The following is a 136,897-nucleotide window of genomic DNA, read 5'->3' on the forward strand; positions in this document are numbered from 1 at the left end:
GGAGAGCTCAGAAGAGAGGTTTCTAGTGGTTATCCACTCAACTATCTTAGTGGTGCCAAAAATATTGATGGGATAGGTGAGAGTCTTATTGATAATTGTCCTATATATGCATTACCAATAAGATACCCTCTTCTTCTAATGCAAATCCTAATGGCAAGAAGTTGGGTAGGAAATCTATTTCACCATTAATATCAACCTTCTTCTCAAAAAACATGCCATACAATATAGCAAGCACTACATACATGATACATACCGTTGAAATCTTTTAACATTTTATACTATTTTTAACATGTCCAATAGCAAGAAAACATATGCTACTAGCTATATTACTATTTGAACTACCTAGTAACTACATATTTTTACTATAAATAAATTATTTTAAATATAAAAAAAATTATATAAATACTAAAATTAGTCATCGAATATTTATGTATAAATATATATATAATTTCATTTATTTTTAATGTGTAACTTATATATTTTAATATGTATTTATACGAATGACTAATTTTTTATTTATACGTGGTATGATTGTTTAAATATCAGGTGATTTTTTTTTATTTTGATAAAAGTAACATGTGTATAATGTAGGACCACACAACCTAATTTTCAGTCGATATGCTTAGTTATAACAGGAAATGATATAAATATTTGCCAAAGTTAGTAATTGAAAAAGATTATGATGTGGATTTTCTTTTTCTTTTGCCTTTCTAATTAAGTCTCATGCGTGTATGTGATGATTCTAGCCCAAGAAAATTAATTAGAGATGAAAAAACTTAGTTAAAAGTGCATAGGGATTAAAGTAAGGTTGTGAATCATGAAATTTCTATTGAATTTTCTCACTTTAAGATTTTATTCTTTTATCTGTCTTCTTTAGTAGTATAGAAATTTGATTTGTTATTCTAAAATTCTTATTGGTTTTGTATATTAATTTTAATATAAAGGGTTAAGTATGATTTTGGTTTTTAACGTAGAAGTCAAAATTTTTTTGGTCTCTAACTTTATTTTACAAATAAAATTGTCCCTGAAATTGGTATTGGTTTTAAAATGGTCCTTTCGACAAAAAAAAAAAAAAAAAAAACAATTTTTTTAAAACAATTTTGTCCTCTATGATTTGTGTCGCTTAATGTCATTCCTGTGAAATCATTTTCCCCTCTTCAAATAACTCAATGTATGTTTCTGAACACACTTGAGTAGATTTTGTTGTTGAAAGTTCCACCGAAGGTGCGGTGTGACATTCGTGACTCGTCTTCATCTCTGGAGACAGTAGTTATTGAGGTATGGTTACTTTTCATGCATTGTCGCTTCACGTCAACTATTTATTGCATTTGGGTGGCTTGAGCTTGACAACAATGTTCCTTCGTTTGAGTTGTTTAAGGTTTAATGTAGGCTGCAGTGACTGTGGATAAAGTTAGGGTTTGTGATTATCTATTTTTTTTTCTTTATTGTTTGTTGTGGTAATGTATTGTGTTGAATAACAAGGTTGTTTGAGCAGAAGATGGTGTACATTAACATGAGGTGCATCATGTAAGTGTATTCGGATATGAGAACGGGGTATTTAAGTATTTGAAGGGACAAACTACAATTATCGAAGACATTGATGGTGATCAGTGATCTGTATTTGACGCCTATAAAGAGCGAAGACAGTTTAGATACTTGCAGTCCAACATTGCAGCATTATAATATAAAAATCCAACTGTGAATGATTCGGAGAATAACTTGAAGATGCTGAAAGGTGACTCAAATACCATTGAAATGTGCAAAATAGTTGGAATGAGGGGCTTGATAGAGTTGTTTGTGGTCCATGATGTTGGGGATGCGGAGAGATTTCCAGAAGTTTGTTACATTGACGTAAGGGGCGTAACTTAGGGTGTTGGAAGTGAGGAACGTAATGTTGCTGGTCGTGATGATATAGTTGTATTTGACGACCCTGTCCCTAAAGCAGTTGAGGGAAGTGGGGCACATAATGAGGAAAATTCATGAAAGTTATGAGGTGGAAAACAGAATGGAGGAGATCAACATGAAACCAGTGATGAAAACAGTAATAACCCTGAATATTTCTTATCCAATGAAGAAAGGGACAATACAAATGACATACACTTCACTGACAGTGAGAAAGAGTATGAATATGACAATGGATTTGAAAAAATTAATTCTGTGTCAAAGATGGTTACTGTTGTCAAGGAAAAGAGGGTTGGGACAAGTCAGCTAAGTGATGAGGAAGAGGCAGATAATGATGAATTGAAAACAGACTATCTGATTGGTGGAGATGACTTAGAAGAGGATGATCATGAGGAGGATGCTGATGGTGAATCAGATTGTGAGGGTCAAAGATTTTCAATACACAAACTTCAAAAGGACATGACCAACTAGAAATAGACGGTAGGAACACTTTATGCATCTAGACAAGAATTTAATAATACTGTGTTGGTTTATGTAGTTCATACAGCTAGAAAGATCAAGTTTAAGAAGTGTGATTTGGTGAGGGTGAGGACTGTTTGTTAGAAGGATTGCTCTTTTTAGCTTTAATGCTTTATGCACACAGGGTTGGCCGGTTGGGAGAGTCAACATGACAGTTAAGAAGCATAAATTCGTAATATACTTACATGCAAACACATAAGGTTGGCATAATGCACTCAAAATGGCTAGGCAACCAATTTAAGAAGAAGGTTGAGTCTAATTCAAAAATCAAAATAAAGGAGTATGTGGCAAAGGTACACAAGAAGTGAAATCTGACTGTGACCAAATCGATGGCAGCAAAAATCAAGCAAGAGGCACTAAGTCAGATCATGCATTTAGGGAGCAGTATATCACTACTAGAAATAGAGTTTTTTCAGACAAAATTTATTCCGTTTGAATGACTTTTTCATTATGGATAAATTTGAGACAAATGTTGAACAATTTTTAGTAGAGGTTATAAAAGAATATATTATGTTCTAAATTTGTCTAAATTTTGTCCTAAATTTTGGCGCCAAATTTTTTCTGGATGACGCCAAAATTTTCATACAGATTAGCAACACATTTTAGACAAAAGTTATAATTTATCAGTATTCCATCCGAATATGCGCAATAACTTCAGACGGATTTGGGACAAGTTTGAAAATTTTTAATTTTATCCTAAATTTGTCTATAATTAATCTTAAATATTTTTACTAACTAACCCTTCGAAGTAGCCAAAAATTTTTTACGACAAATTTAGGACGAAAATATCATTATTTGTAAATTCTGTTTAAAAGTGCATCAATTTTTAAATAGATTTCAAATGTTTATTGAAAAATTTAACATTTAGTATAAAAATATTGTTTATATTTTAAATTTGTCTATAATTTATCCCAAATATTTTTTATTATTTTAAAATAAAATTTCTTTTTCCTAAAATAACCTTAATTATATATAACGTATAAAAAGGTATATTTTTTGTTTTTTAGACTCAATTTCAAAATATCTTAATCAAAATATGAAATAATCATCATATTAATTAACATCTTATTTATTATTATACATGTTTTAAAAAATTAGATTAATAAGTACATTAGTATTTATTTATGAACCCGTCTTTTATAATAACTAAATTTTTTTGCTTTTATAAAATTAATTTCATATGTTTTAACATTATTCATATATTAGCAACATTATTTTTTAATTTATACAAAAATATAGAATAAAATAAAATAAAAATAAACCCAAACAAAATTCAATTAAACTCTTTCTTTTTATCTTAAACTCTTCATTAATTTTGTAAAAATATTATTTCATTTTAATTTATTGTCTCAAGATAAAAGTATAGATATTATTTAATTTATAATAATTGAGATAATATATTTTTAAATAAATCTATTAAAATATAATGAAATTAAATTTTCGTCATTTTCTGTTTTCATAACCATTACTAAACTCTCAAATTCAATATTTTTTTCAAATAAAAAATATTTTTTATAAATTAACAAATTTATTGAATTTTTTAAATTAAATAAATATAAAATAAACAAAAATACATAAAATATAGTATAATTATATAAATATACAATTGACCAAGTCAGAAGGGTTCTAAAAATTGAATACATTTCGAATATTGAGCCCCTAATATATGTCAAAAGCGTTAAATAGGATTTCAGTATCCGAAATACATGTAAATATAGAATATAGGCTCAATACTATGCATAATGCGCAAATTGATGACTCAGTATCCCATCGGATACATGGTCATTCATTTTAATTCAAATAATTTTATATTTTAAAATTATAAAAATATTTTATTTGAAATTTAGATTATTTAAATTAATAATTTAATTTAATTCAATAAAAACAAATATATTTGTATTGTTATACTAATCATTTATGACTACTGCAAAATTAATTTAAAAAAAATGACATTATTAATTTAAGTCATGCGCATATAAAAATAAATTGATTACACTCTACGCGTATAATGACGCCATCTTTTATGTTGATATGATAAGATAGTATCTATACAATATAAAATTAATTTAATAATATCACGCAATAATATCTAGGAGATAATAATTTTATTAAATATAATACTCTCTTAAAATAATCATAAATAATATTTATAACAATTCATTCCTGTATATAGAACGTTTTAAACTAATATGAAAACGTTTCAATTAATATGAAAGATAGAAACCATCACATTATTTAAAATGTAGCGATAAGTCACATAATTTAAAATTGTTATCACATTATTTTTTTAGAAACCATCTCATTTAAATTAATACTCAACAAAATAAAATCATATATAATTTAAATTTAAAAATTTTAATATAATTTAAACATTTCAAATGATAGAATACATAAAAAAATTTACAAAATTTATTATATTAAATTGATAATTTTAAAGTACGTATTTAAATGTAAAATTTTAAATTATGTGACTTAAATTAAAATTGGAATTAAAACCGTTTATCTTCTATAAAAATTTTTTTTGATCTTTTAATTTATCCTTCAATTCATATATGATTTTGTTTGTTGATCTTCACACACAGACATAACATCCTAAAAGAAATGAAAACTGTTTATCTTCTGTAGAAAAATTTTTTTGATCTTTTAATTTATCCTTCAATTCATATATGATTCTGTTTTGATCTTACACACAGACATAGCATCCTAAAAGAAATGAAATAAATGTTATCAAAGTCACAAAGGTAAGAAACCTCTCCATGTCATACATATAAGTCAAATTGTCCTACCCGCAACTTCTTCCTGTTAGTATGTTATAATTTTATACTATTTATAATATATTTTAGTATTTTTTAAGTACTCTTAATAATTTTATTTTTAAAATTTTAAACATTTTTTCGCTTAGTCTAACATTTGTTACGCATAATCTGTAATTATATACTATGTTTAAACTATTAAAAACAAATTATACGAATTATAGCAATATATTCTTATTAATATTCAAATATTATCTTCTATATATTATAATATAACATCTTCTAATTGAATAAATTTTATAAAAAAAAAAAACCTTAATTATATATAACTTATAAAAAGGTATATTTTTTATTTTTTAGACTCAATTTCAAAATCTCTTGATCAAAATATGAAATAATTATCATATTAATTAACATCTTATTTATTATTAGACATATTTTAAAAAATTAGATTAATAAGTACATTAGTACTTATTGATGAATCCATCTTTTATAATAACTAATTTTTTGTGCTTTTATAAAATTAATTTCATATGTTTTAACATTGTTTATATATTAGTAACATTATTTTTTAATACACACAAAAATATAAAATAAAATAAAATAAAAATAAAGCCTAACAAAATTCAATTAAACTCTTTCTTTTGTCCTTAAACTCTTCATTAATTTTGTAAAAATATTAATTTTGCATGTGAATGTATCTATATCTATGTCATCTTTCTAGTTTAATTTCATCATGACCCATTTGTAAAATCATGCATAAAATCATTTTGATAAAATTTGTTTCTTAAAAAGGGACAAGCAAGGTAAGGGTAAATATATATACATGATATCACATACATAATTTCAGGGACGAATTTAAAAAAATTTATTAATGGGAGAAAATATATATAACATAATAATTATTTTTATAATTATATTTATTATTATAAAATAAAATTAATTTTTAAATTATTTCACAAATAAATTAAAATAATAAAATAATTATTTAAACAATAATGTATTAATAATTCAACATCACAAAATTATAATTAAAATTAAAAATCACTGATAAAAATGGTAGTGAAACCATATCTACACAACACACTACTTCTATTTTGGCTATAATTTTTTTTTTTTTGAATTTATGGTAAAATTAATCACATAAATAAGAAAAAAAACATGCAATAAGGCATAAAAGTTTAATTTTTTTCGCATATATAAACTAACTCTCACTTCGTTAAGAAGATCTTAAATAAAATCATATAAAAAGATGAATTAGAGTTGGTAGAGTGAAGTTAATATATGATGAAAACTCAGGTGTAGTGAAGTTGATAGTTGTAAATGGTTAAATGATTTAATTGATTTGATCAAATTTTCATTTAACTCTCAGTTATTAACTTTACATGAAGTTAACTGCACTTAAATTTTCACCTTAATATATTTGAACGGGAGATATTACTCTTAGAAATAGAGGCAATAATCACACTTTCACCCAAACAATGAAGCAAAGCAGCGTTTAGGAGAAGAAACAGATGACAACATTATATATTTAGATTACTTGAATAATTTTTAAACTAGAAGAAAGAAAGTTAGAGAGCAGAGAGAAAAAAAGAGTTGAATAGAAATAATGCTTTGAAAAATTGAAATTATTTAAATTGAATAGGTTACTATTATTAGCTTTTTATTAAATAATTAATATAATATTTTATAATATAATAAAGTCATTTAATCTTTTTTCTTTTTATTTATATATAGATATTGTGAAACAAAAAAATAAATAAAGTGAATGGGGTGAAATTTATTTATTTTATGGGACAAAGAAACATTTTTACTATATACTATATATAAAATTTTTAAAACTCAGTTGCCCCTACACTTGCTAATATAAATTTGTCTCTGAAATAATTTTAAGAGTGCTAGGGGCTAGTAAGTTTTGTGATTTGTAGTTATTAATTAGTCATTATTAATATTTTTAATAGTATGAGATTTTATCCAATGGTGTGAGATTACTCACTTTTTTTAGTTGGTTAAGTGCTGGCCAAATTTTAATAAAAGTGCTGACCCACTAGACTTTCTCACCTTATAATCTTATGTACGATAAAAAATAGTTTGATGCATAAATATTCTACGTTAATGCAGAATTCGAAAAAAAATTGTATTTAAAAAGTGTAATGTAGACAATCTAATATGATAAATTTCTGACTATTTTTACGATTTAAATCTGCGACTTTAAAATTATAATGAGACAACTCAATCGTTACTCCAAAACTCTCTTCTAATTTTATATAGTAATATATTTACTATAGAAAAATGAGACACAAGATTTCAATTCCATTACACCAAACAAACAACAAATAACTGAATGATTGCTTGTTGTTGTGCACTATGAGTGTTAGTGCTTGGAAAAAGGTTCCCCCTTAACTCTTCTACTTTGGTAGCAAGGAAAAAAAAAAAAAACATACATCACATTTTGATTGTCCACTTGCACAGTATCTTTGTTGCTGCTTCTGCTATATACTACTACTACCATGAAAATGATACAACTACTAGTGCTTAATGATTTCACTTTTTTCATTCAATGGAGGGGCCTTACCTTACCTTACCTTAATTATTCTAGTGCCCTTTATTTGATATAAATATGTAAGTGCTCTAGCATAGTTGGCAAAATTCATCAGTTCCAAAAGCCTTTATATATATTGACACAACTTTCTTATTAGTTTATAGTCCATTATTCATTCAAAGAAATTATTAAAATATGAAGAGTTTTGTAAGCTATATGGCTATTGTGGAGAAAAATAAGCCTTATGTTTCAATGCTCTTTATTCAGTTTGTATATGCAGGCATGGCTTTATTATCTAAGGCTGCAATTTCCAAAGGAATGAACCCTTTTGTTTTTGTTGTTTATAGACAAGCCTTTGCATCAGTTTCCTTATCTCCATTTGCTTTCTTTGACAGGTTTAATTCTCTCATCATCAATTAAATTATTCTTATTATTATTAACCTTTATTAGTGATTACTAGGCTTCTAAATTCTAATTCTCCTTTGGTTGTGTGTGTTAATTTTGTAGTAAGCAGAGTGCTCCCTTGTCATGCAAGTTACTGTGCAAGTTGTTTCTTATTTCACTTGTTGGGTATGAATTATGAAATTATGAATAAACTATATATTAATACTACTCTAAGATAGTGACATAACATTCTAAGACACACTTTGCTTTTATTTCTCATGTGTTAAATGTGCAGGTTGACAACAAGTTCAACACTTTACTATGTTTCAATCAACTACACTTCTGCAACATTTGCTGCAGCCTCCACTAACACTGTCCCAGCTATTACTTTTATCATGGCAGCTTTAATTAGGTAAAATTTAAATAAATAAGAATTAATTAATAGGCATCTATCAAAAGGGTATTGGAAAGTTTCATTATTTAATTTCAGGGTGGAAAGCATTTCCATAAAAAATGTGCATGGAGTTGCTAAGATTTTTGGTTCTGCTCTAAGCCTTTCTGGGGCAATAACATTTGCCTTAGTCAAAGGACCTGCCCTTGATTTCATGAGATGGTATCCACAAAATCAGAACCATTCATCATCAACTTCTGTGGTTCACTCCAAAGGGGATAATATCAAAGGTGCTCTTATGATGCTCTCAGCAAACATTGCTTGGTCCTTATGGCTTATTTTGCAGGTAACTCATCAATTCTATTTTTCACTACTATACTTATAATGTTTTTGCTTATTCTCCTATTTGATTCTATTTCCTTGGAAACTTAGGAAAGTGCTTTGTAAAGCTTTTTTATGTAACTAGTTATTTTGATTTTCTTACTAGAGACTCTAAGTATAATCTTAGCTCTTTTTATCGGTTTGAATAAGATATGACTTATAAATGATTATCACAAGTATTTTCTTACTTTAGATTTATTAAAAAAAAAGGACTAATGCATTATTTTATATCTTTTCTTTCCCAATACAAGATATTTAGTAGTTAGTAATATATTGATATTATGACTTATACATTGACAGATAATTTTACTAATTTCACCTACATAAATGATTATTACAAGTATTTCTTAATTTGATTTTAAAAGAGAAAAATAATGCCTGTTTAAAAGAGAAAAATATATTTAGTAGTTAGTAATATATTAATCTCTTATGACTGTGATTTGAACTACTCAATACAGGGATTTGTTGTGAAGGAATATCCAGCAAAATTTAGGCTTACAAGTGTTCAATGCTTGTTTAGCTTCATTCAATCATCTGTTTTGGCTTTATCAGTGGAGAGAGATCCATCAGCATGGAAGCTTGGATGGGATATTCATCTTCTTTCAGTGGCCTACTGTGTATGTTCTTATATTATTCTAATTCTAATCATGTTTAAGAAAACAAAAAGGAAAAAAAGATTGTTAGTAAATTACTAATGTTAATTAATCAACATGCCTAATTGAGTAGGTAAATTTAGGTACAGAAAAGTAATGTGACATGTAAATGTAAACATTAGTAAAGTTTGAAACAAATTTTGGTTCCATAAAATATGGCTTTGTTCTTTAAAGGAAATTTCTTTGACTATTTATATATTTGATTTTTGTAGACTAAGATTAACATAGAATCTTGGACTATTATTCTATATATATCACTATCCTGAGCTAAGTGGACATTTTTTTTTTATTTTGGTCCAAAATGCGGTTGCATTTTTCCTCAAGGGGATAGGACATTGGAGAATGACATATATATATATATATATATATATATATATATATATATATATATATATATATATATATATATATTTGATGCCCTATAGTCACATCATATGAGAACAAAGTTGACATATAAGATCTCAATAATGGTCCACTCCACACTTTGATTAGTATCAATTTTTGTTCAGCACATAAAAGTTACTATTCTTGTTAAGCACACAACAAATATAACATGAGATAATATAATAATGAAATTAATTAAATAATGTTACTTAATAATATTAAGATTAATTATATATATTCCAATGTGATTGGCAGGGTGTAATTGTAACAGGGATTTGTTATTGGCTACAAGTGTGTACAATAGAGACAAAAGGACCAGTTTTCACAGCCATGTTCACTCCTCTTGCTCTCATAATCACAGCAATGTTATCAGCACTTTTGTGGAAAGAAACTCTTTACTGGGGAAGGTTCACATTAAATTATACTCTCATCTTTCTTTCTATTTCAAGATGCTACTTATATTAGTCATTATATTGCTTATTAAAGTCATTTATTATGATTATTAATGATATAAGAAAAATTAGGTAGACAAAAAAAATCGTCAGAACTTGCCTTATTTAACATTATAATTATCGCAACAATTAATAAATGCTAAATAAGGTAAGTTATGGCTGTTTTTGGCTGATTTTCTTTGGTTACCAAACATTTTCGAAAAATTAGTGTTTTTAATACATGAATTACATGTTTTATTCTTTTAATATAAAATTTATATTTTGAACTAACACCTTTAAAACATTGCATAGGAAAATTTATAAAACAGAAATGTGAACCTTATTTGCTACTAAATATTTTTAAAATACTTATTAAAAAATATGAAAAGTTTAAAGAGTTTGACGTATTATTATTGTTTAAATTTTGAAAATGAATATTGTCCCTTTTATTTTAATAATGCTACTTTTTTTTTATATATTCATACAAAAATACAATACAAACACTTATAAATGGAGCAACATTATAAAAAATAAAGACAATTTCATTGACTTTTATTTTTCTTAAAAAATATTTTATTAGTGGATTTTGGTAAAATAAATATGGAGATTGTTTATTAGTTAATCATAATTTTTTTTTTAATTATGGCAGTATTGGTGGCACCATTTTATTGGTTGTTGGATTGTATAGCGTATTGTGGGGGAAGAGCAAGGAGAGTGTAGAAAGGAAAAATCATGAAGTTGAAGAAGTTGAACAAATTAAAGAGGAAAACAGATTGGAGTGCATTATACAGAATTGAAGAATCTGATTGATTAGACAAAAAATTAAGAAATGATATATGTATATGTCTTCCCTGTCCCATAATGTTTTGTTGAATGCCCTTCCTTTTATGCCTCTTTAATTTATAAATGTCATGTGTATATCTTATCAACTTTAATTAGTAGTATTATTATTTTTCCATCTACTTTTTCTTTTAGACAACAATATATATCAGTAAATAACTAAATATAATATCTTATTTATTTTATATATAGATATAGATTATATACAGTGTGTAGACTATGTTTTCATTTTCGAAAAAAACCCAAAATAGTCCCTGACAATTACTTCGAAAGACAACGAGACCCTTGATAAAAAAAAAAACCCAACCCGACCCCTGACAATTACCTCGAAAGGACAACGAGGCCTCTGTGTCAAAAAAAATTAATGTTATTTTTTTTGGCACAGGGACTAATCAGTCCCAAAAAAAAATATCAAGAGCTGAATTTTGTGTTTTTTTTCTTGAAGGCCTCGTTGTCCTTTCGAGGTAATTGTCAAAGGTCGGATGGGATATTCACTCTTTATTTTCATGTAATAATGTGTAATTGTTTTCAACGTTTAGAAGCTAAGTGATTAATTCAGTTGGTAACTTATGGTCCTTTACCAATCAAGAAAGAACAAAGAGTAGTTTATATTTGAAACATTAGATATTTAGATATCGACTTACACTTTATTTATCATTATAAATAAATATGAATTTATTTCTTAAAAAAGAGTAAAATATTTATTAATAAATGTTCTGTAAGTTTTTTTTTTAATAAGTTGGATAATTCTCTATTCTAAATATTATACTATCACAAACTCACTCATACTACACACTATATATATACACACAACACTTTAAGAGTTCTTATTCACTACTTGATGTCATCTAAAGTTTCGAATCCGAATATAATTACTTACAAGTTACAAGAGTTAAATCTCAATTTGGTCCCTGAAATTTAGCCCGATTCTCAAAATGATCCCCACAATTTCGTTGGCCTCAATTAGAACTCCTAAATTTGCAATTGTGGCTCCAACTTGCCCCTGCGATCATCTCCGTCACCAGAATGCTGATTTGATGCAATTGCATGACACGATGGACACTACTTAAATGTCGGCGCATTGGTTTCGCGCCCAAACCTTTTGGAAACCACGTCATTTCAGTTTTTTGTGGGTTAAAACTCTTTTTCTTTCCACTACGACGATCATAAGTTGCCAAAAATTAAGAAAATTCTTACACTACGTGGTTTCCAAAGGGTTTGCATGCGAAACCAATGCGCCGTTGTTTAAATAGTGTCCATCATGTCATACAATTGCACTAGATCAGCATTCCGATGACGGAGATGATCGCAGGGACAAGCTGGAGCCACAATTGTAAATTTGGGGGTTCTAATTGAAGCCAACAAAATTGTAGGGACCATTTTAAGCATCAGGCCAAATTTTAGGGGCCAAATTGAGATTTCACTCCAAGTTACAAGACAAATAAATTGTCATTGCCTCGACCCCAAATGTTTTGTATTTGTTTTTTTGGTATTAATATTTATTGTTATTATCGTTCTTTTGGGCCAGCCTGTTCTTTTGACATAGTTTTGGACTTTTGGATCAGCCTCGAACAGGCTAGTGTGTGTGTTTTATATTGTATGAAGAATGAATCATCATATTGTGCAAAGCCCAAATCCATATATAGTACGACCCGGACCAAAAACCAAAAACCGGATTTTTACAAAAAAAGATTGTGTTGGATAAACTACAAGAAAATGGTGTGTCGATTGTTAAAAAGACGTTGATGTTAATGCCCAAAAAAAAAAAAAAAAAAACATTGATGTTAAAATAATATCTACTATAAAGAGAGTAGATTTAGCGGGACAGATATAGTAATAATTTCAGTAGATTTTTTATTAAAGTAAGTAGAAGTTTGGTCTCTCACTCTTGTGAATGGAGAATATTTTTGTTTGTTTGTTTCGTATTTTTGGTTCGTATATTTCTTATGTATGAGTGAGTCTGCGAATGTGTCTATGAACATGCTTCCTATAACAAAGACATAATAAAATCATTAATAATAATAAGAAAAAGTACGAGGAGCCAATGAAATATTTATACAATATGTACAATAGAGATTTAGGGAGTATTAGAAATATAATCATTAGTGTTATCTTTTTCCATCAGCTGAAACTTTTGGGATGAGTAGTATCATGACATTGTATTAAAGCGCTAGATTCGAAAGGTTAAGAGTTCGATCCTTAGTAAACCCTAAAATCAATTTAAGCGGAATTCTAATAATAAATATATTATCTACTGCAATATAATAAGTAGCCAATAAGTAGTAACCACTAGTTTTAGCTTTGTAAATACGCCAATTATAAACCTAAATTCTAATTAACTACTTAATTATAGTGCTGTGCCATGTATTATCACTTTCTTTGAAAAATAAAAATATATTTAAAGAAAGCGAATACATATATTGAAGGCTTATTAGAATCTTATATTATACTTATATCAATGAATTATATTGATATCCCATAAGAGAATTAGGCTGGCCCTTGAAGTTATTATAGATACATTAGTGTTATTAGGATCTTCCAAATCTAGTGGCTTAAAAAGATAAGGATGATTAAGGTTTCTAAGTGCGAATCTAATTATTATATATATTGTGGAATCAGAACCTTAAAAAAGTAATGCGTTACAGGTCGGAAAAAGGGAACTATAAATATAATAATGAACTAATTAAGAAAGTATTATTGCTAGATTAATATAGTAATTAATTGCTCCAAGGTTAAAAGCAAGAAGCTAAATATATGAGCCAAAGAAAAAGCAACAGAATAGAGAAACCGTCGTTAATGAATATGCATATATATATACCTCTAATTATATATATGCATGCTTCTTGAAATTTCATAACAAGTAAATGCCAATTGAATACTTAACACACAGATAGGATTCAAATATGTCATTACAAGTCTATTCACACATCACATGTTTTGTTTTCTCAATTTCTAAATCAATCTATCCAAGAGTTAATCTTATCTATAACCACCATTAATAATTTGCTATATATATAAAATAAAATTTAAATTCTTAATATTTGTTTAACTAGACAATAAACTGACTACTTGACTAATTTGAATTAGTTACTTATTTAGGCAACAATTAATATCATATATGAACAATTCTAAGGATGAGCACAGGTCGGTTTGATTCGGATTTATAGTAAAATTAGAATCGAACCGATCAAAATATAATTGGTTCGGTTTGGTTCGGATTTGCGATTTTTTGTACATGTAACCGAACCAAACTAAACTGATTAAAAACGGATTGGTTCGGTTCGGGTAATTGGATACCCGATAACTTTGAAATTCATAAAAAAAAACCAAATTTTTATCTTAAAAATTCAACAAGTACAATAAACATGTAACATTAATAGAAATAATCCAAACATGTTAAACACCAAATACATTAAAAACTAAACTCATTAAAATCCAAACATATTAATAGTGAATAATCATTGTCTAATAGAAAAGTCATATATATATATATATATTTTATTTAATTAATATATGATCAGGTTCGCAGGTTAGTTCGGGTTCCGCACCCCCAGAACTGATATCCGAACCAATTACTAACAAAGGTCACCGGTTTGATTCGAATTGGACCCGATTACCCATTGGTTCCAGAACCAATTTAATAGGTTCGATTTGAATTCGGACGGATAATTAGGTACCCACTAACTGTGCTCACCCCTAAACAATTCAAATGTTTATTACTTGTGATGATTTTAGGTGAAGTAAATAACCAAGTTTAAAATATTGCATTAAGTTCCCAACCAAAAAGATTGCATTAAAATTGTTCTCACAAGTAGGCCTAGCTAGGAAGTTAGTTAATTGAAGATATAAGCAGATGAAGATGAATGGGGTCTATGCTTGACTTAGTGGATAATAAGCATTTAGAGAGTCAAAGATGATACATGTGTGGACCATGTGAACTTAATTATTACTTTAAAAAAGATTATTACGTACCTAACTGGTGCAACTTTAAAGAAACAAATATATATATATATATATATATATATATATATATATATGAATATTGAAGGAAGCAGTTATAATATTTTCTGGTCCTATTAGAGATCGATGAGTGCTAATTGCTGATGCAATTGTGCATTCTTCCACCACTTTCAACAAGTAATTATTATTTCTTTTTCTTGCAAAATATATTATATATATACATACACCAGCTTTTCGTTCATGCTTGATTATTGGTGCAACGGTGCCAATATATGCTAGTTATTTATGAATAGATAGAATATAAACTAAATTATAAATTATATTAAGTAGTAATTACGTATTATATTAAATAATTTAATTAATATATAATAATTATATAAAAATATAAATTTCATTTTGGTTAAATTTTCAGCTAAAAATTTATAAAAATTTGGATATAAATTTTTTTTAGTATTATTCTCAAAAATAAAAATATATAATGTTAAATTTTAGAATGGTGGATTCACTTTTCTCAAAGTGGACGAGAGATTTTTTTAATTTCTTTTTAAATTATTCCAAAGCAGCAAGAAGTTTTTTTTTTTTAAATTAGAAAAAGTATCTAACTTTCAGTCTTTTTTAATATATATATATATATATAACAACAGATAAATACATATACAACAAACAAATAAATGATTATATATAAATCAATAATTAAATTATAACAGTAAAAATTAATTATATTCATTGTTAATTATTTACAACTAAATTAAAATATATCAAGAAATAGTTATTAAGTTTATAAGAGTTATAAAATATTATATTGTTATAAATATTATCTAAGTTAAAATATAATAATCTTTTTCTAAGATTTACTTTGATCGATGTTGTTATTAAATTTGTGGTTCAAAATAAAAAATAATAATTTTATAGTTAATATTTATCAATAAACTAACACTATAAAACACATTATGTTATACATAGATTAATACATATGTTCTAATAATTACTATAAATTTATGTGTATAGGATAGTTGAAATATATGTATAGTATGATAAGTTTGTAGTGTTTATTAATGAATATTAACTATATAATAAAGCTCAATTAGCTTAATGTAAAATAAAAAAATTACAAATGTTTTAAGTAATATCAATCAATTTACGTGTGAAAATTATTTTTTTTATAAACTGCTATAACTTATCAAGAATTTTGCCTTCCACATAAATTGCTATATGCAGTGATGATATATATATTTTATACTATTTTTAAATACTCCTAACTTAAAAAATATTTTTTTTATACTCACTTCAAATATTCACACTATAAACCTTTAAAATTAACACTAATAAAATACATACTACTCTCCATCATGCTTTAACTCATTTTTATATTAAAAAATTACTCTGTTAATACTTTTATCAACTCGCTTCGATAAATCACTAAAATTTTTATCTACACCACTCAAATTCTACCAGATAAAAAAAAAAAAAATGACGTGCTTGCTCAGCATCTCGCTCAATCTACGAGAAGCATGGCAGAACATGAACATTTCGCAAATTCAAAAATATCTGGCAGTAGACAAGATTACAATGTGAATTTTGTGTTAACCACGAGAAGCACAACTCACCATATGCATTTATCTCACTCCTATTTTACTCACATGCACAACACCAACACTAAAATAATTTCCGTAAATTTTCTTCTAAAACATCGTTGCTTTAAAAAATTTTATAATTTTTAGTAGGGTGTGCATGGCCTGGTCTAGTTCTAAGATTCGGTTCAGTCTCGAACACTTTAAGAGCTAATTTGGTGTGATTTTTATCGGGTTTAAGGCCGGATAAGGATCTAAAAAATAGACTCGATCATTATTTCAGGATCCGGGCTATATCTCGGGTCACCCGAACTCAGCCCGGTAACTCGGTCATCATACACAATTTATATTTTGTGTTATTAAGGATGGATGATGGTTATTCTTACGTGGAATTTAAGTATTGTAAATCTTAATATTTTGTGTTATTAGTTATTATAAGATTATAAGTTAATATTTTATGTTTAAAATGCATAAGATTTTAGACTAATGAATAATATTGTGTTATTTATATTGATTTAAATATTTGATATTATTAGACAATATTAGTATTGATTATGGTTATGCTTTAATTTCAGACAAGAGTTGGTTCTTGTTATATTTTTCTAAGTGAATTTTACCATGTCAAATAATAATTGGAGTCTTGAAAATTTGGATATTTTCACATGCTAGCTTATAAAAAGGTATAAAGGTAATGTAATGTTAACAGCCCGATTTTCACCCAATTTTTATTTCGGATCTAATAAATAGACTCGGTATATATTTCAGGTCAGATTTAAGTCCAAGCCATGCACATCCCTTAATTTTTGGCAAGCCATAAACAATATTTTCTAGATGTCGAAATATTAGTCACGTGATCCTCACGTGTCATTCACTGCACCGCGTCTCAACTGGCAAGTCTCAAGTCTTACCTCTCAACACAATGTAAAAGTCAACCATAAGGGCAAAATTGTAACATCACAGGAAAAGTAAGCAACGTTGAGTCCAAGTTGGTATCAGTTTTAATTCCATTTTCCTAAGATAACAAGCAAAAAATAAATAAATAATTTTTGTAATTAATAGAAATAGTTAATAGATAATAGTGATTAATTAAGCAACTTTATTATTTTGTTGTGGATTGAATAAATGCGTTTTCTGCGTGTCTTTTTGAGGTCAGAGGCTGTGTCACGGACACGGAAAGAGAGAGAAAGAAAGAGAGAAACCATTGCTAGAAATAATGGTAAGCTTCTTCTTCTTCTTCTTCTTATTCTGATTTTCCTCCCTTTTCTTCAATGTTACTTTCAGTAAGTTTCTTAGTCTTTTGCAGCTGAACTTCCACTTCCACTTTGTGTTGGGAGCTTCAAGACCCAGAATATTTTTTGTGGTATAAGTAGCAGTTTTCTCAAGTTTCTTCTTCTGGGTTCTCTTTGAAGCTTCTAAAATTTCCATTTTTGTTTTAGTTTCTGGAATTCTCATTTGGGTTTCATTTGGTGTAGCATTTAGGTAGGTCTCTTGTTTTATTTTATTTTTTAAATAATTCTTTGATTTTGATTTCTGCATTTTTTTTATATTTTTTCAATTTTTAGGGTTCTGTTTTTTTGTTTGCACTTTGCAGTTCTTATAATCTGAGGCTTGTAGTGGATATTTCAGATTTTAATTAAATAAAATAAAAAAAAATTGTGTTATAGATCTTTGAGCGTGGAGGGGTTAGGGAGCCTAATTATCATTAAAATTCGGTATTGGGGGTTTGTTATTATTAATATCTCACCTAAACCTTTTAATATTTTCATTTCAGCTTTATGTCAATGTGTGTGCCTGCTCCTGTCTCTTGAATCTTGAGAAACTTTCTTTGCCAAACCAAATAGTTTTCTATTTTGAAGGAAAAAGAAAAGTATATAAAGAAATTGGGCAATTAGATTCCCTTCTGCTCAATCATGCCTATGAAATAGGTTACAATCACATATATTAATACAAAGTATGTAGTAGCTTTTTATGCTTTTGATCTGACTCTCTACTTTGCCCTTTTGCCTTTTTATTTTTGTTTTTTACTTTTTCTTTTTCCTCTTTGTGGTAGGGAGCTTGGTTAATTTTTTATGCATGCAAAGTGCAAACTTTTTGTGGTTAAATTCCTATTTAGATAGAGTTTAATTGCTTTTTATGAGAGATTATATTTAGGAGGTTCAACTGCTGAAAATATGTTTCTGAGAAAAGTATGATTTAGTGATTTGTGCTGCCTTTAGCCTTTAGTTCACGTGAGGCTTCCCTTTTTTGAGATTCCCCAATTGATAAATAGAATTGAAGCTGGTATTTAATCTTAGGTTTGCTTGATTTGCAGCGCTTCACACTCCCAAGACTTGCAAGTTGTTGCATCTTCTAACTAGATTGGAACATTATCCGCTGAGTGGTGTTTATCTTGTTTTGAATTGTCAATTGTTAAGTGTATTATAGCAAATGTCCTTCCGGAGTATTGTTCGTGATGTGAGGGATGGGTTTGGAAGCTTATCAAGACGGAGTTTTGATGTAAGGCTTTCCGGCCATCACAGGGGCAAGTCACATAGTTTGGTCCATGAGTTGCAGGATCAACTGCCGGTAATACAGAACAGCCAGTGGGCTAGTCTTCCGCCTGAGCTTCTCCGTGAGGTTGTTAAAAGATTGGAAGCAGATGAGAGTACATGGCCTGCTCGTAAGCATGTGGTTTCGTGTGCCGGTGTGTGCAAGTCCTGGAGAGAAATGTGCAAAGAAGTCATTAACTGTCCTGAGTTCAGTGGGAAGATTACTTTCCCGGTGTCCCTGAAGCAGGTGAGACTTTTTCCTTTTGTAATCATGTACTTGAATTCAAGGAATATTGGGATGCAAAAATGAAAGAATTGTATATTGTATTGCTATTTGTTTACAAGTATATATATATATATATATATATACCGGAGTACGAGAGTAGTACATAATAAATTACACATTAGGTATATAGCATAAGGTATGCTTTAAAAAAATCATCATGATTGAGGACGACCGAAGTATAAATTTTGTTCATGAGCACATAAATTTGCATTTTTGACTTTTGATTGTCTTTTATTTTGCAGCCTGGTTCTAGGGATGGACTCATCCAGTGTTTCATCAAGAGAGACAAATCTAATCTGACTTATCATCTATTCCTTTGTCTTAGTCCTGGTAAGCTCAATTTTTACATTTTGACACACATATATATGAGCTGATCTGATTACCATGTTTTATGATTGATTTCGATTTTTATATCTATGTAATATTTTAGCTTATACCTTTTAATGTACGAAATAATGAATAGTTTTGTAGCACCATCTTATTTTAAGGGCTAGAAATCTTGTTCATGATGTATGAGCCAAATCTTGTGTTCAATCCAAGGTGGTTGTGCAATCTTCGGTGGCGTCATTCTCCATTGGATCATTATATTAGGTTGATCATGAATATATCTGTGGATGGATCTGCTAAAATATATCTTTGTAATAGTGTTAATCATTTCCCCCATATTTTGTCAAATTTAATTTTCGTTTGTAAAATTGATCTGCCTCTCTATTGTTTTCTCCGATTTACATTGGCCTATTATTTTGTTAATGCCTCCTTTTGGGCTTAGTTATGTTGCTATGGGACTGAGTACTTACAGGTAAGAGTTGATGCCACTCCTAACATTAGTACAAGGATTTTGTATTATCCTTTTCAACTTTATTATTACGAGCATAGTGTCTGATTGCAGATTCGGTACATGTTGGCTTGTTTCAAAATGATGTAATGTGTGATGGTTGAGTTGATTCTGTGCTGCTGAGATTATCTGGAATTAGAAGCAAAGCTTCATTTTTCTGGTTCTACCCTAATTAACAATAAATGAATTTGCCGTTTTATAATTAATTCTTTGCTATGTCGGCAATTCAAATGCCATAGATAGTTCTGCATTTTGAACTAGCAACTGCATTGCTACTACTTCATTTCAATATCATATAAAATATAAATATGAATTTTGCACATTTATGGACTTAGATTTCATTGTTTCCGGGACAAGTTTTGAACTCAACTGTTTTGGCAGCACTGCTTGTTGAAAATGGGAAGTTTCTCCTTTCGGCCAAACGTACCCGAAGGACAACTTGCACGGAGTATATTATATCAACAGATGCAGATAACATATCAAGATCTAGTAGCACTTATATTGGAAAATTGAGGTATTTCATTCTCCCTTCTTAAGTTCTTACATAGAGAACACTTCCATTCAGAATCTTCCAAGAATGGATGTAGTAGAAATCAATCTCTTTTTATAGTCTAGCATTCCATACTTACAGGATATGAATTTCCCCTCATTTCAGGTCAAATTTTCTTGGCACCAAGTTTATAATATATGATACACAGCCCCCATGTAGCACTGCCCAGCTTTCGCCACCGGGCAGAAGCCGTAGGTTTAATTCAAAAAAAGTTTCTCCAAAGGTTCCCAGTGGCAGCTATAATATTGCTCGGATCACCTACGAGTTGAATGTCCTTGGTACTAGGGGTCCACGTAGGATGAACTGCACCATGCACACAATTCCTATGTCATCCCTTGAGCCGGGTGGCTGTGTCCCGGGCCAAGCAGAGCTAATTCCCCGTAACCTCGAGGATTCCTTCCGGAGCATCTCCTTCTCATCAAAATCGATTGACCGGTCATCGGAGTTCAGCAGCACTAGATTCTCCGACATAATTGGGCTAGGTAACGAAGGGGAAGAGGGTAAAGAAAGACCTCTAGTTCTGAAGAACAAGGCACCGAGATGGCACGAACAGCTTCAGTGTTGGTGCCTCAACTTTAGGGGAAGGGTGACAGTCGCCTCCGTCAAGAATTTTCAGCTTATTGCAGCAACACAACCTCCGGCCGGCACTCCTACGCCGTCGCAGCCGACACAATCCTCTGACCATGACAAGATTATTCTTCAGTTTGGGAAAGTTGGTAAGGACATGTTCACCATGGACTATAGATATCCACTTTCTGCATTTCAAGCTTTTGCCATCTGCTTGACTAGCTTTGACACAAAACTGGCATGTGAATAGTGTGAGAGAGATACATGGTAAGAAAATAGGATTCAATCTTCATTAAGTTCATAGTACTGTACACCTCATAGTTTAAAGTGTAAAGTACAGAACAATCTGTGCTCAATGTACAATTATATTTTCCTTGTATCTTGTTTCTTCTTCTTATTTTTTCTCTCCTTTTTTTTTTCTTTTTACTACCCTTATGTTAGTATGCTACAAACGGTGTCTGGAAACATAGTTGTTGCTTATATGCATGATGAGGGAAAAGGTGTGTAGACATCATAGGATTGAGGTAATGGAAATGTGGGAGCCTTCAGAATATTTGGATTGATGTGATTGCAGCAAATGTAAGTGCCAAAATATCCTTATTTCTGAGTCTAGTAGTAATTTTATTACTTTAAATAAAGAATTGTACCTTAGAGGCACTAGAATTGCTTCCGAGGCAATTAATTTTAATATTGTGTATTCATATTCATTCTCTTGGAAAATCAACTAGTCTAATGGTAAGGTGTATTAAAATCAAAATTTGTGATACTAGTTTGAAACAAATCAACTAGTCCTTTTGATACTAATTTGTGATATTAGTCAAGATTGAAGAATTCGTGCATTTGATTTACTTGGATTGTGCTAATTATTGTTGTTTAAATTCATGCACACCAAGTGTTCAGTGATATGATTCTATAACTTCGGTCAGTTTTTTAAACCGGCGGAACACTTTTTGCTAGTGATATGACTCTATAACTTCGTTCAGTTTTTCAAACCGGCGGAACACTTTAAAACCTCGCAAAACTAAAAAAAACTCCCGCAATTTAGTGCATTTTTGTAGTGTATATAAATTTGTAAATTTATATTAAAATAATAAAATTTTAATTTTAAAAATTAAATTAAATAAATATTATATCATATTTATTTTAAAATAAATTATTTTAAAATAAAATAATATTATACGATATAAAAAATATTAATTGAAATATAAAATTATAATATGACATCATTAATTTTACTCTAAAACATATTTTTATTATAAAAAATAATTTTGGATCGGAGCGGATTGAAGTCACCCGAAATATAACCGAAGCTAACCCAAAAATGACATCGGATAAAAATTATAAACGCAAAAAGATATGACCGATCTTGAACACTCCTAAATTGAGGGGTATTATCAAAGGAATGACCTTTTTATAATGCAAATTCATATAAATATAATGAAAAAAAATCATGTAATTTTCAATGAGTGGTAGGTAGATACTAGTTTCCATCAAATTTATTCTATAATATATTTTATTTGTAAGTTGTAATGTACTATGTAAATTGCTTGATGCATATTCGTAGTTTGTAATATTAGTTTGGTACTGCATTAATGCTTATGCCTATCTAATTTGAATTTAGCTTCTTTTTTTTTTTGTGCTTTTGGGGTTTTTGTCCCGTTTCAATAGAAAAGAAACAAAAAAAAAAAAAAAACTTGCATCAAGCCATGTGAACATTCATGTCAACAGTCACTTAACATTGCTTGTTACTAAAAAATTATTCGAAATACTAATAATTTGACTCATTTTTTTAACTTCTAAGAATTGTTTTGAATCTAAGAAAATCTCACGTGTATATTATATAGATCAAAGTGGGTTGTAACTAATTATTTTCTTAAATACATCAAAGGAATGTCAAAAGTCTATGTGTACATTAAAAAAATTAGTAATTAAATTAGTTATTATATATTTATATATAAATGTATGTATTATTTAATTTATTTTTAATATATATTTTATATTTAAATATATGTTTTATACAGATGACTATTTTTTTTGTTTACATATGAAAAATACTAGAGAATTATTAAAATTTATTATTTTTGTCATTACTTTTAACAATTATCAAATTCTTTTAATCTAGTAATCTAATAACATAATTTAGCTCATATTTTTAAACATTAATAACTAACAACTGAATAAAAAAAAAAATTATGATAATTCTCTGACATTTCTGATCTCCTTACATATACCATGATTGAAGGAATGCCTATAACTAATGTTCTCTAAAGAAAACAAAAAAAGATAAAAATCACACATACATAGATAAAATTATGTAAAAGTTTACAAAAAGAATAAATATCTTTTTTTGTTGCGGTTCTTTAGACAAGAAAATATTTTGTTGCAGTTATGACCATGTGACAATTAAAAGATGACCTAACTTTTTCGGTGAAAATAATAAATAAATAACCTTACTCATATTATTAAAAAGGGATATATATTTGGTCCTACAAGGAAAAAGCAAACTTCAAGCTAGAATCTTATAAAATAAATAACAGAAGTTTCAAATCAAAGTCCTTTCTGATGAAACTTTAGTAGTAATTTTCCAAATATTTTGTGTGCGACCGTGTGATTTCAAGTACAATACTGAAGAGCAGTTCAGTTAGTTATCTTTACCAATTATCAACTAACTACCTAATAATGTGTTGGAAAATTTTTTAAATATATTAGAAGGTGAAAATTCAGGTGAAGTCAACTTCACTTGAAGTTGATATCTGAGAGCTGTTAGATGAAAATTTAGTCAAATCATCTAACGGGTCTCAAATATCAACTTCACCTGAAGTGGACTGCACCTGAGTTTCCATCATTTTAAAAATATCAATATCCTAATAATTTTAGTTGTTAATATCAACTAATATATATTATATATTATATCTTTTCCATATGTAAATAGTTCACAATTTTTCTTTTTTTCCATAAACAGAATTACATTGGTAAAATCCTCTAAATTAAAGTAGTTCTTGCCTTGTTGGCACGTGGAGAATTCATTAATTGTAAAAAAAAAAAAAAAGTGAATAAAACTAAGGTGATGGTGAAAATAACAGTGAGAGATAGTACCATACAATAAATTGCTGGTTAAATGATGTGTCACCAAGTTAGTGGAGTTGGGACCAATGTTTCATTATTATTTTGACAGACACATTTAATGAATGGATGGGAACTCACCATAGCTTTCGGTAACAAACACCATAAAAGGATGTCGATTTTCACCCAACATGTTCCAAATTCCATACAAACAAAAACCACATTTCATCTCTTGCTTCCATACCCCAATTATAGTTCAATATTGCTCTAATTTTAACTTCCTTTTAAGATGTTTGGATAATGTGAAGTTGTTTTGTAAAATTATTTCTGTGAATTTAATTTTTTAAATTTTTTTATATATTTTAACCATCCTTACCAAATCCAACAACTATCTCAGTTATACAATAACTAACATTTAACAAACTTATAGTCATCATTATCATGCATATTCATGGAATATCCTTATCATACTTTCCCCTCATCACACTCTTTTTCTTTCCAAAGCTATGACCAAAGAACATGTATTATTTGAGGGCATGGTGGTTGCAAATATGCTACCATTATCTAAGGGGCAAAAAAAATATATATTATTTAGTCAAATTAAAGAAGATTATTCTTAAAATCTTATAAATTCATCATCAAATACTTGAAATTCTACACAAAAAAAAAAAAAAAAAAATTAGGCCCAGATTTTGATAAAGCATAAAAATACAAGCACACAGATACTCATATATAGCTCTAATCCGGACCATAATATTTATAAAAAAATGAAAAAAAAAAAAACATAGTATAAACATTAATTAAATTAATAAAAAAACATATATATAAAGCTAGGTTTGCTGGACCATTTTATATAATAATATTTAATTACTGATACATGTGTACTTGGGCAATAATACAATAATATGATGATGTATATATAAATAATAATAAAAAAAGAAAGCATATGGGGTTATAACCCCTGACAGACTTACGAGAAGTGAGCACTATTTGGTACTTTGAATTTCCAGAGAGATACATATAATATATATATGCTTCTTGTTGCTGATGCTGCCGCCTCTTGATCTGATGAATGATTACATAAGCTTTTTAATTTGGACTCTCTCTTAATCTCATTGCTCATGGAGACTTAAGCTTTAATTTCATGATGCTAATAATAATAGGATACTAAAGTCAGAAAATAATGTATCCCTATGCTTCCATGGTGGTGGTGGTGGTTGTGGTGGTGGAATCAGCCTTGCGGAGAGAACACAGGATGAGAACAACCTCTTCCACCACCAGTAGCAGTAGTTGTTGTTGTTGTAGTTCCTTCTCTCCATTCTCTTTCTTTCTATCTCTTCTTTCTCTCTCTCTTTTCTCTTTCTCTTTCTCTTTCTCTATTTTATTATAATATTGGGGTGGGGGTGTGTATATATATTGGGTATAAGGCATAGTAAATTTATATTTTCAATTATTTTGTGTAAAATATTGTTTTTATTAATTATTTAGGGTTCATTCTTAAATGTTTTTTTTTACTAAGTACTCGTTATTAAGTAAAAATATTTAAAAAATTGTACTCTTTATTAATTAAATAAAATTTATTTTTTATTATTATATTTATATCATTAATTAACTCTTGCTAATTAAGTCAACTATTTTTATTGTCAATGAGTTATAACTCGAATGACATAGTCTTCTCATACTCAATTACAATAACGATACATCTTTATGAAAATACTATCATCACATTAACATCGGTTACTATATATTTGTGTTTATTAAAATCAGTCACTATATATTCATTTATAAAATCATTTAATTTTTTCATAGATTAAGAAACCAAACAATAGAATAGATTTATAAAATAGTCCGTGTGAAGCGCGAAAAACACCTTAATTTATCTATAAATACATATTATATATTAATGATTAATTTTAATATACATCTAATACGATCAAATTTTTTATGAGCATAAACCGCAAAAATAATATTTAATAAAATTGTTATTAAAATATAAAATGATATAAAATTTAATTTAATATACTAAAAGTATAAATAATTTTATATAATTATTTAATTATATTTATATTTTAAAATAATTTTTAAAATAATAAGTTAAAATTAATTATTTTTACTCCAATAAATGAACTAATTCGATTTATCATATATTTTTTATAATAATAAATCAAATGGTACTGATTAAATTTATTAAAAAATTTAGCTCAAATATAATCGTTTACTTATTTTAATAAATTAAATTGGTCTAATTCGATTTATTTAAATACTTTACTTTATTGATAAATTGAATTAATTTAATTCGATTTATATGTATTTATATAACTTAAATTTATCTGATTTTATTTATATAAATTTATTTAAGACAGATGTATAACTAATTTTTATTTAAAATATTTAAATAATTTTAATCTATATTTATTTTATTAACTTAAATTACCTTAAAGTCTTTATATAAGTTCCATAAAAAAAAAAAGATAGATATTTAATTTGGTGATTGTGCTTGGGCGAACATGCTTATTGCTTTTGGTGCGTTGAAAACATTGAAAGTACGTAGCGTGTAACAGTGGAAAACGTTGATTATTCACTTCCCTTTCTCACCTTTAAATTACCTTATCCTTTCTTTGCCACTACTTCGTTGGTGCCACGTAAACTATATATAGTTACTCTATAACTTAAAAGTAACCAACAAACACACACCAATGTTTTAAAGAGAATATATAACCCATTAGAAATTGAATATTTTGCATAAACTAATTAATGACGTGTGTTGCCTGTTATTTAATAATGACTTTGCTTTTACTTGGTGGGGGGTGGGGTGTTAGAATTAGTATATAATCTATGGAAAAATATAGGGTACTAACATATTATCTGTCAATTTTTGTCGACTCTTATTTATAATTGTGTTTCATAGAAGTGTGTTTGTGGAAGTCTCTAATAATTAATATATTTTAAATACATATATAAAGAGACATATCCAAAAAATATATATATAAAGACACTTCTATTAAACACAACTATAAAAAGAATATTTTTATTAGACACATTTACGAACACACTTTCATGAAACACAATTATAAATAAGAGTTGGCAGATATGCTGTTGGTAACGTAGCAGAACCGATAATCTATTAATATATAAATAACCGTTATCAAGTTACGATGTTGTGCATATAATAATGCTCCATGTTGTTTTTAAACAATTGAAGTTAACCACTAGAGATTAATTTAATTGGTGAATTGTCTTTACTCTTTAGTGTTCTTATATTTATTTATATATTATGGTTAATTATTACTTACTAATAATTAAAATACTTCTTACGCATCACAAGTGCCTTTCGGTTAATTATTAAAAAAATGATTAGTTAATTATACATGTACATGTCTAAACTTGAATAATGAAATGAGAAATGAATACGATGGTTTATATATATGGAATGATTCTCGTAAGCACAAATTTAACAAACACTTTTTTGATTAAAATAAAAAAGGACGACTTAAATAAAGATATCAAAAACGTTTTTTTTTAAAGATATTTTTTAAAAATTAAAATTAATACATATAATCAATTAAATTGTATTATTTTTATTAAAATTAGACTGGACAAATTAGTTTAGCAAAAAAATTAATAAATTAAATTTTTAAACTGGTATAAATTAATATTTTTTTATAAAAAATTACTATAATATTCCTATTATAAAACACAACTAAAATATTCCTATCATATATATATATATTTTGAAAACTTTAAATTCTAACCCTATTGAAAAAAAATGGTTAGAATTTAAAATTATCAAAATTAATATATATAATAAGAGTATTTTAGTCATTTTATATAATAAGGATATTGTAGTTATTTTTTATAAAAAATAATATTAATTTAGACAGATTCAAAATTTAATTCACTATTTTTCGGTCAAATTAATTTATCTTGACATAATTTTAATAAAAATAATATCATTTAAGTGATTGTATATGTTAAATTTTAATTATTAAAAAATATTTTTAAAAAAGACGCTTTCTGCGTCTTATAGAAGCATCCAAAAAAAATACACTTACGACTTACCATTCTTGACACATTGTTTGGTAACTTGTTTCATATACGAAAATTTTGAGTAGCAATTAGCAAATAGCACAAACTAAGCCTTTTAACGAAATTGGCGGCTTTAGTTGTGGAATAATTAATAATTAGTGATAAATCTAAGTAACATGATGGGAAAAAATATTCGATATTGCTTTCATAAAAAATGTTACCTAACCTGAGTTTCTTACTTTGTTTTTAGTCAAGTCAAGCTTTTCGTCAGAGCTAGAAAAAGGTTATGAGTTAAGTTTAATTTGCTCACCTAATTTTAATTTCTGATTTCTGAATTATTAGGTAGTCACATTGTTTAAGTCAAACTAAAGTAACTTATTTCTACTTTATTCAGAATATAATTTAGCATGTCACGTGGGGTAATCATAGGCATGGTAAATAATAAAGTTTAAGGGTTAATAAAAAAATATGTGGTGTACATTGAAAAGACTAAATATATATGAGATAAAAATGGGTATCCTAAGTGAAAGATTTATTGTCTCTGGATTCATAACATGGAAACAAATTTTATTGATATAATAATAAAAAATAATTTTATATTCTAAAGAAAATTAAAATTCATTTTTAAAGATTCAAATTCTATAATGTTAATTAAAGTTGACCTTAGCTAAGCCAATTTAAGTCACCAAAAAAAAAAAGCTAAGCCAATTTATGGCATGTAGTCCTGTCATCTGACTCATCTCCTACTTAAAATCACGTGTTGCTTTTTCATGAAGACAGTTCAGATGAAGCTAAGTTTTTTTTTTTTTTTTTTTTTTTTTAAGTTATACCCTTACACGCACTTTTTTTTTTTTTTATTAATTATGAGTTTCATATATCAATTTCTTAATTATAGTTAAAATTTAAATTCGGTATACCTTTTAACCAGGGGTAGAAATAGGTTAGGCTTTATTCTTAATAGGTCTGTTCTGTTATGTAGTTAATCGGCCTGCAGCATGTTATAAACTTTTTTTAAAATATTAAATCTAACTTGTTATTTAGCTTGAAACCTGATAATTCTTTTTACAAAAATAAAAATATTATTTAAAAAAATTATTTTTAATAAACATATTTATATGTAATATATTATATTTAATATTTATAAAAAATTTTAAGCTTTAAAATATTTAAAATATACAAAACTATTTATAATTAAATATAATAAATTTAAAATATTTTATAATTTTATTAATAATAAAAAATTTATTTATATATATAATTATATATTAACAAGTTCAGGTAGGCCTAACAGGCCAAATAAACTAATTAGTGAACTTAAACCTAACCTATTAACATAATAAAATTTTTATAAGAGTTTAAGCATGTGTGATGTATCTATTTTATAACAGACAAGACTAAACTAAACACAGACCAAACTGCAAGTCCCTAATACTTACGGCCTTTTTTTACCTCTACTTCTAACAAAGCAAATATAATTGCTATTATACCAAGTCTTGCACTGTAGATGGAGCTAAGTTTGATCCCAACATCAAGTTGACAAGATTGATTAAATTCTGAAAAAATAAAAAATAAATTTATGTAAATAAAGTGTTTTTATTTATTTTAAAAAATAATTTTTTAAATGTTTTTTCAAATAAAAACATTCTCCAAAGTTCAAAATAAGTATATTTTCCTTATTTATAAATAAATACTAAATGTATACTATCATAAATATAATTATGTATAAAAATATTATTTACATATTAAAATTAATAAATATATATATTTATAGTTTTATTTATTATTTATGAATATTTTATATTTTAATATATATTTTATTTTAATAACTAATTTTAGTATATATATATATATATATATATTATGTATATTTTATATTTTAATATATATTTAACATATTTATAAAATAGTAATTAACATAACCATAAACCTATCCGGAGGTAGCTTAGAATAGAATGATTAGGTGTATCCGAAAAAAGAGAAATTCTCCACATACAAGCGTTTTCCCATATAAGTCATACAAGTTAATTTTTTCTCTATGCCTCCTCTTTTTTTTCTCCTTCTTCTTCTTTTTCCGTGCCTCTTCTCATTCTTCTTCTTCTTCTTCGTTTTTGAAGTATTTCATCTTCATCGTCATGTTTCTCCTCGTTCTTCTTGACTGCACGTTTTTCATCTTCTTCCTCCTCATCTTCTACACCTTCTTCTTCTTCTTGCTGCACATTCTTCTTCGTCTTCCTCTTCTTCTTCTTTTTTTCTTTCGTTTCTTGCCTTCTCTTTCTCCTTCTTCATTACGTGCTTTTCTCTCTGTTTTCTTTTTTCGTGATTCTCGATTTCCATTGTTTTTTGACATCAAGCTCTGAAATCATTTTTGAAGAAGAAGAAGTAGCAGAAGATGAAGATGAGGAGGAGAAAGAGAAAGAGTTATGAATTATGCATAATGTATACTTCAACGAATTTTGGGTGTATTTCTTAAATCCTTTGGGTGTATTTTCGTAATCCTTTGAGTGTATTTCTGTAATCCTTTGGGTGTATTTCTGTAATTGTTTGGGTGTATTTCTGTAATCGTTTGGGTGTATTTCTGAAGTTCCATTATCTTCAAAATGATTTCAAAGCTTGATTTCAGAAACCATGAAAATCGAAAAAAAAAACGAAGCAAGAATACCAGTGATAAACGCAGATAAAATAATGAATGAAAAGGCAAAGAGAGAACGCACGAAGGAGATCAAATTTGACAAGAAACTCGTTTTCATGGAGGAAGAAGAAGAAGAGAAGGAGAAGAAGAAGGAGAAGAAGAAGGAAGAGGAGGAGGAGAAGGAGGAATGCGAAGCACGCCATGGAAATCGTATATGGATCAGCGTACTTTTTGTTAAGTTTCTCCCAACTTGTATAACTTGTAAACCAAATGACTTGTATGTGTAGCACTCCTCAAATAACGGAAGGAATGAGTATAAAGACCAAAAAGAATGTGTGTAAATGAGAAATATTGAGTATATTTATTTAAAAATAATTTATAAAAAATGAGAGAAAATAAAAAAAAAATATTTTATATCATAAAAATATATATAAAAAGATATACACGTGTGTAAATATAATAAATCTACTAACACTTTACTAGTCGTGGAACACTAACTAGCCAAAAAAGTTGGAGCATTTCATTGAGGTTATAAGAATAAACAATCTGGTTTTCATCCATTCATATAAAAAAGATAATGCAATTTTAAATAAAAAAAGAAATAAAACATTTTTTATTTTATTATTTTTAAAAAATACCATTTTTGTTACAAAATTATTTTTATGTAAAAGTGATATTAAAAATAGAGTAAAGTATCATTTTTGTCCCCAACGTTTAGGATAAGTTATATTTGTGTCCCTAACGTTTAAATCGTCCTATTTGTATCCTTAACGTTTATAAAAGTGATTCAATGTTATCCTACTATCAATTATACTAACAAATTAGATTATATTTTTCAATTATTCTCACTTTGATGTATTCACTCTCAATTAGATCTCACTTGGATGTGGTCGATTTTAATATTATACCCACTATTTATGTTTAGATTCAATTATGTTCTTAGAAAAGTGAATTATGTAAATGTTGTAGTAATTAGTTTCAACATTTGATGAGCTATTTTTCGGGGTAGATCATCGATTCTATCCGAGACATTTGTATTCTAACTTCAAGAAGAGATTTTTAAAACTCAAACTAAAGCGCTCATAATGTGTAACTGACGGCAGGATAACATTGAATCACTTTTATACAAATAGGACGATTTAAACGTTAGAGACACAAATAGAATTTACTCCAAACATTGGGGACAAAAACAATACTTTACTCTTAAAAATATAAACACATATTATATTAGATAGTTCAATCAAATATTTTAAATCTTCTAATAATTTTTTATTGTTATGTTTACATATAGTTATTTTATTCAAATAATTTTCTTAAAAAAAAACTTCAACAAAAGAAGATTCTTTTGATTCTTGATGACGGGGATGACTTGCCATTCTTGATGACGTGGAAAACTTGGTTTGGTTCTGTTTATAAGCACATGGGATGAAAAGGTTTTCATGAGCTTCAAGAGTTCAACGATGACTTTAAAACTAGGCTCTTATTAAACGTAACTGCTAAGGCTGTTTAATTCATTATTATCTATAGAATTTGTATCCTCTAAATTTTAAATTTGTACTTTAGAGGATAAAGTATAATCTTCTATCCTTGAATAGTTTTTTTCTCATATTTATTTTTGGTCCCACCTATAAAATAAATGGTGAGAGATCACACTTTACTCTTTAAAATAAAATTCAAACTTTAGAGAATCTAAATCCTTATCTATATATATCCCGAATGAAAATTAATTAAATTTATCATCTAAAAAAAATAAAATATTTATAAAATTTACTATTATCTGTTCTTGTAATTTTTACCAGTAATAAATAAATTTATTAAAATTTAAATATAAATAAAAAATTTAACTTAATTTTTGTTTAGTTTTATGATAAACTTCACATTTTAAATTTAAAAATAAGATCAACATTTATAAATTTTAAAAGTAAAAATTTAGATATTTATAAACTCTTAGCTATTAATTTTATATAAAATAATCCAGTTCTAATAAAATTGTAAAATTGTGAAAGAATAGAAAAAAGAAAAAAAAAATAAAAAAAATTTATTAGTTGTTGATTAATTAAATTATGAAGGTAAAACTAAATCTATATAGAATATTATTTATTAAAAATAAAAGTAAAGATAAAATAAAATAGAAAGATAACATAAAAATAGATTAATAAGTACTGAATTAAAGATACTGGTTCACATAAGAAATTTCTGTATGTTTTCATATATACCTTCCTCTCATCTCTGGCGTTTACTTTGATTAGTCAAAGTCTTCCCCATTCACTCTATCCATAACCCTCTTTGATTATATATTATATTATTGTTATTTATTTAGGAACTAATTAAATATACTAATAAGCTCACAAATTATATGATAATGGTGGAACCATCATCATCGTCATCTTCTTCTTCCTTCACATGGAATTGGATCTACGACGTTTTCCTCAGTTTCAGAGGAGAAGATACTAGAAACGGTTTCACCAGTAATCTCTACCATGCACTGGATCAAAAGGGGATCCACACCTTCATTGATGATGAGGAGCTTCAAAAGGGGGAAGAAATTACTCCAGCACTTGTGAAGGCTATTCAAGAATCTAGGATCGCCATCGTTGTGTTCTCTAAGAACTATGCATCATCTGCTTTCTGTTTGGACGAGCTTGCAAAGATTCTTGAGCTGTTGAAACTTGAAGGAAGATTGGTTTGGCCAATCTTTTATGATGTGGATCCATCAGATGTTCGCCATCAGAAAGGTAGCTATGCGGAGGCATTAGCAAAACATGAAGAACGGTTCCAGAATGATGACAATGGCAAGGTACAAAAATGGAGGAATGCTCTACGTGAAGCAGCTAATTTGTCCGGTTCACATTTCAAACCAGGGTAATAATCTACATGCCTCATGTCACACTCTCCTTTAAATTATATCTATGCTTTTATAATCATGTTATATAATAGAGAAACTCTTGCGTCAAATAATTTTTAGTATTTTCCGCCAGTTGATTAGTATTGTTTTTAACAAATAAATTTTACCAATTTATAGGTAAATTTTGAAAAATATGGATGCAAACAGTATTGGTTCATGTATACAAATTCTAATAAATATAAGTAGACACTATATATTTTTTATGTGCAAAACTTTTGTAAATATGGTTGCAAATTATTGTTGGCCAAGTGTTAGATAAAAATGATAATATTTACTGATGATGTAGTTCTTAAAGATATAACTATTAAATATTATATTTTTCTATTAGTTTAAGTTTTTAGAATGAGTGATTTCATAACATAAAAGCCTATGCAAAAAAATCAAGCAAATTCAAAAGAAATTTTTGCTTGAACAAAAATGTTAAGAGATATAACCATTAATATTGTCTTCTCCTATTAGTTTAAACTTTTGGGACGAGTGATTTTATACCATTAGTAATGCTCATGGATTATTTTAATAATTGATTATTTAATTTTAGTAGAAAAGTATGTGAAATAATATATAATAATGCTTTGTTTTCATAACATGGCTTGATATGAACTTGTATAAATGTAGGTCTCAACAGGAATACAAGTTTATTGAAAACATTGTTAGTGACATCTCCAAAAAGCTGAATTACACTCCCTTACATGTTGCTGACAACCCGGTTGGCCTGGAATCACCAGTGCTAGAAGTGAAGTCTCTGCTACAACTTGGGTCTAATAATGCTGAAGATGGAGTACACATAGTTGGGATTTGTGGAAGTGGGGGAATAGGTAAAACAACACTTGCAAGAGCTCTGTATAACTCTGTTGCTGATCAATTTGATGGTTTGTGTTTTCTTGCTGATGTTAGAGAAAATGCAATCAACAAGAATCATGGTCTTGCACAACTCCAAGAGACACTTCTTTCTGAAGTTCTTGATGAGAGTAATATAAGAATAAGAGATGTCAACAGAGGGATTCCAATGATAAAAAGGAGGCTTCAACAAAAGAAGATTCTTTTGATTCTTGATGATGTTGATGACTTAACCCAGTTAAGGGCTATTGCCGGAGGCGATGATTGGTTCGGTTCAGGTAGTCGGATAATTATCACTTCTAGGGACAAACATTTGTTAGAAGCACAATATGGGATGAATCCAAACAAGATTTATGAGGTCAAAGAGTTAAACAAAAAAGAAGCTCTTGAATTGTTCTGTTGGAAGGCCTTTAGAAGCAACAAAGTTAAGTCAGGGTATGAAGATATTTCAAACCGTGTTCTTTCTTATGCTGGTGGTGTTCCTTTGGCTTTGGAAGTAATAGGCTCTAACTTGTATAACAAGAGCATAGATCAATGGAGCTCTGCATTAGATAAGTACAAAAAAATTCCCATTAAGAAGATTCAAGAAGTGCTCGAGGTAAGTTATGATGGATTACATGAAGATGAGAAGAGTATTTTTCTTGATATAGCTTGTTTCTTCAACAAGGAAAAGATATCATATGTGAAGCAAATGCTACATGTCCGTGGTTTCCACCCTGAAGATGGTATTGACGTTTTGATTGACAGATCTTTGATGAAGATTGACAAGAATAATAATTGTGTGAGAATGCATGATTTGATTCAAGATATGGGTAGAGAAATTGTTAGAAGGGAATCAACTTCTAAGCCTGGCAAACGTTCTAGACTATGGAATGATGAGGACATTGTTCATGTTCTAGAAAATGACATGGTATGTTGTTATATTTATGTATTCAGCTTGTAAATTTCTACAACCTCACATGTAAAATTTGACATATATATAAATATATGTTTGGTGTTTGCAATGATTATGATACAGGGAAGTGATAGAGTTGAAGTCATAATTTTGCACTCAAGCAAGCGTAGAGTGAATTGGAATGGAAAAGCATTCAAGAAAATGAGGAATCTCAAAGTTCTCATATTCTGGGATGTACATTTTTCAGTTGGTCCTGATCATCTGCCAAACAGTTTAAGAGTGTTGGAGTGGGATGGATATCCATCACCATCATTACCCTCTGATTTTCATCCCACTAAACTCTTCATACTCAATTTGAGCAACAGTTCTCTCAAACTGGACAATCCACTCAAGGCATGCATCATTTCCTACTATTTTACTCAATCAAATATGCTTATTCATTTAACAATTCTCAACTATATCTTCATATTTTCCTATGCAGAATTTCAATTCCTTGAGTTTCATGGATTTTGGAGAGTGTGAATTCTTGACAGAAGTACCTGACCTTTCAGGAGTCCCAAATCTAGGAGCACTGTGTCTTGATAACTGCTCCAATTTAGTTAAAGTCCACAGCTCAGTTGGATTTCTGGAGAAATTGATTTTGCTGAGTGTTCAACGATGCACCAAGCTCCGCACTCTCGTAGACGAAATCAATCTTCCATCTCTTGAGACTCTGGACCTCAGTGGCTGCACAAGCCTTGTGTGCTTCCCAGAAATTGTAGCAACTATGGAAAACATTCGAGTAATTTACTTAGACAGCACCGCCATAGATGATTTACCACTCACCATGTTCAATCTTGTTAGCCTGGAGCGCTTGTATCTCAGGAACTGCACAGATCTGAAAACTCTTCAAGGCTGCATTCGCTTGTTACCTAAACTCGAGGTCGTTATTTTTCCGAATCAAAGAGGATTTCGATTGAATTCCGTGGTACACGGATTCCAGCAACAGATATCGTCAGAGTTCATGATTCACCGCGGTCCTCGTCCTCTGGTTCCAATTTGGGAAGCTTATTGCACAGTCTCCAGTGATTTGAATCTCATCCGATTATATCACCCTTGGCGCCGCCATGTTTCGCCGGAAGAAGAACGCGGCGCCAGATCTGAGGGTGCATCGAGTGTGAGCTTCTGGTACCGGAGAAAACTCCCGGGGGTAATCAGCGCGTTGTTTACGACTGAAACAACGGACATTGACGCCTTTGGCTCTGTTCTAGAGTTTAGGGTTCTTGTGTTGGTGAATCGCAGTTACATGTTCTCTTCGTCGAGTGTTTACGTAATCTCTGAGACAAGAACGAGACAGCCATTACTGGTGAATGTAATTCTCGGCACACTTCAAGGCCACGGCGAGCGATATGTTTTCAGATCGGAGTCGGAATCGGAGAATGGATGGAATCTGGTGCAGATTGTTGGCGAGATGTATTTTCACAGGCCGTGTACGGAGGGGGAGGGGAAGAGCACGGCGGTGGGAGCAGTTATGAAACGGAGCAGCCTTCTTTTTGACAGGGAATATTGTTGCATGGAGGATATTCGATATTCAAACGGTGACACGTGTGAAAGTGATGCCCTTGAGTCACCAAGAGATATGATTATGCGTGATCCTGGGGATGATGATAATGCTACCGGTGTTGATCGTAATTTGATTAAAGTTAGCTTACCAAATATGTTATGGTTCATGCGGCGTATGGCCCCTCTCTGAATATGGCACCACATCTAATTCTTGTTATAAAATACATTTATATACCAAGTACTCTTCATCCGTATAAAAATAAGCATTAGTTGTTATGAAAATATTAGTATAAAACTAATATATTATAATAATTGATTTAGTAATTAATTTTTAATTATAGAATTATCCTGTCTAGATAATATAATATATATAATCAAAGGTTTATTTAAAAAATAAAATAGTGTTAGGGAGCTAGTAGATTTTTTGATTTGTAATTATTAATTAGTTATTATTAGTATTTTTAATGGTATGAAATTATATTTAATAGTGTAAAATTATTCATTTTTTTATTGATTAAATACTAGTCAAATTTTAATAAAAGTACTGTTACCCAAATTTTTCTTTTAAAAAAAATGTATAACTAATAACATACAACAATTAAATCAAAATAAAGGTTTACTTTTTTAAAATTGAGTAAAGTATCGTTTTTGTCCCTAACGTTTGGGGTAAATCCTATTTGTATTCCTAACGTTTAAATCGTCCTATTTGTATCCCTAACGTTTGTAAAAGTGATTCAATGTTATCCTGCCGTCAATTACACATCATGAACGCTTTAGTTTGAGTTTTAAAAATCTCTTCTTAAAGTTAGAATAATGATCTACTCCGAAAAATAGCTTATCAAATGTTGAAACTAATTCCTACAACATTTACATAATTCACTTTTCTAGGGACATAATTGAATCTAAACACAAACAGTGCGTATAATATTAAAATCGAACACATGTAAGTGAGACCTAATTGATAATGAATACATAGAATAATTGAAAAATATAATCTGATTTGTTAGTATAATTGATAGTAGGATAACATTGAATCACTTTTATAAACGTTAATGATACAAATAGGATGATTTAAACGTTAGGGACAAATCATGATTAACCGCGCTTCTCACTCTATATTGCTGCTAACTCCATTTGTTATCCCATAAATCATAGGTTATATCTAGCCAGTCTTATTGGGAGACTTTTTTTAATTATATGAGTAGCCATTGACTAAATTGATGAACAAGAGATTATTACATTTTGATTTGTGCAAATACTATTGGTTTAGGCTGGTTTATTATTAGACTTTAGAGTTATAACATTCAATGAATTTGAAGAAATCATTAGAGATTAAAAGATGATATCTTTTGGACCCAAAATTTTACTATGAAAAAATGTATGGCCTACCAAGAAAGCTGCAAAGCAACCAAACCAAACAACCATTAACACGTTGGTTATGTTAACCAACCAATAATAATATATCATGTATTATAAATAGGTATCTATTCCCTTCACAATTCTCACATCACTCCATAAACTCATCACTTCTTTAATTCATATTAAGCTTTTAGATCATGTCTGAGGAGAAGCACCACCACCACCTCTTCCACCATAAGAAGGATGAGGATAACACTACTTTTGAAGAGGTAGTTGACTATAAGAAGGAGGAGAAACAACACAAGCACCATGAGCACCTTGGCGAGCTTGGTGCTGCTGCTGCTGGTGCCTATGCCTTGGTAACTATTTATTTCTCTTAATTTCATCATCAATATTAATTAATTATACTCCTAATTTGAATTATTCTTTTAATTTGTACTTCAGATCATTTTTGTCTACTCTTCTTTAATTTGTTCAGTTTAATTCTTGGAGAACAAACATTAATATTTAACTAGTAAGTTTATTTATATGTATTGTTCAACTAATTGAATGATTAATTATCTTATTAGTTAATTGCATAATATAAAGAAAAAAAAAATAATGAGGTGTGTATTATATATATTACACAAGATCTGATCCTCAATCATGGACACCAATAATTTTTTTTTCTTAACTTTGTTCCTTTTTTTACTAACATCCCCACACATCTCTATTGTTAATTAATATAGTGGAATAGTATATAGGTTAATTAAATTTTTTTTAATGCAACTGTTGATTTTGTGACAGCATGAGAAACATAAGGCTGAGAAAGATCCGGAGCATGCTCACAAGCATAAGATAGAAGAGGAGGTTGCCGCGGTCGCTGCCGTCGGAGCTGGTGGTTATGCTTTTCATGAACACCATGAGAAAAAAGAAGCAAAGAAGGAAGACGAAGAAGCTCATGGAAAGAAGCACCACCATTTGTTTTAAAATGTTTTAAGAATATTTTTATCGTTAATAAAAGAGGTTGAGTTTAGTAGTTTATCATATATACATGATAATTACAACAATAACCAAACTCCTAAGCATTATTATCATCACCACACCCTAGCCTTCTATTTTAGTTTCTTATATATTGATAAGCTTTTGGTATATTTATGTGTATTTCTATATATCTTCCAATTATTCACTATGCACTATATATCGGCTAGGGGTTCTCAATCATTGAGTTTGGAGTGTGTTTAATTATTTGGTGTTAATTAATTGCTTGATATATATTTGTATATATAATAATTTAATGTAATAATGTGTGCTATGTTGAATATATTAATAAAATAATAATATTGTAAAGTATAGTTTGAGTCTTTTGATTAGATTAATAATTTATTTTTTTGATCATTTTCTGCAAGGCAATTATGAATGAAGAGTTGAAGACTCCTGATTAATTATTAACCTTTCGATATTAAGATGGATAGGACACCTAAATAATTGTGTTAGCTTTATTTATTTGCAAAGGATCCATTATTAAAACTACTGTCACCACCAGCGCATATAATCAAAATGTTCACTATCAAAAGTTTGAAAATTAAATATTCAGTTTTCCTTACACTAAGACTAAATTAACTAAATTTAAGTTTTTGCCCCTACAGAAATAGACTGAATTTAAATTATTCTTCATTTTTGGTATAAAACATGATTGTTTTTTCTAAAATTAATCAAATTCATGATAACAAATTTGAAAATGATGGCTAAAATTAAAAAAAAAAAAGTACATAGATTTATGTCTCTTAATTTAAAATTAAAATTACAAATAAAATATATAAATACAGATTATAAAAATTAATTTAAGTTGATTTAGTGATTAATTCACTTATTTTCTTAACTAAATATCTATTTAAATTGTATAAGGCATGTAGTAACGACAAATTCTTATTGAAAATAACTGAAACCTACTATTCTTCATGTGCATTCAAGATCATATGAATCACAATGCCTCAATCTAACAGTAACATATGCATTACATACACATGAGGGCACATGCAATATAATTGATAAAGGCCAATAATGCATGTTCTTAATTTGATCTGATCTATATCTTAAACCTATTCGTAGATGGAGGACTGTTTGGTTGGTTATAAATGGAAAGTTAGTTATGAAACTTAGCTTCAATGCAGTGTTCATTTTAAAACTTGACTAGAGTTTCAATTTGTATGTGTTCAATTTATTGGAATAATTCAATTTGGGAATTAGGGTTAGAAATTAGGGATTTTATAAAATAACCTGAATAGATATGAATAAATATTTTGATAAAATTGGAGGGTAGAGTAATTTTAAAATCAAATATACTCTATTAAAAATATTTAAGAATATTATTTATCATCACATTGTTAAATTCAATCAATTATTTCTAATTTAAAATATAAAATAAACATATTAATCATATTTTTATAAAATATAGTTTAAACTCAATATTAGTTAATCAAATTAAATAATATAACTTTTCATTATTTTTCTATCACCGAAACTTTAATTTCAATTTATAAAATAACTAATAATAATAATTGTACAAAAATAATAATTGACTTAAGGTATTTATAAATATCAATCGAATCACTTCTAATAAAATAATTTCTAGAAGTTTAAATTAATAACGTAATTCATTTAAAATAGAATTTATTTAAATTAAATTATACAATTTCTTCTTATTTTTCATTTATCAAAATTATAATTTCAATTATACTAAATATCTAATAAAGATTATATAAGGATTCTAATTAATTTAAACTTCAATTATGATGAAACTCCATTTAATTACGTTTAGTAAAATAATTTACTTAAAATAAAATTATCAACAAATAAAATAAATCACAAATAACTAATTATTTGATTTTCAAAAACTAGAGTTGTTACATTCTACCCACCTTAAAAAAATATGTCATTATATATATTTGTTTTTGATATATATTTGTTTTTGATATATACATAAGTTCCAATTTCCGCGCCTTTTTTAATCAGCGGTATTAACCGTTTGTAGGTTGAAATTTAAAGTTCGCTAATCTGTATTACATTCATGAGATCTATCTCAAGAAAGGCAAGCTGAAAGGTCATTATTCTTCCTCTCTTTCTTCTTCTTTTGTCTGATAGCAATCTTCTGTGCACTTTCTTCTTGTTTTGTATGTTATAATTTCAGTTATCTTCTTTCAGTTATATTTGGTTTTCTTGATTTACGGTCTAACTTGCAACCTTCCTCGTTTTGCAGAAGGACTATATATAAACTTTGCACGCTCTCAAAGGTAGATTCAAGATCTTTGTCATGTTTCTGTTAATATTAAAACAAAACGGAAAAAATACCTTTTTTTATATAAAAGATTCTGACCCAATTGCCAAAATCTTAAATTGAATTGAAAATGTTACAAAGTTTTATCATTTCAATTTGAAAACAGAAGTTTCCCATTAGCCATTAGAATTTGGGAACATAAGTAATTGAAAAAGAAAACGAAACATTTGTTTTACAAATACAAATGCATTAGATTATCTCTTTTTCTTTCTCCTTAATGAACTTTATGTAAACAAATAAATAAGGTATAATTTCATTTACAAAGTATTTTATACACATTTTATTTTTTAAAAAGTAAAAAAGATGTAACAATCCAGAAAATGCCAAAAATATATTCTTTTGTTAATGAGAATTCATGCATTTGATGTAAGGGTGTTTATGAGTTGGTTAAGTTGAGTTTAAGTATATTTTGGATTTGACATTAAAAGGTTACTGTTTATTTTAATCCAATCTAAAAATAATTCTAAATAAATTGAGTTAAACTGAGAATTGATCAAGATAAATATATATAAATTTATATATCATATTTAACAAATATTTTAAAAATTAAATTTAACAATATTATATTATATTTATTTAAAATAAATTAATTTTAAATAAAAATAATATTATATAATATAAAAATATTAATTGAAGTATAAAAATATAATATGACATCATTAATTTTATTCTAAAACGTATATTTTTATTATAAAAAATAACTTCCAATAGGTTGCAGGTTTTTTTTAAATAGATTGATTTTTGTTTAATTAAATGTGTAAAAATATAATGTTTATCTATCTAATTAAGATTTTTTGGGAATGAGTTGTATTATCAAAGGAGTGACCTTTTTATAATGCAAATTCATGTAAATATAATGAAAAAAAAAATGTAATTTTGAATGAGTGGTAGGTAGATAGCAGGCATATTATTTAAATGATCATAACAATTAGCTTTTTCATTTTTTTTTAAGATCTTAGAAGAAAAAAATATTAAAAAATAAAAATACAAATTAAATTATTATTATTATTATTATTATTATTATTATTATTATTATTATTGTGAGAAACAGTTCCTATTTCATGTACGTGAGAGTATTACTAATGTTTTTGTGTATAAAAATTTATGTGTGATTTAATTATATATTTATTACACCTAAAGTTGCACAATTACCTAAAAAAGAAAGAATTAAAAACACGAATAAATTTAAAAATAATACTATACATCCAAATCTTTTTGTTAAACAAGATCAATCAAATTAGTCTAACCTAACAAAAATCAGTTATAGCTTATAATTCCAAGTCTTATTATTTAACTTGATTGGACATAATTCATGAAAAGATTTGGATATATGGCATTACTCTAAATTTAAATTTAAAGTCTTTTAAAAGCAAAAATACAGAAATAAAATAAAAAGAAAATATCCATCAAATTTAGGTGAAACTTGTCGAAAATTCATATCATTCTGCTAGAACTATATTGACGCAGAGGCAATTTTCAAAATCTGATATATAATATACCCTTCTCGTTAAGAGTTTTATTTGAAGACATGAACAATAACAATAAAATCAATAAAAGAAGGAAACAGAAGCAGGATTAGCAAAGGAAACACATGAAATTCAGCTGATACTTGCCCTTAGTCACTACTTACTTCCGAGAAAGAGCCTTCCTCCATTGAAGCATCAAAGGTCAGATCACCATTACTTATACAACCTGAGAATATGGTGAAAACTCAAGGGCAGTTAACTTCATGTTGAGAACTATCGACTGATTTGACTAAATTTTTATCTAACAGCGTAAAGTTGATTCTACTTGAAAATATATCGGACAAACAAGTAGTGGATAATAAAGTATAGTGAGCAGCATTGGTGGTTGTAATATCAGCTTGTTCCAACAATGAGAGAGCATTCTCAAGCAATATCTCAACTTCGCCCATTGTAGGTCGCTCATCTGGTTCGTGCTGCAAGCATCTCTGCATGACACTAGTGAATACCTGGCAACATTCTGGTGCAATCTTTCCTTTCAGAATTGGATCTATTGTCTCCTCAAGAGTTTGCCCTTGAATTGAAGTGAACCTTGGATGGAGTAATGGTATGATCAGTTGCAGCATCATTATGTTTGAGACAACCCTTGTATACCTTTTCATCAAAGGGTGACAACCCAATTACTAGTTTATCGTCAAAGGAAAATCGATGACATAGCTCTTGTATTACTGTCGGATAATTTTTCTCCTTCTTTGAATCACCAAAGCATAAACATATGAGGACCATTATTCCAATCTGAGACACTAAACAGATAGATGAGATTAATGATTATTTCTATTCTGATGTATTGGAACTCTTACACTGTCACAGATATAATATATCTCTGCAATTTTCGCTTTGTGAAATCAGTGATAGAAATAGTGGGGGAAATATACAGATACTTATCAAATCCTCGTGGTTAAAGAATTAAAGTCAAAATGACCATACCATTTGGTAACATAAACAGGCTGTCAATGCAGAAGTCAAGAGAAAATTAGTGGGACAAAATAGTATTTTTGGAGTAGCTGTTGCTATTGGAAACAAAATTAGATGCTTGCAATCTGAAACTATATTATATTCATGTCAAATTTTACTTGATTAGATTACAATGAAATTAGCATTGGTTCTGCATCCGGGATAACAATACCTTTAACAATGAGTCCACCATTTTTGTAATGATAAATTGATAATTGTGTTGTATGTATTTGAGAAGGGAATGGATTAATTCTTATTCTCTCGATTTTTTTCTTTAATTTTTTTGTAAAATATGATCTCTAATAGTAATCATATATTTTTAAGTAGGACAAAAAAATATAAAAAAATATTAAATAATAAAAAAATATCATTGACAAAATAATTTTAAAAATTGAGAAAATTTATTTTTATTTAAAATTATTATTAAAAATTTTCTAATGACTTAACAAAAGAGATGGAACCAAATAAATAATTTTGATAGTTATAAAAATACTTTTTTTAATCTTAATTTCTCTCCACATTTATTCTTATTTAGGTTAAAAACACTTTTTTTAATCCTAAATTTTCCACTAGTAGCTCGTCTTTCAAGTATATTTTTTTCTCCCATCATATTTAATTTTAGAGTTTTATTTTCTATTTTTTATGGTTAATTATGAGCTTTTTTTAATGGACAAAGTAAAGAATTAAATGTTTAACTATCCTTAAATTAAAATAATAAAATTTAAATACAATAAAAATTACAAATTTAATAATAATAAATTTTTTATTTTATTATTTTACCAATTTTTTTACTATATATTCTCTCAAGATTTTTTCGCTTAGCATCATACCAAAATTACTTTTCAAGGCGCAATTTTATTTAGTACCATATTTTTCAAGTACATTTTTTTTTTCTGTTTAGATTAATTTTAGAGAATTATTTTCTTATTGTTTATAGTTAATTATGAGTTTTATTTTAATTCTAAAACTTTTTCTTTTCCTATTCCCGTCACAATTGTAATTTTTTTTTTAGTTATATGTAATTGCAATAAGAATGTCTTGTCTTTGTATAATTATGAATATAGTTTAGAAGTTTTTAAGAATAAAAAACCATACAAGTTTTATTTTTTAATATGTCTTTTATGTTACTTAATTAAAAAATTATTTTTTATCCAAATAAAATTAAAAATACTTTTAATATTTAAAAAAATTAAATATGATCTGAATGTTAAATAACTTTTTAAAAAATGAAAAAATACTTCTTGCGTTTCATGGGTCCTCTGTTTTCAACGCAATTTCAATTGCGAAAAGCACAGCATTTCATTTCAAACCAAAACAGCAATCGACCATGAAGAAGAAGAAGGAGAAGAAGCAACAGCAGAATGAGAATCATGAGAGCAAGAGCATTGACGACATTCTCCCTCTTGAGCTGATTCACAGAATCCTACTTAGGGTTCCTGTCAAATATCTCGGTCGCCTCAAGTGCGTTTCGAAGCTTTGGAACACTCTCATTTCGGATCCCGATTTTGCGAAATCGCATCTTCACCTCTCTGCCGCAACCACCCATGTATGCCTCTTCATAACTGACTGCTCCAATGCCTTTTCCGTTGACATTGACCCAGTATTTCACCGCCACACTGCACTAAAAGAGGTATCTCTCCCTTTCAAGGAGAACACACCTTTGGATTTTACAGTTATGTGCTCCTGCAGAGGGCTTGTTCTCTTACACAGTGCCCCGCATTTTTTTATCGTATGGAACCCACTAACTGGATCCAGCAAAAGAGTTTCCTACTCTCACATTGTTTCTCGTGGTCATCGCAAGTACTCTGACTTTATTTTTCGTTTTCGTCGCAAGGACTTTATGTCTGTGTGTTTGTATGGATTTGGTTATGATGCTTCACAGGATGACTACTTAGTTGTTGTAGCTTCTCAGGATAAGAATGACCAAGAGCACTTTGATTGCTTGTCTTTGAGAACCAATTCATGGACTAATCTTGATTTTGCACTCTCCAAACCCTTGGGTATTAGCAACTGGCAATCTGGTGGGTTCTTCTTGAATGGCGCTATTCATTGGTCGTCTCCCACTCTTAGTGTTAGAGATTATAGTATTCTTATATTTGATTTGAAGGAAAGAAGTTTCTCAACCATATCTATGCCTGAACAAGTGATGGGTTATCTCGAGCCCACTCTTCTCGTCCTACTAGGAGGGTGCCTGGCTTTGTATTCTTCTGATCGCGGTAAAACTAACATATGGGTGATGAGAGAATACAAAGTGCATTCATCTTGGACTTTTTATCAGATTCCTCGTGGACATTCTGCGCCTCTATGCTTATCCAATGGTAGTGACATTGTTGCACAAAATTCTCTTCTGTTACCTAAAGATTCCTACTTAAGGTTGGCCAAATATAATGTCAGAGGAGAGCTCCTCCAACGCAGAATGTTTTATGATCATCATCTGGTACATGTTAAAGCTCGTCCGAGGTCTATATCGTCCAGAACAAGCTACATTGTATACACAGAGAGTCTCGTGCAAGTCCCCAGTGAGATTAAGGATAAGGATGAGGATAAGAAGAAGAAAAATGGTATGTAACTATTCTCCTAAGGATTGCACTATGTTATTCCTCATAGTCTTCATTGCTTTGTGATTAATTAAAAATACCTAGCAAGATGCATTATGCATCAAGTTGCAATCAGATGCGGGGTTTGGCTGTTTGCATTTATCAATGCTTATGGAATAACTGATCACTGTCTTGCTTCCTGAAGCCTATTCTTGTGGTGAGGGGTTTTAAGTTATTTCTTTTTAAGTTATATCTTTTTTATAGGCCATCAGAATCAGAAGAACGATGTCAAACAAGAAAAGAGAACTAGGAGCGAATGTGGTACGAGTATAGCTGAATGCAAGGAAGGAAGTGAGAGGCATGCAACCTTAGCAAAAGAGGTTGCAACTAACTCGGGACAGATGGCAGACGATCCTCAAATTCAGGGCCTCAGAAGAAGCGTGAGATTGAGAAAGAGGTGAAATAGCAAGCTGCTGAGGGAATTCAGGCAGTAAGTGTATTGTGGTATTCTTCCTTCTGCTCTCTCAACTCTCTTTCTTTTCTGTCACTCTCATTCAGCTGCTACGTAGAATATTCCCTTCTATTCTGTTATCTTCTCTGCCACCTTGCTGATTCCCATATTCCATCCTTCTCAGGTTATGGATTCTTCCCAGTGCTGCAACCTGATTCTATGGATTCTGATCTCCCTATTTCTTTTAATTCCATCGCATTTACTGTTACATTGAAGAACTCTATTTTGTTTCTGTTCTTAGAGCTCAAGTCACTGATGAGCTTCATTTCCTTATGATTGTTCTTAGTTCTGAACTCTAAGCTTGTGTTACTGGCTTAAATTCCTCTATTCAATATACATACCACTTCACTGTTTTTTTTAGATCATCTATCACCCTATCAGAATGACTCAACAGAGACACTTAATTATGTTGTAAATAAAGTGTTGGCAAGTTCTTCTGGAAGAAGCTACTAGAGAATTTTGTTTTATTTTGCTTTTGCATTAAAGTATGATTTCCCTTTCAACTTTGATGTAAAAAACTGGAACATTTGAAAGAGCAGATAGAGTTTCCTCTAGTTATCCCTAAAATTTAGTATCGTTGCTAAACAGAGTATTTAAGTGTTTGATTATCGATGAGGAATAATCTACAAGATGCCATGTTATGCAAACTTACTAAATCAATAAATAACAAATTATGATTTAAGCATCTGGTATTTTACAATAGAGGAGTGCTAGGGGGACAGCAGATTTTGTGAATTGTAGCCATCAATTAGCCATCAATAGTGTATTTAATGGTGTGAGATTTCATCTAATAGTGAAAAATCACTCATTTTCCTTTTGCTGGCTAAATGCTGGCCAAATTTTAATAAATCTGCTGGTCCCCTAAACTTTTCCTAAACAATATACCTCAGTTTGTTGAGGAATCAAGAGGCTTTCTTTTCCTTTGTTGACTGAAGATTCTTCCAGAGCAATCTACATATCAGATATGCTTTTTTGAGTTAAGTAAAACAGAGTCAAAAATCACCTAACTCAGCATTTTGAAAAACTTTTAACACCACCAGCACGTATAATCAAAATGTACACTATCAAGTTTGAAAATTAATTATTCAGTTTTTCTTACACTAAATTAACTAAATTTAAGTTTTTGCCCCTACAGAAATAGATTGAATTTAAATTATTCTTCATTTTTGGTATAAAACATAGATTGTTTTTTCAACAATTTATAACATATATATATATATATATAGGTTTAAAAATTAATCAAATTCATGATAACAAATTTGCAAATGATGGCTAAAATTCAAAAGAAGTAAATAGATTTATGTCTCTTAGTTTAGAATTAAAATTACAAATAAAATATATAAATACAGACTATAAAAACTAATTTAAGTTGATTGAGTGATTAATTTACTTGTCTTCTTAACTAAATATCTTTTTAAATCGTACAAGGAAGGTAGTAACGACAAATTCTTATTGAAAATAACTGAAATCTGCAATTCTTCATGTGCATTGAAGATCATATGAATCACAATGCCTCAATCTAACAATCACATATGCATTACATACACATGGCGGCACATGCAATATAATTGATAAAGGCTAATAATGCATGTTCTTGATTTGATCTGATCTATATGTTCAACCTATCCGTAAATGGAGGACTGTTTGGTTGGTTATAAATGGAAAGTTAGTTATGAAACTTAGTTTCAATGTAGTGTTACATGAACTTTACTACTACACTAGTTTCTATTTCATATGCATCCATGTACCACTATAGACCTATGGAAGGTTATCAGGTGTACCGGGAACATCGGTGTTCCAGTTATTTTAATCGTTGATCTTAATTATAAAAAATATATATAATATATATTAATTGAAATCAACAGTTAAAACAACTGGAACACCGATGTTTTCCGGTACACCTGATAATTTTCCATAAGAATATGCTATAAATATGCCAAAATTCTAATTGTGTAAAATAGCATGATTTTGTCTTTTAGTTGAAACTATATATATATAGGAGACATATGGTGATGAATGATAGATATCATTGCTTTTTCCAAATTCCATTCATGTCAGGCAAATACATTTGTAATTGAGAATAGAAAACCAGAGGGTGGTATACTAATTAAGAATTAAATGATTATATTGGAAGATACACATAAAACAGAAGCTACCAAATTAGTTTTCACTTTAATCAATAAAATAAAAGTAAAATGGTTCAGCTTTAATCATATCAGAATCATGTAATGTTAGGCTTAGGCTTTTCCTTGATGCATTGTAGGTGCAAGAAAAGAATATATACTTTTCCCATATATTACTACTAAAACTACCCAATAGAAGCCTCATTTCTTCTATTTCTAGTTTAAATATTCAATCTTATGCATGCCTTGTAAGAAAATATTATAGCAGCAACAAAATGGAGCTTGAATTAGGACTCAAAATCACTAAAACAAGAGATGACATTACTTCCATCTCTCAGTATCAGTTAGCCAAGGATCGAACCGGACCGGTTTTTGAGTCTAGAGAAACAAACACCATGTTCATCCTCATTGCTCATCTTAAAGGTTAGTCCAAAAGATTTCATAATCTTTCTTTTTGTTTATTTAGTTTCTTGCCATTTTCATTCTGTAGTATGTAATGTACTATTTGAATTGAGAAGCATCAATTAAAACACAGGTTATAAGAGGAATAATATTGACATAAAGATTAGTGAAGATGGTAGTAAGATATCAATTAGTGGAGAGAAGCCAATTCAGGAAATGATGATGATGGGGTGGGTAATGCTCAAGAAAGATGTTGAGATTTCACAGTTCAATAAGACCTTCAAAATTCCTGAAGGGGTGGTTTTGGATCGGATCAAAGCGAAGTTTGATGAAGAGGAATCGATATTGAAGATTGTAATGCCAAAATCCTTGAAAGGGATTTGTGGGGCTAGGATTGAAGAGATCAAGGAAGATGAATCTGATGGAGGGAGATCAGAATTAGAGAAAAGTGAAGCTGATCACATTTTCAACAGCACTGGGGAGACAAGTGAAAGGGGATTCAGAGAGCCTGAAGTTCGAGAAATGGAGGACAGTGAAAGTGTTATGGAGAAGGAACAAGTGTTATCTGAAAAGATAGAACATGAAGCAATGAAGGAATCAGACTCAGAGCAAAATGTAGGTGCAAGTATCCCACAGAACATTGTGAATGCAAGCCATGATGAAGAAAGTGTGAGAGAAAAGAGCAAAAAATCAGAATGTGAAGCAATTAAGACATTGGAACCTGAGCAAAATGTAGGAAATCATATTCCACAGAGCATAGGAGATGATGATAGAGATGATGTTGAAAAGATGCTTGATAAGGCCAATGGATTTTCTCAGGACAAGCATGGAAAGTGGTTAGAGAAGGAATTTGAAGAACTTAAGTCTGAAACTGAAGGTATACATAAAGAAAGTGTTGAGGAAGTTAATAGTAGGGAAAGATTTGAAGAAACAAGAACATCAGAACTGAACAAAACTGAAAATTTTGAAGGGACCATCAAGAAGGACATGAAAAGGCCTAAGAATGAAACTGTGGAAGGTGACGATGAATGTGAAGCAGAAAATTCTAGTAAAGAAGTCTTTGAAGCAATCACTACTGTAAGGGAAGAGTTCCCCAAGCAGTTACCAATAGCATTGCAAGGAGGCGTTGAAGTATCGAAGAGGGAAGAACCAAAAGTGGTGGCCAAAGAAGCACTGGCTGAAGAACAGAGAGCGGAGAAAGCTAACAGGAGTATTGAGGAAAACACCTTAAATGAGACCTCACGAAAGGAAGATGAGGAGTCTGACAATAAAAGAAAGGTCAAGAAGGTGGCAGAGGCAATGGCCTTAGGAGAGAATGAAAAACCTGGATATGGTGTAGTGAAATTGAAAGAAGAGGGATCTATAAGGATGAATTTTGAAGCAAATAAGGTTGTTGAGGAAGACATAAGTAAGGACAGAAATGAACAAGTTAGAGTGCCAAAAATGAATTCAAGGGATCAACCAAGTGTGAAAGAGAATACTGATAAAGGAGGACTACATGGAAGCAAAAGACAAGAGCTTTTGGAGGGAGGGAAAACTAAACATTTCGAAGAAGAGGGTGCGAAAATTGAACAATCTGTTAAGAAAGTGAATGGAGAGAAAAACGGAAAGATTGAAGCTGAAGCAAATGAAGGTTTAAGGAGAGACTTGACAAGGGATACATTTCAGCAAGAAATAGATGATCCTGATATTCAAACTAAGGAAAGTGAACAAAGTCTACAAGAATCGACGGGTAAAGGAGGCTTTGAAGCAAGCATGGCTGAAATAAAAGATGCAGCAGAAGTAAAAGAAGAGCTGGTCAAGCAGAAGAGCGAGGCAAAGGTGGGGGAGGCAGAAGATGCCGAAGATGGTGCGAAACTTGAGCAGCCTATGAAGCAGGCGAAAGGAGAGAAACATGAAAAGATACAAGATGAAACAACTATGAAAGGAACAAAAGAGCCTGAGATTCAAAATAAGGAAAAAGATCAACAATGTGTGCTGGAAATGAATAAGGGAATGCTTGAACTAAGCATGGCAACAATTGAAGAAGCAAAGGAAGCAAGAGAAGAGTTCATCAAACAGCAGAGTGGGGAAAAGATGGAGGAACCTAAAGATGTCAACAATAAGGGTGCAACAATACAACAAATTGTGGAGAAAGAAACAGGGGAGAAACATGAAAAGACACAAGTTGAAGCCAGTGGGGATCTGAGGGAAAATATAACAAAGGAATCCAAGATTCAATCTGAGGAAAAAGATCAACAAAGTCTACATGATGCTATGAGCGAGGAAAGATTTGAACTGAGCACAGTAGCAAGAGAATTTCCTCTGCAGAAGAATGGAAGGGAAGGACCAAATGTTGAGTCCACAGAGACAACTCAAGAGTCAGATAGTGAAAGAATAACCAAGACTTTTCAAGAAGTAGTCAAGGAAAAAAATCCAAAAGCATTTCTTGTAGGAACTGATGAAAGAGATGCGAAAGTATTAAGTATGGGAGTTAAAAAGACTGAACAAGGGAGTGAAAAGAAACATGACACTGAACTGTTATCTCAAGAAAATCAAAGGAAGGAAGCTTGTGAATCAAGAAATCAAAGTGTGAACCAAGATATCGAAAAGTCAAAGAAAGCAAAAGAAGCAGAAAGTGCAGATCAATGCACTTATAACACAGAAAGAACTGAAGCAGCTGCAGCCATAGAAGATCAAATGGCTAAACCAAGGTTTCCAACAACTCAACAATTTGAGGTTGAAGAATGTACATTACAAGAAGACTGCAAAAAGAAACATGAACAATCTCCAAAATCACAAAAGGAATATCATACAAATGATTTGCGAAATTCAATCGGAACGAAGGAGCAAGAATCCGAGCGTATGGAAGTTTTGAAGCCAGAAGCTCCTCTAGAAGAACTCCTAAAGAAAAGTGAACAGGAGACTAGAAAAGACGAATTTCAAAAGGGAGAAAAAATTGAGGAGAAAATGCAAGACATTGAGCAATCCAAAAGTAAAGTTGATGACAAAGATCAACAAGATGTTAGCAAAGAAATTGGGGCAGCAGAGATCATAGGTAGAACAGAAGCGAAAGAACAATATGCATCAAATGCAGGCTCACCAGCTGGAAGCAAGGAAACTGAAAAAGATTTGGAAGCAACACATGAAACAGAGAAAAACTTCGCTCAAAACGTTGAAGATAACAAGCTTCGGAACAGGGAGGAAATTAAAAAGACCATTTCTGAAGAAAATGATGAAGTTAAATATGCTGCAGAGCTAAGAAGAAGAACACAAGTGAAAGAGCATCAGAGAAAATCAGAAACTGCTGAGAATGAAGAAGAACCTCCCAAATTGAAAGAGCAAATTATTGAATGGAAATCACCAAAAACAAAAGAGTGTGTGCCAGAATCAACAGGCATAAAACAACATGGCTATGGCACAGAAGACACAACATTAAGTCAGCAATCCACACATGAAGAAAACAGAACACCAGAAAATGCTGTTGATGAATTACCAGAGACAAACACTGACACAGACTACCGAAAGTTAGTTGAGTCGGGGGATCCCTCGGAAGATGAACGAGTTGAATCTTTTCCGGCACATATCCCAGAAAATCAAGGCTTTGGAGACAATCAGGAGGGAACCAAATGTCCCAAGATTTCGACCGGCGACCCTGATAAGAAAGGATATCAAATAACAAAGGATATTGATGAAGAATTGCTGAGGAAACAAGACTTATCAGGAAAAATTGTTCATGAAGAAAGGGGAGTGCAACATTTTGCAAAGAGAGGAGAACCTGAAGAGGACCCCAAACAACTTCACAAAAGAGATAAGGTAAAACCAATTCAAACTGCTATAGATAAGAAGCCAATAATAATAGACATAACCCCAGAGATTGAGAAGGTCAACGGATTCAAACAAGTTGCAGAAACAATGCAGAAACCTCAAGTAAAAATTGAAATGATTTCAAAGAAAGGAATGGATAAACCACAAAGAGATGAAACACCACCTCTGGCAAAGGAAATCAAAAGAAAACAGCCTCCTGAATTATTATGGTCAAGCATGGGCCCTGAGAACTCTCAGGTTAAAGAAGACACAACAGATGAAGGTCATGAAGAGTGTGACATAATAGAGGTAGAGAAGCAAAGAGAAAGTGAAGAGAAAGATGTTAGTGGAGGAAACAATGACAAAACAAAAAGGACAAAGAAACTATTTGTTCCTTTGTTCATAGCAGGATCAGCCCTTCTTGTGTCTCTGGTATTTATGTTTGTGCATCGCAGAAGAACTAAAAGAAGGTAACAAAAATTAAATTTATTTTTCCTTTTATGATATGATAAAATATCTTATGTTACTTTAACTAATACTCAGATCAAATTGAAGTTCACATTGCACACCAATTTTGAACTCAAGCAAATTGTACAAATAAGAGCATGAGGAAGATTGTTTATCTGCACACAAATGCTTGGAAATGCTACAACTTGTTCTTTTGGTGTTATGTATTTATCAAGCCTTGTAATATTTGTAGAAAAATAGATTATACAACAGCAGCTTCACAAACCAAAAACAGCAGGGGAGGAAAAACAAGCAACGCAGACCATGAAGGTCAACTTTAAAATGTCTTAAACTCTATACAGTTTAGATGGTTTATAGATACAATAAACCTCCCCCTTACCACAATGTCATTGTGATCATCAATTCAAATATATAGCCTATACAATCTTCTCTATCCACCTCTTACTTCTTCACAATTTTTCAGTAAAATCAGGTTATTTTATGACTTTATGTTAAACATCAACAAACTAACCCAAATGATGATTTCATTCAGCATAGCTTGGCCTAATAAGAGAGTCAAGTCCCTACTCGGCCGCGCACAATTACATGGAACACCTCCCTTACTTGGCGTTCCAACGGGTCTAATCCATCCTTGAGGGCCTCAAGAACATGTGAAAGATCTTGCACTCTTTGTCTAACCTCCTCTCCTTTCTCCTCAGCTAATGGAAACTGCAAAGTGTCAACCAACTCATTTATCACCCTAGCACATTTCTCAATCTGTTGAATCTCCCTCAGCAAGCCACAAGCATTCTTCCTCTCCTTCTTCTTGGAATCCTCCATGATCCTCTCATGGAGCGACAGCAACGGCGCAGACCAAGGAAACTGTCTCGGAATCAAAATGTGGAGCTGCAATCTGCGATCCTGGCATGGAATTGCAGCCACAAGAGCCCACATTACAAACAACAGGACCGAGCTCATCGTATAAACCGGCATAGCAAGGCCATTAGTGGCCACAAGATCATTACTCTTAGGGGGGCACAAGCTGTTCCCAATTGCTTGGAGCTGCTTAGCAGCAGACCAATTCCTCGAAACGCTCCATGAGAGCGATCGAAAATGGCCCACTGATCGGTGCTGGTAGTTACTATTTTGATTGTGAATTTGATACAAATCCTTAATGGTAGTGTTTCTACCAAAGGATCTATTCCTAAGAGCCATGTAAGCACTAGATTCCTTATCATCAAACATACAATTAGCCAAATCAGCGAGAGCCTTCTTGGCACGGCGGCATTGGCCCTCACCAATGATCCTCTTTTGATCCAATGCACATAGAACAATCTCTAACAGCCTCTGACACTGCTTAATCTGTTCAATTCCGTCACGGACGGCGTTGCAGAGATCAAGGGCCTTCACGCAGCGTTCAAAGAAATCAGAAACAATTCGGTCCATTGGGGGCTTCATGACCTGAGCCCTGTGATTGAAGAAAATCATCCTCAATTCGTCTTGGCATAAGATGAAGATATCAAGGAGCTTCCTCATCCATGCGAGTGAAAGCAAATCATCATTTCCAACCGCGGCCAGCTCAAGGAACCGCAACGTGACTTGTCTCTGAAAGGTTTCTAACTCAAGCTCCAAGCTTGAACCATCCATGGAGTGAACTTGGTTTCCACGGATAGACATAACAGAGGAACCTTGATCATCCATGATTGCAGACATTCTCTCTTTAAAATAAAATAAAAACCTCTCTATATATACAAAACTCTGACCCAATTGCCAAAATCTTAATTTGAATTGAAAATGTTGAAAAGGTTCATCATTTCAATTTGAAAACAGAGGTTTCCCATTAGCCATTACAATTTGGGAACACCAATAATTGAAAAAGAAAAAGAAACAAAAATTTGGTTGAAACCACGAAGGAATTGGGCAATGGAATAAGAATGCAACGAAAAGTTGGAAATTTTGCCACAAATAGATAAAATCAGAGGAGAGAGAGAGAGAGAAATTCAAAATGCTTGTGGAACCCTAGTGAGAGGGAGAGGGACTTATATACTTGTATTGAGGATCATTGGACCGCGTTTTATGGTTGTTGGAAAAAATAGAAAAATAAAAAAGTGTAAGGTCAAGAAGAATACTATTACTAACGATTAAAAATTATAAAATTTATATTATAATGATTGGTTAACAGGATTTTAGCTTTTGATCCTCAGTGATTAGTGAAAATTAAGGTTTCGAAAGATACACACGGATATCACTCACACGGTTCGGACACGGTGGCAAGAACATAGATTCTATATAGATTCTTTCAGATGTTTTACGGCAAAAATATTAAAAAATTAGACTCGGAGATGGAGTATTTATTTAACACTTTTTAATTTTGGTATTAGATTTATAGTAGTATTTTTTAATAATATGTAAAATTTGGTGTATTTATAGATATCACAAATCAAAGAACAAATCTAATATTTGATTTGTGAACTTTAATTTTTTAAAATTTTTAAAATACAAAATTAATTCTCCGATTTGTGAATTCTCAAAAATTAAATTCAATTTCTCTCAAATCGGACCATCAATTTTTTTCTTTTTTCAATTCGATACTTTCGATTTGTGTTTTGAAATTTTAAAAACAAAATCGACTCCATATTAATTAAAAACACACAAGTTCTTCATAACTATGAATAACACATCCAAAAAAATTTTAACCAAAAAAATAAACCTTTATTTAGAGAGCAGCAATTAAGGTAAAAAAAAAGTTGATATTATGTCATTATATATTGCTATATATTATTAATATTTAAGGTAGATATCAAAATAGTTTTTAATGTTTTTGTGTCTTATTTATATCTCAAATATTTTAAAAATGATTTGATATTATTCTTATTTTAATGTCATAAAAAGTACTAATTAAAAGTTCATATCTTTTCAATTTCTAACTGTTTATGTGAGTTAGTAGAGAAACAATGATTTTATGATTAGCTTAAATTTTAAAAACAATTCAATAATAAATATATAATTCAGATCTATCTATATAGTAAAAATATGCAATACACTTATGATTTAATAAAAAAAAAGTTAAGTAACGACGTCTATTGTGATTAACTTTTTTGTATGTTGAAAAAATCTTAGTGTAATATTTAATCATTAGATTTTATGGTGTTTTTTAGAATGGTGAAAACAATACAATACGCTCTCTTTGAATTGACAATACACCTGTATATTTTAAATTAAAATATACAATACAAGAAGAACGTATTACCAATCAAAGAGAAGTGTATTGTACTGTTCACACAATTCTAAAAAATATCATAAAATTTAATGATTGAATATTACACTACAATTATACCAATATGTAAAAAAATAAACAGTCTATTATTGCATTTGAATTTTTAGGATTAGTTTCTTCTACTAAATTAGAATCTCTCATCTTGAAGGTCAAATAAAGAAAGCATCATGTAGTTTGGAATGTAGCAATGTCTAAAGTCTAAACTCATAACAATGAATAAATATATTGGATTTGAGCCATTGATTTTGGGAGAAAGAAAGAGAGAGAGAGGATAATTGGCCAGTGGCCACCTTATTTGGGGGCAATTATGTCAGAGTGATTAGGATGTTTGTTAAGGAGTTGGGAAACTATGCCACGTGGAGGGCAGACAGGGCTTGATGCTGAGTGGGTCACGTGCTCAAGTGACATTGACACGTGGGGCCGGATACGGTATACCAGAACCGAGTCTACGTACTCGGATGAGTGAAACCAATTAAAACTTAAAAGACTTGGTCTCTTCAATCATCTTATGCTTATGTTACGTGGCCTTTGCTTCTAGAATCAATAATGTCAAATTAAGCTCTAAATGAAAGACTAATATAACAAAAAATCATGTAATTTAATTGGTTATTGTTGAGTCAATTTTATTATTGTTGAAATTGATAGGTGTGATGTGATTCTCAGGTCTTATCACTTGGATAATTAATGTATTGGTGATATAGTGCTGAATAGAATAATAATTTAGTAGTCATTATCATATACTTGTTTTATTGTGAAGCTTTCATTTTTTTTTCTTATTTTATGTTTATAATTAAAAATGTGTTCGAGAACATATTAGGATATGGTAGCATTTGTGTCAACTTAAAGTTGGCAAAACTTCTTTGTCCGATTTTTATATTTTCAATATTTTGTCCTTTGATTTTTATATTATATATTATTACTACTATTATTATCACGAAAAGAAATTTTTTGCATTTGTTGAAAATAACAGATATTACATGTTATTTCAAAATGGTAAAATAAAATAAAAAATATTGTACTCATTTGACTAGCTAATAATAAAGTTATTTATGACCAGCACTGGCTTATGGCTGGCAAGCACACAAAATTTGTACATAACAAGCTCATCCCAATTTTTCTAGACTCCAAAATCTTAATGCTCTCCAAATTTAATTAATATATTTTCACTAAGAAGAAACTTGAGGTTTATTTATTACAACAACAAATTTTCATTGTTTTTTAACGAATTTAAAGGAATATATAGGACGAGTTGGGGTCCTCCAAGTTTCTTTTGATTTGAATATGTATGTACTTGGAAAACCAAGTTTGGTTGAAATATGTATGCATGATAATACATAATATATGACTTTATATAATAATGCCAAATAAATACAGATAAATCACCGCCAAACATCATCCCTAAAATTTAGTATCATTGATATTTGATCATGTTCAATATACTTATCATCAGAACTAATAATTAATACATATTTTCCCCAGTGACAAGCCATTTTCATATATCATTCTTAAGTATAGGATGAATCCTCCTTTAAATCTCTTCTTTGGTGCTAGTTGGCTACTATGTATTAACTATTAACTGTTATGTAATGCATATTGATGATGAAAGAATAGTGTACTCTACTAGTTTGAGACGATTCTGGTATATATTTGTATCATAAAGTAATAATTAAAGAACACTTCATGAGATCAGTAATTGGGTAGTGTGTCTAATCAATCTATATACTAATATGAATGCAAATATCTTATCCCTATTAACGTAAAATATTTGAAGTTCATTAAGCATATATCATGCAAAAGTTGACGAACTTTTTAATAATGTGTGTAAACGTTTAACTTATTGAATTCTAATGACAAGTTATATTTATCATTTGTGCAAAATTTTATTAAAAAATGATCAAATAATTTACTTATATATATTATGTTGATTTAAATGTGTATAAAAAAAATCTATCGAACAATATTTAAATAAGCATAAAATTTATAAATATGATGTATAGCATGAATTTTGAATCTAATTATTAGTTTTTGTAAAAACTTTCATTAGTAAAAACTTAATAGTGTAAGAATTGAGTTTGACTTACATTGATACAAGAGTATCCAAAAAACCTTGAAAGAATTATTATCTAATTAATTATAATAATGTAAATGCTTCTTTATAGGCATTTATTTGCATTTTCTAAAGGTCCTACTTAAGAATTATGAATTATCCCACAAAAGTATAAATATGACAAGAATCATTAATGAGAAAATCAATATTGTGAGATATCACAGCATGACACTCAAATATTAAAGTGAGGTGGGGGAGAGTATCATTCATAGGTAAGGTTAGTTATTTGATCAAATCAAACTTGGAAGATTTCCAAGAGGTAGTTGGTTAGTTGCTTTAGCATTAGAGGGTCTCAATGATGGGGTCCCCTTTCTCTTGATCATGTCCCTCTATGCATCACAACCAATCCCTACATAGTTTCCCAACAAAATAGCATGATTTGAGTTCCAATGGCTAAGGTAGAAAGCTCCTTCACCCTTTGAAATAGTCTAGACCAAGGGTTGAAGCACATTAGATTTAGTGTTGTATCAGCTATTCAATTATTGGGGGGAAAATATTACAAAAATAAAGAAAATCCAAAATCAATTATGAGGTGATAGAATTGATTTTGGAGACTATAGTTCTAGAACTGAAACCAAAAAATGCTATAAGCTTCTTTTATCCAAAAGGAATCAAACAAGGTAATTAAAGAAACAACATTTCAATACTATGATTATGATAAAGGTCAGACATGATGCTGAAAGTTTTTAAGAATGGACAAAAGCATGCAAGGGAGTGAAAAAGAAAGCTTAGATTGTTGGGTAGCAAAAGTACATTTGCTATTTGAATGATTTATATGATTATGTTGAATGGCATATCAGTATCACAATAATGACTTTATATATGTGAATCACAGAATCAACCTTCATATTAATAGTTTCAATAATTGAGATTTTCAAATAATGGAAACTTTATGATCAAAATGACAAAATTGGAACAGTGCACAGAAATAATACAATTAGTGATGTGAACCCTCGTTTTTTTTTTTTTTTTGGGGAGCTGAGAGATAAGTGTGGTTGGTTACATACACTTAACTACTGAAGCTACCAAGAAATCTACAGAGACATCATTTCATCAATTCCACTTGCTACATCAGCTATGAATATGCTACCTGAATCACACCATCCACCCAAAACATCTTCTTTGGAGCTCTGCAATGTAAAACACATTAATTAGATAGAAGCAAAGTGCAAGAATGAAATTCGCAACTTATACAAAAGTAAGAACAAACTAATCATAATGAAAATTTGGTAAGAAACTCAGTTACAGTACCTTACTAAAGCCAAGCCAGTTCGAGTCACCTCTAAATGAAAACAACTTGTCAGTTTCTTTCCAAGTTCCACACAAGACCTGTTTGAAATTGTTTAGCCTTATGAGCATCTACAGGAATATTCTGTGAAACATCTTATTACAAAGAATGCTCAGAATAGTGAGTCACAGAAAATCAGTTTAACACAAGCAGCGACATTATGCTCATGACTCATTATCTCATTGTACATGGTGTTATTCATTGGTTGTAAAATTGTCTGAAAAAGAGTTACCTCATAATCAACCCCTTGAATATAAATGTAATCAGGGTCAATTGTTGAGAAAGCAAGTCCTGTTATCTGCAGTAATAATAACATTATACTTTATTATAATCAATGTTATATAAAGTAACCAAGCAAAGCTACTCAGATTTTCCAAAATGAATAACACAGGAAATCAACTTAAAACACATAGTTAGAACAAAGAGAAGTACATGGTAAATAGGGTTTTTCAATTATACACAAGAACCTGAACATATAGCAATAATGTAATAAATACTTAACAATAATTACAGCGACTACATAATATTTTTCACAACTGTTTCCACAGCAAACTTATACCCTAACAGTAAAATACATAAAGATGTCTAAGATATTACAATTTCTTCATGAAAGATTTATCAAAAGCAGGATCGAAGTAGTTGAGAAAGATGAAGGCAGAGAAATATATTTAAAGTTTAAACTGACCTCAAATTTAGAGCAGTGCACCCATCTAGACAATGCCGACCATCTATATATACAAATGTAATTTACAGGCTAAGATTAATCCAACAAGGTAAGGATTAAACCAAAAGAAAAAAAGTGTGTTCTATAATGGCAATTGCTGAACACATTTTATACTTGTTTTATCTAGAAGCCTAGAAGGCAACTAACCTGCGAGGATCATAAACAGTCACAGTACGATCTGCTCCACCCACAGCAACATTACCAGTGGAAGAACTGCAGACAGAATATAAGATGTCACCAGGGGTACCACAAATTCGTTGTAAACAACCACCATTTTCTTTCATTCTCAAGTCCCATAAAGTCAGCTGCAATTATATTAAATAATGTAGCTCAGAAATAGATACCAATAAAGGGTATAAGGAAAGGAAGAACTCATAATGACAATAAAGCATTAAAGAAACTATGAACTGAAAAAGTTCACCTGGCATCCTTCGGTAACAGCTATTACAGGACTCTGGTTTCCATTAACTACATTCTGCATGAAGTTTAACGAAGTAGGATGCCAAAGCCTGAAATATGGAAAAATAACTAAGGAATTCTAGCAACTAAAAGTGAACATATACAAAATTTAGCAGATTTTCTCAGTTATTCCTTTGCTTCCACAAGTAAATACCAGGTCATTTAATATCACTTATGTCCAAGGAAACGAAAAAGAAAAATTAAGAAAATAAGCCAATTTATGTAATTAAAGTAAGCTAGATACATAAACTTGATTGCCTTGACTAATAAGAAAAAAACAACACACTGCACAGGAACTGAACTGAAATGTGAACCAAAACAAGAGAAGAGAGAAATCAACAATTGAGATTAAAGTGAACAACATACAATTCTTAATTTCTTATAATAAAAAATAAATAGCCAAAGAAATATTGTAAATTGTCAAAGTTAGGTCATATTCAAGTCTAAAGGGTATTGCATGGATGGAAAAATAAGAATGAATCATGGAGAAGCAATTAAGGGCAGATACTTATTCCTATTTCCATAAAATTTAAGATAAAAGTGTTGAAGTACTGTACAGAATCCTTACGGTCGTAATGTACGAACATGTATGTCCTGGTCATAAATATCAATCGTTTTGCAAAAGCTACGTGCAACAGCTGCCTGGAAAATAGCACAAATATAACATATCATAACCAAGAGGGCAAGCATATTAACTCTACACACTAGTTTAATAACATCAGCAGTGATAATCAACAATAGGTTTAAGATCACAAGAAAGTAAAATATTAGTCTTGGTCTCTACACATTTGATTAAGGAAATAGCTCACCATAGACCATTGACTTGGACTAAAGCAAAGTCCTGACCAACTTCCTTCCCCAATACCATTATCAGGAGGCAACACTGAATACGTAAGCCTGTCAACATCTACAGAAAGGCAACTCTTATTCAAGTCAATGATAACTCCAGCTTACTTTTTTTCTTTTCTTTTGAGTAGCATTATTTCTCTCAGAATCCAGCAAGACAGTATATACAATAACCAGGTTTTTGTGTTCCTTAGAATCTTAGCATTGTAAAAGGAATAAATTATGTAAATCTAACTAGTTGCCTCTATACAAAAATGATATACTTGACAAAAAGTTCATAGTTGCCTCTAGACAAAAATCAAGTATGTTTTCTTCTCCAAGCAAACTTAAACATAAAAATTAATTCTGAGTGCAAGGAAAGTCAGAATGAATAAGTACCTCTACCAGATGTATCTAGTTTGGATACAATAAGATGACCATAAGAATCCACACTTCCTAATATTAAGTAGCCATTACCTGAAAAATGCATCAAGTTCAATCATGCATGCTATTGCATTATAAGGTAGCTAAACAGAGTATTAGATTTAAAATAAGAATCATGCTGTATTGCTGTTTAACCACATACTCTCAGTGTCGGCAAGAACAATACTCTGAATTTCGGAACCATGAGGACAGCGATTGATTATCGACGAGGCAATAATCTACAAGATGCCATGTTATGCAAACTTACTAAATCAATAAATAACAAATTATGATTTAAGCATCTGGTATTTTACAATATACCTCAGTTTGTTGAGGAATCAAGAGGCTTTCTTTTCCTTTGTTGACTGAAGATTCTTCCAGAGCAATCTACATATCAGATATGCTTTTTTGAGTTAAGTAAAACAGAGTCAGAAATCACGTAACTCAGCATTTTGAAATGAAAAGTGAAGAGCAGGAACCTGGAGATTATAGATGTGAGGACCAGAGGCTATGTAGAGAAAACAAGAACGGGAAGAGTCAAGGCTGACCTGAGAGGGAAAAACGAAGAAAGTAAGAAAGTTAGAAACTTTAAGAGAAAATGAATTGTTAGAGAGGGGAACGAACATGGAGAGCGAGGCGAGTGGATTGAAGGCTTCCGGGAGATGGATTCTCGATGAGGGTGGTCGGAACCACCGCTTTCTTCAGACACCTAGCTTCCAACATCTCTCCTGCTTCTGCTTTCACCACTTCTTGACCTTTCAAAATATTGAGTTTTTAAAATGATATTTAGTTTCAAAAATTGTTTAAACGGTTACCATTTACCAATTTTAATGCATAAGTAATATTATTGTTATATTATATAATAACTTTTTATTTTAAATATTATTTTTAGTTACTAGTTAGGGTTTGTTGATACTGTGTTAATTAATTCAGTTAATGTGTTACTTTAGAGTTTCTTCCTATCTCTCGTTTATTATACCATGCCTTCTAGTTTGTGAATCAATTGGTATACGCGTTCTACAATAAACGGTGTACGCACAGCGGGATCGCAAAACTATGTTCGTTCTTTCAAACTATAAATCACTAGAAGAGAAATTAAAGAAAAACTCTACTTTATTTGGAATCAGAGAGAATGTCATATCGAGAACAAAAAATTAAATAAATACAACAGCACAACATAATTATAATAAGATTATATTATCAACATGCTCGGATAATATAGTAAAATTACAAAATGGTTATTTATATCCTAACTAGCCCAGCCAACAGCTGCGAAGAGCAATGCAGGAACAACGCCGCTCCAGATACCAATAGTCCAATACCAACAAAGCTGATATTTCCGAGTAGAATTAGATATCTCCTTCAAAGATTTTCCTGTTAAAATGTCAGAACCCTATAATTTCCGATTACTAATTATACATGCCAATTATCATTTCTAAAAAAAATGCATTCATAGCCCTCAGATCTCATAGCTACACAGAAATCATGTGTAGTTTAAACGGGCTTCATTAGCAGCCTTCTTGCACCATTGACTTGATCATTATTATTATTATTATTTGTAAATATAAGAGTACATCCAGTCACACCCACACACACAAACACACCCACACATACACAGAGATGGATTAAGAGAGAGAGAAAGAGAGAGAGAGAGTCAATGGTGCATGTCCAGCTAGAAAACAGAACCACGTAGCTACTCAATAGTCTAATTTCTCCATCATTGGGCAGCACTAACATACACGAACAAAAACAACAGAAAATTTATGTGAGCTAACAATAATAATAATAGTCAGAAAAAGCCCTCAGATCTCATAGCTTAATAGAGAATCATATGCGGCTTTGAACACCCGAATTCCATTCATAACCGTCTCTGCATCAATCAAAGTTCCATTCACATACATACATACGTACATGGATTCATATGACCGGTTCGGTTTTCAGAAACTTGAGAGAAAGAGTGCGAGCGATGAGGAACCAAAAAAAAAAAAAAGAAAATAGTATATTCAAGAGAGAGAGAGAAAGAGAGAGAGAGAGAGAGTGCAGATCAGATTATGAAGGAATACGAGTAGCCGCTCAACAATCTATGTTGTGCATCATTGGGCAATCTATGAACTATAAATTAGGGTTCTAACTACAAGATTTTCATCACTCAAACAAAGCTTCATGTAACTGCTCAGAGAACACTGTATGCGTCAAAATTTAGGTACGGATTTCATTTTTCTTTTGAAAATTTCAACAATCTGAAAACAAAACAAAGTAGCAAAAAATCAACAAACAGAAACATCACAAATAAGAAAACACCTGAACAGATAAAAATTTGGGCGAAAATGTGAAGAGAACCAGAGAATGGAGAATATGATCTAGATTTTAGCAGCGGAAATCGATTAGGGTTTGAGGGATTTACAACTTTGCATGTGCGCTATATATAGTGGGAACAAAGGAAGTTACCAATCGGTCCCTCCCCATTCCCCAGTCTCCACTCTCTCCACTACCACTCCTATGGGCTTTTCTCTTGTGGGCCTATCCACACAAAGCGTAACTGTCCACTACTTGACAAAAAAAATGTGATCCATTGTTTTGTAAAATATTTTCATTTGGAACTGGAAGTTTTTAACTAATATCAGGAACAGGTATCAACTAGAAAAATTAATTTCCAAGTCAATACTTCATGGAAGCATTATAAATTTATAATATAAGATTGTTTTTGTCATCCAGAATCTGTTCAACATATGAAGCCAAATGGGAATGGTGACCATAACATATAGCAGCCAATAATCCTCCATATGCTAAGCAGTGTACACCCAGCTCAAAAATGTGTACCCTTGCATTCTCATTGCAAGTTTGTTCTTCACAGGTCTGGATACTATTTCCAGATTCGTGTAAGTAACATACTTCAGATTTTTTCTTAGCCAGAGCTCCGGGATCCGTTGCTCTGGAATTGCTGGTAGAGACTAACCAGCCCGAATCCATAGGATCCTTGATCGATCTCAAAAAACGGCAACCATTGACAAGGAAACTCCAAACCTTCTGTGTTGAATCATGGGAGATGCAATCAAGAAACTCATTTGATGCATTCTCAAAATCATCATTCCTAATTTTACCATTACATATATAGGCTCTGAATGTATCCATTAATGAACACTTGGAACATTTGACCTTGGAAACCGAAGAAGCAACCAGACTTGATTTGAAAAACTTGCTCCATTCTGAACTTCTGGCAAGATACAACAAAGACTCGCCTGCACCTGTCCAAAAATTTGCAAGAGATGCAATCAGTGAGGATTCGGAATTGAAGAGATGATGTGCTGTAGTTGCTAGTAACAAGGAATATGCTGCACTGGTTCTGCTCATGTCGAAAGCTTCTAACTGGTTTTGATATATTGTAGAAGTTGTAGACAAGATATCACTAGCACGAACTTTATATGCCGAAGCCAGTGTTGTGTATGCATTTAGAGAGAGGTAATGCAGGGGATGCAACATGAACTTATAATGTGGTGTTTCTTCAACATTGTCCAACTCGTCGCACAGACCCTGCATAAGAATCTTCTCAAGTTTCTCACAGCAAGGCTCAGGATCACCAGCCATGAGATACTCAGATATAATATCATCAACTGAATCATTCAGTCTTCTTTCTGCTGTGTCTCTGACAAGATTGTAGCTGGAGCTTGAACTAGTAAAATCACAACCGGAAACAGAAATTTCCTGAGATGTTTTGGGAAAATTGCAGATTGTGATGACCACATCCTAGGCAAAGAAATCACTAATCTTGGTGATACCATGACTGAGCTAAATACAGTAGAAAGTGAATTCCAAAGACAACTTACTTGCAATGCATGATCAACATATGTGAAGGGCACAACACTACATCGCATGCAACAGCAGATAAACCTGTACTTGGACCATAGATCCAATTGCCGCATTGCCTACAAATGCAACATGCAAAATCAAAAGCTATATACTGATCAATACAATTTAGACACGTTTCATAATGCCGAAACCATCATCAACGAATCTGATAGTTACATGCATTACATTCTTCAACTTCATAATGAGAATACATATCAGGATCTTAGAACTCAACAATACAATACTCTACAATACAATACATGGATCAATAAAAATGAAGCATACCTTAGATTGCAAGAGATCAGTGTATGCTATGGTAATCTCTTGTCCCTTTTTTATTCTCTTGATACTCCTCACAATCAATCTCGGTCCATAGCCTTGGTTTTGCTCCTCTTCTTCTAATGCAGAAAAGTAACCCCAATTCACTATCATAGTATTCACCAAACAGTGCAAACCAAAAATCAACCAGTAACAAATATAAAGCAAGATTTTGAATTTCTTTTTTAAATTTAAAATTAAAAATACAAATTTATGAAGACCTTTCTGAAAATGATTAGTGATAGTACAAAGCCCACTATCTATCTGCAAAAAACAGCACAATTCCTATCTCATCAAAGAACAGAAGCAAAAAGACAGAATTGAAGAAACTTATTATAGAGATAGTAGATGAAGTACTCGTGAATCAGGAGAACCGCGAAAGGAAGATGGAGCTATTCGAAGCTTGGATTCCTGCGAAGAAGAAGAAGAAGAAGGAGAGAGGATGAAGCGGTAGCAGGCATTGGGGGAGCAGCTGTGGTTGATCCAAGAGAACGCCGGACCATAAACCGCGATTCCCAGTGCGCGCCCTTCCTTATCCTGCACCTCCACGGCGTTCGTTAGCACCGCGCACAATGCACACTCCGCCTCCTCCAAAACGGCGTCGTCCGGCTCCAGCTCCCCTCGCAGCTCCGTAATTGCAGTGGCCAAGGCTCTGACTCCACTGCTGATTCTCTCGGAAACCTCGTCTTCGTCGGAGTTGTTGTGGCACGTGAGCTTGTGGCGGTTGGAGAGGAGGCCAGCGACACGAGAGGAAGTGACGGAGGGGCGGTGGTGGGAGAGGAGGAGGAGGGCGGCGCGGAGGTCGGAGGAGTGAGAGACGGCGGGATGGTGGAGGAGGAAAGGGTGGGCGGCGGAGCAGGGAGGAGAGCAGTAGAGGAAGGGGGTGATGGGAATGGGAGAGAGAGGGAGGAGAGAGAAACAAGAGGAGCAGTGAGTGTGGAGGTTGGAGTGGTGGAGAGAGAAAGTGAGAGGGACGAGGGATGGAGTCATGTCTGTGGCTATCTCTGTATCTTCCATGCTTCGCATCTCCATCTCCATCTTCTTTCTTTTCAAGCCTCCTTCTTGTAGCGTTATAATTTTGCTTGCGGTAATAAGAATAAATGAAAAATAAGATTTTTCATTTATTTGCTACTTTGGCAGGTTTTGACAACAATCGAGTGCCTCTCCAAATATTTCAGTGTGTCAATTCACACCTCAATGTTACAAGGATGAGGTTATGACAAAGCAAAGCAATGGAAGGATGATACGACGATGGAGTGGTTAATTAGGTTTCAGTGAGTGAATGGATTGGAAACTGAGTCTCTTCTATGATGATTGGAGCAAAATGACAGCAGTGACCAAAAACATTAATGTTTTTTTTTAATGTATGTTTAAATAGATTCTTAAAAAATTTTGCCTCCTAAACCGCTTATTCCAAACAAAGAAACACAATGTCTCTGGGTTTTTTTTTTTTTTTTTTTTTGTCTATTTCTAAACAAAAGACACAAATGAATACGAAAATAAGGTAGCGTTTGTTTTGAAGTACTGAGATAGAGATTGAGAGACAGAGATTCAATATTATGTTTGTTGGTTCAGAGACTGGTACTAAAATTTTTGTCTCTATCTCCAAAATTTCAATATTTCAGTACCTCCAAAAAGTAGGGACACATGGGACTAAAATTTGTAGAGATAGAGACTGAAATGTTAATAACATTTTATACCTAGAATACTCTTATTTCAATTAATTAATTCCAATTTTACTCTTTGTGCAAAGTAAATTAGAGTTTTATTCTTATTTCTCTTTAGCTTTAGCTTTCTAATTTCTGTCTGTTTTTTGTTTAACAACTGGTTTATCTACCTTTTCAATCATCATTTTTGTTTTAATGAATACTCTTATTTGGAATGTGCGAGGTGCGACTAGCGAGACTTTTAGGCGCATCTTTAAAGAATTGATGAGACAACATAGACCAGACATTGCTATTCTTTTGGAAACTAAGTGTAGTAGAGACACAGCAAAAAGAGTGATACATAACCTTGGTTTCTCTTACTCTATTTTGGAAGAAGCTCAGGGATTTGTAGGAGGCATATGGATCTGCTGGAATAGACCAGATATCAACATAACCACCATAGAAAAGCATAGTCAATATTTACATGTTAAAATCCAAACTCAGAGTGAAAAGAAATGGTTCCTCATAGCAGTCTATGCCAGTCCTCAGAGCCAAAATATAAGGGAATTATGGCCTAAAATTCTCAATATAGCTAATCAGACTATGGGAGATTGGTTGATAGTGATTAATGCATTGGACTGGGGCTGGAAGGGGAGAGGCACCAGAGGGTTGATAGAGGGGTTGAGGGAGGGGCTGTTGTGGCTGAGAGGAGGGTGCCAGAGGCTGGATAGATTGAGCATTGTCAGGGAAGGTGATAGATGGTTGAAGGAGGGGCTGCTAGGTCAGAGAGGAGGGTGCCAGAGTCTAGCGAGGCAGAGCATGAAGAGAGAATAGGAGGGGACCTGGGTTGGCTGGAGTCTGTGACACTAGAAGAGGGTTAGTTGAGGCAGGGAATAGATGGAAAAACGGAAATTCGGATTCATTAAAGACAACATCTCTAGAGACAAACTCCTTTCCTAGTGGGGATAGGCATCGATACCCTTTTCTGGTTGTCTGAGTACCCAATGAAGATACATTGATGAGATTTAAAGTCAAACTTGTGGGGGTTGTAGTGTTTGAGGAGGGGGTAGCATGTACAGCCAAACGGTTTAAGGAATAAGTAGTCAGGTTTCCGGCCAATGAGGAGTTCCAATGGGGACTTGCAGGAGAGAGTAGGGCTGGGTAGTCGGTTGATGAGGTAAGTGGCAGAGAGGGTAGCATCTCCCCAAAAAGATAAGGGTAAGGAAGCCTGAGCTAGTAGTGTAAGGACAGTTTCAGTGATGTGGTGATGTTTTCTTTCAACGGTCCCATTTTGTTGATGGGAGTAGGGACAGGTTAGTCTGTGATGAATTCCATTAGAAGTAAGGTAGGCTGTGAATGCATTTGAGACATATTCCTTTGTATTATCTATTTGGATGGATTTAATCTTTAAGCCTGTTTTGTTTTCAATGAGTGCTTTAAATTTCACAAACGCGTCAAAGGCTTGGCCCTTTGATTCCAACAAATAGGTGCAGGTATACCGAGTGCTAACATCAATAAAGCAAATGTAGTATCTGTGGCCTAGTCTGCTGTAAACAGGGGCTGGACCCCAAATATCTGAGAACACAAGTTCTAGAGGTTTGTAGGGTGTGAGGGACTCAGGGTGAGGTAACTGATGCAGTTTACTGATGCAGCATGTGTTGAGTTAAGAAATTAACAAAATTAATTAGTGATGACAAACATTATTTTTGGCAAATAAATAATTAGTGTGGATTAATTATAATTATATATTACTAATTATTTATTATGTGTTGCAGGCCATAATTCAATACAAGCAGCCCAATTGGAACAAAATAAAACAACAAGGATGGGGGCTAGTAAATCAAGCGAAGCCCAAGAGAAACAAAACCAAAGAAATCAAAACGGGCTAAGCAAACCATATCCATATCCATATCCAAGCCCGATTGAATTCAGCAAGCAAAACTCTCTCACCTGCTCTCACAAAATCAACGTTCACCTTTTGCTCTTGGTCAGAAAACACAGAAGAAAGAGAGAGAGCTTCTCCCACACGCCATTCACCGAAGAAGAAAGAAAGAGAGAGATTAAGCTTGAAAGGCAGATGTCAAATCAGTGAGTTCAAACCAAATCAAGCTTAAGAAAATATTAAAGGTAACCCATTTCCTCATACATGCAACACTCTTTCTTCTCTTCATCTTCAATTCTCTGTATCTCCATTTTGGGTTATATGGAAAAGAGAATTTTCGTTCCTCTCTGCTGTAAATCCACGGTTTCAAACATGTCTTGGGGACCAAGTTGGTTTTCAAGGGCTCAGATCAAGTTGATCATTGGAAGATCTTTGTGGTTATTACTTTATGGCTTTCGGTCAAGATGAGGAAGTCAGAAGCAAAGTTTCTACTCTAAGGTTTAAGGAGAAAAAGTGAATCTGTGGGTTGGTGAAGCTCAAGGCTCAAGGTGTTGACCTTGGAAGAAGAACCAAGTAACATGCAAGGAGATAAAAGAGGTTTGCTGTTCATTCAGAAACCAAGGAGAGAAAACCAGTGAATAGAGGTCTTGTTCTGAGAGAGCTCTTTGAAGAAGTTCAACTAACTGGACAGTGTAACCTAATCAAAGGTGCATTCCGCTAGTATGAAGAATTGAATCAGAGGCTTGCCAATCTGGTTTTTTCGCATAGCACAGAGGCTGTTGATGAAATCAATCTCCTTCATGTTTTACAGATTGTAATGTACTTTTCAATGTTTATCTTTCTGTAATTTCTTGCGAGAAAAGGCATTGTGAGGAAACTCAAGTAAAAGCCATGAGTGAAAAAAGGCTGAGTGAAATACTTGAGAGAAAAGCCTAGAGTTATTTTCTGATTTCTTTAGGTTGGTTAAGTGTCTTGTATCTTGTACCTGTAAGGTATCCCTTTCTTAGTTGGGTTAGCACTAAGAGTGAATAGTGAAGTATTAGCATAGCCAATGTCAAGTTAAGTTAGAACTTGAGTGTGAAATAATTGGGTCAATCCTGTGAAATTGGTGTATGTAATACTGTTAACTATAGTGAAATTCTTCCATAGTTGTGGAGGAGACTGGATGTAGGTTGCATAGCACAAGGCAACCGAACCAGGATACATGCTGGTGTTAGCTTTTCTCTTCTCTGCTGAGTTTTGTTTTCTGATATTCATGAGACAAAAATAATTTGTCTCATAAATTTCTGCTGCTGAGTTCAAACAGAACCTGAATTGAAAGTTTGTTTTAAAAAGGTAATAACAGCAACTTAAAAGGAAGGCATAGATTCAACCCCCCTTCTCTAAGCCTACCACAACCTTCAGCATGCATGACACAAAGTAGGAATAGAATTTTTTTTATTTATTGATTCATGAGGGATATTACATTCTTTCATGACAAGACTAACTATTTTGTCACTGGGGTGACCAAGCTTTCGATGTTATAGCTACATAGTTTGGGTACTATTTTTACATGTAATGTTTGTATATACATTTCCTATAGAGTTGTGACATTCACTGTTATTCCCATATGTGATTGCTGCATAAACAGGAGCCATGCAGACAGCAGCAGGAACAAGAGCAGCAATGGCATAGGGTGCGTGTTTGTTTTATTGGGTTTTATGGTTGAGGGAGGTGTTTGAGTCAAGGTGTTTGCACTGATAGGTGTATGAGGGGGCAGTGAGGTGGTGTGTGGAGTATTGGAACTTGTGTTTACTGAAATTCCTTCAAATTTGTAGAGACCATCCCTAAGGAGTCCTTGTAGTAAAACCTGTCTGGTTATCTGACATTTCACATTGCATAGATAAGCCCAAAACTCAAAGAAAACGCAATTATCCAGGGCAAACTTAGCTACGCTTATTAAATTTTTTGAAATGTTGGGAACATGGAGCAGGTTTTGCAGTCTAAATGGTCTATTTGATAGAGATGCATGCAATATAGAATTTTCAATATGTGTAATTTTCATACCTTGGCCATTACCACCATATACCTGTTGTGATCCATCATATTCTGATCCTGTGTTGAGGTTACTCTGGTCGAAGGTAATATGGTGCGACGCTCCGGAGTCTGGATACCAGCCGGCATTAGGCACTGCAGAGGGCAAGGCAAGGTAGGGCTAAGGACTTGGAGCAGCATGCTGTTGAGGACTAGATTATGGTGTGTGATGTTGCACTTGTCCGCCGTTGTGGAATGCCATGGAAGGAGGAGGTGCAACATTGAGAGGTTGGAGTTGTGGATTAGTGTAGTTCTGGTCAAAGCGGTGGTAGCATTGCAATGCAATGTGTCCTATCTTCCCACACACTTGGCACTGAGGCCGATTACCTTGCCACCAGGAGGATCTGCCGCCTCCGCCTCTGAATCCTCTGGTACGTCCACCTCTATAGCCTCCTCTAAAGTTGTTGGAACTATTGTTGAAGTTGTAAGAGTTATTGTTAGGCGCATCACCTTTTTTGCGTTAGATTTGCTTGAAGAGATCCAATATCTACTTTCCTAAATCTTTCAAGCAATTCTTCCTGTGTTTGTAGCTGAGATTTGAATTCCTGTGCCTCCCAATCAGTGTATGATGGAGTATCTGATGCAGATTCAGTTTCCGAGTTGAGTTTTGACGGAATTTTTTGTGGATCTAAGTGATTTTGTAGCTTGTTCATTTTGATGCATGCTAGGGCCTGCTTCCTCCAATCTTTGAAATTATGCTCGTTAAGCTTGATAGACGAGAACGCAGCGAACGTATTCTGGTTGAAGAAACTCGTTAGAGTTCTTGAAGCGGTACTTTCATGGCTTCTGATAGGATTAGATTCAGGTTCCATGGATCATCCAGCTCTGATACCATGTAAGGTATCAGAAACTGTTGAAGAAACAGAGAGAGAAGAGAGTAGAAGAAGAAAGAGAAGGAAGAATTATTAGATCTGAAATCTTTTCACATTGAAAATTAGCATAAGGTTCTTTGCGTTACATAGTACTTATACACCGCTTCTGGATTTGACGAGCTGGAGAGTTAGTTACCAACAAGTTTCTAAACTCTTCTAATCTCTAAATGCCTTTTCTATTTTAGGATGCTGAGTCAGCTTCCATATTTCTCTAACTACACTTACAATTTTTTTTAATAGTTATCCTTTTTTCTTGCTTAAAAATTTTCATATACTTTTTCAAACAATATCAATGCTTTTTTATTTTTTATACCAAATAATATTCCAAATATATTTTATATTTACGTTATTATAGTCTTCATTTGTCTTGTTTATCTTACTAGTTAAATTTAACAAATATTATATCATATTTATTTTAAAATAAATTATTTTAAAATAAAAACAATATTATATGATATAAAAATATTAATTGAAGTATAAAAATATAATATAACATTATTAATTTTACTCTAAAACATATATTTTTATGGTGAAAAACAACTTCGAATCGGAACGAATCAAAATCACCCAAAACATAACCAAAATCGAACCCAGATTTCTAAAACAATGAATACTATATACAATTTTTTGTGCAATCAATGGAAATGCACTAAGAAAGAGTTCAGTACAATTTTCAATCTTTCTATCCAATTAAGATTTTTTGGGAATGAGTGGTATTATCAAGATAGAAATGACCTTTTTATAATGCAAATTTATATAAATATAATGAAAAAAAATTGATGTAATTTTAAATGAGTGGTAGGTAGATAGTGAACATACTATTTGATTGATCATTGCAATTAGCATTTTCATTTTTTTTTCCTAAGATATTAGAAGTAAAAAATATTAAAAAATAAAAATAAAAATACAAATCAAATTATTATTATTATTATTGTTGTTGTGAGAAATAGCTTCTATTTCGCATGCATCAGAATATCACTAATGTATTTATGTATAAAAATTTATGCGTAGTTTAATTTATTTTTAACGTATATTTGTATTTCAACATATATTTTATATAGTTGTTGACTTTGGTAGTTGATTTTAATATACACCTAGCATAATCGTATTTAAATACTAGTTATGAAAAGAAATTGACGCATGTTTAAATGAGCTAACCACCAACTCAAATTAATGAATGAAAATTCTATACTATAATCTTGTTGGGTATAGGCAAGGGCCTCTGACCGAGCCCAGGCCCACCATTGTTCTTTTTTTCAATTTAACAAAATTTTCTGCATAGCCTTTGTAAATGTAGTTAAATCTATACAAAAGAGGCCCATTTCAATTATTGTATTTTCTTTTACAGGTATTATGAAAGAAAAAACAAAACAAATACTATTCTTGTTCAGAAGAGTGTTGGTGATCTGGACTTATGTCCATGGTTCAACAGATGCGGTCGAAAAATAAAAAGCATAATTGTGGTCAGGATAAAATTGTTAATTATTAAATGTTTATACCAAAATAATAAACAAGTTAATGATTTGAATTATATTAACTTAGATAGATAAATATTAAAAAAAAAACATATTAAACATTTTTTTTGTTAAAAAAAAGGGTTGGTTTTTAATCTTTTCTTATTCACAAATCACAACATAGCATGCATTGTCATATTGAGTTTGGCCTCTTATCCTCCGTTACCAATTTCTTCACTTTATTCTGGCAAGTGTTTCTTTTCTCCACTCATATACATATATTGTTTTTGGTTTAAGGTATATATATATATATATATATATATAACGAATATTCGGGGATATACTTCTTTACCATAGGGATCATGCATGTGTGAAGCTTTTGATCAAGATTATCCTTAGGGTGACCATGGTTGACGCATTATTTCCAGTTTTTTTGCGGGCCTTAACCTGCATTATTCCTCACATGAAACTCCAAGAGAAAATACTACATATTAAGACACTGATGATGATTATTGGCAGTGACATATATATCTAATATAATAAACCAAGCCCGTGTATCAGGTTAATTATTATTTCCTTATACTAAACAACAATCAAGGGGTTAGTTGGCTCAACTAATTAGGATAAAATAATAATACGATGATTCATTCTTAATTAGAAACTAGGAGCTATATATGTATCTGCCACTGCTGCTAAAGGTTTCATCATGGCTGCGAAGTGTAGTTGTTGAGCAAAAAGAAAAAAACATGTGCCGCTCATCATGCAATAATTATTCTACTCTATCTATATCTATATTTTTTCTTCTGTTACTCTGTGTAGATAATTCCTTAGAAGTAGTAGCATATGGAGATCCTACTCTTGGATTTATCCCTGTTCCTTTGACACAAGCAAATTTGAAACTGCAAAAACCATATGACATACCCTTAGACCAAAGGTATAGCTATGAACATGGAATCCATTGGTTATGGGTCTACGCCGACGACAAGCCTCATGAACCAACCAGCCACACTCAACCTCGCACGGAAATTCGTATCTCAGTATGCTTAATTATTTTCAGTATATCAAAATTAAACTCTTTCTGTGTTCTTCCTTGTATCGCAAGTAAACTTTATTTTAATATTTCAGGGGCTTGACTACAACTCAGGGGTGTGGCAATTTGAAGGGTATGGTTTTGTACCAAATGGAACATCTGGTGCTACAATAGCACAGATCCATGGTGCTGCACATGGTGCTACCACACTTATACTAAGAATATATAATAACGGAGAAATGAGATACTACAGCAGAGATTTAGTGGCTGAAAATCTTTATGACAAGTGGTTCAGACTGAATATCATCCATGATGTTGATGGTGGAACCGTTTCAGTGTTCATTGATGGAAAGAAAAAGTTTCATACAAAGGATAAAGGTCCTGGAGACTTGTACTTCAAATGTGGTGTTTATGCAGCACCTGCTAATATAAGCTATTACATGGAATCAAGATGGAGAGACATCAAAATTTATAGATTATAATAATTTTGTTTATTCAATAATAATCCATTGTTGTTAGTATTCTCTGTTTAGTTGATCCAAGATTCAAAATTAAGTTGGTTTGCTCTGGAACCCAAGTTTAATCAACTGGTTGACCATATTCTATTTCTAATATGTCTAATCGAAGCTAAATTATTGGATTATATTATTGATTGAAATGTTAGCTAATAACTTATTATCTAACTAACTAGCTCTTCTCAATAAATAATTACACTTAATATTCGGCCCATCTAATGTGTACAAAATGAATGATGAATATTCCAGGATCTGAACTTGAATATTATTCAGAGCACTTCATGGTGGTTGGTCAGGATGATTTTGAAGCATTTGCAGGCCAAAACCTCCATTCAAGTTATTTCATTACACATTATTTAGTTATTTGAACTTTGAAGTTGTAGATTTATTCCTAATTAAAACATTATTTTAGTAGATCACACAATTATGAGTATAGATAGTTAATTAGTAATAACTGATATTGAGTACTTGTCCTTGTTATGATTCTTTTACTTCTCGTAGTCTTTGATCAATGTAATTAATATCCTTATTACCCTCTAAACAAAGATGGGCACCAAAGAAATCACCCTTTCAAACATCAAAATATATAGAATCTTATAATCCTTAGTGATCCAAAGATGTGATCTAATTCTTAGGAACTTCAAAATACGATCCAGATTTGTAAGACTTGTATGCTTTCTGTCAAAATAATAATTGGTACAACTTTGAGAGCTATGTTCATTAGAACGTTTGAGATCATGTCGCACATCGGCGGGAAGGGGAACAAGCATTCAAGCCTTTGGTTATAAAAGAACAATTCTTGGACTCTAAAAAGCATACCTTTCTCGGCCTTTTGGCTAAGATCAAGTGTAGTATCTGTTCTTATCAGTTTAATATCTGATATGTGGGCCATTGGCCCACACGATATTAAATTTATTTTTTGAGGGCGATGGGCCATACAGTAGCTTGCTACTGGGCTTGTCGAGCGTCGCCTAAGCCTTACACTATCGCATGGGCCTGGCGCACCCCACCTATTCAGTTTGAAATATTGCATTTTAACCCTAGAATACAATCTATTTGGGGCAAAAAACACAAGAATAAATTGAATACGTTAGTGTAAAGTGAAGAGATTTGAGTCTTCCACAACACAAAATTGATCCATGATAGGAGAACACAAATTAAACAAAAATACATAGGTAACTGCAAACTATGTGCTATATAACTAATGAAACCAAGCTCTTATCCTCAACTTCTATTGCTATGGATTCTATTTTTCTTATGGGATGATGAAATATACATCTTCAATACGTAATTATTAGTCAAACCTTCACAAAAATTACTTGACTGAAATCAATAGAATGCTATCCTCCTATTTTGAAAAATGCAAGGCTTATAGCTCTCATCTAAAAAAAATAACTATATAATGAATAAAAGAAAATACTTAACTTGGTGTGGGAAAAAAAACTATACACCACCACAAGGCACACAACACCACTTGGCTATTTGAAGAAAAAACCACTGCAAAGCATTTGGGTGATCCTCCACCAGAGATGGAGTTGGGAGCGGTAGCTCAGACGGTAGATGCCGGTGAAACGCGTCAACTGCCGCAGTAACACCATCTTCATCCTTAATCAACTTTGCAACTTCCATTGCTCGAGACTTCACCTGAAGGTTTATTATTAGAATCGAGTGGATCTAACCATTAAATGTAACAGAAACCATGACCATAAGAAAAAAGACCTGAATTGAATAACCAGTAAATCTAACATTCAAGGAAATATAGATGTTTCCATTTTCAACTTCAATGCTAGTCATAGATTGTGTAGCTTGGACTCCAAGTTACCTCTGGCTGGAGCATGAACTTTATGGCATTTGATAAATTCTCAAGAGTGAGCTGAGAAATTGGAATTGGTGCTGGACCTAGCCCTTTTTGATATATTCTATCCCCCCAAAAGAATTGATCTCCGAAGAATGGAACGATGGTTGTCGGACACTGTTAGTTATGGTAGTTATATTAGTAATCAACCGGCAGAAATGCTAAGACATAAACACAGTTTCTTATGCTACAACATTGAACATTACCCCGGCTTTTAGTCCTGTAGCTGTGGTTCCAGCTCCACCATGATGCACCTGCATTTTGTGCAGAAATTAAATTATCTCCAGTTGATCACTTTGGCGTGATAAACATTTTTTATTCTTTTTCTTTCCCAAATAACCCTGGAAGTGTAAATTTCGACTCACCACGGCGGAACATTGAGGAAACAACCAGTCGTGAGGGCATCCTTCTAGAAGGAAAACATTGTCAGGAACTTCTGTCACTGCATAATGGAACAAAATAACTATCCCAAACAAAGATGGAAGTGGCATTGATCATGATCTAATTTCTGAACAAAGTGTTGATGACAAACCAAATCTAATGTGGTATTTAACATTGAGAATTCTGAAAGGAACTAAACTGGGACAGAATAAAAATTAAGGAATAAAATTTGGAGGAGAATACTTACAGTTTCCGAGATTTCCCCAGCCTCGATCGATGATTCCCCGTTGTTCGGTATCATTCAGAGCCTCTATTATAACATCAGTAGCTCTTTTAGGATCTTCAAGAGGCTAACAAAGTAAAACACAATACTATCATTTAGAGGACTAACAAAAACTCCATTTTTTTATTATGTTGGAAAATAAAAAACTTGTTTTAAGACTTTATTAATGTTGTGAAGACATTAAAATTGCAGAAAAACTACTCATTTGTTCATACAAAATGACCCAGTTCAAGAGAAAATCACCATTACCATGCTCCCAAACCCAAAATATAATGGTTTTGAGCCTTTTTGGATCCATTCGACGAAATCCTTGCGTGGTTGATACTTTGCTCCAACGTTTAAGAAACAATAACCAACAACATCAACTAAAGGTCCCCAATCTGTAAAATTTGTTAGATATTTTTAGCAATGGTAAGAAATTTGACACTACAAAGCATGCTTATCAAACATTTCAAGACAAATAGTGTGGTTTTATCAACAGAACATGGGTATGGAGCAAAAGAGAGCACCAAATTCTACTCCAAGTCAAAAGTTACTATGCAATTAAGCTACTCAAGAAACTAGCATTGAACACTAATCATGTTTGTGCTTATTTGATCCATGTCCATACCACTAGGCTTGGGAACAACATGAGGACTCCACATATATGCAGTTGGTAAATGAGATATCGATCCACGGTACATGCTGAAGTATGCAATAGGAGCAAGCTTCAATTTCCTTTTCCTGAAGTCATTAATAATTCCTCGGATCCCCCACCATATCAGAAGATCAACAATTATATAGGACAGCTGGATGCAATGAAACATGATTACTGGTAAACTTCGCCAGCAACATATTACACAGTTATCAAAATTCAGAATGCAAACAGTTGTTTAAGAAAAGTACATACCCAGTAACCAGCACTTTGCGGAACACGAGCCAGAGGATGTGGGAACTGATATGTTGGCCTGCCTATTGAGAAAACATGTATGTGAGAAGTGATTCCAAGAAAGAATTTATAAAGAACTATAGGCTTAATGGTTATTATGAATCAGGAATCATGGAATCATCTGTATCTTATGAAAGCAATATAGCCTTAGCCTTCTATATCAAAAGTAAATAACATAAATTTCCACTTAATGATCATTATTATGACTTTAACTTACGTCCAAGGCATCGTGAAGAATATGTGTATCGGCACTCCAAGGGCTTCAGCAACATGTATATGTCCTACAAACCATGAAATATGATTCAGTTCATCTCTTATGAATTGGAGAAACAATACACATGTAAATGGAAAAGAAAGAAATGAAAATAAATGTCAAAGTATGAAATGAAGAAGAACACAAAGTACATTAGGCTTCTAACCACTCACCACAAGCGGTGGGATTCGCAATAATAGCCTGAGCTCTGAAAGGAACGCCAGTTTCCAAATCAGGTGCCGTGCATGCCGGAAGAAGAGAATCAACTATGGCCTTCAGCTGCTTTCTTTGAATAGATATTTCAGTCGGACCGGAAGGGATTAAACCTTTATTCCTCACCATATCTAGTATCAGCAAAACATAGTATAATTTCAAGGACCAAGGATAGAAAATATTGCATCAAAGTATTAAACTATTAAGTGTAAAGGTTCATGATTGGTAAATACTGCATTAAACTCTTACATGCTGCCAAAGCACGAGGGTCGCCACCCAAAGGATAGAAATCTACGCCAGCAGACTTTACAAATGTGTCAAAATCAGCATGTGTTGCCAGCCTAACATGGTGACCATACTCCTGCTAACAATAATAAAGTATGAGTTCAGAATAGTTGACAATTTGGATAGAGTTCATTGAAAGTACTTGGAAATATTGATTGTATCCTCTGAAATAGATCATTGTCACGCATGATCTCATGAAAGAATTGGTCAGGAATATTCAAACATGCCTGAAGTTTTTTTGCAATGGCCAAGAAAGGTTGTACATCTCCTCTAGTTCCAACCACAAGAATGACAATTTGCAGCTGTGGAATTGATTTTTTTGATTCAGAAATAAGACTTCCACTCAATGTTGAATCTTCAAAAGATTGGAACTCCAATAATTCTGATGCAACAGGTGCACTTTTCTCTAGATCAACTTCAACAGTCCCATCATTTTGTATCCTCACTAGGTTGGCAATCAGTTTTTGCTGAGAGAATTGAAAGAATTTAGCAACTCTAATGCATAAATCACAAATAAAAGGAGAATTTCAAGAAGAGAGCTATGTTATGCTACATATTTTAAAATATGGATTTTATCTTAACAGAACAAAATAATAATATCAAAATGTAGAGTCAGCTCCTAAGCATGAATATGCAGCATATACATACAAGTAATTAAGTATTCTTCCATATATACTTGAAATAACACTAACATCTAAGCATATAACTTAAATTAGACTAAAAATGCACAAGCACAAACATGAAAATCAAAACGATGTAAATAAGATGATACTTATATGTACCTTATCACGCTCGGACAACCTGTCCAATATTAGTTCATGCCTCGGAGATCCCCATTTTTCCATCATTGATCTAGTAAGCATAACTTCATGTCCAGAAATAAGCAGGTTCCTCTCAGTTCCAGCTGTCTCTCTGGTGAAATGCTCCAAACCTTCAAGAACAATATTCAACTTTTTATACTATGTCATAGCATCAAATATGCTTGCCATTCGTACATAATTAAAGATATAAATGATCCGAGAAACATATCGAAGAGGAGACATGACGCAAGAACACAGTCCATAACCTACATTACAACAATTCTAATGCTTAATTTACAGTCATCAACTACCTAATAGGACTAACAAAAGAAACTTTTGACAAGAATCTGATGAGAACTAACCTCCTCGCGGTGAAGAGCCAACTTTTGATGATCTCTGGCCTAGATGATCCTCACATTCCTCTTCCTCTTTACAAGAAGACGAATCAAACCGTTCATCTGGAAGCTTACTCTCCGCTATAACCAATCCATTGTCACTCATTCTCCTGAGATCTTTATTCTGTATGCTAACAAAGTCTTCTAAAAATTCCTTGGACAAGTATTCAATCCCATTGGTATTACTGCCCATTCCCATAATCTGTATTTTCAACTCTCATTCACTTTTTCTAGTTCTAACTCTGCCAATTCCATAAACAACAAATAAACCCAGCAACTAAACTATAGCACCCTCTAAACACACTTCAATTCACCGTATAGGTAAAACTAAGAGCAAATTTTCCTTCTTTTTTCTTATGTATCAAACCTATACTAAGCTCACAAACCCATAAAGTACTTCAAAACCAGTTCCATGGCATCTGAACATTCTCCATCTCCACTTTTAGCCCTTTTTTTCAATCACCCTATAAACAGGTGGCAAGTGGGGGATCAAAAAAGACCAAACACAACACTAAATAATTGAAAGCTTTATACAACCCACCAGTCAATCAAGCACAAAGAACGTTCGGTAAACATAAAGCTAAAGACTTTTTCCAATTCTAACCTTGACCCAGCTCTATCAAGCTATACCATCACTTTCAGCACAAAGAACAAGAGAGAAAGCTTCACTTAACTGAAACAGGGTGGCATCTGAAGAAGAGATTGCAGCAGAATGGAATCATAATAACTTTATTCGCCATTTACACCAATCATGGCATTGCCACTTGCTTCAACTCAAGTACCCAAAAAAAGACTGAAAAATGGAAGGATTTTAATAAATAAAAAGAAAAAAATTTGATTTTTTTTTTTTTTTTTTTTTTGGGATGGGTTTGAGGTGGTAGTTGTTTTGGACAAGGAAGTTGTTTCATTTAACCATTTCAGTGTCAGAAACATAACAGCAACGAAGTTAGGATTACAAAGATGTCAATTTTTGTGAAGGTGACCCTCCATTCTTCCAGAGAGGAAAACAAAATTCCCTGTTAAAGGAAAAAAAGATAATATTTGAATATATTTATATATATTAAATATCAACCATCAAATTAATTATTGTATATTTGAATATATTTATATATATTATTTATATTTTTTACTAAATAATTAAATTTTTCATAATAAAATTTATAATAGTATAATAATTTTTTTAAGATATTAAATATGTATTTTTATATAAAGTAACTCAATTTTACATATACAGTACATAATAATTATTTAGTATAATATTACAGAAACGATTGATTAAGATATTCATAAAGTCATCGATCTTTTTTTTTTCAGATGGAAAAAAAGACACCAATATAGTTAAATATTTAAGGTGCTAAATATCTTATACATTTCTTGTAAAGTCACTTTATTTATATATTCCATCTTTATAATTTACGTGTGGGGCATGGACCTTAATTTGTGGGGTTATTAATGTTAACAATGTGGATCAACACTCAACACTGAACAGAGCTTCGTTGGCTAAAGTTCCTACGCCCATGGGAGTCAAAGATTATTGTAAATAGAAAATTAAAGTCATACTTTAATTCTTTTAATATAATTCCATTAAATTAAATTTAGAGCTTTATGAACAAGTCACATAGTGGTGAAATTTAGGAATGTCAATGGTACAGGGCGGGAGCGGAGGTGCCTCCCTACTCTTCATTTTTGTCTTTAGATTTGTTCTCTATTTCCGCCTCCATTTCCCGTCGCGGGAGAATATTGCTCCCCATTTCTATTCTCCATCTACATAATAGTTCTAACTAATTATTAATTTTCATATGAATATAGCTGCAAGTATCTATCTTATGCAAAAACTGCAAGATTTTATACAAAAAGTCTAAATGACACGATGGTGACTTCTTTCGAAATAACGCAATAGAAGACGCAACGACGAGCCGAAGGAAAAAACAGTGGACGAGGTGAGAGACACGACAACAGAGAAGAGAATGGACACGACGGTAGAGTTACAAAAAAGAACGCCGCAAATAAAAATTACGATGCGGTAAGGGTGATGGCACGGTGAGGTGTGACGATGCGGTAAGAAGGGTGACGAGTGGGTGGCTGCAAAGAGGTTGGATGGAGCAGTTTTAGGGATCTTTGAATTGAAGAACGGTCATGCAAATAAAGATCAGGAGTTTTGAGTTTCTATATATATGTGTGTGTGAGAAATAACTAAAAAACATATATAAGAAATAAACTATTAAGGATAATTCAAAGAACTCATAAATTTCGGAAAAATAGCGAGGATAGGACGAGAATCTCCGTTTGGATCCCGTGCCTATTTTAAAAGAATTTTGTCTCCCATCCCTATTTCATCTCCACAAAAAAAAATTCTCCACAATCAAATCTCCATTCAAGACAGTCCCACAGGAATCTCGCGTCTCAAAGAATTTTACCATTCGGTGAAACTTGTTAAAAATAAAACCATAAGGAAACAAATTTTCATAGATAAGATAATGTATCCAGAATCCAGTATTTTAAAATTCTGTCTCCGTTAAAAAAAGTTTTATTTTTAATTTTTTAACAAGTGTCCAAAACTTTTAATTTTTTTTCCTTTCCAATAGCTGAGGGAGAATAAGACAAAACAATATAACAAAGAATATCATACATCAATTACTAAATATAGTATAAAAGCTAACACCAAATCAATTTAAATTTAACTTTTGTAATAAGAAAATAAAAAATACTCTACGTTCATTAAAAAATTAACTAATAAAATAATCATATCTATTATAATAGAATAATTAAATTTGTAATACATAAATAATTAAATTTATTTAAAATAATATAATAAAAAACTTATAAAATATAATACATATTTTTATACATAATAACTTATTAATAACTAATTTTTTGCAATAAAATTCATAAATATATGTATTAGAGAGAAAGGAATTAATATAAGAATTTCTTATAGGTATCATGGGTGAGAAATGATCTTAGTGCAGTGTGTATCTGCATATGCAGAGATATTCACGTGCCAGTTGGATGGGGATGCTACGCTAAAATATTTCTTATAGGTATATAAATATATAGAATAATGAGCAACATGCTATTCAAGCTTCTGCATGTAATAATCCATATATTCCTTAAATGTTACATTATTATTATTTAAAGGTAAATTATTATTTTAATACCTAAAATTTAGATCCGTTTTAATTTTGTCTTTAATAATTTAAATATTTTATTTTAATCTTTAAAAATTATAAATATCTTATTTTAATTTTAAAAATTTTAAATGAATTTAATTTTTTATTATTAAATTTGATATGAATAATTAGTATATTAAAAGTTAATAACGTTAATTTTGGTATATAAATAAAATCGATCTATTAATAATTATCAGTATAAAATTTTTTTATTTAATTTTAAAGCATTGAGGATTTATTGATATGATCTAGGATTATTTTTTTACAAAAAAAGAAATTGAAAAATGAAAATATTGTAAGAAGATTTTGATTATATTTTTATAATACAATAAAAGAAATATGACTTAATAATAATATTGTTAATATCTACATCACTCATTTTATTAACTATTTATCTATTTGTGTAAATTTAATAGTAGAATAATATTAAATTTGTTCAAATTTTTTAAAATAAAAAATTTAAAATATTAAAAACTAAATCAAAATTTGATCAAAATATTAGATATCAAAATAGTATTTTAGTCTATTATTTAATAGGATAATATTAAATTGGTCTCCTATATTTGAGTCAATCATGTTTTGATCCCTAATATTAAAGCGTCCTATTTGAATCTAAAAATATTTTATTTAATTTCAATGTAATCCCTTCGTAATGTCAATATTAAATAATTAACGAAATTTAATTTTCAGATAAGAAAACTTGTATAACCAAATTCTTTAGTGGCTGAGAAAAGTTCTTCGCAGTAGAATGACAAATTGACAATGGCCTTGTCCTCATCACCATCAACGAATTTTACCACAGAAAGCGGGTTCTCGACAATATTCTCCATGTACTTGAACCAAAATTAGTGATTCGTAGTGATGCGTCTACTACTGATTTTGTATTCTCGAATTTGTACTTCTTCTCTAAAAAATAACATTAAAATTTGATGAAATAATAATATTAATTATTTAAATACAATATTTTTTAATTTTAAACTTTAAAAACTAACAAAAAAAATTTATATATAAGAGATCAATTTAAAATTTTACCCTATTTAATATTGCTTCCTTGTAAAAGTCAGAAAGATTATTAAATTAATAAGAAAAGAAAGCACATCAGGATCTCTAAAATTAGTAATATCTTAGATGACGTATCAAAATGAGAACTAGAAAAGTAGGATATACATCATCTCTTTTGACTAACATGTCACCAAGCAAATTAAATCATTCTGCAAATATATATAATTTATATAGAATTCTTATTAACTAAGTTTATTAAAATATCCAAATAGGAGATTCGAGAAAAAACTATTAAAAATGACCTTTTGATACCCATAAATATATAAATAATAATGTTCTTATATTTGACTGCAGTTTTTTCTGCCAATAGTTTTGTTTGGCCTATAAATTTGAGACAACCCTTTAACTATATACTAGCTTTTAATATGTATTAAATAGTATAAAAATACAATATACACAATAAGACTATGATGTACACGCAACAGAGAACAAAATAACAAGTAAATATTTGGAAAACTTCTTGTGTTTTTATCCATGAAGCTTCGACGAGATATTAATTATTATTTTGGTTACTTGGATCATAAGTATTGTACATGAATTGGTTTAGTGAAAACTACAAATCATCATGCATTAGCCAGCGATAATATACCCAAAAAAATAATATAGGATAATATATATTTAATTAAGTTTTACTGCCATTTTATATTTCCATAAAGTATTAGTACTTTAATTTCTTTTGTATATAGTATTTTAACTGATGACTCTAATGAGCTAATTCAAATAGTTAATATATGAATAAATTTATTTTTCAGCCCGTTGATGATTTTGTTTTAGCATGAGTAAATTCTTTTTTACAAAATACTTTTTCTCTTTTTTTTTTTTCATCTTGGTTCTGAGTTGTGATACCATAGTACTTGAGACTTTTTTAGTATTTCCTTTTATTGTCGTAAAACTCACTTTTGAATCATAAAAAGGCCCAACATGGGCTTGAATCGAAGTCCTTTCCCCATTTGGATTTTTGCCTTTTTTTCGTTCAAACAACAAAATTCTCGTGACAGAAAAAAATATTAGAATTGGCCTCTCTAACCAACTGAGTTAATAGGGCATTTGTGCTTGAAAATGTTACTGATAAGTGATAACATAGATTTCACAGTTAAAATGTAAATATTCAGTTAGTTACCAGACTACTTTCTTGTTAATTAAAATGTTAACTTATGTAATCAACTTCTTTCTTCTGTTTTTATTTCGTTCTTTTTTTTTTTTTAATGTTTGGGCACTATTCTTAAAAAAAAAATTTTAATAATATTTTTTTAAAAATCTTTTACAAAATAAAAGTGATTTTATATTTAAACATCTCATGTAAAAAAATTTATTATCTATTAAACGTCTCATGTGAAAAATATTTTTTTAAATATCTTTTAAAAAAAATATAAATTGTAGCTTCTCAACAAAAATATTTTTTTCTAATGTTTTTACTTTGATCACTAAAAATTTACCAAACACACAAAAAATAAAAAAAAAATATTTTTTATTAAAAAAAGATATTTTTTATTAATTTAATAACCTCCAAATAAGCACTAAAATATTTTTATTCTTACAAGATTATATAATTTTGAATTTAATTTAAAAACAAAAATCGATTGTAATAATATTTCAAATCCAAATCTAAATCTCCGCGAGATCCTGCATCCTTATATAAAGGAGAGTAACACATTCTAAATAAAACCAATTAACCCTACTAAAAAAAGATATGCCTGGAGTTGATCAATGGGCAAGCATACATCAAGATACGTTGAATCAAATTATAAAGCGGTTCCATTCATACGATGAATACCTTCAACTTCGATTCGTTTGCAAGCAATGGAACTTCAATATTCCACTGATCCCCACTGGCAACAAAGTTCCATGGCTGTTATTACCTATCGCTACTGCTGCTGCTAAAAAATCTTTGAAAGACGACGACATCTATCATAATCAAGAAGAAACTCTTGACACCCGTAGTCTTGAAGAGAAGGAGATTTACCATCTCACAATGCCAGAGCTGCAAAATAACTTTATTTGTGGATCTTGTCATGGATGGGTAATAATAGTATTAATATACGAAGGCACCATACAAATGTTAAATCCATTTACAAAGGTTTGTTTCGATCTTCCTCCAATTTCAACTCTTCCTGATGCAATTATTGATACTCATGGTGACAAATGTATTCTTAATTTTGAGGATAGGGTTGGCACTCTAGATATGATTTTCATGCATAAAATCAATGTTTGGAAGGTTATTACAAATTCAGCCCCTAACAATGATCATTACAATGGTTTTATGGCCGTGGTCATATACGGACCTTGTCGAAAATTGGGCTTTTACAGGCCCAATGATCACAGGCCCAATGATCGGAGATGGATCAAGTTTCCAACAAGTCATGAGGACATTATGGATGTGATATTTTTTAAAGAGAAGATATATGCAGTGGACTATGACTTCCAACTGTATGAATTTGATATAAAGGAAAAATTAGAGCCAGTGAGAAGAATTTATTACCAAGGCAGACCTCTTTATAAACTTGACACCAATTTTGTCCAATATAACTATTTGATTGGTTGTGATGATGGAAGTTTATTGATGCTCGTAAGACATGTTAGTTTGGCGAGGGGATTTTAAACGGTGGCAGGATTACGAGACTATCAAATTCGATATTTATAAATTGAATAAAAAGGCAAAAGTATGGTCAAGAATATATGACTAAGAGAATTATGTATTAATAGTTGGATTCAATTCTTCAATTCAGATATTAGCGGACAGTTACAAAGGAAATAAGATCTATTTTACTGATAATATGTTTGGATTACACGCAGAAGATGATGTTTGGCGCCATGACATTGGCATCTACAATTTAGAAGATGAGAGTTGTAAGAGAGTATTATCAAATGTTAATTTTTGTTGTTCTCCTATTTGGATATTACCTTAGTTTAATCTATTTCTTTTTTTTTTTTTCTGGATTTTTTATTTGTACTTTTGGATCAAGACATGTTTGCCTCTTTTTTATTATTAGCATACAAGTTTGATATATAATGGTGAGATGTGTTTAATTAGTTTAGTTAAATATTATTTATTTGTGTGCATATTGACGGTTTTTTCATAAATTATAATTAGAATGAAATTCATAATATGCGGTAAATAGTTATTTATCAAAGAGACAAAACTAATTATAAAAAAATTTATTTGACGTTGTACACATAAAATCATTAAATTTAAATCTTGTGACATTTATAAAAAAATTTTGGTTTTTGTTCGGTCAAACAACTAACAAAAAGTCTTATGAGCTAATAGGCTATTTATAATATTATATTTATCTTTGGTGAAAAGTAAAAAATACAACATTCTTTAAAAATTAATTTATTATAAAAAAAAATTAAAACTTAACAATCTCACATATTTTACTTGTAGAGCAAATAGAAGTAATAGGAATAAGTGATTTTAAATGATTTTGGGTTCATCAAGACTCGAACTCTTGACCTTTCAGATCTAGCGCTTTAATACCATGCATGATACCACTCATCCCAAAAGCTTCAGCTAATGGAAAAAGGTAACACTAATGATTATATCTCTAATACTCTCTAAACTTCCATTGTATAAATATTTCATTGGCTCCTCATTCTTTCCCATTCAAATAATAACGACACTTTCTTTACAAGGATATTGGCTATCAACATCATATCGTGGAAAATAGTGTCATTCAATTCAAAGTTGCATGCAGCTTGGAGTATAGAATGGATCGTCCTCATTGTTCAAGCACCCAATTGAAGATACTCTATAAAGATTGTGGTCCTCCTGGTACCTTCATTCCGTGGAAAATGGTGCAAGAAATTTAAAAGTTGCAACGTCAGAAATACTCTGGAATTTTGTGAGACATGATAGTGATAGTAATTCATAGCAACGAATGGAGGTCCTCTACTATATATTGGATCCATATATGGTACTATAATAGGCACATTCCAGTTATTACCACTCATTCTTGAGTTCATACTTCACTTGTGATGAGCGTGGTCATGATGAGGATGAATAATCTGATTCTGATTGAAGCTGTTTTACTTCTTCTTGTTTGTGCTACTGCAGGAGGAGGAGCGGTGAAGTGCGCAGAGCGGGAGAGGCAAGCACTGCTGGATTTCAAGGCCGCCATGGTTGATGACTACGGCATTCTCTCTTCGTGGAAGGGTCGTGATTGCTGCCATTGGAACGGTGTTCGCTGCAGCAACCTCACTGCCCATGTTATCAGTCTCGACCTTCACCGTGACGTCATCGTAAATGAATATTCATTTTTGAGAGGTAAGATTCCCAGCTCGTTAGTGGAATTGCAGCACCTCAGGTACTTGAACCTCAATTCCAATCGTTTTGAAGATTACCATATCCCTGAATTCTTTGGTAACCTCACCAGCTTGAGGTATCTTGATCTGTCATCTTGTGGCTTTGGTGGAAGAATTCCAACTCAATTTGGATCTCTTCCTCATTTAACATACTTGAATCTTTTTGACAATCGTTTAGAGGGTTCAATTCCTTATCAACTTGGAAATCTGTCCAAGTTGCAGTATCTTAATCTCGATCTAAATGATTTCCAAGGAACAATACCATCTCAACTTGGGAACCTTTCAAGCTTGCACGAGCTTTACCTTGACGGTACACTTGGTTCTCTCAAAATGAATGATGATGGAGAATGGTTATCCACTCTTACCTCTTTAACCAATCTTGACTTGACCTCTATATTGAATCTCAACAATTCTTATAACTGGATACAAGCCATCAGTAATATCTCCACACTAATGGTGTGTTTGTTTGAGGTGAAAATAGGAGGAAAGAAAAGGGAGGGAAAGAAATTGGAAGGAAAATAGTTATTTTTCCTTGTTTGATTGAGGAAAGAAATGGGAGAGGAAGGAAAATGGATGGAAAAATATTGGTGGGATCCACCATTTTTTTTTTCCTTCCAACAATGGAGAGAAAATTAATTCTCTCTTTCTACTTCCAATATTACCCCTTTACTTTTTTCAATATATTTTATAATATAAGGGTAAAATTGTCTTTTTATACTATTTCTTTCCTTCTCATTTTCCTTTCATCCAAACACATCTAAAGAAAATAAAAATCCATTCAATTTCTTTCCTTTCTTATAACACCTTCACTCCTTCCCTGTTATTCCAATGGTTGTCCAATGTCACTTCCAACCTTGTTGAACTTGCCCTTGATTCTGGCCTCTTAGAGGGTTCCACACCTGCCACATCAAATCATTTTGACATAACAATGCAATCACTTGAGCGGCTTCACATATCTCATTATCAAATCACGGCCAGGGATTTCAAATCCTTTGCGAATATATGCACCTTATCTTCTTTGGAGGTGTTTGAAAGCAATTTGACCGAAGATTTGGAATCAATTCTTCACAATCTCTCAGCTGGCTGTGTCACTCACTCACTACAAGAGTTGTATTTGGGCTATAACCAGATGACTGGCTCAATACCTGATGACCTTTCAATATTCCCACTTTTAAAAGAGTTGTACCTCTTCCAAAATCAGTTAAGAGGAAAAATACCTGACAATATCAGGTTGCCATTTCAGTTAAAGGCTTTGTCCATCAGTTCAAACTCTATAGAAGGTGGAATTCCAAAGTCATTTGGAAACATATGTAGTCTCCAATCATTAGACTTGTCTTATAACAAGATGACAGGAGAGCTTCCAGTTGCAATCCAGCACTTGTCTGGATGCGCAAGATACTCACTCCAACATTTGAATCTCCAAAATAACCAATTCAACGGAACCTTGCCTGACATCTCAATTTTCCCATCTTTAACACATTTATATTTGTCTCAAAATAAGCTAAATGGGAAGGTTCCTGAAGGAATTCAATTTCCGTCACAGTTGGAGACATTGATCATGAACTCAAACTCTTTGGAAGGGGTCATCACAGACTCTCAGTTTCATAATTTGGGTTTGTTTGGGTGAGCTTTTAAGAAGAGATCTTTTTTCGAGTTATCTTTTTTTAAAAGATCTTATAGAGAAGTAAAAGTAATTTTATATTTGGATATCTCATGTAAAAAAGTCTTTTTATCTATCAATTATGTTTGGGTATAATAATATAAAAGTACTTTTTGTTTATTTATTACATGAAAAAACATCTTTTTTTTAAGGAAAAAAGATCTTTTAAAAAAAGATGTAAATTACAGCTTCTCAAAAAAGATCTTTTTTTTATTTTACTAGTGCTTTTACTTTTACTACTAGAAATTTGCCAAACACGTTAAAAAATAAAAAAAAGATCTTTTTTTAACAAAATAATGGCGCTCAAACATGCACTTTGTCTAAGTTGAAGGTCTTGGATTATCTGGCAACTCATTTGTTTTGGAAATTAATCGTGACTGGATTCCACCTTTTCAGTTGCAAGTGATAATGTTGCAGCATTGCAAGTTGGGTCCCGATTTTCCAAAATGGTTGCAGACACAGAAAAACTTGATGCAACTTGATATTTCCAATGCTGGAATTTCGGATATCACTCCAGAGTGGTTTTGGGCTCTATCAACAAGGCTAAATAAGATGAACATTTCGTACAACAATCTCACTGGAATAATTCCAGATTTTCCATTGAGGCTTACGGAATATCCTTCTATATATCTAGCTGCAAATCAATTTGAAGGCTCAATCCCGCTATTTTTACGAAGAGCTGTGTCCCTGGATCTGTCCAACAATAAATTTTCAGATGTTACTTCATTTGTATGTGCCAATGATACAGCTGAAAGATTAGGCCAATTAGATATTTCAAACAATTATTTATCTGGTCAAATCCCTGATTGTTGGGAGAATTTTAAATCATTAGCTTATATAGATGTGAGTAACAATAATTTTTCTGGACAAGTCCCCACTTCAATGGGATCAGTTCTTGAGCTTCTTGTATTGATATTGAGAAACAATAGCTTGACGGGGCAGCTTCCTTTCTCGATGAAGCATTGCAAAAATTTAGTGATGCTGGATGCAGGAGAGAACAAATTATCAGGAATCATTCCTTCTTGGATTGGAAGCGGCTTACAACAACTGCAAATGTTAAGCTTGCGGAAAAATCACTTTTTTGGAAGTATACCATTATCTCTCTGTTTTCTAAATGGCATTCGCTTCTTGGATCTCTCGGTTAATCTTCTGTGGGGCCCAATTCCAAAATGTTTCATTAACTTCACTGCAATGACCACCCAAGAAAGGTTCTTAACAGATTCCCATGATCATTCTTGTATTGTCAACCACACTCTTGGAATGTATGGGTATGATTATGATATAATTGCTTTGTTGATGTGGAAAGGTGTAGAACACATATTTGAGAATGATAAGCTGCTTCTAAAAGGTATTGATCTCTCAAGTAATCAGTTCTCAGGGGATATTCCGTCAGAACTTGAGAATTTGGTGGAGCTAGTTTCATTGAATTTATCAAGAAATAACTTGACAGGAAAAATTCCTTCAGAAATTGGAAGGTTGTTATCATTGGAGTCTCTTGATTTGTCAAGAAACCATTTATTTGGCTCCATTCCTTCTAGTCTTGCACAAATTGATTTTCTCTCAGTGTTGGATCTATCACATAATAATTTGTCTGGACAAATTCCAACTGGCACACAGTTGCAGAGTTTCAATGCCTCAAGTTACGAAGAAAATCAAAATCTCTGTGGGCTACCTCTCGAAAAAATGTGTCCCAAGGAAGGGCCACGTCAAGAATCTGTGGTTAAAACCCAAGATGAGAATGATGATGGTTTTATTCAAGCGTTCTTCGCAAGCATGGGATTGGGATTCTTTGCTGGATTCTGGGGGATCTTTGGCACTATCCTCTTCAATCGCTCATGGAGACATGCTTGCTTCCGATCCTTGAACAACATAACAGAAAAAGTTATGTCAAGGTGGCAATGGTGGTGATATATGCAATAATGCAACAACTACTAGCTTGATTGGTAATACCTTCTTTTTTATTTATTTCAATTTTTGTTGATATGAAATATTGTTTAACCTATGAACTTTGAATGATGTTAATGGTTTCTTATCTTTTCACTGATAGCGGATCGGCGACCATGTGCTGGCATCATTCTAGTCAGGAAGCAAATAAAGCAGCAGCACTTTCAACTTTCAAGTGATCAATAAAACTAAGTAGTCGTTCATGAAGCGAATGTGAGAAACTTTAAAAGTAAATAAAATATGAGTTGTTACTTGTAACTAAGTACTAGTGAGTGTTACTTATTGATATATCAGTTTGTATTTGTGAATTGTAACTACCAGTTACCAATCAGTATTGTAATGTATTTGGTTTAGACAAGAGAATATGATATCTATTTTATATTTTTCATGGGATAACGGTCATCAAATCATTTTTGCATGGCAATGAATTTTCTTGAGAAGCTTGACTAGCAGTTCAATATGGCTTAACTGAATTCAGCTAAGTAGGAAGATGGGATGATGTTAAGCAATCATTGTTTCAAATGGATCACAGTCATGCATGTGACATAGTTGTTTTGGATTTTGGTGCATTTGGTTGCATAGCATGTATCTCATATTCGCTCTTGCATATGCCTAAGCCACGAAAATTCTGTTTTTCCCCTGTTTTGGATGCCTACTTTTGCTTCCATGCATTCATCATTGCTTCCCAGCTGCAATTCATTTCTTCAATTCGCAGTTGTTGCATCCAAAACACGCGGTGTTATATATTGAACACATTTTGAAGATGGTTTCTTCTCTCATTTTGCATTCACCAACAATCTCAATCATTTAATTTAATTTATCTTCTTTGAGACCTATTATGATACACGTGAGACTCAATCTATATGTGTTAATTAGGCATATATTGATATACTTTTTCTACAGGCATATGAGAAAGCAAAGCTCAAATTTTCTACACAAAATTTACTAGAATTGCATTTATTGATATACTTTTTCTACAGGTACCTTTTTTTTATGGGAGCTACTCAAATGAAGATGTAAAAAACATCTTTTTATGAAGATCCTTTGTATAAAAGTGTGATTTATTGATTTGGCCACACTTCAAATAGAAAGAACACTTTTTTAACATATCAAAATCTAACCCTACAATCTATCATCCAAAGGTCAAAAAGAAAAATTATCACATAAAGACAATTATAATATCTTCATTGGAGTACCCACCTTTTTTTATTACAGTACGTTCACTTTTTTTTTTTTTTAATGAGTATGTTCACGTGTCTTGTTATTACAGCATAGTGTTACTTCTAAGTACGGGCAGATTATGTCTATCTCTTCCTCTATCTCTAAAAGGTGACATTATTTCAACTTTTTATTCCAGCAGTTTGCAGATTCACTTCATATGTTGGTGCAGCTTTCCTCCTCGCCCCTGCATGGGCATTGTGCAGTGCACGCCATTGCCATCCTCCTGCAGCTGCAGGTTGTTAATCTACAATGTGTTATTTCCTGGCAATTGTATGGTTCAACTTCGACATTTCCACTGTTGTTGCTGCATTGATTCTCACATGCGCAACTATCAGTACAGTCTCGTTCAATATGCCTGCAACTATCGCAAATAATTCCATGCAGACATTGTGTGATTCTATTCTCTGCAAAATGAAGAAGGTTGCATGTTAGTACAAAGTACAAAGGTGCATATAAAAAAGGTTGCATGCATTAAGTTTTAATGAACCAAGTCACCAAAAATGAACCAAGTGAGCCAACAACTGTATCATGCAAAACAGGTGCATATAAAAAGGTTGCATGCATTAAGTTTTAATGAACCAAGTGAGCGAGGACTGCAACAACTGTATCATGCAAAACAGGTGCATATAAAAAAGGTTGCATGCATTAAGTTTTAATGAACCAAGTGAGCGAGGACTGCAACAACTGTGTTATTTCCTGTACACAGGGGTATAGCCAACTGGAAAGCCATACCCGTTTCAGTTGCTTCGGGTTACGTCGGGAGCGGATAGAAACCGACAGATGAGCTCATTACCTGCACTAGGGCTAGACATGCATCATCCTTAATTGTGCATCTGCATTTGATTATGTTTGCTTGTCTTATTTCTTTATAATTGTGCTGCTTGTCTTGTTGTGATTTGTTTGTATGTTGAATTAAGTCTTTTGCTTGTACTTTTAGTTTCTGAATGTTTTAAAGTGATTAATAATTGAAGTTGTGATTGAGAATTAATTAAGTGGCTAAAAAATGATTGATATAATTAATCTTGTCATTGAGATTTGTTTGAGTTTAGAGTCTTCGAAAGAGGTGAACAATTAATTAAAGTAAAGCTAAGAGTATATTCAAAAGGATTGATAAAATATAGTTTCCTTAAGTATGTTAATTTGATATAAAGGAAAAGTTAGAGCCGGTGAGAAGAATTTACCAAGGCAGACCTCTTTATAAACTTGACACCAATTTTGTCCAATATAACTATTTGATTGGTTGTGATGATGGAAGTTTATTGATGCTCGTAAGACATGTTAGTTTGGCGAGGGGATTTAAACGGTGGCAGGATTACGAGACTATCAAATTCGATATTTATAAATTGAATAAAAAGGCAAAAGTATGGTCAAGAATATATGACTTAGAGAATTATGTATTAATAGTTGGATTCAATTCTTCAATTCAGATATTAGCGGACAGTTACAAAGGAAATAAGATCTATTTTACTGATAATATGTTTGGATTACACGCAGAAGATGATGTTTGGCGCCATGACATTGGCATCTACAATTTAGAAGATGAGAGTTGTAAGAGAGTATTATCAAATGTTAATTTTTGTTGTTCTCCTATTTGGATATTACCTTAGTTTAATCTATTTCTTTTTTTTTTTCTGGATTTTTTATTTGTACTTTTTGGATCAAGACATGTTTGCCTTTTTTTTATTATTAGCATACAAGTTTAATATATAATGGTGAGATATATTTAATTATTTTAGATGCAGTGAATCAGTTGGGACACACTAAGCAGGGAAAAGATGAATGGATGACTAGGATTTAAAGACCTAAAAACTTTTAATCTAGCTATGCTAGCCAAACAAAGCTGAAGATTGCTCAAAAAACTTCACTCAATGTTCTATAAAATATTTAAGAATAAATACTTTAACTACTCTTCCTTTCTTGAAGCTAAAGCAGGACACAGGCCATCCTGGATATGGCAAAGCTTACTAGAGGACCGAAAGGTACTAGAAAAAAGGGTGAAATGACATGTAACTAAACAAGGAGGTGTTCGAATAAGGGAGGATCCATGGTTTGGAGCTCAACTACCATTTCTTATACCTAATGGAGAATGCAAAAATGAAAACCTTACCTGACTTAGACAACTATTTACAGAGTCTGGTGAATGGAATCAAACGCTCGTCAGTCTAAACTTTGGCTGTGAAACAGCACAGAAAATTTGTCAGCTCCCTATCACACAGCAAGAAGACTCGGTATATTGGGTGCATAATAATTCTAGAGAGTTTACAGTAAAATCAGGATATGCAATTGTGTACCAATTTTACCATCCCCCACAAGAACAGCTCCATCAGCGCTTCCAACATAAAGAAATATGGAAAAAGCTCTGGAATCTAAAAGTACAACCGAAAGTAAAATTATTTGTGTGGAAATTAATTCATAAAGGAATTGCAGTTATGAAAAAGTTGAATAGAAGAATACCCCAAATTTTAGCTAATTGCCCCAGATGCTTCATTGTTGCAGAATCCCCACTTCATGCCACTGTACTATGTCCTGAAATGGTAGGATTGTGGAATTTATCCCCTCTAGTCAGTTTCAATTAAGATCATTACAAGATTAAAAGTGCCCAACTTGCTTACCTTCTATGGCATTCTTGGCTTATCAGGAACAACTTCGTTTTTGAAAGGAAGAAAATATCTCCCGAGGAAGTTCTGTCTCGGGCCATGCAAGCAGAGGAGGAGTTTCGCCGGCACCACCAAGCTCAAAGAGCTTCGTCGCCATAGCCAGAAGTTCTGGTCTCTTAGAAGACATTATCTTCCCTTTTCCCTTTGTTTTTGGATTTGGATTCTCTAAAGTTTGAATTTCGCTTTAGAGATTAAAGTGTGATCTCTCACCATTTATTTTATAGGTGGGACCAAAAATAAATATGAGAGAGAAACCATTCAAAGGTAGAAGATCACACTTTACCCTCTAAAGTACAAATTTAAAATTTAGAGAATCCAAATTCTTGTTTTTAACCTTCCTGATTAGAATTTAAACAGCGTATTTGCCTTTGGCTATGTTTGGATTTTTCCCTTTTCTATATACTATGCAGACTATGCAGACAGCTGGCTTCAGCTTTATCTTTTAGTAATAAAATGATATAACTTTGGGAAAAAAAATTGTTTATCAAAGATTTAATCTTGACAAAACTAATTATAAAAAAATTTATTTGACTTTGTACACATAAAATCATTAAATTTAAATCTTGTGACATTTATAAAAAATTTTGGTTTTTGTTCAAACAAACAACTAACAAAAAGTCTTATGAGCTAATAGGGTATTTATAATATTATATTTATCTTTGGTGAAAAGTAAAAAATACAACATTTTTCAAAAATTAATTTATTATAAAAAATTAGTAAGTTATCAAAGATTAGTAGGTAAATTGAGTTTATTTTGTTGTGAAATAAATAAGATATGGTAAATATAAATAAAGAAGTAGAAATAGAAGACTCTAGTACCGCAATTAATATTTCAATATAATAGAAATTATTTATATATATATTACCAATATATAGTAGTGTATATAAAAGAAAGAGAAGAGTGTGTTAGCAGTATAAGAGAGAGAAAGAAAATTTTTATTGATTGTTCGTGTCTTTTGCTCCTCAGTTGCTTCTCTATTTATAGACAAAGCAAGTTTTACATTTTCAATTTCATTAACTTTGGTTTGTCTTGAGAAGTTGAGTAATTCAGTATCTAAAACCAAATTAGCCGCCCATATTAATGGACATCCACTTTGACCATTTTGATCTTATCAAAACATATTTATTATTATTATTTGAGTTAAATCTCAAAGTGGTCCCTAAACTTGCAATCGAGTCTCACGGTCGTCCCTAAATATACAATGGCCTCAATATTGTCCCTGAATTTAACAAAGGTGACTCACGGTCGTCCCTGAAGCATTTTTCGGGAAATATTCCTTAACGGCGTGATGACATGTACTGAGAGACGCCACGGTGGATAGATGATGTGGCTATCGTTATTTGACTCAATTTAGTCCCTAAAACTCTTCCATAAGAGAGTGACTTCTAATGGTGGACACAGATAGAACTCAAATTGGGGACTAGGGTTATAAACCACTTCAGGGACTAAATTGAGTCAAATAACGATAACAGCCACATCACCTATCCACCGCGGCGTCTCTCAATACACGTCATCATGCCGTTAAGAAATATTCTCCGAAAAACGCTTTAGGGACGACCGTGCGTGAGTTACTTTTGTTAAATTCAGGGACAATATTGAGGCCATTGCAAGTTTAGGGACGACCGTGAGGCTCGATTGCAAGTTCAGGGACCACTTTGAGATTTAACTCTTATTATTTTGTTATGATCGAACAAGCTAGTAAAAAAGAAGAAAAAATCAGCCTCTCATTTAATACGATTCGAGACAAAACCATTACACCAGCGAAGTACTCAGCATGAAATTCTTCCATTACTGCTGATCTGATATCTTTAAACATCATCACCCTTCCCTAATTAGCAACTTATCTTCAACGTGATGGTGCTCCTATGCTAATCCAAAGTCTTCAACATCTTCCTTCATCAAGCCTTACCAACATGTCTTCTCCCTTCCAAACAACAAGGCGTTGCTCTGTCTGAAACAAGGCGTTGCTCATTCATCTCTATCTCGGTCTCCTTCATCAAAGATGCCATTCCATTTAAGATCAAATGACTACGGTGGTAAGATTCTTTAAATAAATTTGATAAAACTTCTTAATTAGATGACATTTTGGCGATTGCATAACTGATTCTTTTGGGTTTAGTGCATAAATTGTTAACTTATTTTTTATTCATTATTTACTTCAATTTCAAAGCCCAACTTCTTTATATTTTGGACAAATATCATACTTTTAATATTTATATATTTTTTTGTTTTAGACTTTAGCTATATACATAATACTTAAAAAAACATTCAAAACTTATAAAAAAAATAGTTAACCTAACAGATTATTTTTTTAAATTTAAACTATTTATATAAAATATAATAAATAAAGAGTTGAGATTTGATGAATTAACAAAGAGTACAACACTCCCTACTTAGCAAAGAACATTTAAAAATAACCCCTATTTTCTTGTTAATAAAAATGTTAACTTTTGTTGAATTTTGAAACTAATTTAGAAAATAATTTAAGCTAGAGTAAATCTTGAATCTTGAATAAAGACTAATTAAAAACAAGATTCAGGGCAAACATATAAACAACGTAGCACTATACATATAGCATGAACAATTATAACTCTTCTATTAATTTTTAATTTATTTTATGATTTTTATCAATTTATAATAATACTAAATATATATAGAGAGAGTATATTCGAATAACCCTTAACAATTCCTCTTTTCATAGGATTTCTGTTTATCATTCTTTGTTGGAGTAACAAACAAAGAAACAAAATCACATCTTTTTAACTTGATATTCCTAATCTAACCAGAACTTTATTTACAAAAAGATAAATATTAAACACTCTATACATAGTTCATATTTACATAAGACATATATAACAAAGTGTCTTTTTTTTTTTTTTTCAATAATTATTAATGTGACATACAAGCATTCAATCCAATACATGATTTTGTGATTGGAAAAGTATATGGAACCAAGAGGTGATTAGCCAAAAAGTAAACAACTTAATTAATTTATAATTATATTTAATTAATTTTATTTGTTTTTAATTTATAATATTTGATATTGAGGAGTGCTAGGGGGCTAGCAATTTTTGTGTTTTGTAACCATCAATTGGTCATCAATAGTATTTTTAATGGTGTGAGATTACATCCAATGGTGAGATATCACTCACTTTTCTTTTGATGGTTAAGTGTTGGCCACAAAACACAAAAGTTGCTGGCCCCCTAGACTTTCTCTTTGATATTAATTGCTTCTCACCCCAAATTAAAATTTTGAATGATACGTTAGAGAAATAGAGACGGGGATCACGGAACTTCCAACAATCCAAATTCTTAGTATATAAAAAGATTTATAAAATATATAAAAGAACATCCATTTAGTATGAAAAAAAAAACATTCTGATACTTGATAGAAGAAACATCCTAATGCCTAACATAAATACTATTTACGTAGAAGTTTTAGATTCACCCAAAGACATTTGGCTGATTTTTTGCTGGTACCCTCTTGGTTCCTAGCATTACTGTTTTGTGATTTCATTAAAAACCAAACATCTTGCTCGGTTAATTGTGACAAGGCACAAGCACACATGCTCTTGAAGTTCTTCCACTTGTTTTCTAAATCCAACATCATTTTTTCTTATAATCTCCATCACCATTTGCAAAGAGAAAAACTTGTCCTCTTTTCTTTCCAAACAGAACTTCACTATTAGCTTGATATGTTCAATCTCACCATGAACCCTAACAACAAGCCTACTCATTGTTTCAAAATCTCTACTCAATATATATGTTCCTTTTGATGCAATGTCTAGTTGATCACAAATTCTTCTAAAAAAACTTGAAGACGAGAACTTTGATCTTCTTATTAGCTTCTTCCCTATGGCTATGATTGTTAAGGATTTTAATAAGAAATTTATAAGCTTAATTTTCCTTCCAACTTTTGTAATCATAGACTTCAAATGTTGCAATAATAATGAGTGCTTATCACTAATATGCTTGAAGTATTCTTGATTACTATTGTTGTTGTTAATAAGCCTTGAAAATGGATTACGTAAGAATATGAATGAATTGAGCTCGGAAATCATGAGATTGAAATTTTCTAAGGATTCATCATCATCATCAATAATAATAATGTCTAGTGCCTTTTGAATGAATTGGTAATTGGATTGGACTTGTTTGATACTTTTGAGAAGACGGATACAAATGTTTGAAGCCTCATAAGTGATGTCAAAGTAACTTAGCATCACACTTCTTAGTTCTTGGTGTGATCTCTTTGGAAAGATTCTTGTTGTGTTGTCAAGAATGGAAGATATAGATTCTTGGCATGGTTCAAGGAGTGTCTCTGATGAAAGTTCGATGTGGTTGAAATAATTTTTAATGAGCAATTCATTAGCTTTATTAAGGAAATCAACATAGGATTTTGTCCTTAAAGCCATTTGGTACTCCTCATGGAAGTTCATGTTTTTTTGTTCATCTTTAGGGTCCTTCAATCCTGATTATGCATGCCACAAATTAAACAAATGAAGAAAATTATATCTATGGTACTAAGGCATAGAAAAATAAAAAATAGGGTAGAGACTAGAGACAGTAGAATTTTTTTATTTTTTTATTATGCTAAAGGAAAAGTATATGGAACCAAGAGGTGACCAGCCAAAAAGTAAACAAAATCGTTTAATTAGAACCACTTTTTGAATAATATGTTTGAAAACTGCTCCTGGGATCACGGAGCACAAACAAAAATCCGATTCTTTACGGAGCCCAGACACATTTTAGCTGGTTTTTGGCTAATATACTTATTTTTGTAAATTTAGCAATAATTGTCAGCTACTCAAGCTATATATAATAGCAATTTGAATATAATTTTCAAAATGAACTTAAAAGAAATCATGACCCAAAAAACATAAAAACAAAAGCAAAAAATATAAATAGGTGTAGAAAAGAATATTTACCTTTGCCACCTTTATTACAAGGTTTTATTAGTTTTGCTAACATATTTCTTGATGTTATGGACAAACTCGATCGATGTTGAAAATTGAAGAAAGGGAACTAATAATATCAACAACAACAAAAATCTTAGCTTGTCATCGATCAATATCACATAGGAACTATATAAAATAATAATAATAATAATAATAATAATAATAATATCATGCAAAGTTGAAGACTACTCATGTACATCAAGTTTTAATTTCCTTGTAGTACTATATAAAATAAAATTTCTACGTAATATATTAGTTGAAGTTGAAACATGTTTTCAGTTTATTTGCTTGTAAAGCCTCTCAGCATGCAGGGCCGCTACAAGAATTCAAGTTCAAGCTTTTTCTTTTTTATATATGATAATATTTAGAAATTAGAATAATATCTACTCTTTTTTCTATTATTATTGAAGATATATATAATAAATAATATCTACTCTTTTTTTTCTTAAGTAGCTTGCATGCATACTTTATTGCTGAAGTTAAACATGCTGGAGATTCTTCTTTGGAATTTTCTTCTCTCTCATTTTCTTTCTTATATCTTGTCCTTATTTTTCTTTCTTATATATGTCCTGTACTTATTTTAGATACATAAATCTTTTTTATATATAAAATATTTATTATTTTCCACGTACAAGTCATTTTTTCATATAAATTCGTACAAATTATTTTATCTTAATTTACCTCACGCGTCTCTTAATCTATCTAATTTTTCAATCAACGCGCAAATATATAACTACATTTTTTAAAAGGATTTCGTTTCTGTTTTCGATCTATGTTCTCTTCCATCTCTGCATTTTTTGTGTGCTTTTCTTCGTTCGTTCTCTACAATTTTGAAATCAAGCTCTAAAATCAGCTTTGAACAGTTATTTCGTTGTTGAAAATAATGAATAATTCAAATTCAGATTGTCAATTGAACCAGAACGAAGTTGATTATTGATTTGAATCCGATCAAGCGGCTGAAGTGTGGTTCGATTCTAGTTAATATTTTTGTTAGTAGTTTATGATTCTGTAGGTGAATAATATTGCTTTTTGTTTGTGAAAATTGATGTTCATTATTGATAGTTTGAATTGAATCTAATGTAAAAGTTTAGTATTAAAGAAAATATTTTTCTATATTTGTAACAAATTTCGGTGTAACACGAAAATATTTGAGTATATTGTTTAAGAATTTTCGGGATATGTGTGCTAATAAGTTCTGCATAATTCAAAACTCTTCTTCTCACTCCTCCTCATCTTTTGCTGCTTTTTCTTCTTCTTTTTCATCATCATCACTATCTTTTTTTTTCTTATTCATCTTTTTTTCTTGTTTTATTTTCTCAAGTTTCTTCTTGTTTTACTCTTTTAACAAGAATAAAAACAACAAAAAAATCAAACAAAGAAGAAGAAGAAACACATAATGGTACAAAATTACTTGGAAAGGGATGAACTTATATTCATTCAACTAAAAGAAAGAACGAAATAATGGAAAAAAAATACAGCATTAGAGGAAATATTTTGCTATATTTGTAGCAAATTAAATTTGGGTGTAATATGAAGATATTTGAGTGTATTATTTAAGAATTTTCTGTGTACGTGTGCTGATATGTTCTGCATAATTCAAAACTCTTCTTCTTCCGTCTCCTCATCTTTTGCTGCCTCTTCTGCTTTTTTTTCATCATCATCACTATCTTCTTATTTTTTTTATTCATCTTTTCCTTTTTATTTTATCTTTTTAAATTTCTTCTTGTTTTATTCTCTTAACAAGAATAAAAACAAAAAAAATCAAACAAAGAAAAAGAAGAAACCCATAATGCTGCAAAATTACTTGAAAGATGATGAAATTACATTCATTCAACTAAAAGAAAGAAAGAAATAAGAAAAAAAAAGAAGAGAAAAAAAATATAGGAATTAGAGGAAATATTTTTCTGTATTTACAGTAAATTTGGGTGTAACCCGAAAATATTTGAGTGTATTGTTTAAAAATTTTCGGTGTATGTGTACTGATAAGTTCTGCATAATTCAAAACTCTTCCTCTTCCTTTTCCTCATCTTCTGCTGCTTCTTCTTCTTCATCTTCTTATTTCATTTTCTCATAATTCTTTTCGAATTCAGTTTCACAACTTCCTTCCCTTTTCGCGACGATTTTTAGAGATTTTTGAGAAATTTTGATCCTTATTTGAATTTTGAGTGTTGCGATTTTGATTTAAAAAAAAGAACCGTTTGCATTATTTAAGGGTTAAAAAAATGCGTGTTTATATGTAATCTAAATTGAAGGTCATTTTTATTGAATTTTAGGTCAATTTATATAAACTTGTATACCAAAAAATTTAATTTGTATGTGTAGGATATTTTATAAAATATATCATTCCATGTATTCCGATCCTTTCATATTTTCTCTTAATTAAATCAATTAAGTCGTCTCAGCTTATTATATATAGTGCATGTGTTTCTGCAGTATCTAACTAAAATTGTTTATGGTAATTTATCAAAATCATATATATAATTTAATTTATGCAAGTTCGGTTATGATATGATATTAAATATATAAAATAAAACTATATGCATGTAGAATTCACCCTAAATCAATATATATCTCAAATGTTAGTTACTACAATTACAATATATCTGTTTATTTTTTATTATTATAATTGCAAGCAAATATGTTGGCCCCCCATGTATATAGCTTTGAGGAAATGATATACATATATATAAAATAATTCCTATCTTGATATCTTTATTTTTCATTACCCACATAGTCATCATCATCAATTAATGATTAATAATTAGGCATCTACGATTACATCCATTTGATTTTAATCTCGTAATTAATTTTGTCCTTTATATATTAAATTAAATAAAAATCCTATTTACATACTAAAAATTAGTTATTATATATTTAATTTATTTTTGATATATATTTTATATTTTGATTGATTTTATACGCTTGAGTGAGACTAATTTTTGTATATATACCTAATATGATTGTGAAATAAATATTTAATAATAACATTATATATTCTTAGTTATAATAAGTTTTATTGTTGGTGAATATCTTAAAAACTTTTATAGTACGATAAAGTGTTCTACAAGAGAGAATGTTTTGAAAAAATTTGAAGATAAGACTATTATTATAAGTATGAAATTACTACTTTAATTTTTATTAAATAAATTAGAGATCAGAGCAAAGAAGAGAATATGTGATATTTATCGATAACAAGAGTATAATAAAGTGGCTAAATAAAAAGGAAAATACGATATTGAGAATAATAGAACCTAAAAAATAAAACTTATAAAATAAGGTATTTGGTGTAAAATATTTGGGTCAAATTTAGAAATATCTGTGATATTAAGACAAAAAAAAAAAGAGAGAATGTGGCTATCATAAACAATAACTATTGGGTGAAGGAGATTACATAGATACAGGTACATGGTAATAAAAGGGAGATGAATGAGGTGAGTTTATATATAAAATTAAAATGATATGAGTGGTTATTAGTATGATGAAATCATTTGAAAGAAAATTAAAACAACGCAAACACAATATTTGAAGCGTTCAACAACCGACAAAAAAAAATATTTAAATTTTGTCATGTAATTTTATTTATTATTTATTCGAATATTTGTTGATGTCTTAGTTATTAATTTTTTAGATCATTTTATTGTGATGTATATTTTATTTAATTTGTATTTAACTTTGATGATATTGTCGAAGGAATACTTCACAAATTAAATTTTTTCGCTCTAATTTTAGAATAACAACGATCTAAAAGAAATATTAAAATGTCTTTTAAATGCTGCATTCAGATTCAATTCTTATTTAAGGTTGGATGTAGTTTAAAAATCTCAGTGTGTTTGAGGAGGAAGAGATGTGTATCCTAGTGAATAATGACAAGAGAAGCTTGAAATTGTTGAGGTAGATTTGTCCATTAATTCATGGAATTCATATTATGTGTTCTTTTGCTCGAAATTTTTTTCTTGAGAGATAGTTTATATTACCGATTTATCATGAGTGGTGATCCTAGTAAATAGTAGCACATACATTTTTCTATTTAGGGGTGTGTATGATTGGATCTGGCCTGGATTTGATTCAGTCTCAAATATTTTAAAGACTAATTTAGTGTGATTTTATTGAATTTAAATTTAGATAAGGGTTTCAAAAATAAATCTATTCATTATTTTGGATTAGATCGGGTCAAGACAGACTCGGCTTCATCCGACTCGTGTGCATCTTAAGGAAACTAAAAAATATATATATTTTAAATTTATTTCAATATTATGTAATATTAATTATAAGTTTATTATTTTATTTTTAATCGCACTTGTTGAATTAGAAAATAGATCAAAGAAGTATCAAATTAGAATATATTAACAAATTCAAGTTCAAATATGGATATCAATCAACTTTTCAGTAACAAATTTCTTCTTTATAAATAAGTGCATCATAAATAAGTTTTTTTATAAATTATTTTTAAAACTTTAAAGACCCGATTTTCACCCGATTTTAACCCGCTATAATTGTGGGCCGAAAACATTTAAATTTCATCGAATCTAAAATCGGGTTAGAGTCTAAAAAATTATACCCAATGTATATTTAAAATTCAAGACAAATCCAATTTCATCCGACCATACATATCCCTAACTCCTTCTAATTGAGGTATACATATATTTCACTATTTCAGGATAATTACCTCAAATATTAAAAAAAAATAACAATAAATACACAAATATCATGTATTCTACGTGTACGTATTATTGCCATCCTAATAATCCAAAAAACATTGACGTTTAAACAAATTAAATGAGAGAAAATGAAAAGCAAAGAGATGTATGTGGACTAGTTAGCTATAGCCCATTGAATTTGATATTTATGTATATTTTTTCAAATTGAACTCTCCACGCACTTACATGTATATACAGATATATATATATCATTGCAATGATTTAGTTTTATTTTATTTTCTTTCTCTTTACTATTCCTAAAGGAAATATAATCTCCCCTTCTAAGAAATCATCTTCTCTATCTAGTTCCATGGATTTTGAGTATCTTGTGCGTGGGAACCTCAACAAAAAGGGTTGCCTCCATGCATAGCACAACACATTTGTCTTTTTCTTCCTTCTTTTATTATTATCTATCGATTTATATATTAAAAGAGGTTTTAATAAAAAGAAGTATAAGGAATGTATGTATATATATTTTTCTATTGTGTAAATGCAAAGCTCAAGACTAATTAAATACGTCTCAATAATTTATTTCATCAAAGTTTTTTCGATAAGTTTCTTCAATCATCTATTCTACTTTACTATACTCTTGTTATTAATAAAAATCACAATGTTCTATTTTTTAGTCTTTAATTTTTCAAATAAAAATATTAATTTTATATTTGTAATAATAATTTCACCTTCAAATTTTTTTAAAAATATTCTTTCTCGTAAAACACTTTATTAATAAAGACATACTAATATAATATGCCATTTGAATTAGTTCTTAAGATGTTAAAACATGCTTAATATTTTTTTTATACATGTGCATTAGTGTTTTTGTCAAGCTCAATAAACTAAATTTTTGTTTATTAAGAGTCTTTATGCATGATTAAAAAAATTTATACAAACTCAAAAATTAGAAAAATCCCAGTCCCCAAAAACATAAAGCGCTACCAAAGCCGAACTACCATTTTTTTTTTCATTATTTTTGAATTAGAATCTTTTAAATTTTGAATTTTACTTTAGAAAGGTAAAATGTGATATCTCATCACCATTTATTTCATAAGTAAGATCAAGAAAAAATATATATAAAAAACTATTTAAAAATAAGAGATTACACTTTAATTTTTAAAATAAAAATTTAAAATTTAAAAAATTCAAATTCATTATTTTCATTGCAAAACTATATTATTATCTTTGAGTTTAAGATGCTCTTACATTATTTACTTTGTTCCTTGGATTTGAAGTGGAGTGCAATTGATGATTGCTCTTTGCTTTTGTTTTGTGAAACACAAAATGTATTTAAATATAATTATTATCTTATTATTTAATATAATTAACATATATATTATTTATATATTTATTAATTATTAGATAAAATATTATTTACTTAATGTCTAGTGAATAGTGTATCATTGAGCAGTATTTAATTGACAGTTTCGGTGCTATGACATGTGTAGAACAATAATTGTATATGAAAATTGAATTTGAATCAAAATAATTAACAAATAAGGATATAAATTGAAAGAAAATGATTCTTTTAGAACCCCAGAAATTAAGGAAGTTTCTCCTAATTAATCTATAATTCTAGGTCGGCAGATACATATCCAAAACTAGATTATTAGTAGATGTGAACGAATTTTTCAAACATATTCTTTTAATCTTTCTTTTTTTTTTGAGTATAAAGCGTGTGTAAAAGTCAATTATATATTCCTTCCCCGGGTGAATTCTGGCTGAACAAAACTATTTCAATGTAGCTGCTTCCATTGAAGAATAATATAATATAATTTTATTACTATAAATAGAAGGTCTTTATAACTATCTACCAAAAAATGTCTTTATAACTACCAAGGATAATATGGATGAAAAATCATTGTATGCGCTTGCATTTTCTTTTTGATATGTCAGAAATATATAATTAATTTATATTCATTATATTTGTATTCGAGTATTAGAAATATTTAATATACTAATAGTATCTTAATATATAATAGCTAATACGATCCACCAAGGCCACACAAAACAAGCATGAGCTGACGGTCTTTCAACTTGTGAAAAGTCGGACTGACCAACATCCTGTCAATCGGTACAGGATGACGTCACGCCCTTTTCAGACCCCTCACAGTCTCCCGAACTACAAAGAATCGGACTCTCCGAGCAACTTAGCATTGAGACCAAGCAAGCATGCTCTCATGCTCCGGGGCAACTATTCCAGACCCGATCTCTAGGTCTTTTCTCGGAACGGTCATCAAACCTGACATGTGATGAGATGCCCAAACAACGCGCTCCTTGCCTAACCATGAAACGGCCAGGAACTCCATGAATCTCCGACCGCGACCGGAAAAACCAAACAACGATCTCCTTGCCAAACCACAACGGCGAGGAAAAGGTTCCTCCCGCGATGAGACCGAGCACCCTCACTCTCTCGCTCCGGGAGCAACTGTTATGGATCCGGCTCACGACTTCCACACCCGGAACAGTCTCCAAACCCGGTTACCCGGATCCGAACCGCTTCACCCTTCTAGAAGGCCCAGAACCGGCCCACTAGAGCTTCTAACCAACAATCAAATTCAAATACCTCACTTATCTTAACCAGATAAGATAAGATAAGATAATTACCATCACCTATATAAAGGGGAGCCCAGGCCTCCTCAGGTATGTCATTCACTCTACACATCTTATACCTCTCAGATCCATTCTGACTTGAGCGTCGGAGTGTCTTTATAGGTACTGAAAGGATGTCAGAAACTTGTGAAGTAATCTTGAGAAGAAGAGAGAACTGAGAGAGATATTGAGAGTGTGAAGAAGAGAATGAGTGAGACTGAAACTGAATTAGAGTGGAAAGCATGTGATTCTGTTATGTTCAATTAGTGCAAGCTACAATTGCAGATTATATAGACTAACTAAGTTAGTTGTAGAGCAACTACTTTTGCCAGCTCATACAGAACAGAAAGGGGGAACTAACTGACTCAGAGGGAGGGAATGTAACTACATCTAACAGCCTAGCTTAGCATATTTTCACACGTGCTTAGTGCTTAGCTTACACACACATATCCTTCTCTACATGACCCTTACATTTATCTTCTCTGCATACTCTATCATGACCCTGCTATTTTGAATTTGCTGAATTTTTCACCTTTTGCACTTTAAGTTTGTCTCGAAGCTGAATGAACACTGCAGAGGGGAGAGCTTTGGTGAGGGTGTCTGCTACTTGGACTGAACTCGGAACATGACATACTTGAACCACTTTACTTGTGACATGGTCTCTTACAAAGTGCAGGTCTATTTCGAAGTGTTTTGTTTTTGAATGTAAAATTGGATTTGCTGCTAGGAGTACAGCACTCTGATTATCACAGTATGCCATAGGTGCTTCTGGAATTGACCACTTTAGCTCTCCTATTAGACCTTTTATCCATATTAGTTCTGCCACAAGGTCTGCCAGTGCTCTGTACTCAGCCTCAGTGCTTGACCTGGCCACCACTCCTTGCTTTTTTGACTGCCAAGATACTAAATTCCTTCCCATGAAGACACAGAAACCACCAACTGACTTTCTGTCATTTGGATCACCAGCCCAGTATGAGTCACAATAAGCTGTGATCTTTAGGGATGGATCCTTGTGGATTTTAAGGCCATATGCAGATGTACCTTGCACATACCGCAGTACTCTTTTAACTAGTTTCCAGTGTGCCTCTAGAGGAGATTGCATAAACCGTGCAACCTTGTTTGCACTATAGGCCAGGTCCGGCCTTGTTACAGTGAGATATTGCAAGCTTCCCACTACAGAACGATAGAGTTGAGGGTTGTCAAACACAGCACCTCCAGTGGCTTGAATCTTAAGAGTTGAAGGTAGTGGTGTTGCACATGGCTTGCAGTCATTCATGCCAGCTTTTGCAAGCAGGTCCTGCACATATTTGCCTTGAGACATCATCAGGCCTCCATCCTCAGTCCTGGTCACTTGGATGCCTAGGAAGTAGTGCAGCTCTCCCATGTCCTTTAATGCAAAGGCTGAGTTAAGTCTTTGAGTGACTGCAGTGAGAACTGTTGGACAGTTTCCAGTTACAATTATGTCATCAACATAGATGAGGACATAGGTGAGTGACGTTTCTGATTGTTGGACAAACACTGAGACATCTGATTTTGTTGGTGAGAAGCCAAGATTTAGAAGAGCTGAGGATAGCTTATGATACCAGGCTCTAGGTGCCTGCTTGAGACCATAGAGGTCTTTTCTGAGCTTGCAAACTAGGCTGCTATCACTGGCAATATATCCTTGTGGCTGCTTCATATAAACGTCTTCAGTGAGCTCTCCATGCAGAAAGGCATTGTTCACATTAACTTGCCTGATTGACCATCCTCTGGCCAGGGATATGGACAGGATGATCCTGATTGAGGTTGGCTTCACAACTGGGCTATAGGTCTCAGTAAAGTCAAATGCAGGTCTTTGTGATAAACCTTGAGCAACCAGGCGAGCTTTGTGCTTTTGTAGGCTTCCATCTGCATTGTATTTAATGCAAAAAATCCACTTACTGCCTATGGCTTCTCTGCCAGGGGGCAGGGGAACAAGCTGCCAAGTGTTGTTCCTTTGCAGGGCTTCGAATTCAACATCCATTGCCTGCTTCTAGGCAGGATCTATTAGTGCTTGCTGCACACTTCGAGGTTCTACTGCAGCTTGGAAGGCTTTTGTCCTGAGGGAGCCAGTTTTGCTTCTTGTTACCATGGGATGAACATTTGAGGCATTAGTTACTGGTGGTAAGGCACAAGGAAGGACAATTTCCAGGTCTGAGATAGGAATCGGGGTAGGAGAGTCTGAGGGTGCTGTATGCTGTGAGGATTGAAGCTGAGAAGAGGAGTTAGAGGTTGCGGGTGCTGGGTGCAGGGAGGCAAGATTATGTTGAGGGAGTTGAGTAGGTAATGGGGAGGAGGAAGTTGTTTGATGAGTATTGGCAGGGGTGGATTAAGTCTGTGTTGGTAGGAGTTGAAGTGGTGGTAGGGGGTAATAAGGTGGGGGCTGAGTTGGTGAGCTTTGGTTGTTGAAGGCAGATTGGGAGTCTTTGAAGGGAAATTTTTCTTCATCAAAGACTACATTGCGGCTGATAACTACCTTCCCTGAACTTGTCAAGCACTTATATCCCTTATGAGAGGTGGCATATCCAATGAATACGCATTCTAAAGACCTGAATTGTAACTTGTTTTTATTGAATGGCCTTAGGTGTGGAAAACATGAACAGCCAAACACCTTTAGATCCTCATAATTTGATTGCCTTGCAAACAGTTTTTCAGTTGGTGAGACTCCATCTAGCACTGGTGTAGGAAGGACATTGATGATCTTCACTGCTGTTGTGAAAGCGTCACTCCAGAATCTGATGGGTAAGGAGGCTGCAGCAAGCATTGTAAGGCCCATCTCCACAACATGCCTATGCTTCCTTTCAGCTGTGCCATTTTGCTGATGTATGTGGGGACAAGAAAATCTGTGTATGATTCCTTGTTCATGCAGTAACTTAGATAGACTTACATATTCTGCAGCATTATCACTTTGAATACACTTTAGTTTGGCATTTAATTGTAACTCAGCCATATGTTGAAAATGCAAGAAAACTGATTTTAATTGAGCTCTATTTCTTATGAGATATAACCATGTGAATCGAGAAAATGCATCAATAAAGTTCACAAAGTAATGATTTCCATTAGAATCAGGTAGGGGAGCTGGCCCCCAGATATCAGAATATACAAGTTCTAGTGGAGCATTATACACAGTTGTAGATTTAGGAAAGGGTAAAGTATGTGACTTGCCAATGCAGCAGGAACTGCATATTGACTTATTTGGTGAAAATGGGAGATTACACAGCTTTAGAATTTTAGACACTACTGCTTCTGAAGCATGCCCAAGTCTAGCATGTCAAAGTGTGTATTTATTTGTTGCTGCCTCCAGGGAACCAGTGAAGGCAGAAGGTGGGTTAACTGGGTGAAAGTTCAATAGCCTATACATTCCTCTGACAACATCTCCTTGAAGAATGACCTCATTTGTGGCCTGAGATTTAACAAAGCAACCATGTGAGTGGAATTCAAAAAACACCTTATTATCACAGCAAAATTGGTAAACACTAGGTAGGTTTTTAGTTATATCTGGAACCAATAACAGTTTTTGCATTATTAGATTCCTAGAGCTCAAATCAGTTTTGAAGAGGGTCTTTCCAACACAATTAATAGCCAAACCTGTACCATTTCCAACTACCACTTGTTCCGTGCCTGCATAATTTTCTTTTTCAGCCATGATTTCTGGATTTGCAGTCATGTGGTGTGTAGCTCCAGAGTCTGGATACCAAACTGAATCATGAATGGTTGCAGGATTAGCCAACACACTGCTGAAGTTGGCTTTTGGTTGCTCATCCTGCTGCTGTCTTTGTGCATAATCATCTCTGTGATGAGGTTGTGTCTAAGGCTCATTATCATAATCATATCTGTACCAGCAAAATCGTGCTGTGTGTCCATATTTGTTGCATAACTGGCATTGAGGCCTTTCTTGCATTCTTTCATAATTTTGGTACTGAGTTTTGCCAAAACCTTCATAATTCTGAGTTCCTGACCTGTTAAATTGAGGCTGTTGTCCCCTTTCTTGATGTGAAGACTGAGTTCTGCCATAGCCTTGTTGACTTCTTGGATTTCTGGAGTTCTGAAACCTGCCTCTGCCACGAAAGCTTCTTCTGTATCCTCCTCTTTGTGCAAGATTGGCTTGATACATATCTTGATCAAATTGATTTATGTGGCTGGACTGAGCAACATTTGCTTGCAATATGTGATCAAATTCTGGCTTTCTGAACCTCTCTAACATGTTTTCATGTATAAAAAGCACTGCTTCTAACTCACCAACTGTAATTTCTTGGGATCTTGTCAGAATGGAAGTCAAGATAGGTGCATAATCTTCAGTTAAGCCATGGAGAATTGCATTTACATGTTCACTTTCACTTACAAGTTCTTCCACTGATGTTAATGCATCAATTGTGCTTTTGATCTTTAAAACATAATCATTCACTGAAGCACCTATTCTTGTACTGCTAAGCTGATTTCTCAATTGTATTACTCTAGCCTTAATTTGTGACGAAAAATGACTTTCTAACCGGCATCCGCTTCGACCCGCAAATTTTCGATCTATCTATTCACCCGTACCGGAGGCATCCAGTACAGTATCTATTATATATAGAGAGAGATATACATGTATGATCATGTATGTATATATAGCACATTAATTATATTGATATTTTATTATACACGAAGACATTTTTGTATGTTACTTTTAATACATAATATAATTTTCATACATAACGTATTACCTAAGAAAAGACAATCCAAACATGGGCACAACTAACATAATGCATTATTATTCATTAAACACAATAATATTGAAAAACCTAAAAAAATTAGTGAAATATTAAAAAATTTAAAAATAAACACAATAAAAATTTATTCAATATTTAAATGTATTATCTTTAAATTTTTTTACCTATTTCATCAATTCATTCTTTTATTTTAGTCCAAGACGCTAGTTATATTTTAGTAATAAGTACATAAATTTATTATTTTTTTAATTAAGAAAGATTGCATCCTTTTAAATATCTTTTATAAAATATTCTAATTCAACATAAATTTAAGATAATATTTGACAAAAAAAAAAGGGTTAATATATTAAAAAATAAAAAAAATCAAAAAAATATTTTTAAAAATATGTTACATCAGTTATGCATATTAATTGAAAAGACTCTATATCAATAATCGATAATATCCAAAAAAAAAAAACTAAATAAAATAAATTTTAATTATTTTTAATTAATTATTTTTAGTTACCAAATATTTTCGATTAATAATATACAACAGATTAATATGCATTCACTCACGTAATAACAAAAAAAATTAATATGTACATTATTATTATTGTTGTTATTATCATTATTATTATTAGAACATTAATATGCATTGACCATAATTATTGAACCGCGTGACCTAAATTTTTTTATTCACTTATAAATAGCTTAATCTCCCACATTATTAAACCATCTAAATAAAACATAGAACACTTGTTATTATTCCCTTCACCTTTAAGATCAATAACATATATTATTATGGCTGAACAACACCACCACCACCACCTCTTCCACCATGACAAGGAGGATGAACAGACCATGGATACCGCCGGCACCGAGGTTGATTACAAGAAGGAAGAAAAGCACCACAAGCACCTTGAACAACTTGGTGAAATGGGAGCTGTAGCTGCTGGTGCTTATGCCTTGGTAACTTTTGTTTTAATTCCATAATTTTATGTGAAAATTCATTGTTATTAATTTCACCGTAATATTTTATTTTTTAATTAAATTTCAAATTTAGGTGCTCCAAAAATATTAAACTAATATCTTGTTTACTCAATATTTGACATTTTTTTCACAGTATAAGTGTTATTATCTCAAGTAATTATATATATTCACTATGATGAAAACCAATCATAATTTTAATTTTGGTTTAATTACTCTATTGGTCCTATAGTTTTGCGAAATTTTCAATTAGGTCCCTATACTTTTTTTCCTTTTAATTGAGTTCTTACACCAATTTTTTTTTAATTGGTCCTTACACTTTTTTTTCCTTTTATTTAGGTTCCTATACCAATTTTTTTTTTTTTTAGTTGGATCCCTATAAAATTAAGTCAATTACTACTAAGAGGGACTTAATTGAAAAAAAAAATAGTGCAGAGACCCAATTAAAAAGAAAAAAGTATAGGGACCTAATTGAAAATTTCACGAAACTATAAAGACCAACAGAGTAATTAAACTTTTAATTTTTAACCAACGTGACGTCACTAATAAAGAATCATTAGTAAATACTCAAATTATTCCCAACAATAATTTCTTTTTTTGAAAATTTTGGTTTAAAATTTTTTTATTATTTTAATTTAATTCGTGCTTTGACATTTATTATTGTTTATGAAAAATTAATTATAAAAAAAATGCAACTTTTTTTTCAAAAAAAATTTTATCGAAATAAGATTATTTAATTTAATTTAAAATTTTCGATCATTTAATTTCTATGTGTAGCATGAGAAGCATAAGGCAAAGAAAGATCCGGAGCATGCCCACAAGCACAAGATAGAGGAGGAGGTAGCAGCTGCCGCCGCCGTCGGTGCCGGAGGATTTGCCTTCCATGAGCACCATGAGAAGAAAGAGTCAAAGGAAGAGTATGAGGAGACTCATGGAAAGAAGCATCATCATCTTCTTGGCTAAAAAATAAAAGAAGAAGAAAGTGAGAGAGAGAAGAAAAATAAAAGAGGGTTATATTATATAACAGCCTCAGTTAGCAACTACCTTAAACATTTCGTTGATTAGGGACAATTTATATGTGGGTTTTTGTTTTGGTGTGATTATGTTTGTGTTTGTGTTAAGCTTTAGTAATTTTAATAAAAAATTGTAATGATATATATGTGAAGTCAAAAATAATACCGAGTGTATAAAAATTAATTATTATATATTTATATATAATTATATTATTATTTAATATATTTATATAGATAATTATTTTGGTAGCTTAGTTTTTTATACATACTGATATAAAACCTATGATGCACGGACACTGACACGGACACGAGACACGACACGACACGGGACACGCCGACACGCGAATTTTAAAATCTTACATGACACGAGGACACGCATACATATAAAATATAAAGTATTTTTTAGATAAACCGTAATGATATTTTAATATTTTATTAATATTAAAATATAAATTAATTTTTTAAATTATTTTTAATGCTTTATTTTAAGTATATTAAGTATTTAAAATATTTTTTGTTTTAATAAATAATAATATATACTATATCTAAATTTATTTTAATAATATATATTAAGAATAAGACCGGACACGCTGACACGTGATGGTATTTAGGTGTGTCCAAGTGTGTCCGGAGAAAAATTTTTTATTTTTTATTGAGACACGGTTTGGACACAGCAGATACGCGTATCGGACGAGTGTCGGTGAGTGTCGTGTCCAAAATGTGTCCGACACGCAGACACGGCAACTCAGCAAAATGTCCGTGCTTCATAGTATAAAACACTTCTAAATTTGAGATTATATTTTCTTGAAGAATAATAAAGAGAAAGAAAATAAAAGATATATGTGTACACTAGTGGAAAGTTCAATTTAACAAGGATTTTTTTTATGTTATCCTCCAATTCAGTATATCAAAAATTAATTTATTGTTGATCTAAATTTTATTTAAAAATTTATCGTTGATAAATAAATTACTACATATATAAAATAATATTTGAATTTTCAATGCTTATTTAAAAAAGACTAATAAATTAATCATTAAATCAATCCAAATTATCCTGAAATATATATACCTCAATTGAAAAGAAAAATGTATATGTTACTATTTACCAAAATTGCCACTCATGGTAAATTGGTAATGTACTTGTATCTTTATCAACCAAACTTTTCCAATGATAATTGGATTTATCGTTTATGGGAGAAATAAGTTGATTTGCTAGTTAAACTCAAGTGAATTATTACATACACTAAACAAATTTTAAATTTTCAACATGTAAATGAACTAACCAGTAACTACCATATCATAACTCAAGTTTGTTATAAAAGATGTTTAGTTAGATATGAAGATTATTTTTGTCAAGCCTAATGGACTTAATATTTTCTCGGTAAATTAAAAAAATATTTTTTTAGGTGAACAATTAAATGTAATATTTAATTAAGAATCTTTATGGCTAAAAAAATTAGTTAGAAAAAAACTTTTTTTTAGTATGATTAAAGAGAAGGTTTGAAAAAGAATCCAAGAGTAAAAGCATAATCTTCTATCGTCAGATGGTAGATAGGTATTGCTTAAAATAGTGGACGAAACTATTTTTATTTATACATTTTCTTGCTTTAAGTTGCCTTATGGTTTAATTTTGAAAATTCACTCTCTACTTTTTCAGTTCTGGTGGGGACAAAAAAATTCTGAAAGGCAGATGACTTTGATTAACTGGGACATTATGACTTGTCCACGAAGAGAAAGAAGCCTTGATTTAAAGATCTCAGAATCCAAAATTTGGCGCTTTTAGGCAAACAGTTTTGGCGACTCATAACACAGCCTACTTCCCTATTATCCAAAATCCTAAGAGGTAAATGCTCTAGCAATGGTAATGCTATAATGGTAAAAATTAGAGTCTTACCTTTTTGGGGATGGAGGAGCATACTGGAATGACGAAAGATTGTTGAAAAAGGTCTTAATTGAGCTGTGGGTACGGGAGATAATATCCGAACCTTTGAGGATCCTTGACTGCCTCCTCCGTATCCTTTAATGATTTCTGACATGCCAAACAGATAGGTTATTTCTGAGTTGGTTCCAAGAGTTAAAGATCTAATTATTGAAGATAGAAATTGGAATTAGAATCTCATTCAAGAATTATTTCCTCAAGACATTGCAGACAGAATTTTGTCAGTTAAAATTCAGTAGAGTAAGGACAAATTGCAATGAAATTTGAACAAATCCAAGTAATATGATACAGCTTCAAGTTACAGAATTGACTATTTATTTTACCATCCGCCTCTGGAGCTTTGCCCTAATTATATGCAGCAGAAAAAGCCGTGGATTGATCTATGGAAGTTGAACTTGCCTCACAAAATTAAGCTATTTATCTGAAAAGTTTTCCATGGCCGGCTTCCAGTGCTTGCTCAGATTCATCACCGCATCCCATCTATATCGCCAATATGCCCCTGTTGTCATGAAGCAACAGAAACAATCACTTATTGTTTGATCAATTGCTCTAGAATTAAAGAAGTATGGTCTCAGAATTATTTTTGTGGCTGTCTTTCCCCTCAGAGTCCTAACAACTTTTGAACATGGTAGACTGTATCAACAGAGATGCTTAACCCGTTGAAGAATGCTGACCGTAATTCTCAATTGCTTGCCATCATTTGTTGGAACTGTTGGAAAGCTCGTAACCAGTTAATTTTTGAAGGTTCTACTTAAATGCCGTCTGTCATCCTAGCAAGCTTTGTCAAGTTGCTCTGTGAAATCTAAAGAATTCCCAGTTTAGATCGTCATCTCCATGAGACAAACTCTTAGTTTCATTCAATTTGATTTATGATTCTTTTTTCTTTAAGATTTTTCTTCGTTTTTCGACAGTGCACCGTTGGATGAATACATTCAGTGTATTGTTTTGAAAAATCTCCACCTTTTATTATGCTGTCCTGCTTTTGGACATCTTTGTATTTCATTTTTCAATAATTAATAAAATATAACCTATTATTTTTAAAAGGAAAAAAAAAGAGAAAATTAGTCAGAAATCCCCTCTCCGACCCAAGGCATACTATATGGGCCAGTGTTACATTTATACAAACTCAAAAACACATGACAAAATGGCCCCAAAAAAATACACTCATGACAAAAAACAATTCCCTTTTTATTCTTCATTTTCATTGTAAAACTATATATTAGCTTTTAATTATAAGAATGATGATTGTACAATAATGTATGTATTAAGAATTAAGATGCTCTTACATTATTTACTTTAAAAATCCGCTAGCGAACTTTGTCCCTTGGATTTAAAGTGGAGTAGTGCAATTGATCTCATGTAGTTTTTTCTTTTGTATTGTCAAACACAAAATTTATTTAAATATAATTATCATTTTATTTAATATAACTAGCATATTATTTATTTATAGATAATTGCATGATACTTTTACTTAGTGCCTAAATACCAACTAAATTTTTTTATAACAAATTTTAAATATTAATTATTTAACTATTTTTTACAATTAAATACCAACTTTTAAGTACCACACAGCAAACACATTTATTTATCAATCATTGTATGAAAATTGAATTTGAATAAAACTACTTAACTAGTAAGGATATAAATTGAAAAAAAAAATTCTTTTAGAACCCCATAAATTAACAAAGTTTCTCCTCATATATAATTAATCTATCATTTTAGGTCGGCATATACAAATCAACAACTAGGTTAATTAGTGTGTACGAATTTTTCAAATATATTCTTTTAATCTTCCTTCTTCTGAGGATAAAGCGTGTGTAAAAGTCAATTATATATTCCTTCCCCGGGTAAATTCTGGCTGAAAAAAACTATTTCAATATGGATCCTTCCATTAATAATAGAGTCAAAACAATTTTATTACTTTAAAGAAACGAAAGTAAGAAAAATAATCGTCCAAACCGTGAACAAAAAATTCGAATGAATACAAAGTTCCTCATATGTGCTAGCTAGTTATATATAAACTATGTTTACACCAAAATCAGCCACCAAAGTCAGTTATTAATATAAAATACATGTTGAAATATAAATATACATCGAAAATAAATTAAACTATATATGTATTTGTATACGAAAAAATCTAGGAGACAACAACTTTATTAAATTCTGGCCAACATGTAACTAGCAAAAGAAAAGTGAGTAATTTCACACCATTAAAAACATTATTGATGATTACTTAATGACTACAAATTACAAAAGTTACTGACTCCTAACACTTCTCTTTATATACAAATATATTAGTGACTGATTTTAGTGACAATTTTGGTGTATAAATAACATTTTCCATTAAAATATAGTATAAGAGGTATATATGCATGTATAGCACATTATATTGATATTTAATTTATTATATAAGAAGACTTTTTTGTATGTTACTTTAATATGTGATTTTCGTACATAACTTATTACTTAAGAAAAGACATTATTATTAATTAGTTTCTTTACTAATAATTAGAATGTCTTGACTCACATAATAAAAAAAAAATTAATATGCACATTATTTTTTTGCTTTTTGATCTTTATGCACATTATTATTAATAGAACATTAATATGCATTGACGAGAATTATTAAACCGCGTGACCTAATAAATTGCTTAACACTTATATAAATAGCTTAATTAATCTCCCACATAAAAAACCATCTCAATAAAACATAGAATCTTGTTATCATTAAGACCCTTAAGAACAATAACATATATATTATGGCTGAACACCACCACCACCACCACCTCTTCCACCACCACAAGGAGGATGAACAGCTAGTGGATGCCGCCGGAGCCGGATATGATTACAGAAAGGAAGAAAAGCACCACAAGCACCTTGAACAACTTGGTGAAATGGGAGCTATAGCTGCTGGTGCTTATGCTTTGGTAACTTTTATTTTAATTCCATAATTTTATCTCAAAAAGCATTGTTATTAATTTCATCGTAACATTTCATTTTTCATTAAATTTCAAATTTAGGTGCTCCAAAAATATTAAATTAGTATCTTGTTTATTATTCAATATATTTGACATGTTTTCACAGTAAAATGTTCTGATCTCAAGTAATTATATATATTGATTATGATGAAAATCAATCGTTTTTAACCACTGTGAGTGTGAGTGTGATGCATGTCGCTAATAACAAATCATCTATCAGTGAGTACTACTCAAATTATTCCAAACAAATTTTTTATTTAAAAATTTGGTTTAAAATATATTTTTTTTTATTCTATAAATCCTGAAAAATTAGTGACCTTACAAATAGATAGTCAAGTATAATTTTTTTTTATGTAAAAATTAAAAAATACTATAAAAAGTGTACGCACCAAAATCAGTGGTTAGTATAAAATATATATTAGAAATAAATTAAATAACACGTATATAATAACAAAAAAAATTTAAATATATAAAAATACGTTAGTTAGTTGGTTAATAATTTGTTATCTCCTCCCTTTCATTTAGCTAATCACCGCACATATATGAAGTTTGTTAACATATATTATATATTCTATATCTTAATTTAATTCCTTCTTTGACATGTATTTTTTTTTGGTGACTCTTCTTTGACATGTATGATTGTTTATCAGAAATTAATTATCAAAATAAATTTTTAAAAAATTATCAAAACAAGATTATTTAATTTAATTTAATCATAGTTCAAATCACATAATTTTTTTATACTTATTTAGAGGTTAGGTCGAGTCTCAATCTTAACTTTAAAAAAATACATATTTAATTTAAATATTGACCAATTAATTTCTATGTGTAGCATGAGAAGCATAAGGCAAAGAAAGATCCGGAGCATGCCCACAAACACAAGATAGAGGAGGAGATAGCGGCGGCAGCTGCCGTGGGTGCGGGAGGATTTGCCTTTCATGAGCACCATGAGAAGAAAGAGGCAAAGAAAGAGTATGAGGAGACTCATGGAAAGAAGCATCATCATCTCTTTGGTTAAAGAAAATAATAAGAGAAGAAGAAGTGATGAGAGATCAAAGAAAAATAAAAGAGGGTTATATATATAGCAGCCTCAGTTAGCAACTATACCTTAAACATTTCGTTGATTAGGGACATTTTTTATGTGGGCTTCTCTTTTGGTGTGAATATGTCTGTGTTTGTGTTAAGATTTCCTAATTTTAATAAAAAATAATAATGTGTATAGTTATTGACTTTGATGTCTCTACATATATATAAATGAAGTAAAAAATAATGCTATGTGTATAAAAATTCGGTTATTAAATTAATCGGTACATATTTATATATAAATACGTTGTTTATAGGGGTGTGTATGGTCCGGTCTGACCTGAAGATTTGGTCCGTTTTCGAACATTTTAGGAGCTAATTTAATGTGATTTTATCAGGTTTAGAGTCGAATAAGAGTCTCAAAAATAGACTCGGTCATTATTTCGGATCAGATCCGAGCCATATTTCGGGTCACTCAAATTCAGTCCGATGACCCAGTCATCATATACAATTAATATTTTGTGTTATTAGTGATGGATGATGGTTATTCTTATGTAGAATTTAAATATTGTAAACCTTAATATTTTGTGTTATTAGTCATTATAAGACTATAAGTTAATGTTTTATGTTTAAAATGCATAAGACTTTAGACTAATGCATAATATTGTGTTATTTGTATTGATTTAAATATTTTGTGTTATTAGACAATATTAGTATTGATTATGGTTATACTTTAATTTTAAAGAATAGTTGGTTCTTGTTATATTTTTCTAAGTAAATTTTATCATGTCAAATAATGGTTGGAGTCTTGAAAATTTGGATATTTTCACATACTAGCTTACAAGAAAGTATCAAAGTAATATAATGTTAACGGTCCGGTTTTCACCCGGTTTTTATCCGGTATAATCGTGGTCCGAAAATTTATAGATTTCATCAGGTCTAGAGTCAGATTCGGATCTAACAAATAGGTCCGTTATATATTTCAGATCGGATCTGAGTCACATCAAACCCTGTTTCATCCGGCCCATACAAATCCCTAGTTGTTTAATTAATTTTAAAATATATTTTATATTTTAATATATATATATATATATATATATGATTTTTAATAAATTTTCAACACTTAAATGAACTAACCAGTAACTACCCTATCATAACTCAAGTTTGTTATAATAGATATTTAATTAGATATGTAGATTATTTTTGTCAAGTCTAATAGACTTAATATTTTTTTGGTAAATTAAACTTAATATATACTTTTAGGTGAACAATTAAATTTAATATTTTATTAAGAATCTTTATGGCTAAGAAAATTAGTCAGAAATCCCCTCTCCGGCCCAAGGCATACTACATGGGCCAGTGTTACATTTTTAGGAACTGAAAAACACATGCCAAAATGGCCCAAAAAAAAACAGTCATGACAAAAAAAATTATCCTTTTTCTTCTTCATTTTCATTGTAAAACTATATATTAGCTTTTAATTAAGAATGATGATTGTACAATAATGTATTTATTAAGATGCTCTTACATTATTTACTTTAAATCCGCTAGCGAACTTTGTTCCTTGGATTTAAAGTGTAGTGCAATTGATTCATATTGTATTCTCAAATACAAAATTTATTTAAATATAATTATCATATTATTTAATATAATTAACATATCATTTATTTATGGCTAATTATATAATATTTTTTATTTAGTGTTTAACTTTTTTCCATCTTATTTTTTATTATAAATTTTAAATATTTAAAATTTATTAAATTTTAAATTTTTAAATTAAATATTAATTATATTAAAATTTTATATTTTATATCTATCTTCATAAAAAGTTTACAAGTTTACATTATTGCACACTATAAATTCTTCTTCATTCTTCTTCGTCTCTTCTTATAATAAACTAGAACATTTTCAGCTAAGTAACTTACAAATTTACATTATTGCACACTATAAATTTTTTGTTGTGGCCCAGATCGTAACAGGATACAAAAAAAAAAAAAGAGAAAAGACCAAAGTCACTGAATTTTATTAAATTTAGAGATTAAGATTTTTTAAAATGATTTAGAGACTAAATTGCCACAAAATAAAACTTTTTTCTTTCACATTGGATAATCCAAACACCTTAGTTAATGATGTCACATGTGTTTATCGATAGGATTTAGCTGATAAAAACTGCCTAAAAAATTATTATGAATCCCAAAATACAAATTTAAAGATATAATTAAATAACTATTAATCTTGAGAATAATTTAAGTTTTGAATATAATTTTAAAAATCACTTTAAAATTTAATTCTTAAAAGACTCTTTGTGACTTTATTGAAAGATTACATTACATTACATGTAAATATTTTCATCAAGCAGCAAAACGAAAATGACACACATTATGAAGTAATTAACTCATCGTATTCAATTCTTTTCAAGTGGGGTTAAGTTAAAAGTGTATGTAATGGCAGCTATATATCATCATAATCTATTATATTGATTGTTATTTATTAATTAGCTGGCTAGCTAACGATAATTTATTTATTTTGATTAGGGGTGAGTACGGGTTGGTTTGGTTCGGGTTTATGGTAAAATACTAAAATTAGAACCGAATTGATCAAAATGTAATTGGTTCAATTTGGTTTAAATTTGTATGTTTTTTTACATGTACCCGAACCAAACCAAACCGATTAAGAACGGATTGGTTCGGTTCGGATAATTGGGTACCCGATAACTTTGAAATTCATAAAAAAAAAACCAAATTTTTATCTTAAAAATTCAACAAGTACAATAAACATGTAATATCAATAGAAATAATCCAAACATATTAAACACCAAATACATTAAAAACTAAACTCATTAAAATCCAAACATATTAATAATGAATAATCATTGTCTAATGAAAAAGTCATATATATTTTTTTATTTTTTTATTTAATTAATATATGATCGGGTTCGCGGGTTGGTTCGGGTTCCGCACTCCCAAAATCGATACTCGAACCAATCACTAACAAAAGTCATCAGTTTGGTTCGAATTGGACCCGATTACTCGTTGGTTTCAGAACCAATTTAATTAGTTCGGTTCGAATTCGGACGGGTAATCGGGTACCCGCTACCGTGCTCACCCCTAATTTTGATATCTCTGCGACTATATATATATACCTAGCTAAAGTAGTTTATTTAAAATTGAATGGAGATTTTTCTAATCTTTTGCAAAAATATTATAAGATACTTGTCCAAATTATTTATCACATTTTATGTATATATATATATATATATATATATATATATATAATAGTTTATATTTATATACATATAGTTTCATTTTTTTTCTGTGATATGAGAAAATGAGAAATAAAACAAAAATGTGGTAGCATGCAACGACACTTTTCTTTGATTTAATTTATTTAACTTTTTATTCATGACTTAAATGTGTATAAATATTCCATAAAATCATGAATATTAATTATTATAAGATCCCACCGACGAAAGAGGAGGGGCAAGTCCTCAATCTGAAGCTGTCAGCCACTGCTATATATAAATGGACCAGTTAATTATTGGACATGGGACCCACCATCCACGTGTCTAATACTTTTGTACACGTGGCACATTTACTCCACAAATTAAGTCAAAATCATTATCCTCATCTCTTAAATCCTAATGAGTCAGATGATTTTTCCTAAGCACCTATTATTACATTTAGATTATTCAATGATGATGACATCATGCATGAGGAAAAAAAAAATTATTATTGAATATTTTGCTCAACACAATTGTTGTTGGTGTTGTTTAATTAAAAAAACATTACTAAAAATAAATTTTATTACTTATTATATTAAGGATAATAATTAAGGTTTAAGTAATAATTGATGATGACTTAAGTCACTTAACTACACAAATATTTAAGACTTGAAACTATTTTAAAATTTTTCTTATGTTTAATTTGATTGCATCTTAGCAAAATAAACCTAATAGGAGAAGCTAAGGCTCTTGTTATATATATATATATATATATATATATATAAACTCTGATTATTACTTTGAGATTAACGTGGGTGTAAATGATAGGTTCTACATAATTTGATTAATTTAAAAATTAAATATATTTTTTGATTAACTAAAAATTTAATTTTAATTAATTAATTAAATTGATTTTATATGATAAAATTGGTTATTAACTGGTTATAAAATTTAAAAACTAATTTTTAACCAATTATAAAAATAAAAATTAATCTTTAAAAAAATTGATTTTTGAATAAAAAATTAGTTTTTGAAAAATTAAAATTGGTTTTTGGATAAAATACTGGTTTTTAGATCAAAAATCAAAATTTAAATTTTTTTAAATTAAATTTTTAATCTAAAAAATTAAACTTTTTTAAGATTTGGTTTTAATTTTGGTTAACGAGTTAAAAATCGATTTTTTAAATTTGATTTTAGTTAACTAGTTTTAAAAAATATAAATATAATTTTAAAATTATTTTATTAAATTAATTAACTAAAATATAATTATAATTTTTTAACCAATTAACCACATTTTTATTTTTTAATGTACACCCCTAATATACGAGGCCTTGAATTTGAATCATGGACAATCAATCATGGCTTGCTTATCTTCTATTTCACTAACTTTAGGAATATTATTATTATTTTATCAAGTGACCACTTAAAAGACTCCAAACAGTCAATATATATATAGATGATATGATATGATTTATATATGGATAATAATCATATATAATTTTCTTCAATCTTATAGTGTTTAATTCATTTAATTTTTATTCTAAAATAACATATTAGAAATAAAAAAAAGGACTAAATTTGGAATTGATTTGGAAATGAACCTATTGAAGCCTTGACTAAAGATAATAAATTAAAGAAACTTGCTCATTATTATATGATCTATTCAGATATTCCCTCCACCTTGCCCTAAAAAATTACTTACCATTATTCCCACATACTCTTCAATTATTTGATTAAGTATCCATTCAAGCCTTAATAATTTGCTTCTTTATCACCTTCACTACTATCTCTTACTTTTCATATTATGATTACAAAATAATATATAAAAAACAGAAATGGACATGTTGGGCAAAGTCCTTCCTAGAGGGAACAAATACAAATAGGACACTATTTGTAATAATAATAATAATAATAATAATAATAATAATAATAATAATAATAATAATAATAATAATAATAATATCTTAGCTAACTAGAGGGGAATATTTTCTTTTTGTGTATTAACAAATGAGTGCATTAAATAGATATATAGAGGGGGGGGGGGTCACTAGTAATGACTCATTGGTCAATTTTGAATTTATGGAAACAATATTAAATTCTAATAATTTTACAAAATAATAGAGAAATCATGACGATGAAATAGAAAAAAGGTTTAATTACTTTGTTAGTCCCTATAGTTTTGCGAAATTTTTAATTAGGTCCCTATACTTTTTTTCTTTTAATTGGGTTTCTGAACCAATTTTTTTTTTCAATTAAGTCCCTCTTAGTAGTAATCGGCTTAATTTTATAAGGATCCAACAAAAAGAAAAAAATTAGTGCAGGGACCTAAATAAAAGAAAAAAAAGTGTACAGACCCAATTAAAAGAAAAAATTGGTGCAATGACTCAATTAAAAAGAAAAAAAGTATAGGAACATAATTAAAAATTTCGTAAAACTATAGAGACCAACAGAGTAATTAAACCTAGAAAAAATGTCTACCAATTAATAATTTTGAAGAAAAATAAATAAGAGTCTGTTTCGGAAAGTGACAATACTAATAGTATACCTTTGATAACATTATTAATAATGGTGCCCCAAGAAAGCTTCACTACTCTTATAACCAGGATCACCTATTTCAAGATTGAAGATCACACAAACATGGCCCCATAGTTAATTATTCAACTGAACCCATGTCATAAATATATAAGTTAAATTTGATATGAACAACAATTAATATTTTACTAGTACATTTACCACAATTTTTTTTTTATTTTTAATTTTACTATTAATACATTCATGCACGTAACAACCAACACAATTAAAAATCACTGCAAAATAATTAACGTATTATTATTATTATTATTATTATTATTATTATTATCAATAATAAAAATTATTAGCGGTTAATTACAGTATAAACTTCGATTCTGTCGGTAGCATGTCCACTTTTAAGCAATAATACACTCATACCAAACCCTGATCCAATCCATCAAAACCAAACGCATTGAAATCAATGAATAATCGATTGGTTAAGAAGACTTGTAATATATAAATTCGTTATTTTAATTTCTTCATTTATTATTAAGAGAGTGACAGTGTTTGAGTAGTTTGTGTATACAATAAATTAATAGATATATGGCAACAACTAACCTAATTATTATTACTAAGGCATAAAGGAATAAGAATCTGAATTGGTCCAATTGCTCTATGTTTTCAAGAAATCATCAAAATCTCCCTCCAACAGGAAGCTACCAGATTTTGAATTTTATTATATATATATATATATATATATATATATATATATATATATATATATATATATATATATATATATATATATATATATATATATATATCGTGAAAGTGATTTTAATTATTTGTGGTTGGTCGACTCTAGCTACTAGCATATATATATATATATATTGCAAAAAATATAATGATAGAAAATATATTTTAAAGTACAAAAAATATGTGTGTACTTTTTACTAATGAAATAATCGATTTTCCGTATTATAAAATTCATCGATAATTAAATCTATATTAAATTTTTCAGCAATTTTTTTTTTAATATAATCAAAAGATAATTAACAAAAAATTCATCTTTTATTTTGTTTGAGTTATTCTTCACAATATTCATAACTGAAAATATTTCTCAATTATAGCAATTAAAATAAAAAGAATTAATATCAAATGAATAAAAAAAAACAATTATAAAAAGAAATAGAATCTATTTTATGAAATTTAAAATTTTTATTTAATTAAAAAATATTAATAATAATATTTTTTAAATATTATTTATTTTTTATATATTATTAGAAATTATTAATATTTAGATTAGATTATAAATTTTTATTTATACTAAATAAATTTTAAAAAAAATTAAATCATACATAATAATTTATTATTATTAATTTTTTTTAAAACGAATGGAGAGACCAAAACCTCCACTCATCCCATATGTTACTAAATTATATATTAAATAAATTTTTAAAAAAATTAAATTATACATAATAATTTATTATTATTAATTTCTTTTAAAAATGATTGAAGAGACCGAAGCCTCCACTCGTCCCATATGTCTGTCCATATATATATATATATATATATATATATTAGTAAAAACAGTTCTTTAGCTACTAATGATGTATTACATATATAATCAACACTTACGATGTTTTTGGATAATTTTTTAAATAATTTTTTGAATATTTTATATAAAAAATTTATTCATTAATTATGTTTGGATAATGTAAAAAAATTTATTTATTATTTAAAAAATATTTTTTAAATAAAAATCTTTAAAAATATAAATTATAACTTTAAAAGTAAATATTTTTTTAATTTTTTTAGTATTTTTATTTTTATTATTAAAAATTTATCAAATACATTAAAAAATAAAAATATTTTTTAATAACACAAATAAACATCAAAATAAAATTAATAAAAATATCATCAATATACGTTAAAAGCTTTATCCATTTTCTCAGTATAAAGGATAAAAATCGTTTATTTTTCTTCCTCTGTTGATTAATCCCTTTCACAAGCATATGAATGCAGTACATAAATATGTCAACCTTGCTTGTCCTCTTTCTTTATATTATTATTTTATTATTTTTTTTTACCAAAGATAGGAAACTCGAACCCGCAACCTCTTAATTGAGTATGGAGAGACTATACCATTTGAGCTATTACTCATTGGCGGCAAAATTTGGAAAGATAGGAGACTCGAACCCGCAACCTCTTAATTAAGTATGGGGAGTCTATGTCATTTGAACTATTACTCATTGGCGAACTGGAAAGATATGTGATTCGAACCCGCGACCTCTTAATTGAGTATGGAAAGTCTATGCCATTTGAGCTATAACTCATTGGCTATTTTATCATTTTTTAAAGCTAGAATAGATTAATGTTGTACTATATATACAACATGTAATTAAAACATTTCCAAAAAGCTTGTTTGTAGTTGAATTTTGATATAAATAAAACCCAATTAATCAGATCCATTTGTTATTAATATTGAAATTATAATAATACAGCATATATATATACTTTAGCTTATTATTGTAATGTGATAATAAAGAAAAAATAATGCTGTGTCTGAAGATGCAAAATGTTTAAATGTGGACCACAAGGGAAGTGTCGGCAGCAATAATATTAGTGAGCATTTTTTTCTTAGGGGGAAGGCTTGACCTAGTCTTCTAAAAGCACAATTAATAAATATTATTTCCTTCTAAATAATATATAATACCACAAGTCTATATAATCATTAATGTTGTTTTATCTGATAAAGTTTATGCTATTTGTGTGACCCCGACCCTATTTCGTCACGAATTTCACGACCATATATAAGGACTAAAAAGTAATAATATACGGGAATGAAAAAATTTTAAGTGTGCTAAAAATATTGATATTTCAGTTGTTTTAATTGTTAATTTAAAGTATAAAAAATATATAATATATATATTAATTAAAATCAATAATTAAAATAACTGACACCGGTATTTTTAGTATATTTAAAATTTTTCCTAGGAAAAATTTATATGAAGTGAAGTTTAAAAAGAATATATAAGGACTAAAAAGTATCACTTTTAAATCACGAGATAATAAACTGCTCTTGCATATATTTATTGTTACTTTTGTGCATCTGCAAAAACTTAGTAATTTTGATCATTATTCAATTAATATAGATATTAAATTATTTTTAATAAATAATTTTATTAATTTATGTATATAAATTTTAAAAAATATAAATATAATTTTAATTATATATATAAATTAAATATATATTTTTTATGTATAATAAATATTTATAAATATAAATATAAATTACTACTAAATATTAATTTAAAATAATAATATTTATTGATTATATAATATTTTATTATTTGTGTATATATACCTAGCTAGCTAGATTCTGGAACTCAATAAAATAAAGTAAAATAATTAAAATAAAAAAAAATCATCCTCGTAACTACGTATTTATAAGCTACGTATTTATAATCAATTCATTAGGGGATCATGGCCTAGTCAGAAACACTGACAAATTAATAATATTTCATAATGATATTTACCTACTACTCATGTTAGGTAAGGTATATATATAAATGTGTTAAAAATCACCAACATGGATTAAAAAAAATATTACATTCCAAACAATTCCTTCCTTCCCTTAACTATGTATCGGTCCGAATTTGCAAAAATAATATAATCAAGATAGGAAAATTAAAGGAATATTCACATGGCAGAACTAATAATGTACCTTTCTTAATTATTTTCTAGTTTTTGATAGACAGAGTCAAGTAACCATTGAAGGCTTTATTACTATAATCATGCATGCACAAGATTACATTCAGTTTCACCAATTTTCATGCAGCTTCAGAAGGAGAAACAGAACAAGTACAAAATAAAGAATTTTAATATATATAATAATATGGACATATGGGGGGTATATATAATTATATATATATTGGTTGATTTACTAAAGTCACAAGAGTTCATCATTGTGTAGTTTCCACTATTGCTTTGTTTTGTTTCACATGATATTTAAATTCAAAGTATGCTAAGATTTTTATACATATTATCATGGCCCATCCACACAAGCGGCACGTGACTTTTCTCCCCGCTCTTCAGCTATATATTTACCTTTTTCATTATTTGAGATTAATTTGTATAAAACCTTTTCTTTATTATTTACTTAAATGAACCCTAAATTAAACATGATTGCAATATATAAATAAACAATTTCGCTACGTTACTAATAACATTTCTGTCAACTTCCACTACAAGAAATAAGGAGTTTAGCCACGAAAAAAATTGTGGCTAAACTCTAAGATAACCGTAGCAACCATACATTGACCACGAAAGAATATTTGTGGCTAATCGGGGGGTTGCATTTTCAATTTGCCACGATTTTAACGTTATTAGCCACAGTTTTAAACATCATGGAGACCTTCGAAGAGCCACAATTTGTATATCATTGTCTACGTATAATGCCGTGGCTAAATAATTTGTGCAGGCCGGATTTTTCAGCCACAATTTTTTTTGTGGCTAACATTGGGTTATTTAATCACATTATTTTCGTGGCTAACTCACTCTGTTTTTCACATACAATCCGTAGCTAATTTGTGCTAATTTGCTCTAATTGAACACTTTTATTAAATTAAAATTATATTTATATATATAACATTAATCACAAAAATCAAACTTTTTAAATATATAATATCTAATATTTTTTCATAAAAAAATTAATAATAATAATAATAATACAAGTCTAAACTTATATATAATAAAAAATAAAAAAATTTAACATAAATAAAATAAATTCTAATCCCTTCTAGGATAAATATATTTAAAATTTCAACTATTACTTATTAAATACATAAATTAAATGTCTAGCATATCACTGAATAAATTAGGCACTTTATCACTGTATTTTGATAACAAAAATTTATACAGAGCTGCCAACTGAATCTTGCATTGGTTTCTTCATATCCATAACTTTTTCTCTAAAGTTTCAACCAGCTTCTCTAAATTTATCACAGTCCTGCATTTTTAGCACCAAAGACTTTTCCAATTTACAGCATTGCTCTACGGGCCATTACATCCAGAAATCGTACTAATAAATTTGCGTCATTATCTCGACTTTGTCTATATCCATCAAGTTCCATAGTGTCTTTTTCACCATTTTTCAAATGCCAAACTTGAATTGTTGTCCTTTTGACAGTTGTGATTTCTTTCGTAGAACTGAATACAAAATTGAATAAAAGAAATAAATTAAATATTAAAACTCAAAAAATCACGTAAAAAAATTAAAATTCCACATACCTTTGACATTCACGACTAAAGGGTCATTATAATCTTTTCTGGTAGGTACAATTGCTTGAAACTTATTTTGTCCAAATCTTCTGCAAACTCTTTATTGTTGTTGACATTTTGTGAATTTTGCTCCAAATCTTCTGCAAATTCTTTATTTCGTCCAAATCTTCTGCTAAACGAGCCTCTCCTAAATTATTAGGTTTTTGCTCCACAAAAAAATCTGCTAAAAAAAACTAACAAATGACACCAAAATTAAGAAAGAAAAAAAATCGGTGTTTTGAGTATGGAGGATACCCATCATATGATAGGATTCATATAGTGTGGTTAAAGAAATTGCTTTTCAGGTGCTGCAGAAAAGTAGGAGTTAAAAAGACAACGTGAATGATGGGAAGTTATATTGGAATTTCTCCATGATTACTTTAACTTTCCGCCAAAAACTATCTCAAGTTAAGCGCACATTAAAATTTTAAATCTAAAAAATTCAGCTTGGTCATTATTATCTAGACCGCCTTTTAACTTTCTTTAATTTTAAGAATATTTCTTTCTATTTTACTGTTTATTATGTACTAAATATATTTTAAATTATTTTATTTTTAATACAATAGTTATTTATTTATTTATTTTTAATGGTTAAATATGATTAAAAATTTAAATTTAAATTTAAATTTTGAACCTGTAATATTTTTATCTTTAATTTTTATTATAATAACAATAAATAACCAAAAAATTACTTTAATAAATATATGACTCTCACAATCTCTCATTTCATGCAGTTGATAGTTGACGATTCAAACAATTCACTATTATTTAATTATTTATCTATTATACACGAAACAATATAATAAGAGTTATACAATAAATTTTGCAAATATTTTTACCTAAAAAATTTAATGTTTAATAAATTTTAATTACTAAATTAGTTACTAAAATTTTATTACATTAGGCAAATTAATTATCACATACAATTGTTATAAAAAATTTTACAAATCAATTTCTTTGTTACTTAGTAAAATTGCAAATTTTTATATAAGTGACTCATAAATTAATTAGTATTAATTTTTGTATAACTAAAAATAATTATAAAATAATTAATTAATGAAATATGCCAATTAAATAATAATATAAATAAAAAATTTAATTCATAATTTCACAAAATAATTTTTAAAAAGATAATTATGCATATAATAAGAGTACAGTACTCACAAAAATATATAATGAGTACTAAACCATGTAAATAAAAACTAAATTTTTTTTAATTTATCCTCATTTTTTTTAAATTTAAAAAATAATAAAATAATTTATTTTTAATAAAAACTAAATTTTTTGTTATACTTAAAAATTATTGAACTTTTTATTATTTATTCAAATTATATTATTTTAGCTAAATAAATTTTACCTTTATAATTAACTCAAATATTAGAATATTATCTTTATTTTTATAATTTTTTGTTTTATCTAAATTTATTTTTTATATTTTTAAATTTAATTTCATAAATATGTGTTAATGCCAGAATATTTAAAAAAATGATACTATACATTAATAAACTTATTTAAAAAAAATTAATTTATTCAAAACAGGATAGTTATGCCACGTTAATGTAAACAGCAAGTACAGCCACGAAAAATATTGTGTGTGGCAAAAGGTTAAATTTTAGCCACTGTAACAATGTTTCGTGCTAAATAGAAGACACGCTCATTTATTTTTATCACGATTTAGTATTTGTAGTTAAAATTTGGTGGCTAAACCCCATTTTTGTGGTAGTGTTCTCCTAATTTTTATTTATAATTGTGTTTAATGAAAGTGTCTTTATAGATGTGTCTAATAAAAATATCTTTTTTATAACTGTATTTAATAGAAGTATCTTTATAAATATATTTTTTGGATGTGTCTTTATATATATATATTTAAAATATAATAATTAATTATTATTGATAATAAGTTGACAGATAATATGTTGGTACCCTATACTTTTTTCATAAATAAAACCTCATGATGGACACATGCATAAGATTCTATATTAGTTGTTGATAAAATATGTGTCGTATCTTTAAAGATATCTTCCAATATAAAAAGTTTGTTTGAATGCATTTTTATAAAAACAAAAAAAATTGTTAAGAAAATAAAAATAATTTTATATTTAGATATCTCATTATAAATATTTTTTATTTAACAAATGGTATAATAATATAAAGTATTTTTTACTTATTTATTATATTAAAAATATTTTCTAAGTAATATTTTTTAAAATATGTAAATTGTAATTTAAAAAAATATATTTTTTATTTTTTAATACTTTTATTTTTACTATTAAAATTTTGCTAAACACACTAAAATTTTTTTTCATTGAAACAATCTTTTTCTAACAATTTAATGATATTCAAATAAATTTAATAGCTTAATCCAATTATTAAAAAATATAATTATTCATATGTCATTATTTATTAGTTAAAAAATTTAGAATAAATAATTTTATTATATAACTTAAAATTTTTATTAAAAAATTATATAAAAATTATA

At 30.4% G+C, this 136,897-nt stretch overlaps 15 protein-coding genes and 1 non-coding gene across 38 annotated transcripts; 11 read left to right on the forward strand and 5 right to left on the reverse strand.

The window, feature by feature from the left end:
- The first annotated feature begins 7,819 nt into the window (after positions 1–7,819).
- Positions 7,820–11,302, forward strand: LOC112751922 (WAT1-related protein At1g43650). Its single transcript, XM_025801253.3, has 7 exons — positions 7,820–8,111; positions 8,224–8,286; positions 8,396–8,512; positions 8,591–8,837; positions 9,331–9,489; positions 10,165–10,316; positions 10,990–11,302. The coding sequence occupies exons 1-7, from the start codon at positions 7,912–7,914 to the stop codon at positions 11,135–11,137; spliced, it is 1,086 nt and encodes a 361-aa protein (XP_025657038.1). The 5' UTR covers positions 7,820–7,911; the 3' UTR covers positions 11,138–11,302.
- Positions 11,303–17,737: 6,435 nt separating this feature from the next.
- On the forward strand, positions 17,738–22,165 carry LOC112751923 (tubby-like F-box protein 8). 7 transcript variants are annotated; one of them, XM_072218189.1, is made up of 7 exons: positions 17,855–17,927; positions 18,015–18,071; positions 18,148–18,190; positions 19,023–19,486; positions 19,768–19,855; positions 20,742–20,874; positions 21,016–22,165. In XM_072218189.1, the coding sequence occupies exons 4-7, from the start codon at positions 19,139–19,141 to the stop codon at positions 21,725–21,727; spliced, it is 1,281 nt and encodes a 426-aa protein (XP_072074290.1). In that variant the 5' UTR covers positions 17,855–17,927; positions 18,015–18,071; positions 18,148–18,190; positions 19,023–19,138; the 3' UTR covers positions 21,728–22,165. The 7 variants fall into 7 exon arrangements, with proteins under 7 accessions (XP_025657039.1, XP_025657041.1, XP_072074290.1 ...); XM_072218190.1 differs by having other exon boundaries at positions 17,862–17,927; positions 18,005–18,071; XM_025801256.3 differs by lacking the exon at positions 18,148–18,190 and having other exon boundaries at positions 17,843–17,927.
- An 11,176-nt stretch (positions 22,166–33,341) lies between these two features.
- Positions 33,342–37,661, forward strand: LOC112751925 (disease resistance protein Roq1). The gene is made up of 4 exons (XM_025801258.3): positions 33,342–34,057; positions 34,716–35,847; positions 35,956–36,225; positions 36,314–37,661. The coding sequence occupies exons 1-4, from the start codon at positions 33,552–33,554 to the stop codon at positions 37,562–37,564; spliced, it is 3,159 nt and encodes a 1,052-aa protein (XP_025657043.1). The 5' UTR covers positions 33,342–33,551; the 3' UTR covers positions 37,565–37,661.
- An 897-nt stretch (positions 37,662–38,558) lies between these two features.
- On the forward strand, positions 38,559–40,065 carry LOC112751926 (abscisic stress-ripening protein 3). Its single transcript, XM_025801259.2, has 2 exons — positions 38,559–39,092; positions 39,520–40,065. The coding sequence occupies exons 1-2, from the start codon at positions 38,931–38,933 to the stop codon at positions 39,700–39,702; spliced, it is 345 nt and encodes a 114-aa protein (XP_025657044.1). The 5' UTR covers positions 38,559–38,930; the 3' UTR covers positions 39,703–40,065.
- Positions 40,066–45,757: 5,692 nt separating this feature from the next.
- On the forward strand, positions 45,758–47,934 carry LOC112751927 (F-box protein CPR1). 3 transcript variants are annotated; one of them, XM_029292750.2, is made up of 3 exons: positions 45,758–47,087; positions 47,328–47,567; positions 47,699–47,934. In XM_029292750.2, the coding sequence occupies exons 1-2, from the start codon at positions 45,854–45,856 to the stop codon at positions 47,522–47,524; spliced, it is 1,431 nt and encodes a 476-aa protein (XP_029148583.1). In that variant the 5' UTR covers positions 45,758–45,853; the 3' UTR covers positions 47,525–47,567; positions 47,699–47,934. The 3 variants fall into 3 exon arrangements, 2 of the variants coding, with proteins under 2 accessions (XP_029148583.1, XP_029148582.1); XR_011872914.1 differs by having other exon boundaries at positions 45,774–47,087; positions 47,311–47,553; XM_029292749.2 differs by having other exon boundaries at positions 45,774–47,087; positions 47,328–47,553.
- Positions 47,935–49,864: 1,930 nt separating this feature from the next.
- Positions 49,865–56,343, forward strand: LOC112751928 (uncharacterized). The gene is made up of 2 exons (XM_072218191.1): positions 49,865–50,120; positions 50,233–56,343. The coding sequence occupies exons 1-2, from the start codon at positions 49,973–49,975 to the stop codon at positions 54,357–54,359; spliced, it is 4,275 nt and encodes a 1,424-aa protein (XP_072074292.1). The 5' UTR covers positions 49,865–49,972; the 3' UTR covers positions 54,360–56,343.
- On the reverse strand, positions 54,530–56,045 carry LOC112751929 (protein BYPASS1-LIKE). The gene has a single exon (XM_025801262.3). The coding sequence runs from the start codon at positions 56,043–56,045 to the stop codon at positions 54,909–54,911; it is 1,137 nt and encodes a 378-aa protein (XP_025657047.1). The 3' UTR covers positions 54,530–54,908.
- A 4,188-nt stretch (positions 56,344–60,531) lies between the features above and the next one.
- On the reverse strand, positions 60,532–64,538 carry LOC112751932 (uncharacterized). The gene is made up of 13 exons (XM_025801268.3): positions 64,060–64,538; positions 63,915–63,983; positions 63,757–63,822; positions 63,599–63,674; positions 63,412–63,489; positions 62,997–63,094; positions 62,756–62,829; positions 62,150–62,237; positions 61,876–62,033; positions 61,690–61,732; positions 61,237–61,302; positions 60,968–61,045; positions 60,532–60,846 (listed from the first exon to the last, which is right to left on the reverse strand). Exons 1-13 carry the CDS (start codon positions 64,156–64,158, stop codon positions 60,751–60,753), a joined length of 1,089 nt encoding a protein of 362 aa, XP_025657053.1. The 5' UTR covers positions 64,159–64,538; the 3' UTR covers positions 60,532–60,750.
- Positions 64,531–68,947, reverse strand: LOC112751930 (protein SET DOMAIN GROUP 41). Of its 6 annotated transcripts, none has more exons than XM_072218193.1 (5): positions 67,957–68,947; positions 67,821–67,863; positions 67,567–67,676; positions 67,260–67,358; positions 64,531–67,137 (listed from the first exon to the last, which is right to left on the reverse strand). In XM_072218193.1, exons 1-5 carry the CDS (start codon positions 68,635–68,637, stop codon positions 66,121–66,123), a joined length of 1,950 nt encoding a protein of 649 aa, XP_072074294.1. In that variant the 5' UTR covers positions 68,638–68,947; the 3' UTR covers positions 64,531–66,120. The 6 variants fall into 6 exon arrangements, with proteins under 6 accessions (XP_072074294.1, XP_025657049.1, XP_072074293.1 ...); XM_025801264.3 differs by having other exon boundaries at positions 64,531–67,179; positions 67,567–67,679; positions 67,957–68,895; XM_072218192.1 differs by having other exon boundaries at positions 67,567–67,679; positions 67,957–68,875.
- Positions 68,948–76,243: 7,296 nt separating this feature from the next.
- On the forward strand, positions 76,244–77,199 carry LOC112751934 (citrate-binding protein). The gene is made up of 2 exons (XM_025801270.3): positions 76,244–76,563; positions 76,652–77,199. The coding sequence occupies exons 1-2, from the start codon at positions 76,273–76,275 to the stop codon at positions 77,036–77,038; spliced, it is 678 nt and encodes a 225-aa protein (XP_025657055.1). The 5' UTR covers positions 76,244–76,272; the 3' UTR covers positions 77,039–77,199.
- A 687-nt stretch (positions 77,200–77,886) lies between these two features.
- LOC112752751 (U2 spliceosomal RNA) lies at positions 77,887–78,081 on the forward strand. The gene has a single exon (XR_003177170.1). It is a non-coding gene; the product is annotated as a U2 spliceosomal RNA (small nuclear RNA).
- A 45-nt stretch (positions 78,082–78,126) lies between these two features.
- Positions 78,127–83,472, reverse strand: LOC112751933 (sterol 3-beta-glucosyltransferase UGT80B1). 3 transcript variants are annotated; one of them, XM_025801269.3, is made up of 15 exons: positions 83,139–83,389; positions 82,432–82,928; positions 82,052–82,200; positions 81,497–81,736; positions 81,234–81,345; positions 80,945–81,115; positions 80,736–80,799; positions 80,480–80,537; positions 80,201–80,378; positions 79,840–79,970; positions 79,555–79,657; positions 79,292–79,368; positions 79,133–79,180; positions 78,894–79,043; positions 78,127–78,715 (listed from the first exon to the last, which is right to left on the reverse strand). In XM_025801269.3, exons 2-15 carry the CDS (start codon positions 82,661–82,663, stop codon positions 78,515–78,517), a joined length of 1,914 nt encoding a protein of 637 aa, XP_025657054.1. In that variant the 5' UTR covers positions 82,664–82,928; positions 83,139–83,389; the 3' UTR covers positions 78,127–78,514. The 3 variants fall into 3 exon arrangements, with proteins under 3 accessions (XP_025657054.1, XP_029148585.1, XP_072074295.1); XM_029292752.2 differs by having other exon boundaries at positions 82,432–83,472; XM_072218194.1 differs by having other exon boundaries at positions 82,052–82,335; positions 82,432–83,389.
- A 6,890-nt stretch (positions 83,473–90,362) lies between these two features.
- LOC112751935 (receptor-like protein EIX2) lies at positions 90,363–94,995 on the forward strand. Of its 4 annotated transcripts, none has more exons than XM_072218197.1 (3): positions 90,363–90,610; positions 90,751–94,601; positions 94,706–94,995. In XM_072218197.1, the coding sequence occupies exon 2, from the start codon at positions 93,067–93,069 to the stop codon at positions 94,564–94,566; it is 1,500 nt and encodes a 499-aa protein (XP_072074298.1). In that variant the 5' UTR covers positions 90,363–90,610; positions 90,751–93,066; the 3' UTR covers positions 94,567–94,601; positions 94,706–94,995. The 4 variants fall into 4 exon arrangements, with proteins under 4 accessions (XP_072074298.1, XP_025657057.1, XP_072074297.1 ...); XM_072218196.1 differs by lacking the exon at positions 90,363–90,610 and having other exon boundaries at positions 90,621–90,960; positions 93,055–94,601; XM_072218195.1 differs by lacking the exon at positions 90,363–90,610 and having other exon boundaries at positions 90,625–92,621; positions 93,055–94,601.
- A 771-nt stretch (positions 94,996–95,766) lies between these two features.
- Positions 95,767–98,854, reverse strand: LOC112751936 (uncharacterized). 5 transcript variants are annotated; one of them, XR_003176528.3, is made up of 5 exons: positions 98,436–98,854; positions 98,278–98,349; positions 98,124–98,189; positions 97,931–97,996; positions 95,767–96,227 (listed from the first exon to the last, which is right to left on the reverse strand). XR_003176528.3 is itself a non-coding variant. In XM_025801273.3 (4 exons), exons 2-4 carry the CDS (start codon positions 98,309–98,311, stop codon positions 95,977–95,979), a joined length of 360 nt encoding a protein of 119 aa, XP_025657058.1. In that variant the 5' UTR covers positions 98,312–98,349; positions 98,436–98,854; the 3' UTR covers positions 95,767–95,976. The 5 variants fall into 5 exon arrangements, 1 of the variants encoding a protein (XP_025657058.1); XR_003176526.3 differs by having other exon boundaries at positions 98,115–98,189; XR_003176527.3 differs by having other exon boundaries at positions 97,931–98,028; positions 98,115–98,189.
- Positions 98,855–116,155: 17,301 nt separating this feature from the next.
- Positions 116,156–117,646, forward strand: LOC112751938 (uncharacterized). The gene is made up of 2 exons (XM_025801274.3): positions 116,156–116,394; positions 117,190–117,646. The coding sequence occupies exons 1-2, from the start codon at positions 116,227–116,229 to the stop codon at positions 117,373–117,375; spliced, it is 354 nt and encodes a 117-aa protein (XP_025657059.1). The 5' UTR covers positions 116,156–116,226; the 3' UTR covers positions 117,376–117,646.
- A 4,389-nt stretch (positions 117,647–122,035) lies between these two features.
- LOC112751939 (abscisic stress-ripening protein 3) lies at positions 122,036–123,571 on the forward strand. Its single transcript, XM_025801275.2, has 2 exons — positions 122,036–122,291; positions 123,175–123,571. The coding sequence occupies exons 1-2, from the start codon at positions 122,124–122,126 to the stop codon at positions 123,358–123,360; spliced, it is 354 nt and encodes a 117-aa protein (XP_025657060.1). The 5' UTR covers positions 122,036–122,123; the 3' UTR covers positions 123,361–123,571.
- The last annotated feature ends 13,326 nt before the right edge of the window (positions 123,572–136,897 follow it).

The sequence above is a fragment of the Arachis hypogaea genome, chromosome 15 (assembly GCF_003086295.3).
Source record: "Arachis hypogaea cultivar Tifrunner chromosome 15, arahy.Tifrunner.gnm2.J5K5, whole genome shotgun sequence".
NCBI classification, from domain to species: Eukaryota; Viridiplantae; Streptophyta; class Magnoliopsida; order Fabales; family Fabaceae; genus Arachis; species Arachis hypogaea.

Bases quoted from the DNA above. Each gene is read 5' to 3' on its own strand.
- LOC112751928 (XM_072218191.1), top strand. From the start codon at position 49,973: ATGGAGCTTGAATTAGGACTCAAAATCACTAAAACAAGAGATGACATT. The intron at 50,121-50,232 runs GTTAGTCCAAAA...ATTAAAACACAG, and splicing joins CCTCATTGCTCATCTTAAAG to GTTATAAGAGGAATAATATT.
- LOC112751922 (XM_025801253.3), top strand. From the start codon at position 7,912: ATGAAGAGTTTTGTAAGCTATATGGCTATTGTGGAGAAAAATAAGCCT. The intron at 8,513-8,590 runs GTAAAATTTAAA...ATTTAATTTCAG, and splicing joins ATCATGGCAGCTTTAATTAG to GGTGGAAAGCATTTCCATAA. The intron at 10,317-10,989 runs GTTCACATTAAA...TAATTATGGCAG, and splicing joins GAAACTCTTTACTGGGGAAG to TATTGGTGGCACCATTTTAT.
- LOC112751934 (XM_025801270.3), top strand. From the start codon at position 76,273: ATGTGCCGCTCATCATGCAATAATTATTCTACTCTATCTATATCTATA. The intron at 76,564-76,651 runs GTATGCTTAATT...TTAATATTTCAG, and splicing joins GCACGGAAATTCGTATCTCA to GGGCTTGACTACAACTCAGG.
- LOC112751926 (XM_025801259.2), top strand. From the start codon at position 38,931: ATGTCTGAGGAGAAGCACCACCACCACCTCTTCCACCATAAGAAGGAT. The intron at 39,093-39,519 runs GTAACTATTTAT...ATTTTGTGACAG, and splicing joins CTGCTGGTGCCTATGCCTTG to CATGAGAAACATAAGGCTGA.
- LOC112751936 (XM_025801273.3), bottom strand. From the start codon at position 98,311: ATGAAGCATCTGGGGCAATTAGCTAAAATTTGGG. The intron at 98,190-98,277 runs GTATTCTTCTAT...TTGTACTTTTAG, and splicing joins GCAATTAGCTAAAATTTGGG to ATTCCAGAGCTTTTTCCATA. The intron at 96,228-98,114 runs GTACACAATTGC...TTCATTTTGCAG, and splicing joins TGTGGGGGATGGTAAAATTG to AGAATAGAATCACACAATGT.
- LOC112751932 (XM_025801268.3), bottom strand. From the start codon at position 64,158: ATGTTGGAAGCTAGGTGTCTGAAGAAAGCGGTGGTTCCGACCACCCTC. The intron at 63,823-63,914 runs GTTCCTGCTCTT...TCTGATATGTAG, and splicing joins CTCACATCTATAATCTCCAG to ATTGCTCTGGAAGAATCTTC. The intron at 63,490-63,598 runs GTATGTGGTTAA...TGCATTTTTCAG, and splicing joins TGTTCTTGCCGACACTGAGA to GTAATGGCTACTTAATATTA.
- LOC112751925 (XM_025801258.3), top strand. From the start codon at position 33,552: ATGATAATGGTGGAACCATCATCATCGTCATCTTCTTCTTCCTTCACA. The intron at 35,848-35,955 runs GTATGTTGTTAT...ATTATGATACAG, and splicing joins ATGTTCTAGAAAATGACATG to GGAAGTGATAGAGTTGAAGT. The intron at 36,226-36,313 runs GCATGCATCATT...TTTCCTATGCAG, and splicing joins AACTGGACAATCCACTCAAG to AATTTCAATTCCTTGAGTTT.
- LOC112751938 (XM_025801274.3), top strand. From the start codon at position 116,227: ATGGCTGAACAACACCACCACCACCACCTCTTCCACCATGACAAGGAG. The intron at 116,395-117,189 runs GTAACTTTTGTT...TTCTATGTGTAG, and splicing joins CTGCTGGTGCTTATGCCTTG to CATGAGAAGCATAAGGCAAA.
- LOC112751939 (XM_025801275.2), top strand. From the start codon at position 122,124: ATGGCTGAACACCACCACCACCACCACCTCTTCCACCACCACAAGGAG. The intron at 122,292-123,174 runs GTAACTTTTATT...TTCTATGTGTAG, and splicing joins CTGCTGGTGCTTATGCTTTG to CATGAGAAGCATAAGGCAAA.
- LOC112751933 (XM_029292752.2), bottom strand. From the start codon at position 82,663: ATGGGAATGGGCAGTAATACCAATGGGATTGAATACTTGTCCAAGGAA. The intron at 79,658-79,839 runs GTAATGGTGATT...TTACTTTGTTAG, and splicing joins ATTTTGGGTTTGGGAGCATG to CCTCTTGAAGATCCTAAAAG. The intron at 79,369-79,554 runs GTAAGTATTCTC...TCCATTATGCAG, and splicing joins CTGGGGAAATCTCGGAAACT to TGACAGAAGTTCCTGACAAT.
- LOC112751927 (XM_029292750.2), top strand. From the start codon at position 45,854: ATGAAGAAGAAGAAGGAGAAGAAGCAACAGCAGAATGAGAATCATGAG. The intron at 47,088-47,327 runs GTATGTAACTAT...TCTTTTTTATAG, and splicing joins GGATAAGAAGAAGAAAAATG to GCCATCAGAATCAGAAGAAC.
- LOC112751923 (XM_025801254.3), top strand. From the start codon at position 19,139: ATGTCCTTCCGGAGTATTGTTCGTGATGTGAGGGATGGGTTTGGAAGC. The intron at 19,487-19,767 runs GTGAGACTTTTT...TTTATTTTGCAG, and splicing joins TCCCGGTGTCCCTGAAGCAG to CCTGGTTCTAGGGATGGACT. The intron at 19,856-20,741 runs GTAAGCTCAATT...CTGTTTTGGCAG, and splicing joins ATTCCTTTGTCTTAGTCCTG to CACTGCTTGTTGAAAATGGG.
- LOC112751935 (XM_072218197.1), top strand. From the start codon at position 93,067: ATGTTGCAGCATTGCAAGTTGGGTCCCGATTTTCCAAAATGGTTGCAG.
- LOC112751929 (XM_025801262.3), bottom strand. From the start codon at position 56,045: ATGTCTGCAATCATGGATGATCAAGGTTCCTCTGTTATGTCTATCCGT.
- LOC112751930 (XM_025801263.3), bottom strand. From the start codon at position 68,637: ATGGAGATGGAGATGCGAAGCATGGAAGATACAGAGATAGCCACAGAC. The intron at 67,864-67,956 runs GTACTTCATCTA...TGTTTTTTGCAG, and splicing joins GCGGTTCTCCTGATTCACGA to ATAGATAGTGGGCTTTGTAC. The intron at 67,180-67,259 runs GTAAGTTGTCTT...TTCTTTGCCTAG, and splicing joins ATGTTGATCATGCATTGCAA to GATGTGGTCATCACAATCTG.